At 45.4% G+C, this 144179-nt stretch overlaps 1 long non-coding RNA gene across 1 annotated transcript; it reads right to left on the bottom strand.

Annotated features, from left to right (window-relative positions):
- Window positions 1–78210: 78210 nt before the first annotated feature.
- LOC138489742 (uncharacterized) lies at window positions 78211–80031 on the bottom strand. The gene is made up of 3 exons (XR_011274875.1): window positions 79860–80031; window positions 78595–78747; window positions 78211–78288 (listed from the first exon to the last, which is right to left on the bottom strand). It is a non-coding gene; the product is annotated as an uncharacterized lncRNA (long non-coding RNA).
- Window positions 80032–144179: the final 64148 nt, after the last annotated feature.

The raw sequence follows: 144179 nt of genomic DNA, 5'->3' as shown, positions 1-144179 counted from the left end.
GGAGTATTTTTCTCCAGTAAAGGTAAATTATCCACTTCTAGGTCAAACTCGTAATTTGGCGGTGTGATAAAAACAGCTGTAAATCTCTTACCACCCAAAGAAATGTTTTTAGCACACTGCCAAACCTGTAGTGAGGCCCAGAGACTGGAACAACTTTATCAAGAGAACGTCAGATTTTCAAGAAACCTGCGTATTCTGAGGTACATGCATTATTTTATTCCAGCCACAAAGGGGAACAAAGGATGTCCACGTGGGAGACTGACAACCTGGGTAAAACCTTCTTTTAAATACTAAGGGGAAAACATTTTTGACAGGATCCAGTGATATGCATGCCCTTTTTTTAGGAATGCCCCGAACACGGAGCGATAAACAGGTGCCTTTTTGGAATGTTCCACTACGCTCAGTATAGGAGATGGAAACACAGTATAGGCAGGGAAATCTAGTTCACTCTAAAGGGTGTCAAGCAAATATGGTTTGAAACTTCCGTCTGAGCCTTTGGCACTAATAGAAAGCATAATAGAGGAAGAAGACTTTAGTTGTAGTATTCCGCTATTCTGCCTGAGAACCAAGACAATGAGCATGTGACATCTGAGTCCACCGTTCTGGTACCCTTAGGTGCAATGCAAAGCTCCTGTAGAGGAGTTTGTCTGAGTCACGTGGGTGGCAGTATTACATCAAGCTTCGAGGTAATGCAAAGCCATGCCCCCAGGATATGCTGTTAGGAAGTCCATTGTTAATGTAACACACTAAAGGTATCATATCAACTTGTGTGCATGAAGTGCATTGTGTAGAACTGTGTAAAAACCCCAAATGTTTTGTGCAGGTGTGGTCCCGAAGGTAATCCAAGAAAAAATCAAAAGTAGTCAAAAATGTAGTGTCCAAGTTGAAAGCAAACACACATTTTATTGCCAAGAAACAGCTGGGAGAAAGGGCAGCTCAATGAAGCTGAACTGGAAAACCAATTCTCCACTTTGTACTTAGGGGCTATTCCACTTAAAGCAGAACATCTCAACAATTAGAATAATTCTAACATGGTGATTGGTCACTCGAAATTAGGCCCCTAAAAACACTATACATTAACAAATCTAACTGGTGGTTTCCTTTCTCATGGCAAATAAAGAAGTCACACCTTGAACATTACCGAATGCGATAGTCAATGTACAACATGAGACTCTGATTGGTTGGCATTGTTTTTAGTGCACTTGATGGGATGCTAGGTGCTGATTGGGCAGTTATAATGGAGACAGCTGCAGACAATAGCATCCCACTGAGACAGACCAATGACCTTATGACCTTATGAGTGGGAATCAGCGAGGGAAAAATTGTGTTGCTTTGCTCACAACACTGCAATTCCCTAGCCATGATTTATCCCTTAGCCCATTTCCCCCTGCACCTGCTCATTCCCCAACTCCCGTATCAATACATGGCAACAACTCTGGACCCAACCTTCTAGTTATCTTCTCATAATGAACAGCTCCATGGAGAAAAAAATGTGTGCACAGCCCTGCGGCTATAAATGAATTTCTTCTATGTATTCATTTCTACCACACACTTTTATTTCCAATCCAAATGCCCTGTGGAGGGTGCGGTTGCTCCCACCTGAGTTCTATATTTTGTCAGTGGCGCCATCTGAGCCCTCTTGTGCATCATACTATGTCCTTCACGATCACTGTGTATTCTTTAGTTTAACATTTGGGATGGCACCTGATGTCTGAAGAGCAACTTCATGCCGATGAGAAAATACTCCCTTGCAACAATTAATTGAACTCTGTTTGGTATCCTCTTCCATCCTGACCTTCCCTCCATGAGCTTTCTGCCCAAAAGCAAAAATGAAATTCAGTTAAGCAGCGACCACAGCCTTTAGCTAAACCCTGACACTCTGCAACTTTCAACACTGGCCGGCTCCAATATGTCCGTCCTCTTGCTCCTCTTGCTCCCTACAAAAACAAACAATGCTACTTAATGCTACTTAATACAATTCAACCTACGTAATAAAACCAACCCCCGGATACCTTTCATTTTCAAGTGTACTAACCCACATTCCCTCCACAATTCGGTTAGCCTGAGGGTGATACACAGAGCATCATTTGTATTTCATGCCCAATAGGAAGTTATCTCTTTGAAGAGGTTGTTGAACAAATATGGTCCATTGTCAGACCTCAACAGGTCACAAACACTCCAGCAAGTGAAAACCTCAGGCACTAGACATTTAGCTGCTGATTTGGCATAAGCATGATCACAGGGTCCTGCCTGATGCCAATGGGCACAGCACGACAATCAAATAGTGAAAGCTGTTACACCTGGTAGTCATATCTATGAAATCAATATGTAGATGTTGGAACAGCCCTCACGGGGCATGGCCGGGTTGCTTTTATTGTTTTGCGTGTGTACCTGGTGGTGTAACGCAGGCCGATCCCACAGTTGTTGATGAATTCTGCCACGTGTTCCAGTCAATTTGGAACAAACCATTGTTCCTGGAGGTCCGCTGTAATATACTCTTTGGATGTGTGGGCCAGGTAATGCAGTTGATCCAGGGAAATTGTAAACAAGTTCTGTGGCATTATGAGCTTCCCTGTACTGTTCTGTCTCCATATCAGATCTGTGGGCAATACAGCACACCCTCTCTTTGGCCATAGGCCCTGTTCTGCAGGGCACAGCCCTGTAGCTCTATTATCTGGGCCACAGGCATAGCATTATAAGAGTTTGTGAGAGGTACTTGTTGCTGTGAAACGTTTGTGAACATGGGAACTTGTTATGTAATGTGTGGTAAATATGCTGCTTCTTTAGCTGCTGTATCTGCTGCATCATTACCTCAGGAAATTAAGTCTGTACCTTTAGTATGCATTTCACATTTTACAACAGCTAGTGCTGAGGGAACAGACAGTACCTCTATCAATCTGGAAAGTAAATCTGCATGTTGCACTCATGTGCAATCCCTTTTCCTGAACCCTCCCCTCTTTCATTTTGACACCCCTAAATTCACTGTGGGTCTGACATATTCTGAATCTGAATAGATGATAACACAACATCTTTTGACATTGCTAAGGCCACCAGTTCAGCTGCTTGTGCAGAGTAGTCTTGGGTCAGTCTTAGTTTTGACATTACCTCAATCTCCCACTCCTCATAGCGCACTATGGCTGCCCCATGTGTCGATAAGCAGAGTTCTGATCGATTGTCAATGACCCGTTAATGAAAAGTAGCTCTCTATTCTCTAAGGGATCTTCTTTAACTATAGGGAGTTCATCTAATGTGTCCAAGTAGGTAGTCCAGTCGTGTACATAGTCCCCTTCCTGCACTGGCTCTACAAGAAATGCAGATGGATTAACAATGTGTCATTGCACTATGTCAATGGAAGGATTGGACAGTATTACCTCATACCCCAAAGCTTTTTTGGTGGTAAGGGTAGACTTGGATTCATCCAAGATGGCAAATACTGCATGCTCCATGTAGAGCATCACTGGAAAGCCCTTGTGGGTCTCCGACAGGGTGGCTGTTCAACCCACTCATGGGATTCCCCCACCCTGGCATTTAGCCAGTGGTTCCTCTCCTGGCACCATTAGCACTCCCCCTCTGGCTCTCACCATTACTTGCCCATAACTTGCTCCCTCCCCACACCCCCCTTTCTCATGCACTTCCCTTTACAGCAGTTGCACGTCAGAAGGCCACAAGGCCTATTAGGACCACAATTGTTAATGTTCTGTCTTGTGCCATTACAGTTTTTCCTCCCGTTGTTCCCACCACATTTTGCCTTTTGGCGCCTTGAAACACTGTTTTGGTATACAGGCGTGTAACAAATGCTCAATAAATAAATAAAATAAATAAATAGTGATCATGGATGATTTCTGTATTGCAAACGCTGCTGGTGCGAGTGTCCGTTAACATGGAAAGTGTCCCTGCATCACTAGATCTAGATGACCACTATAATAAGCCAATGGCTTGTGTCCTTGTGAGGTCTTCTGGGCAAGGACAGCTGTCATCACCTTACCAATAGAATGGGAGAAATGAAAAAAACATTTTCGTATAATCTGGCGTTGCCAAACGGCTGCATTGCTAAATGCATTCTTTAATTCCTGGAATTAATTGATCATTTCCGCTGTCCAATGTATGAGGCGCTTTCCTTTCTATGCTTCCTTCAACCCCTGGAGGAGGGGCTTGGTGTAGGTGCAATAATCAAAAATTGCAGAGTCCCATAAATTGCTGCAGCTCTTTTACTGCGTGCGGTTGTGGAGTATTGTGTATTGCATCCACCCTTTCCAGAGTAACCCTCCTTCCATCCGAGGATATTATTTGTCCTAGATACAGTATTGCAGTCTGACTTTATTAACCTTGTATTCCTTGGCAGCCAATAGTGTCAGAAGTGTTACAGAATCCTCTGTGTACTGCTCTTTGGTGTTTCTGCACACTGACGGATCATCAACATATTGAATCACTGTGCTAGGCATCTGTAAATTGCCTAAATCCATGTGTGGTACTATGTTGAAAACACATGGGGATTCGCCGTACCCCTGTGTTAAACAAGTGTGTTTGAACCTGGTCACTTGATAGGTAAACATGGTGAGATATTGTGAGTCTGGATGCAATGGGATTGAGAAAAATACATTCTTTAAATCTATCACTGTGAAATACGTTGCTCCTGTGGGAATGTTACACAACATGCTGGCTGGATTCGGCACCACCAGAAACTCTGCCTCAACTATGTTATTTAAAGGGCAGAAGTCCTGACTCATCCTCCATGACCTTCCTTTTGCTTTCTTTACAGGGTATATGGCAGTGTTACATGGGGATTCTGATATGTTAATAATGCCTTGGTACCACAGAGACAAAATTGTCTAATAATTTCCTGTGACAGGTGGTACTGTTTTACTTGGGGCAAGATTACCCCTTGTTCCAGCTTGATGCTGTCATGATTCAATGCGCCGCCCATTTCTTTCAGCTTGGAGGATCCGACGCTGCTTGGTGGTGTCCATTTTTGCTTCTAACATGGCCGCCGTTCAAAGCGATTGCTGCGGTCTAGTTGATGGGCTTGTTGACAACATCGTCATATAAGCGCTGCTCAAAACATGTGTCGGCGTGTCTCAACACTTGGTTATGTTCTGCCGTGCTCAGCGCATCCACTTGTTTTTTCCTTCTTTGTTTTTCCTGGTAGTGCTGCCCCTTCGGTGTGCTGCCTCTTCTCTCTGTGATTCTCAGCTCGTTCCTTGGAATCGTAGCCGCTATCCTAACTTGCGCTTCCTTCCTGATGCTGCCTCGCTTCTGTGCATCCAGACTAGTGATGTTCTCTCTGTTCACCGCTTGGACTAGTTCATCAGACGCTGCTTACCTTGTGTTCCTTCCTGAATACCATCGGTACAATCTCTCCTGGATTATTCTCTCCGGTTTTGGTGACAGCGTGTACTTCCTGGAACAGCTTTGCTCTACCTTGCTTGCGCAGTAGCTGCCCCCTACAACAAAGAATAATTCTACTTAATCCAATTCGACCTACATAATAAAACCAATCCTCAGCTACCTGGCCTGTTGCCTACCTATATAAGTGTGCTAACCCACCTTCCCTCTTAAAACGACCACTCTGCATGTGTGTTTTTCTGCACAGCCGCCAGCCTGACAACTCCCTGATGAGTGGCACAACTATATATAAATTATAATAACCCTGTGTTGTCACAAAACTACGTGACCACTGCATCACCACCCAGGCTTAAGGCCTTGCTAAAATATTTTTCATAGCCTGTACTTGCGCCCCCCTTTGGGACACTGGATTTGCATTTTTACACTTTCTGTGCTTGGGGTCACAGTTTGGGGATGGAAAAGCATGCCAGTTTCTCAACCCATTTCTGTACAACTGTATGGGAATAACCTTTGTCTCTGCGTTTGCTCTCTCTCTCTCTCTCTCTCTCTCTCTCTCTCTCTCTCTCTCTCTCTCTCTCTCTCTCTCTCTCTCTCTCTCTCTCTCTCTCTCTCTCTCTCTCTCTCTCTCTCTCTCTCTCTCTCTCTCTCTCTCTCTCTCTCTCTCTCTCTCTCTCTCTCTCTCTCTCTCTCTCTCTCTCTCTCTCTCTCTCTCACAAGTGGTGGGTTCCTGCATTTGGTGCCCACACATCTCGGATTTGCTATGCCCAGCTGAGATGTTAATGGGAGTAGCAGACAGACTGCATGCCTTCCAACCTATTTGTACACTGGAAGAATAGGTAAGAGGCTTAAATAAAAACTGTAAGCGGCGTTTCAGAGGAGAGCTACCCATGAAGGTTGGTGTTACTCCTTGCGCTCACTCTGCAAAAGCCATGATTATTTAATCATAACACTGCACGGGTACAAAAGGGATATAAACGTAATTGCTAAGAAATAATGTAACATTTTACCTGTGCAACCATCCTAGAAGTCAAGGGGTCATCAATTTAACCAGCAGAATAGTAAGCCTTTCTAAGTTGGGTGGAAAAGTGTTAAAAAAGACTAAGGGAGTCAATACTCAAAAGTGCAGAAGAAACAAACATGAAATGACAGTATACATTAGAATGGGCACAACAACAAATGTAGGAATTAGGTGAAGGGTAAGGTTTTAACTTGACTGCCCCCACGGCCAAATTGTATCTGTAATTAAGAGAAATTAAAAAGGGTGAAAAATCAGATGAACAGGAATGCAGGTAGTGTAGAGTCCTGAGAAAGCGAAGGTTCAAGTGCAAGCAGTGCTTTATGTGCAATCGATTGAAGTGCACCACTAGCAAGCCCTGACACAGGCTAGTGCGCTCATCACCCTGGCCCTAAGATCTGTCCAGTCCGGGAGGAAGCGCATTCTACACCATTCCTATCCGGGCACGCGCAGGTGTGATTTATGGTGGAAAAATGCACACATCCAAGCCCCATTGTGACAGATATCAAAAGTGCTTGGTGATGGACCTGGTAGCCTGGTAAAGGGAAGAGTCCCATGGGCTGCAGGTGATTTGAGGAATGTGTATAAAATGTTTCTAAACATTAGAGAGGAACCAGAGAAATTCACTGAAGAATTACATAGTCATACAGTGTTATAATTCATTATGGGATAATATGAATGAGCTCACCCGAGTGAATATCCCTGCCAATGTGCAACAGCATTTGACTCAAGAGAGTAGCTGGCCTATGGAGGATGTAGGGTATGGTGATAAATTGGTTCTGCTTAGAGATGCTTTTGTACAAAAGATTGCTGTAGTGTGTCCTCATAAGACTGATTGTGGAAACATGTCTAATGTCAGCTGATTATCGAGATTGTTTAAAGGTTATTTGCATGCATCATTCAGGCATAAATAAGCCAGCTGAGACAGAGCAGGAAGCAATAGCAGGTGTATTTGTACAGGGGCTGTCGCCCAAGGTGCAAACGCAGCTCAAATAGTTTTGTGTTGAACGTAAGGCTAAGCCACTTTCTGAGCTCATTGTGATTACAAATCATTGTGTATCATGTCAGGAGCAAAAGACAGAGGCTAACAAGGGTACAGTGATGGCCCCAATAAACATAATTTACCACAGCAGCAACAAATGATGGGGTAGTGAAGGGCAATGCAGGAGGTGGAGGTCAGGTACCAAGAAGAGGTAACAGATGTGCCCAGGGAAGAGATATTGCCCATGGAAGTGAGGCTTCTGGCCATGCCTTTAGCCCCTCTTTTTCCAAATATAACTACAGCAGTTTTGAAGATTCAACAGAACAGTGGCTAGGCTTGTCAAGAGGTCTGACGATGAAATGCAAGCACTACTATCCATAGATCACGAAGGTCTATATATTCATTGTAGAATCAAAGCTAAATAAGTGCAAAATCCTCCTCAATAAAGGCAAAATACTTTAACGGGGTTGCCTTATCCTCTGAAACTATGTGGTCAGTGGGCTTTTCTAACAATCCAGTATGTCACTCTGTGACTACTGCTTAGAGTCCCTATTAGCCACTTTCAGCGCATCATACTTTTCTGTTGCGCACCCAAACCACCGGTAAATTTGTTAGGGAGAGGTCTACTGTGTAACTTGAGATGCACTATTTATTACACTCTGCATGGAGTTTACTTCGATAGACCAATTGAACACAGAAATAAGGTAATCGCTATACTACAAGATGAGTTAGAACCGTGCCTGAATCGTGTTGGCTTCACCCTGCCCTTGATGTAGGTTTGATTCGTAACTGTGAACTAGAGTAAAACCAAGTAGATCCAATAAACTCCCAAGCCCAGAAAGCACAATACCCAATGAGACCAGAGGAAGAATATGGATTATATATTGTAATAGATTTGTTATTGGAACAGGGAATATTAGTGCCCACAACCAGCCCTTGTAATACCCCAATTGTACCTATTAAATACGGTAGTGTTGCCATAATTCCCAGTTGTTCCAAACCCTGTATTGTCATGTGTTCTTCCCACTGCCTGTATGCACATAGCATGTTACACTAAGAGGCTCATATGTTTTTATTCCAGGCAAGGCAGTAGAAGCGTTTCCATAGCTTCTTAACTACATTCCCCAGCATGCCAGAGCAGGCACAAGCCTTCCAGCACACCCAGGGACACACCCCCCGTAAAACCTCACTCGTGATACTGAACTCCCAGCAACTCAGACGGGATTCCCCATAGCTCCTGCAGACTAGCCATCGTGGGGCCCTGCCCTCGCCTATAAAAGCTGCAGGCCCCACTCTGACAACAGATCGTTAAACCTTTTCGAGATTTTGGACGAACATCTAGCGAAGCAGAGTAAGAACTTCTGCCAAAGACTGGATCAGAAACCAACCCTCTGATCAGAAGACTCACTGCCACCACTGCAAACCCCTTCAACCGCTACCCGCGGCCCATCACTGCGAAGACCCTGTGAAACCAGCCCTACTGTGACAAGACCACACAGACCAAGAAGAACACAAACCCACAACTACATACTCAACCCAAGAAGATGGAGTAATGAGGCTCAAGCCTCGGTATCCAAAAATCAACGCTGATGGATACAAATCTATCAGCAAGAAGAAGAACAAGCACCAGTCTGACAACAGTTAAGTGCAGATTTTAATCGCTTTGCTTCTTACACTCTAATGCAAACTCGCATTTCTACACACAAAACTTTCGCACAACCAAAGCAGTATAAAGAGAGATGCAGACTCTTTTTTCGATCGATGAGTAGCTACGAATTTCTGTTTTTGTGTCAGAACTTGCTTCCGCTGCGCACTTGCATTTACCCCTGACATTATCTTCCCAGTTCCCATGTGAATTTACGGTGCAGCCATGGGGGCACTTGAGCAAATCCCAACCGCATTCCGAAAACTACTGGCAACAATAACGAGACCGAAGCTAAGTAGTTTTCATTCTATTTACTTTGGGCACTTGCTAAAGTCTGTTCTGCTGGAGTAAAGTAACTTCAGTTCTGTCACACACAAAGTTATTTGCTTAAGCACAAGGTAATTTAAAGTTAAGTAATACATGCCCAAAGTGTTTTCTGGAGAAGATGATAATGAAAATTACTGTATCCACACACAGTGTATTTTCTTGAGCATGTGGTAATGCAAAGTTGACCTGTCGTTGATATGAACTCAGGATTCATTTCAAAGACGTTCTTTGAACTAGGTAGCCATTCTGTGTTCACATACCATGTATCTTGCATGTCTCAGTGTAAGGTGTGTTTCTGAGTCTTTGTGTGCCATTGTGAAGGACTACTTACCTTGATGAGGTTTTCTCCAAGTGACCAAAATCCTAAATTAATTGTGGGGCAAATCATAGCACCTCATGTACCTGAATGTTACTAAATTATGTTAGCGTGAGTAAGTGTATGAAAGGGCAGAGTTCAACTAATTTTATGAACCAACAGAGTCGAGGAGCATTTACCCAAATACCCCCCAGCCCATCTATAACCTCTCCCTAACCCTCTTTCCGGTCACCCTCACTTCCTGTACCCATCCAATCCAGTGGATCCTAACCCTCTTTCACTGACGGGTCGCAGTTACCTGTTTTTAATAAACATACAGGTGCCAATACCTTACTGGGAGGCAGTTTGGAGTTTCAAGGGTTTATCTTATCACCAGAAGGGGTAACCATGGGTAAGAAGAATGTACAAGCTATTGTTGATTGGCCATCTCCACTATTGGTTAAAGACATACAAACAGTATTGGGATTTGCCAGATTTAATGGGCTGTTCAGTGAAGGTTTTGCAAAGTTGATGCAACCAATTATCTGATTGCTTAGAAAGCGAGTTAAATTCGATTGGGGCATTTGAAGGCATCTTGGAGCAAGACACAGACAACAGATTCTGAATGAACAAGAAACGTTTATTAACTTAAAAGTCGGGATAGAAAAACGCCTATCTTGCCCTGTCCAATGGTGGGATTTCCCTACCAAACCAAAACTAAGGCAAGTCAAAGTCTGAAAGTTCAATTTAGGAATCTGTCTCTGTCCAAAACATCTATATGCCCTCATAACTAATCTATACAATGTGTAGGGATGTCAGCAACCAACAAAACAGTGTTCAACACAAAGTTCTGAGCTCTATCCAGTTCACAGATTTCTTTCAGCTCCCTTCCCCAAGAATAAAGCAGTTCTAAAATTCTCAGGATTGCCTTAAGTTCAGATATAAAGTTAACGAGAACTCTGGAATCCCTTCCCCAAGTTTTGAAACATAGTTCCATTCACAAAAGTAGGTTAAAACCTCAGGTTTAACTTCCCCAAGATTTGCTTCCAGTAAGGATTGGCAGCTTTCTTAAAGGTCGATGGAACAATTGCGCTCTCAGGATGTGATTGGTCTTGGTATCATAATATCTTTGGTGGAAAGTTGAAACTCAATCATTCGTTAAAGGTTATCTCCAAAGTCCCATTCACTCTGGAGCCCAAGGTATAGCTGGTTCACTTGTATTTATTCCCCTTGTATTGTTAAACATTTGTTAAAGTTCACTTGTAAGTTCAATACATATACATTGTGCTTGTATTCACTGAAAGGGTATTTGGTACGGTTTTCATATAATTCTGAATTTTGTAGGTGTTAAAGATCTTCATTAAATTTGCTTTGTTGTTATAAATCACTGTATAAGGTTTTGCCCATCACTCAAAGATGTTTGCAGCATTTAGAAAGGGTTCATGCATTTAACTTTGGTGTTATAAGTCTCTGTAGGTTTCTTTTATAATGACCTTTGTAACAATTAGTAGAGGTGTTATTCATTTAATTTCCTTGTTAGCAGTCTGTGAAAATTGCCTTTGTATCATGCCTGGCACTCTGAGACTTTTGAAAATGTGTCTTAACGTACATACGAACACTACGCTAAAAAGTATTCTCAGTTATTCAGGAGTTAATGATGATTCCCTTTGGAGACCTTCGAAAACGTGACTTCTCGTCCATGTGAGCACTCCGATACATAGTAATCCTCTGAGTAACTTCAAACATTCACGCACAGGGTTTCCTTTCGCATAAAAACAATTAGGCGTTCTTGCAGCGAGGATCTTTCAGCCTTTGTATCCTCCGCTTCAGGACTCCTTCTTCTGCCCCTCAGGCACTACTGTGTCTGCTTCTAACCCCAGGAGAATGAGCACTGCAAACACCATGACAAGGGTCAGCCTCCAGGCATGGCTCCCCTTTCGATGTTTGCTCAGTTCCACGAAGCCCCAGCACCCGGGCTTAACTCCTGTGAACTGCTGGCATGCCACATGCATGCAGCTTCCCATTGCTTTGTCTGGCTTTTCCACTGCTGTTTCCTCACCGCCACGGCTTCTCCTGCTTCACCCTCTCCTGCAACACTTTTTCCTACACCTAGATTGGGTCTTGTATACACCTGCAGCCTTCTAACAGGCTGCAGGTGTGGTGGTACAATTAGCCCTGCCTGACCATCATTAAGGGGACATGCCTGACCTCTACTATTCTCCGCAGGCCTCTTCCTCGTCCCAGTACCAGAGTGGCATAAGCACATAGTCCTCATTGCTCCTAGTTGCCTGTTCTTCGTCTCAGTATTTCTAACAGTCATACACGAGGACGTCAGGGGAGTGTACTCAAAATACCCCATTGCAAAGGTGTTTTTTGAACTCGGTAGGCATTCTGTGTTCACATACCATGCATCTTGCATGGTTCAGTGTAAGGTGTGTTTCTGAGTTTTAGTGTGCCCTTGTGAAGGCGTACTTACCTTGATGAGGTTTTTTCCAAGTGACCAAAATCCTGAATACCGTGTACCTTGTGCAGCAAAACATAGTCCCTCATGTACCTGAATGTTACTCATTTATGCTAGAGTGAGTTAGTGTATGAAAGGGTGGAGTTTAACCAATTAGGAGGAATCAACGGGATCGAGGAGCATTTACCCTAATACCTGCAACCCATCCATAACCTCTCCCTAAACCTCTTTCGGGTCACCCTCACTCCATGTACCTATCCAATCCAGTGAACCCTAACCCTCTTTCCCTGATGGGTCATGGTTACCTGTTTCTAGTAAACATACAGGTGTCAAGACCTTACAGGGAGGCAGGAGTTTGTGCTGCCTCTGTGCAAAACCACAGGAGATCCTGATGCCTGGTACATATATTAACCCTTACAACCCCTCACTACTCTGGGAAGGACAGGCCTAAAGAATCTGGATGAATAAAGCTTAACTGGTATTGCCCTGGTTTCATCATTTGGTAGTGGCACAAAGGTTTGCATGGATATCGCCCGAGACCCTTACTTAGCAAGGTGCCAGGGAGACTGCAAACTCTGTTTCTTTCATTTGCAGAATTGTTTTTTATATACGCTGTCAATTGTTTGCCTAGATAGTATATTTCTGTGCTCACTTATGATGTTTCTATATTGTAATGTTGGAATAAAAATTTAAATTGTGATTAAAAAAAAAAAAATGAAAAAGTGAGATATGCTCACGAAGTGCTAACTCCTAAAAGCAGTGAGAAACATCAATCAACTACATGCTATAGAACAGTGCTGGGACCTGTAACGGCTGGGTTACCACATTGCCTTCCGTCAGTTGCTGCAGCTGCACTGACTGTCCAAAATTCAGAGAATATAGGGCATCATTTTGAGTCTGGCGGTGTGTCAAAAAATGATGGTAATGCAGTAGTAACTTAGTTACCACTGCATTACCTCCACATTACCGCACTGCCAAAGTATGGGTTTGGAGGTAAGGTGGAGGAAAAACCTAGCACTGCTCCTGATACTCTTCATCACACATGCATAATCACCCTACTTTCAAAAACTAAAATACACCTGTTAACATTGCAGTTAAATAAATATGAGTTGATATTGTTAAAATCTGCAAACATCATACTTGTTCGTTTTCCACTGTTAAATTCTGCCCCAGAGATATACTTTTGCTGTCTTAAACAGTGTGTGCTCGGTGTTTGCAGTGGCATTTCCCTTGCCCAGCCTCTACAACTCTCCAAACTTCTCAATCGACATCCCGTCCGCCTCCCAGCCCACCATGACCTGTGATTGGGCCTTGCTGGCCACCAGGAACTTTGTGAGGGTCTCCGCCCTCGACATCAGCTTGACAGTATTGTCATTCAGCCTCGAGTGGTGAGTTTGCTGCATTAGGGTCTGTACACCATTAAACTGCACTTTTTGTGCATTTAAAATATGTTTGCTGTCTTAAAAAGCGTGTGCTCAGTGCTTGCAGTGCCATCTTTTGTCCCCAACATCCCAGATTTCTCTTTCCACAACCCACCCACCTAATAGACCACCTCAACCCGTGATTGGGCCTTGCTGGCCACCAGGAACTAGGGTATGTGACCAGTTAGTCAGCATTTTCTGTGCATTTATAATACATTTGTTGTTTTAAACAGCCTGCAGTCTGTGCTTGCAGTACCATTTCCCTTCCCCATCCTCCCCAAACCTCCAGACTTCTCAATCAACAACCTGCCCGCCTCCCAGCCCACCCCGACCCATGATTGTGCCTTGCTGGCCACCAGGAACTCGGTGAGGGTCTCAGCCCTTGACATCAGATCAACATTATTATCCTTGAGTGGTGAGTTTGCTGCATTGGTTGGTTCAACAGGGTAGGTGTGCCTGTCTCCCTGCTCTAATCAGCTGGCCTAGTGGCTTTTGTGTGGAAAAGCATTTCTCTAGCCCTTCCTCCACCCCTGATTGGCCCCCTCCTGCCTTCCAAGACACCTTCCATCGGGCAGCCCCTGCTCGGGGCAGCCCCATCAGCTAAGGGCCCCAGGGCAAAGGGCAGCCCCTGAAGAAGCAGCTGCAGTATGTGTTTGCCCATGTTCGCCTGTGCAGCCAGCCATCTATCAACCTGCAGTGACTGATAAGGTAGTGCAGTCTGGATGTCTGTGTTCCAGGAGCCCTACCACTCTTCTTTCCTAGATAAGATTACCATACTAAGATTAGCCAGCTAGCAAATACCCTTCCTATCACTGCCGTGAGCAAAAATGTAGCCAGTCCTTATTTTACTGTTGTGCCTACAATTTGGGCATTTGGGCATTTTTCCATCTATTCAGGAATCTCAAATTTAGGTGTTTCTTACCTGCATCTGTATCTAAAATCTAGGTGTTTTGCGTTTACTGTGGTGTCTACAATTTGGGCATTTTTCCCTTTAATCATGAATCTCAAATTTGGGTGCTTCTTACCTACGGCTGTATCTCACATATAGGTGTTTTGCATTTACTGTTATGTCTACAATTTGGGCATTTTCCCCTCTGTTCATGAGTCTCGGGTCTCGGTGTTTTGCATTTGCTGTTTTGTCTGCAATTTGGGAATGTTCCCCTCTATTCAGGAGTCTCAAATCTAGGTGAAACTTACCTGCAGCTGTATCTCAAATCTAGGGGTTTTGCATTTACTGTTTTGTCTACAATTTGGGCCCTTTTGCCTCTGTTCAGGAATCTCAGATATAGGTGTTGTTCATATACTGTTTTGTCTACAATATGGGCATTTTTCCCTCTATTCAGGAACCTAAAATCTAGGTGTTTCTTACCTGCAGCTGTATCCGAAATCTAGGTGTTTTGCATTTGCTCTTGTCTCTACAATGCAGGCGCTTTCCCCTCTTTTCAGGAATCTCAAAACTAGGTGCTTCAAACTTGCAACTGTATCTATAATCTAGGTGTTTTGCATGTATTAGTGTGTCGACAATTTAGGCATTTTTCCCTCCATTCAGGAATCTCAAATCTAGGTGTTTTGCATTTACTGTTGTGTCTACAATGTGGGTGTTTTTCACTCGATTCAAGGAATCTCAAATCTAGGTGTTTCCTATCTGCAGCTTTGTAACAAACTTAGGTGTTTTGCATTCTGGCCTCGCTCTAGCATTGCAATTGTGTTCTGAGTTCAAAGTGCTCCAGAACTAGGTCTCCCACTAGTAAGAGGCCTCATTTTTATGTGCACCACCCTTCCATTGCACTTAGAATCTAGAGGCCTCAAGGGGTAGCTATCAAAAAGAAGAAAGCAGCGGTATTCTGCCAGCGGTCTAATAATCCGAGGAATGCACACTTTGCAAACAGCCCAAAAGGTAAGACCACCAAATTGCAGACTTACATGCCACTTTCCAGCTCTCTCCCATTTGACCTCCCCCTCAACGAAATCTAAGCCATCAGACCCCAGATGCCCCCTTGATCCCAACAATAACCTAAGACCACAACTACCACCAAGAAAATGCAACCAATAAGGAGTCCCTAAAATGAAACAAACAAAAAGACAATAAAAACCAAACAAAAACTCAGAAAGCCTCATAGGTGGGCAAGGGCCCCTGTGACCCAAACACAATATCACAAACTCCAAACCTAAAAGACTTAAGAGAAAAGAATGTGCCACGCCACAGAAGAGGACAATGTGAGAAAACTAGGAGAAAGTATAAACAAAATGCAACCACACCAGGTCACCACACCAACAACAAATACGAAACGCACATCAAAGGGCGAGAGGAGGTTCTCTGTGTTTTGACCAAAGCTGGGGAACCAGCTACCCATTGGTATACGATCATGCACTACATTAGAAAGGTTCAGGAAAGAACTGAAAACCTTTCTATTCAAATAAGTATCAAGGGCATATACAGTCCATCACAGGTAGAATTCGACTTGTAGTTAACATCTGCGCCCAAATGCAGTTTCTCTGCCTGGTGCGCGTAAGAAATAAACAAATAAATATTTCATGTAGCAAAACAGGCAGATCAGAAAGCCCGTTTCCAGTTCGTAACAAACCTTTGCCATAGGGAGAAAAAGGATCAGAGTATAACGTAAGTTGAAATATTGGTGCATATAATGTCAACCCAAGACGCATATGCATGCGCGTCCTGCAGTATTGCGACATTAAAACAAACCGAATTGAAGACAAGCATCATGAGGCATGTCATTTGGTTAATTTACGTGCCAGATACATGGAAAGCTACAGAGATTCATTTCTAGCATAACTGATATGGGAGCACCCAAGGATACATTTGTGTACAAACAATATGGGGGACTAAAAGAACTGATAACAGCCCAGGGCTCATATGCATGAGCGTCCTGTGAACTTTAAGGAAAAATGAATTCATATAATGAAACGCGTTTGCATGCGAGCAAAATCAAGCATGCTTACATAGCCTTTTGGCCGTGGTGTCTGTGATTAGCAAAGACGCCGCGGCTGGTTGTCACGGTGATTTAAACCCTGACTGTTAACACTAGATTCTGGGTCTGTGTCCCATTTGGGCGGCCATATTGGTAGGTCCTGAGCATTCTTAGTACACAGGCAAAGCCTACTCAATCCACTGTTTGTAGGTACCAAGTATACAGGTTGGCGAATAACCTGCTCATACAACTGCTTGCTATGGAGGACCTGGTTCTTCAACTCAGACCAGGACGAAAATGAATGAACAAAACCCACGTCCCATGAAAGGGACATACAACTTGTAAGACAGGCTGAATCAGACGAAGCACTGGGAAGTACAGAAGGGTCCAACTGAGAGGGAGACCCATGTGTAACCGTTTTCCCATAGAGGGTCCAACCGGGAACAGGGGAGAGGGATGGGACCGACTTAATTGGATCACAGATAGAGAGCATTAGATCAAAGGGCGAGAGATGTCTCCCATACTGTCTGATGGACCACAGAACTCATGGAGTACGTGCCCCTGGGGGGAGGGTCCATGGGGTGGTGACTGCTGCACATAGGGATGTGCTATGGGTAAAGAGATGTGGGTGGTTATTAGTAGGAACACCAAAGGGTGTAGAGGATGCAGCCACTAAACTAACCCTGTTGATGACCCACACCTCCCCACACAATATAGGAATGGTAATTGTAGCACACCGCAATGTACGACGGGGGGGGCATATGCAGCAGACAGTCAAAACAGAGGGCATAGGATAAGGTACCATCACAATCCAACCCTACAAAAAAATTAATTCTCTGAATACATCTCTCAAACTCTGTACTAAACACAACCATACCTCTACAGCACAACAAACCGCACACACTTCACTACACCGCAACAACGAAACAAACCACACATATAGCCTTGCGCAACAGCACATGTCGGCTACCGATTGCAAATCACACCATGATTCAGACTGAAGCTGCCAACAGCACATCACAACTCTGTTGCTATTTTCTTCCACTGAGTTCTTCTAACTTACACCCCCTCTTACCCTCTTGCCTTACAAATCCACCACAGTGCCAAGGGACCATGCACGTGGTGACAGTGTGCAGTATACAAACCTTTACCATAACATAATATAGAGCAGATTTATAGGAAACACCATTACAAGTCCAGATGAGGAATTTTCGTTGATGTGAGTTGTGTGAGAAATGAAAGGGGGGAACTAAAGGTAGTCTATGCAGTTTGAACAGTGCATGAAGTGAAAGAAAGCATGCAAGAGGTAAACTACACACAGACAGCTGAATTGGTTGCACTTACTCGCGTGTGTGACTTTGCGACAATAAAGATAGTCAATCATACAGATTGAAGCTATGCCTCTGGTAGAGACGATGATGGCAGTTTGCATAAGGAACAGGGTTATTTAACTGCAGCGAGAACCCCATTGAAAATGCAAATCATGAAAATTCACTGCCAGAATCGATAAAGCTACCAATATGGTTAGTGGCCGTAAAATGAGCGGAACACCAAGCCCTATAGGAATACATCAACAAAGAGAAGGCACTCAGTGACCAAAGAGCAAGGGGGACTGCCCTTTCCCTTGAAAATTTGACAGAGACCACATATCTCCAGCCACCAACTCTCACCTTCTCCGAACACTCACCCCCTTTCTCCAAGGTCACAGATTTTATAGGGGCTTGGGACATGTGTGGGTTATGATTGTCTTATTTCAGATTTCTTTTTTTGATTTGCTGAGACATGTTCCAAGCCTGGATTAGGGCCGAACGCCATCTTGGATTCACATTTGGAATGGGATTGTTTTCTAGGAGTGCTGAAGTCCTTCGCAGTAACAGAGACTGAAAAAAATAGGTTTCTTGGTACATAGTTACCCGCGTATGCTTTATCATTTTGAGGAGATTTTTTTCTAGCGTGCATTCTTGTGGTAGTATTCTTTTGGAAATCTGGAAATTATAGGGCCTTCTTCTCTGGCAGCACTAAACTGGCAGAAACGTTGTTGCAGCCTTGCTTATGGTTGGGTATTTCTTTAATGGGTTAGCGGCATGTTGAGGATCAATGTGACAAGCCCATGCTAAACAACCAGGGTATGGTTGGGAGGCCAGAGGATCCTTGCCATACTACCCACAGTCCAACCAGCCCCCATGGTGACCCTGCCCTGTACCCAGAAGGCCTGGCAGGGGACTTGGTCACAGTACTTAAAATCTGGCTTTGAGTGGTCTTTTATTCCTCTGCCTGTTACATCACTGAAGGAGTAAATGGATCAATAGCCTTGCTTCTTGGATCACGTTCTATCAGGTGGGATCCTCGAGATAATGTCTATGAATGATCGATTCCTTCAACAAGTCATATGATAAAGGTTTTTTTGTTAAGAAAATCAAAATGTTAAGAAACACGTCCGACGATTTCAGCAGTTTGTTCTTCTCACTAGGGGGCCTCATCTCACTTGGGATTTTAATGTCGTGTTCCTTATTTTGGTGTATAAACAATTCTGGCTCATGTCCACCACAGACGTTATTCTGGTGGTTGGAAAAATTGGGATTTTGGTGACTGTTACCTTAGCACGATGTATTACCAAGTTAAATGCTTTCAAGTGGGGAGACCTCAATGGTGATCCACAAAGGCAAAGTTGCAGTTAGAACGCTCCCTTCTTTTGTTCCAAGGGCCTTGCCATCCTTTCGCCTCAAAGAGGAATTTGTGATGGTGTCAGCCTTTGCAACCCCTGACATGGAGTATGTTCTTGATGGACTTGAAAAATTGAGAGCATTTAAGTTCTATATGAAGCACACTAAGGAGTTCTGTGCTTTTGGCAAGCATTTTTTAACCTGGGGTGGCACCTCCCCTGGTATAGGAGGTGCAAAGGCTTCCATTGCCCACTGAATGGAGTCTTGTATCCTTAAATGCTTACTCATGCAAACTCCACGTTTAGGCACGCACCCTCACATCATCCCGGCCAATGCTACCTTATTGGTGTCCAATGCCACGTACCGCTCTAAGTCATTGGCAGGGCATCTGCATAGGCTAGTTTGCCCGTGATCTCTAAGCACATTGCTTTTGGTCTTCTCCACAGTTTGGCCAGGTGGTGCTGAAGAAATAGTTTTGTTGATTCTGTAAATTATGGTCTGTTATCCAAACTATTTTCCAGGGCTAATCTAACCCTTCATCTTCCTGATAAACCAACCACCTAGCCTGCATCTCTGAAATACAGACATAGTAGGTGGGTGTATACTTTTTGACAAAGCCTCACCACATGGTGCGGGGGCTAGATCAGGCATGCAAACAGTCATAAAGGACATAGTAGGTGTAAATATAGTAGATGTGTGTATTCATTCCAGCAAAACCTCACCTCATGGTGTGGGGGTCTACATCAGGCATGCAAACAAGCATAACGGACATAGCCGGTATGTACATAGTAGGTGTGTGTATACATTCTGTCAAAGCTTCACCTTAAGGCAGAGGTCTTCAAAATGTGGGGCTTCCAGGGGGGTCGGGGGGTGAGAGCCCAGCATGAAATGTAAAAAAAAAAAACACTTTTTTTTTTAAGGTTGGAGGAAATGGACAGGGGCAGCTCACATCAGACTGGACCATAAAACGGCCATAGGCACCAATGAAAAAGTGGCCAGCAGTTGCAAATGGATATTGAGTTCTTTAGTCACAGACTGTTTGAATAGTACCCAAGGGGGTGTTTTTTTTCAAATGTAAACAAATTGTGATATTTAAAGAATATTTATTCAGCAACAATGGTCAAAACTACTAGCTGCATAGTGAAGTAACTCCTCAAACTGGCCCACATTGGCCAAAAAAGTGGCCTGGTGGCTCATCCATAATGGGTTAGGGGGCGTCCACCCACTGGCCCCCTCACCCATTATGGAGGAGCCGAGGAGCCAGCCCAGTGAAACACTGAGCACTCCCTGAGTTGCTTTTTCCAGCTGAGGTAGTGCTCCTGGGCTGGCTGAACTGTCAAAGGGAAACACTGTTTGCCTTTGACAGTTCATTTCCGCAGCCGCACATGCTCAATGAACCATGCAACGCTGGGGGCGTTTTGCTTCACCAGCCTTGCATAGCTCATTGGAAATGCTGGTTGGGGCACTGCATGTATGTATGTACGAGGGGGTGCTCCTGCGCCTCCTTGCACATACGGGCAGAACAACCTGGAGCGGGACATTTTAGCAACCACATGCAGGCCCCTGCCAAAGGTACGTTTATGGTGATTCATTTTTTATGTAAATATGTGTATGGATGCGTGTACGCTTGTGTTATGGGACTGTAGTGGGAGCAGGATGGGCAGGAGCACTGGGATAGTGGTGGGAGCAGGGTGGGGAGAGCCCAGGGTCTGTACTGGGAGTACGGTGCGGTGATGGCGCAAAAGTTCATAGCTATTTCTACATATTGTCCATCTGACACTTTTGGGGGGGCCCGACCTGCCCAAATTTTGCTCAAGGGGAGCCCAGGCCAAAAAAGTTTGAAGACCACTGCCTTAAGGTGTGGAGGGCTGCACCAGGCATGCAAACAGGCATAAAGGAAATAGTAGGGATGTGTGTGTACATTCTGGCAAAGCCTCGCCTCATGGTGTGGGGGCTGCATCAGGCATGTAAAACAGGAATAAAAAGCACATAGATGTAATAAGTGGTTGCAGGTAAGTTCCATACGCAGCACAGGCTGCAACAAGTCATAATAGATGGTACTGGATTAGTTCCAAAGGCAGCGCAGGCTGCAACAAGTCATAATAGATGGTACTGGATTAGTTCCAAAGGCAGCACAGGCTGCAACAAGTCATAAGAGATGGTACTGGATTAGTTCCAAAGGCAGCACAGGCTGCAACAAGTCATAATAGATGGTACTGGATTAGTTCCAAAGGAAGCACAGGCTGCAACAAGTCATAATAGATGGTACTGGATTAGTTCCAAAGGAAGCACAGGCTGCAACAAGTCATAATAGATGGTACTGGATTAGTTCCAAAGGAAGCACAGGCTGCAACAAGTCACAATAGGTAGTTGTGGCTAAGATCCATTGGCAGTACACGCTGCAGTAAGTCATGATAGATGGGTTGTAGGTAGATCTGAGATTAATGATATCGGGATTTGCTGCAGCCTACTGGATTAGGCACGGTGGTAAGGGGGGACACAACATGCTAGACAGGGACAGTAAAATTAAGCCCTTGCCGGAAATGCCTTACCGGGTCTGGGGGCTACATTGACAGTGTTAGAAAAGGCATCCAAAGAAGCAATCACCACAAACAATGAAATGAGTCGGAAGCAATATGCACCAAGGGGAGAGAGGGGTTCACGTGTATTGTACCAGAGAACAAATCAACGGAGTAAACTGCAATTAGTACAAGAGTCAAATAAGGGGATAGATCAGGTCAAGGATAGTAAAAATTCATCAATCTTTAATAAACACATATTCAATTACATAATACATAGTGCTGATGTTACAATAAAAACAGCATAAAAACATACCATCTATACTCCACATTTCCTATTAAAGTGCATATTAGTTTGATAGCGTTCCTAACATATTAGAGTTAATACACTGTGCAAAAATAGATAAAACTGCATGTTTCCATCAGAGCATAACTCGGATCGCAATTGGATGCTAAATCTATATCCAAATTCAACCTTGTATAACCAAAATCAAGGAAACCATCAAATAAAGGGGAAATTTTATAAATTGACAAATTATAATGATAATGTGAAATTAAATTAATGGAAAAGGAAAATAAGCAAAAGAATGAAAAAAGATAAAAAGAAAAGAAAAAGTATTCCTACACATTTTTCCTCTGCTGGTTACTCGATTTTCGAGTGCAGGTCCCTACGGTATAGTGTCCGTGGATTTGTCCCTTTTTCCTGTTCCCTTCATCTCTTGTGTGGTTCTCTTTCCTTTTCCCTCCTGTAGGATACGGGCCTCATAAGGTCTCTAGGTGGTCCTATCTCTCTTCGTCTGATTGGACCTTGTACTGCACCCTGATAAGAACTTGAGGTTGTATCATCAAGACCTATTCTTTTCCTTGGATATATTCTAGAGGAGTTCCCCCTCGAATTGAAGGTATGGGTCTTATTTCTTTATATTGAACTATTTGGTTGTCATTCACTCTGCTCCTTAGCTCTGTGACCAATGGGATGAGAGTGGGAGCTCTGATTTATTTAGGCTTCCCTCTCCGTTATTGCCTGGTTGGATTGACTTAATTGCATATTCATGGCATAATATGCAGGGACGATCTGTCTCCTGGTATTCTCCTTAAATTGATCTGGAGCTGCTCACCTCTAGTTCTTTTTTAGAATAGATTGTGGGGCTATTCCTTGAGTCAAAATATATGGGAATATGATTTTTAACTGCATGGATAGAGTTATGTATGGGGCTGCTAGATCAGGTCAAGGGATTATTGTAGTTAGTAATTTTAATGACTGAATTTATTCATTTATTGTCTTAATTTGTTTTTCCTTTTTCTTTTCTCTCTGATGTATACTTTTTTGTTATTGCTAGTTTTGAGTACCACTAAGATGAACATATTGATCATCTCTGTGAACTACGGAAGAACTACATGAAGAAAAATGGTTGCATGGAATAATTTTAAAACCATTCTCACATTGCTTGTAACTAAGTGCTTTGTCTTTTGAGATATGTGGAGAAATGACATGTCTATACTGTACAATTAATTATCTAATCTGTCCTGTCCTGAGGAAGACGACTGTCAGGCCTTCTCTCTCTTGCTAGGTCAGGAGAAAGACTGCTTAGACAGTGTTAATTAGTCGTCGAAACCACCTGTGTTAGATACCAGTACAGCCCATGAGATGGTTGGCTGCTGTACGAGGTACTGGTTGTTGACTATCATGGTCAGATTGGAGACAAGTATTGCTTCTGTTCTAGCATGTCATGATGCAATTTCACTTGTCCGTTTTCTATAACAATTTATTGGTTTGATCAGGGGACAACCTTATTCATCCCACAGGAAACACTGAGTGTTCTGTCTTGCTCGGGTGGGTGCCCTCTTTTTTTCGGTTTTTCTTTTTTTTCTTTTCTTTTTATCTTTTTCCATTCTTTTGCTTATTTTCCTTTTCCATTAATTTAATTTCACATTATCATTATAATTTGTCAATTTATAAAATTTCCCCTTTTTTTGATGGTTTCCTTGATTTTGGTTATACAAGGTTGAATTTGGATATAGATTTAGCATCCAATTGCGATCCAAGTTGTGCTCTGATGCAAACATGCAGTTTTATCTATTTTTGCACAGTGTATTCACTCTAATATGTTAGGAACGCTATCAAACTAATATGCACTTTAATAGGAAATGTGGAGTACTGATGGTATGTTTTTATGCTGTTTCTATTGTAACTTCAGCACTATGTATGATGTAATTGAATATGTGTTTATTAAAGATTGATGAATTTTTACTCTCCTTGACCTGATCTATCCCCTTATTTGACTCTTGTACTAATTGCAGTTTACTCAGTTGATTTGTTCTCTGGTACAATACACATGAAGCCCTCTCTCCCCTTGGTGCATATTGATTTGGTTCTCCCCTGGGTTCATGTGGTCGGGGACGCCTATTTTTTTATTACATGAGTCGGAAGCAAGGCATTGAACACGCTCTAGTAGGTGCAAGATCAGTGTTGTGAGTGAACTGATCATAATGAGATCGCCTCAGAGGGCCGACTAGGTGTAGAAACCTGTAGGCTGAGGATGTGCAAGCAAAAGGTGGATAAGTGGGAACGGGGCATTGTAGCAGTTTGGGATTACAACGTGTGAATGGAACAGTTAGTATGGATGTGGGAGATAGTGAAGATAAAGCAGTAGTATTTAGGAACAAGTGCAATAAGTGCACAAAGATATTAATATAATAATCAGGATTCTTCTTACCTTATCGGATGTCCTTAACTCCTGGAAGGGAAAACAGCTGATCAAGGTGATGCTGTGCAAGGGGTACAGGCATGCTCGTGGTGGATATGACAACAGGGACCAATATAGATTGTAGGACGATACAGCAAGGCACAGACCACCACAGACAGGCTGAGTGGGGCTTATTGGAAGGGGCCAGCTTCGCCTCCCGACTCCGGGTGAGCATGTAATTAAGATCAGGTGAAGCCCAATCAGACTCAGGAATCTTGCTGGTGTGTCCACTGCAGGATGGAAGCAGGTGTGAAATGCTGATACCTCGGCGGCCATCTTGATGAAGGGCTTTGACTCCTCTGAAGTAATGTGGAGAGCAGGAGCATCGGTGATGTGTGCCACAGCATCACACAGCGATTTAATCTGGGAAGAGACAGGTTCATTGAGCCTTAAGTATGGGCCTTTGGAAAGGGCCGGCTTTGCCTCCCGGCCCTGGGTGAGCATGTAATTAAGATCAGGTGAAGCCCAGTCCGATTCAGGCATCTTGCTGTGTGTATCCATGCCAGGGTGGAAGCAGGTCTGAAATGCACATACCGCAGCAGCCACCCTGATGAAGGGCTTCAACTCCTCTGATGTAAGGGGAGAGCTGGGGCATCGGTAATATGTGCCACAACAGCACACAGTGCTCCAATGAGGGCAGAGACAGGCTCCTTGAGCCTTAGGTACAGGCCATTTGTAAGGGGCCAGCTCTGCCTTCCGGTCCTAGGTGAGCATGTTATTAAGATCAGGGTAAGCCCAATCAGATTCAGGCATATTGCTGGATGTATCCATAGCAGGATGGAAACTGGTCTGAAATGCCAATACCACGGCAGCCATCTTGATGAAGGTCTTCAACTCCTCTGATGAAATGGGGAGAGGTGGGGCATCGGTTATGTATGCCACAGCAGCACACAGCACTTCAATGTGGGCAAAGGGTAAGCCTAACCCAAAGGTTATTCAGAAGCCTGCCACCAAGCCCACAAAATCAGTCTTGAAGATAAAAACATTTGAAATGCCAAGACTAACCCAAAAATAATGATCTGATGGTCTATTCTGCTAAGCATATCTATTTCTAGGATGTACACGGACAGGTGCATGGCAGCATCATGCAATTGCTAGATAATGAAATGAGGAAAATGACCAGAGTACCATCATGGTGTTGCCAGCACTTTAGAGGTAATCTCTACTTCAGTTGCACACTAAGAGTTTAAGTAGATATAGCACATAGGTCTCTGTCTTGCTCATTGTTCTATAAAAGTGCACATGTCCCAAAATGATCTGCTTTCTTACCCTATCTGGGTGTGTATTTCTTATAGTCTCTGCTGTTTTTGAGACTGGATATGGGCGTCTTGTTCTTCGCCATACGTCACGGACTTGCATTTGTTGGAACGTAGATACGAGGTTTTGAAATTGCATATAACTAAGTTTCAGTGTCTCCCACATATGTATACTTTTTATTTCTTTATACATAATATAATATTTATCTTGGGCTTTATTTGGCAGAGGTGATATTACAGCAATGTGTTACTCTTCTGGGGAATGCTTTCCTTGCTGTTGGTAGTTCAACGTTATCTAATCTGTGTAAGCGGATTCAATTCAACACTACAGCTGAGTCAATGCCTAGTCTGGGATGCTGATGGAAACCCTTATTGATATATTTTTATGTCCAGTTCATGTACTCTGGATGACAACCCTTATATCACACCCCTCTCTTAGAATCCCCCTGACCCCACTGAGCCAAGAAGTAGGTTTGTTTCGCAAATTAAAAGGTTTTATTTGAAGAATTAAACAATATATATATATATCACACTTCTATAGTAAATTAATATTTTATAGCACACTTGTGAGGATGATAGTGATCAACAATGGATAATGTTACAGTGGTACACTCTTTTTGATGGCTTAGAAGTGATATAGAGAGGATGAAGTAGCTGAGAATGCTTTTATGGCTTCAAGGGCAATGCAATGATGAATAAAATGCAGTACAGAAATAACTTGATATGATTTAGCAAAAGATAATATAATCACTTTTTCTCTGGCAATTCACCCCCCCCCCGCCCTTTGCAATGTAAGAAATGGAAGGAGAGCACACAGTCTTCAAGAATCCCAACAAAATGCAATACGAAATGCAGTTCCCCCCTAGCAAGCTTAGAGAAAAACAGGTATGATTTTAAAACACATGCCCAAATTGCTTTGAATGTGGTGGCAATGAAGTGAAATGATGCTAAAATTGATTTTAATTCCCTGTAGGAGGTTCAGGGTGAGTGATATCTAGTTTATATTAGTTCAGGCTCACTTTAGCAATGCTCTATGAGTAACTAGCAGGTTAAAACGAATTTTAGCAAAGGAAAGGAAGGAGCTGCTGATTTTTACACGTGGCTGAAATTGTGCAAAATGTCAAATAGCGGCAAATTTAATCACGTGCGTCGAGCGTAATTACGGAGGCCCTATAACGAGTAGCAAGTGGGTTCTAGGTTCGTTGGAAAGCGTAGAATGTTAGCTTTAAGATAAAAGTTAAATTTCGCTCCTACACAAACGGTTCAGGAGCTACGTCCAAATTAGTCAAGGTAGTTTTTCGGATTTGAAATTTTAAAGCTCAGAATGACAGATGACAGTTTTCAGTTTTAAAGATGACAGAATGACACGATTCTAGGAGGCAGTTCTAATAGGCTAAAATAGTTTGGATTAGAGTATTTTAAACTAAGAGATTGGTTTTGGCACAGTGAGTACTCACACTATATTTTTGAAATAAGCCATCAAGGTCTGTTCAGGTTGGACGGGACTTCCGGCGGGTGGTTCTGAAGTCCCGGCTACCTGGGTCAGCTCTGCTCTCTGGGTCTGTCAAGCACCGGTTCTGCTCACAACGGTCTGGTTTGTGGTTCTCTCTGGTTCCGGACACAGCACTGCTTTCTGGATACTGCTACAGGTTTTTGCAAGAGTTCTTGGCAAAAATTCAAACAGCTCGCCCGTTGAATAGTTTGGTTGATTTTGAGGCCTGCTGAAGAGGATTCAGCTTGTGGATTCAGGCCTCTCTGCTACAAATTCTGGAGTTAATTTCTGCTACAGGTTCTGGAGATTGATGGATTTGAAGTCTGGATCTCTGGATGTGAAGTCTGAAGTCTCCCGGCAAAGCGTCCCGCAAGAAAGTGGAAAGTGAATGTCCCTACCTGTCCTGCACTGTCTGCTTTTATGTGTTTAGAACGTGGGTGTGTGCGTGGCATAACTGAGCCTGTCCCTCTCTACTTGTCATTGGCCCAATTCTCCCCTCTCCCATGATTGGGGGAAGGAAATGGATTGTCATCATGATGAGGTCTGTTTATGGGTCAGAGGATCCTCCCCTGGTCAATTTGCCCACAAACCTATATTTGATTCAAATACATATTTCCCATATACACAAGTGGTTGACATTGCATGAACATATTACAGATGAATTAAGACAGGTCTCTGTTCAAGCCCCATGTTCCTGCGAGCTGGGATCCAGAAATGACAACATTTTGCGGGTTTTTTGTCGGTTTACCAATATCGGACATTTACCAAAAATTACACAAATGTGCGCAAGGAGTATGGACATTAATTGATGAAGTGTCAGATTTCTAACATGCAGACATTTGGAGTAACAACCTTATTTCTGCTACTACTCCCTAGAACATACCACAGGGTCCCAACACCTCTTAAAATATACACCGAAAAATCACAAGAATAATGGTATTAATTATATAATTTTGACAGGTCCGTACTATGAATTATCCATCTTTTTAAAATTATGCTCTGGTCAAAAAGGGGTGTGGCTTCCCACATCACATGGTGGAATAACTGGTTTATCCACTTCCCCCAAGCTCAGTTTGCTAGCAGAGGCACTGCCCCTACCAGTTTCTCCCCAGACGAAGCCATTTACGACCCCCCCAATATAACATTTGCCTGAGCCCAGGACAGGGCTTTGTTCAACTTCCTGCAGTCTGCAGGTAACCCTCCCTTAATTCAATCAGAGAGGTGTGATCTCCTTTTGGTGGGGGCAGCAGGATGCAGCCAGGCCTGGGAAGAGTTGTTGAGCCAGTTCAACTCCTGTCGGGAGTAGTTGTCAGGCAGAATTCAGCTAAATGTCACTTTAGTTCCCAGTTTTCTACATTCAAATCCAACTTACATGCAGCTATTTTTTATATATACATTAAATAATTACTTCCTTCAAGTCATTTCAGAATATAGTTTTACATTGTATCCACCTCTTAGCAAGTCTTTCCTTGGCCTGGTTTGGGTTCATCTGTTCAGTTTTACACAAAAGTCTGGTGGTTTTAAAACGCCGGATTTCTGATAGTGGTGAGCACCGGTATTGCATCCATTTTTGACATTAAGAAAATGAATTCCCCACAGTTCTGGGTTGCTTTTGGCAGTCAGCATTGCCATTCCCAATGGTTTCAGGCCACTGTGTGTGTCGCCCAATGGTGGTTTTAGGCAGTGCCCTCCTGAGCTCACAACATAGGCAAAAATGGGTGGCAGCCTATTCTTCATGTTTTCCCTGTGCACTCTCTGGGGAGTTCTGGCCATCATGATGTTTTCAATGCCAGTAACGCACAGTTTTATGGTAGGGCTTGGGTGCATGGATAAAAACATCCCACAAGCGGGGATGTGCGTCTGAGCCTTGGCATAGCGTCTAACGCATAGCCAATAATGTATGGCTGTATTGTTTGTTAAAGAAATATTCACCAATAAAGTTAAAAAGGTGATAGTTCTGAAGGTAATTGCATTAAGTGCTTCAAGGAATGAATTACATTAGTTATAGTAACAAAACCGTTGGGCACACCAATGTGAAGAATGTTATATTGAACCCGTTGCTCACAACAAAAAGGGTTTCCCTCTTGTATTTAAAACGCCTAAATCTAAACACCTAAATCTAAATGCCTTAACATTCATTGACAATTCATGAAGGCACACCCGATGGTAAATATTGGTCATGTTCAATATGGTGAATGCCCTTGCTTCATCCAACAAGTGTAGCAATTCTTGCAAGTTCGGCAGTAGATGACAGACAATCTGCTACAATGTTCTCATTGACACATCGATGGTCAGCAAACAATCCGAGCTTACCGTCACCCTTTTTAGTAAGCACAAGGGGTGACCTGCACTCTGCAATTTTATTTGACCAACGATTTCCACAAGCTTTATCAGCTACTCTTTGCACACAGTTATCAACATTCTACACACTTTAAATATAGAGGGAATGGTATGATTCTTAACTATTTTGCATACAAATCACTTTTGAACCCCTACCTCTTCTTTGAACAATTTGCGAAATGTTGCTTTGACATCCTATAGTATAAATACACTTACATTGAGCACTTAAACATTCCCCCATGGATTACGATGTATGGTCAGTTTTCCCTGATTAATCCAACCTTTGATGGGCATCCTATCTACTACTTCATATAACTTGGCTTCAAAAGTGTGATTTTGTGTAGCCCATGACACAAGATCACTTTTTTCCCCTTGGTGCTTACAGTTCAAACACACTTTGTCTACAGCTGGAAATACTTTAAAGTTAGCCAAGTGGCCAGGGCTACCACATCTGAAACAGTTAAGATTATGACCTTTTTATGTTTTCCATCCAATGCTGATTTTCTGCTCTTAAGTAGGTATATATTGCCTTTGATACTGAGCATACAGCATCTTCAGCTTCATTTTCCACTGCCTTTAATTGGCTGTGAGGCTTCGATGCCATGAGTGATTTCTAAAGTAGTTGACAAATCAGGATGATTTTCTGTTCACTTTCACTCCCTTTTTTCTTATTTGCGACATCTAGCATCTGCATTTGAACTATGTGTATATCCTTGCTATCCTAATGCTACCTACACTTGGTTCACTGCTCATACCACCTCTGCCCTCATACAGTTTTTCAACATTGACAACTTCTTTTTAGGACTAAGTAAATCATCATCCTGGAAAGCAAGGTACACATCAAAAAGCTCCTTCTGCAGGTCACACTTTATGCTTGGAGATTAAGGGCTTGCTGAAAAGGTAGGTGGCACTGCAGACTCTGTCAAAACTCGCTGATGCCTGGCATCTTTGCCTTTTCCATCTGCATAGCATATCAAAGAAGAGAGCTCCACCCACTGAAGACTATATTCAAACTGCTTGAGATGCTGCAAACAAAACAGAAGCCAGCAGAACAGAGACCATGGAGGAAGACGGCTTATAATACATATGTCTTGGCAAGAAGTCTGAATGAAGGGTAAAATTAATTAATTTTTTATAGCAAGCTCAGCACCAGAGAGTAAACCCTAAGCTCAGGACCGGGATTCAAACTGTTGCTCCTGAGCTATCTTCCCTGCCACTTACTCTACAAATGCCCCTGCTAGTGCAGGACATAACTGAGCATTGTATTTCTCACCACAACAAAGCAGCATAAAGGTGGGCTTAGAAGTAAAGTTCCAATCAGGAGGTAACCAGGACTCACCGTGACAGCATAATGTTTCATGGAAACACACTAAATGCCAAAGTTCAAAATACTCTGCCAACTCGCTCACCGCACTGCAATCTCCCTACCATTGCATTGCCCCAAACTCGCTGACAGGCAAAGTTTGTGTAACTCCTGAAAAAATCCACCTACTAACAAGTCCTGAGTGGCAAGTGCGCACACTGCATGGAACAACTGGATCATCCCTTCTGTCACCTCACCTAGTAGAGGCGTAACCGCATTGAAATGCAGAAGCTAGCTAAGGGCTCCACCTCCTAGCAGTTTCACACATGTACAGATGAATGGGCATACCATGATGGGGGCACACCACTAACGTGATGGCAAAAGAGTAGGGAAATGAAGGATGTGTCTGAAGAGGATTCAAGTAAATGTCTGAGTTCCTTCATCTTCATCTAATTCATGTTAAGTAGACACAAAGAAAGGAGGATGAGCTAAAGATATATTGAACAAACAGTGAGAAAAGGGGAGAGTGTCCGGAGGTCAGGGAGCAGATCGAAAATCTCTATCACCAAACCTCAGCCGTCCACCATTCCCAATAGAAAGGCACTTGTGCAGCAGAATGTGACAGATCTACTTTGATAGAGCATAGGAGGGTGGTTTTACCAAGCTAGGAGCACTGTGTTTGGCTGGACTGGTGATTGGTGATGGAGCTTCCCATTTTGGAGCACTTTCCATGGAGCTATGTGGGGCTGCAGCCTTTGTATTCTCTGTGTCACCCAAGGAGTAAGTGATGATGCAGGTGGAACCCTGCTTCTGTAACCAAGGGATCTCGCTTTCTTCACCACTGGTAGGTCGTGGTTCTGTAATGAGTGTTACCCAGCGCAGGGGAAACAAAGGAACATATCTCTTAGCAAGATAGAACCCTTCTTCTGGTGCCTTGTGCTACAAAGAGAAGGGTCTCAATGACCCGACATCCTGTGGCAATAATAGGCCAGGATTTTGACATCCTGGTGTTTTATCACAATTGTGCTTTCTGGCCTGAAATGTCCATCTTTAAGCAGAACGTTCGTCTTCAGCAGTGCCAGTCATCATGGTACGGTGACCCAAACCAAAATGACAGGCTCCCTCAATGAAGCTTGCACAATTGTCTGATCCCTGATCCCCTTTGGAAAAAGTAAAGAGTGCCAGGGTACCCACCGTGTGCACCCAGTCAGACAGTCCGATAGATGACACCAGCCAAGAAAGATATTGTATTGTATTGTATTGTATTGTATTGTATTTTAGTTTATAACGCGCCGGTCGCCCGCAGGCATCAGGGCGCGGGGAAAATCCATGTCAATTCATTGTAGAGCGAGTTTTAAACTATCCTGACATGCTGGTGTAATATAGGTTTTTTCACATGAAGAGGTGAGTTTTCAGGAGTTTCCTAAAACGTAAGTAATTCTCTTCCTGCCCTAGGATTGGTGGTAATTTATTCCAGCGGATTGCAGCCATGACTGCAAAGGATTTTCCCCCTCCATGCGCGCGCTTTGTTCTGGGAACTTTCAGAAAAGCCTTGTTCTCTGATCGAAGGCTCCTTTGGGGCATGTACAGTGAGAACAGTTTTTTGAAGTACTTTGGGGCTTCTCCATATACACATCTGTGTACTATGGCCATAGATTTGAAGAGTATTCTTTCTTCCACCCTTAACCAATGTAGGGATCTTCTCCCTGTTGTAACATGCTCCCTTTTTTTAATGTTCTTAATGCTGCGAACTGTGTCGTTTTCCATAACCTGACACTTTTGAAGTTCTCTTTTTGAGGCTCCGATCAGTAGGGCATTACCATAGGCCAGACGTGATAGTATGACTACTCTTGCTATGGTAGCCGCATTCGCCTCATTTATAAATGGTCTTATGGCTCTCATGAGTCGCATATAATAGGCTTTGTTTTTCTGTAGGTAATTTACCTGTGCCTCTGATCCTAGTGAGGCTTCCACAATCATCCCCAGGGTTTTGACCTGCGACATCACTGATATCTTGGCCTGTTTAATGATGAACGCCTGATATTCTGTCCCTAATCTAGATCTGGCTTGTTGAGTCCCAAAAATCATCAGTTCAGTCTTGGTGTTATTAAGACACATCCAATGGCATTGCATCCAATTGTCAATAATATTGTACACTTCTGATATTTTGGCACTGTCTGTACTATATTCTCCTTTGAGTTCAAACACAAGCTGCATGTCGTCGGCGTAGTTCGTGAAGAACACGCCGATTTGTTCTAGGAGCTCACATAAACCTCTCATGTACAGATTGAATAATAAGGGAGACAGGCTAGCACCCTGAGGAACGCCGTAAAGGATTAGGGCTGCCTCAGAGAAGATGTCACGCCAATGAATCCTGATATGTTGGACAATATAAATCCCAAATACTGTGACTGTTTTCTGCCAAGGAGGAAGGCCCAATCCAGTGGAAAGATGGAAGAAATAAGGTCCACGGACCTATAGCAAGCCTGTATAATTTGAATAATTGGTGGTCACCTAACACTGGTTCTGGTGATCCCAGTGAAAGCCTAATCTTTATGTTTTGAGTTCTCTCCAAATAGAGACAGTGACAGGAGGCACACCACAAATAGGCACATGCCCTTTCTCTTGACTCAAGACATAGGATGAAGTTGGATGAGGTCAGCCAAAGAGTCATATTTTCACAGACGCACATCAGTTTAGCAGTGTCTCTGAGCAGAGTCAGACAACAAGGGATAACTCGGCAGCAGACAGCTCATTTCTCCTGAATCCGGAAATTAGATCAGACTGGGCATAGACTTAGGAATCACTTGGTTGTGGGGGTGGAGCGGGCAGCCAGGAAGGGGTGGGATAATGGGAATGCATCCAGAGTGAGGGGAGGGGGAGAACAGATATGCAGAGGCCAGAGAGTGAAAGAGGGCCATAGGCTGAATTTGGGATGGCTTGAAAGGGGGACCCACCTTTCCAAAGAAAATGTGATGAGCGAGGTCTGTGGGGTTAGTAGGGCCACTAGGAGAAAGGGATGCACATCAAAGTCTGTGCCTGGAAAAGACACATACATAATTTCTTTTTTCAAATTAAACATATTGCTCTTGGGCATCTCTAGACTTCTTACCCTTGCTCTTGTATTCCTTTATTCTTTCAATTCCAAAGGGGTCTCTCAGGGATCTTAAGCCTCACCGTCTCGAGAGTCTGTCCTGTTGATGGAAGGGTGGGTAGAATAGACAAGGTTTTTTTTTGCTTAACAATCGTTAATGTGGGTTTTGAGCCCAAGAACTATTTTGTAACATGAAAAGAAACAGGGCAATCAAGCCCAGTAAATATTTGCTCAGCCGAGCATGTTAGGTGCTCGTAAGTGATCCTGTGATAAGTGATGTCTCCAGGTGTGCAAAGACGAAAGGAAGTCTAGTTCCATCCTGTTACATGTCTGGAAGAAAATTATAACTTCCTAGATTGTCTGTACATTTAGATTATTTACCTGAGCCAGTAATGAACAAGAGGATCAAAAAATGACAGAGAAGGTTCTATCAATCCCTGTCTGACCTCACTATCCCTGGTCAGTGCTGGTGTGCTGCCCGTCTAACAGTAGATAGAATAAGAAAAGATAGATAACTGTATTTTCAGTATTTGTTTCTGTTATTTGGTGGTAACTAGTTAAATGACCGCCCAGGTGATGCATTGTTTGTAATGATTTGTGGTATAGACAGGATGGCCAGTACATGAAACCTCACACCTGTTAGGAGTTAAAACCTAGGGTATAGCTGACTCTAGGTCAGTATTATGGCAACAATTGCTTCATTGGCCAATACGGTGGGTGACTATACTGCAATTAAAAACTTGACTCTAACTTGCTAACAAGGCTCAGCCAGAGGGATAGACAACAAGGTTTCTAGGCCTCCCTGTGGCTGCAGCGTGGTATGCAGTAGGAGTACTCCTACCATCTCCATGTATGTATCAACTGGTTTTGGTGGTCTATGTGGTTTATTGCCACCTTCTTCAGGACTGTCTTCTATATTGTTTGCAAGACCTTTTTGCTTGTCAGAAGTGGTTAAAATTATGATTGGCCATTGCTGATCCGTATCTAATATTTACATGGTAAAAATGAAACCATCTCACCTCAACATTCAAGGAGACATTCACTCTGACCAGGTCACACTGTATAAGGCTCAGAATAACTGTGTGGTTGAGTGTGGTGAGTCACACTTGTTGCGCTGTGGACCACCCAAGTAGTGCAGATATAATGTATGGTCTGCCAATCCTTATGGAGCTCGACGCAGTAAAACGAGTCCTCCTTTTGCCTTTGTGCATCTCGAGACATGGAAAGGTGGGTAAACCACTTTAAATTAAGATGCTTTCCTCATTATTCATTTTTAGATTGTCTCCTGTAGTGGAATAGATATTTAAAACATGTACAGATGTTACATAAGCACATAAAAGTGTGTTCAGCGTGTATTCTACTTATTGGCTGATCCACAATAGTGAGGCTACCTACAATAAATGCTTAGGGTGGTCACTTTCCCTTTTGTGATTTAGCCGACCTGCAATGTGCAGACAAGGGAAGTGCACAGGAACACAGATGAAAACACAGACCGTTTCACAAAGAAAAGAAGTTTGATCTGCATCTTCCCTCTAGTCCTTTTCCTTTTCCAATAATGAAAGTCAGGCATAGGAGATAGGGCATGTGTCCCAGAAAGAACTTTGTATGCTTTTGTTTCAAGCAGGCCTTTCCCTTAATCAAAGGTGCTGGCCTCTCATAACCCTCAATACGAAGCTTATGGTAATGCGTTTCCAGACTGCCAGCTTCACTCATCTGCTTGTTTTGTTTCACATATCACATACCGTATAATGTATTAATTTGAGACACAGAGAGAGAAATTGAGAGAGAGAGAGAGGGGAAGAAAGGGAGATAGACAGACAACGAGAGAGAGGGGGATTGACATTGGCAATGTGAGCTAGCGCAATGGGATCTGTCTGCAAGAGGCCAGTGGTAGGAGTTCAGAGTAACTGGCTGTTTTTGCCTTGTAAGATCTTATTTGCTCTTCCTCCGACTAAGCAACTCCCTACAAAGGCCTCCTACCAGCTCACACTACACACACAAATTCCCCAAAGACAGCCGCCAGTGGCCAACTCATTACAGAGTTCGAAATTGAGGGGAGCTGGGAGCTATTTAGCTCCAGCTTCTAGCATAGAAGAGCCTGGTAAGCCTGATACCAACAGCTACCAGGAGCTACTTTTCTGGTATCTCCTGGTTCCCCTGTGGTAGCTCCTGCCTACTGGTTGATGCCCGACACCCAGGAACTGGTTTTAGCTCCTGCTCATCGAATCTCAATTTTGAACCCTGCATTAGAACATAAACACCAATTGAACCATGACTATGCTCTCCTCAGATATTCGATTCTTCCTTTTGGATCACATACTGAGAGATTTCTCCACCAAAGACAGCAGATTGGCCTAGGAGAACCAGGTACTTCCAACCTGCACCCATCAACACCACGTTTTGTATTTTTCACTCCCACTGTCCCACCAATGACACCCACTTTTCTTACAGAGCCACGTGCAGCAAAGCTACCAAAGCTGCAGAGGATTGCTATACAATTCCACTTAATTACATCATAAACAGTCATTTGAAATACTAACTGCAGCCCATACAGGATCAGTAAAAACAATGTATAACTAAGTGTTGGAAACACACCCGACACTTTCGACACTTAAGTGCCTGCCTGAGGGCAGTCCCCTACTAGTCCCAACGATTTTCACACTAGGACATACCGGTACAGGAGGCAACACAATGCACACTTTTGTCTTCTCGTCCAGTGCCCCAGTTGTTCATCCCATTCATAGCATCTGTTTTGACACAACACTTCTGATTTTTTAACTAGAGAAAACAAATATATTTCCTCTAAGTATTATACATCACAACAGGGACAAGATGAAACTGCGCAACATGCTACAAAACTATATTTTATTTACATGCATTTATTTATTTATTTTACTATAAAGAAAATAAAGAGGGAATTGCATGGAAATGCATGGAAATGCATGTTGCGGACATAGATTTTCAGTTTAGGGATGGTAGCAGGAGGATAGCTCAGGGGCAACGCACTCACTTTGAAAGCAAGATGACACAGAGCAACACAGGTTCGATACCTGGGTCCATGTTTAGAAACCTCTGGGTAGTCAGTGCGTTATAAATTACCAATTACAATTAGATATTCCTCCAATGTGGTACTTTGTAATGTAGTAAAAAATGCAAAGAATACATCTCATTACAGAGGATATCCCACGCTACTGCCTGGCATAATATGCTGAAATCGGATTGACTTTAGGCGTTATCTTCCAGTACTTGCCCACATTCAGACTGGAAATGCCCTCCAAAGCCACTGCAATCGTCATTCGGTGATAGCAAGTTAAAAGCCGCTGTGCAAACATGTTTTTCAAGGGACACAAACAAAGAGTCCTTGTGACTCGAGGCTGTAGGATCAGAGAGAATACAAAAAAAACTCTATTTTCTATCTTGTGTTTTACAGCAAAAAGTTACTGCTTCCCTAATATTTACGGATCTTGACAAACTCTATATCCAGTTATCCCAGAAGCAGCAGCTTTAACGCCACCCCGTATAACCTTCTGTAGTAACAGGCCTCTCCATTCTTCTTTCAAATTGCCTTACTCGTCAAGAAGCCAAGAAATGATATAAGGAACCCATCTGATAAAACATTAACCTTAGGAGTGACTCCTTTTAGGAGTCACCATTGGATCATTGAATTTTCAAGCACAGAAGGATTAGCTTATAAATTGTGCTCATTCACAAGACATGGGTCAACGGTCAGGTCTTAATTTTCATTTGGCTTTGTCAGCCTATCTCCAATAGATCATCACACTGAGGTGCTGTCACTGGCGTGATGAGCACGGGCCGCTCAGAGGATATGTACTTCGGTTCTGAAAAATGAAACTGGAAAGTGAAATGCCCATGCCTCGGATTGTGGTGTGTAATGTGTTCCATGGTAGTGCTGTTGATTCAAATATTGAAATTCGGGGTCCGCACTACAGGCACTTTGCACAGGTGCAAGGGCACTTTTGAACACTTTTAGCAGTAGTGCAAACACGGCCTTGGGGCAAAAATGAATTGAAGCAATAGTAGTTCCGTGCCAGGCCGTTTTTGCCCTAGTGCAAGTATCGTGCACAATTGCATTTTAATCGGTGCAAAGCTTCTGCAAGACGGACTATGATGTCACATGAAAAATCTGCTGAAGTTTGCCTGACTGTTTTTTATGCTTCCATGATCTACTTATTTTTCATGTTTTGCCAATTAATATTAATAGCTTTGCATTTTAAGGTTAACGGATCCCGTAGCGCAGAATTGACGTGTTTGAGTTTCTATTTATCAAAAGTATGGCTCCCATATACCACAGAAAGTCTCACAACACTTCACGGCATGACCCATGGAGACCTGCTACCTTTTTTGAAATATTTTCAAGGAACTTGGGGTTGGGCACCCTGAGTTACCTGGGGGCAACAAGACGTGGACTCCCTGCTCACTGTACTCAGAGAGGCACATCTTCACCTCACTGATGAGGGCCAACAAGGCTTAAACACGTGTATGGGGTTGCTGTTGGTACTCTTGTTCAGAGAGGAATTGCCATAGCATTTCAGTGCTGGACTTCACATGTGGGCAGGACAAAGACTGATATGCAAATGGATATTTCCCATCTGTGAAAGGTACAGTGAGCAAAAAGCGTGTGCCTCAAAACTCTCATCTCAGAACAGGTTAACATGCCATGTTCAGAACAGGTTATCATGCCATGTTCTTTCTGGAGAGGAGCGCCTGCTACCTTTTTTTGAAAGAATTGGAATGAAGGTTAAGCTGAGAGATGGCCAACTTTTCCAGGAGTTTCCCAAGAAAGGGAGTAATGTAAGTTGGGCGATAGTTAGCTGGACAAGAAGGATCAGCTGTGGGTTTCTTGAGAAGAGGATGCACAAAGGAGTGCTTCAGAGGGGAGGGGAAGGATCCTGAGGCAAAGGAGTGGTAGCAAAAATCAGCAAGGGCCGGAGCGAGGGTGTCAATGTGGTACTTGATGGTTTTAGATGAACAGGGTGAACCTGTTTTGACGAGGCTTTCATAGATCGGACTTGTCTAGATACCTCGTCAGGGGTGAAAAGCGGAAAGGACGAGAAGGATGGTGGGAGGGTGGCTTAAGGAGGGTCAGCAAGCACAGATGGAGAGGGGAGAGGAGGGGTGTGGGTGGAGAGGGTGGACAGGATGTCCTGGGTTTTTGAAATGAAGTGAGAGGCAAGGGCATTGAGAGAGTGGGGAAGTGAGAGATGGGTCAAATGCTGTTTTTGTTTAGGTGGAAGAAGGCTGTGATGTGATCGCAGTAGTCTGTGGACATACCAAACCCAGGGCACACAGTTATTTTAGTATGCTCTGATGTATTGGTTTTGGGTAGTTAGTAGAGTATTAGGTGAAAAGGGTATAGTCCTATAGACAGACATTGGCCCTCATTCCGAGTTAGGACTACACCATGGAGTAAATAGCTCCATGGTTGGCAACCATGAAGCTATTTACTCCATGGAATACCGGCATGGTGAATGGAGTAATTACCGGTCCATTCCAAGGTTGGATGGACCGGTAATTCCCCATTCACCATAGCCCTTCCCCATCCCCATTTCTGCCCCCATAGGGCTCAATGGGAATGGGGAAGGAGGTAATTACGGCACCGTAAATTACGGTGCCGTAATTTACTCCAAGGTCACTTTGCGGGTCCCGTAATTTACTCCTGCTAAAAGCAGGAGGTAAAGAGGGACCCGCAAAGGGAACTCAGAATACGGAGGTAAGGGATTACCGCCATCGGTGCCCTTACAGGCGCCGGTAATCCCTTACCTCCAACCTCGGAATGACCCCCATTATCTCCTATGGACCCTCATTCTTTTCTATAAGCTTCACTAAGGTTCAATGTGCTGGGGTTTCCAGTGATCCAGATTTGCTGCCCATCCCATTCTCCAGTCTCTGTTTACCATACCTTTTAGTTTGTGACAGTTGGAAAATGTTACATTGTTTTTCCACTTTCCCAATCCTTATATTGGAGTAAGGTTAGAGGCTCCTTTATCCCGCAGGAAGAGACAGCCCCATGTGACTTACTTCAGGTTGTCAGTTAGACACCTTCTGGAACCTGCCCTTATTTATTTCATGTTATCAACCCATAAAACTTTGTGCGATTTCATTAACTGTTTGCTTTATTGTATCATATTAGTATTAGGAGTGCTCTTGAAATGTGTGATATTTAGTTGGCTTGTTATTTGTTCGTATTTATGTGTATATATATCTGATGTTGCTCTCCCATTTCAGAAAGTGTTACCAGCCTGGTGGCCCCCATCACCACATCCTCTTGAACAGTCTCTTTGGTTATTCCAGCAGAAGCCCCTGGGCTTGGGTGTGGCTTGTCTCTTGGAGACCATATGGAGAGACTCTGCCAGCCTGTGTTCTGCTGTCAGGTCTGCCTCAAGCCTGTCGCCTTGTTGCTACCAAGCCTGCCCTGGGGACTGCCCTCCATGCTGCTAGAGGTCTGTTCCGTTAACAGGGCCTGAGGCCTCCTGTGTGTTGCCCTGCTACTCTTCACCCTCCCATTGCTGGGATCACAGAAGGTAGGGTAGTTTATGGATTTCATGCGAGCATCCCAACTACATGTGGCAGCTGCTCCTAGCTGCCAGCAAAATATACTTGTATTTCCCTGATCCTGGGCAGACTCGGCTCTTTGCAGCTCCTCTTGGTTGTCAGCAGTCTTGACTGGTGTACCCATTGCATTTCCCCTTTCTTCCAAGTGCATATGCTTTGAGTTATGTACTTTGCACAACCCTAGTGCAGTAACCTCAGCCATCAAAATGTGGCGCTGGGCTGATATTGACCTCTTGATGTATTTCTCAGATTTAGTTTAAGCGCAAAACCTCTACCCAAATTTAGAGGTCCCTCTCTTTTGCCACTGAATTTTGTTCTGATGTTCTGAAAACAGTTTTGGGTGTTTCAGACAGTTCCTCTGAGGTTTGATTCTGAGCAGCCTATATTTAGGTCTTGTGTGATCCTCTCAAGATGCTGTAATTATCTTTAGTCTGCTGCTGAGTTATGTGTTTGTAAATCACTTCCTGGACTCTTGGAGAATGTTATTGATTGCACCTGCAGAGGATTGTGGGTCGGATTGGCCCCAGTGGTTTGAGAGGTGGGAGGCTAGAGCAGGAGTCCTCTAAGATGTGCATAAAGTGTCATATTGATTAAAAACCTTGTTTAAACCTAATAAGGAGCTTAAGTTGGAAGGCAGCCCATGTCTCTCAGTACCTTGTAGATTAGAAAATGCATTGTTTTGTATTATTTATCACATGTCTGGGAACCAGCTTGTTTAGGTCCTGGATAGTCCAGAGCACAGATTTTGATTTGATATTTTATTTGTATCACGCTCATACACAAGTGTTTCAGAGCGTGACGAGGCAGGGGAGGGGAACAAGGGAGAACAAAAACAGCAATCTTACTAGGTCCAGCGACATTGAGAACGAGCAAGTGCAGGGGGGAGGGAAGGGGGAAAGTGCAGGGGGAGGGGGAAAGTGGAAAGTGCTAAGCAGGGAAAATAATAACAACAAAGTGGTAGCGCAGCCAGCAAGTGGCAAGTGCTAGGTTTAAGGTGCAGACACAGGGTGTATGATAAGTGCAGAAAAGAGGGGGACTGTAGGGTAACAGATACAGACCCAAGTGCTAGGCATGCCAGGAGGCAATGAGGGTGCGTGGCAGGGTGAGCAAGTACCTAGGCACGAAATCAGAGGGTAACCAAGTGCACAATGCCAAAGCAGAAGAGATCAACAGGGGAGAAGAGAAGCAAAGGCAGAAGCAAAGAGGAAGGTCTTGAGGTGCTTCTGGAACTGGAGATGGTTCTCCTCAAGTTTGAGAGTTTGAGAGTGGCAGGGAGGCTGTTCCAGAGGGAGGCCACAGCTGAAGACAGAGATCTACCCCCAGATCATTTCTTTGAGAAACGACTGACCCTGAGGGAGTTGGAGGTGGAGGAGTAAAGAGCTCGAGAGGAAAGGTGTTAACCGAGGGAAAGTATATGGTATTTTGGACCCAGGCCCCAGAAAGCCTTGTGGACAATGCAAAGGGTCTTGAATTTAATCCTTGCAGCCACTGGGAGCCAATGATTTCAGGGCTGGAGAGATACGATCCAAGGACTTGAGGCCAAGGACAAGTCTCGCAGTCTTGTTCTAGATGAGTTGCAAAAGGCGGAGAGTAGAAGCAGATAGATTTAGAAAGAGGCTGTTGCAGTAATCCAACCTAGAGAGAACTAGGACTCGAGAGAGAGTGAGCTTCTGGGGGAAGGAGAGGAAAGGCAGAATACCTCTGAGGAGGTGCAGTTCAAAGTTTCACTTTTTAGAGACATCAGAGATGTGGACAGAAAAGGAAAAGGTGGAGTCGAAGATGACCCAGAGGTTCTTAGCCTCACAAGAGGGGGTAAAGGGAGGGCCAAGGGAAGCCAGCCAGAGGGTGACAGGAAAGGAGGGTGAGTGTGTGTTGATGAGGAGGATCTCAGTCTTGCTGGCATTCAGGCAGAGATCATTAGCGGTACACCACTCCTGAATTGCAGACAGGCAATCAGAGATGAGAGAAGGAGAAGAGGTGGCAGAGGGAAGGCTGAAAATGAGTTGAGTGTCATCTGCATAGCACCTAAAATTGTAGCAGAAAATGGCAATGCGATGGGCGAGAGTTGCCAGGCATTGGTTGAAAAGCCAGGGTGAAAGGTTAGACCCCTGGGAAACACCATAGGTAGAGAGGGAGATAGAGGAAAGGAAGGACCCAAGTTGGACCTGGAAGGGTCGATCAGAGAGGAAAGAAGTCAGCCAGGCCAGAGCCTGATCAGTGATACACAGGTTGTCATGGAGATGGTTGAGCAGGATGGTATGGTTGACCGTGTCGAAGGCAGAAGAGAGATTGAGTCGGATGAGGACAGAGGGGAACTTATAGTCAAGGTTAGAGAGCAGATCTTCCCGGATGTTCAGGACACCAGTTTCTGTGCTTCTGGCAGCTGTAACACCAGACTGATGGTTGTAGAGACAGCCAACAGAACCAGAGTGAAGATTAAGCTGAGAGATGGCCATCTTTTCCAGGAGTTTGCCCAGGAAGGGAGTAATAGATATCGGACGATAGATTGCCGGGCAAGAAGGGTCGGCTGTGGGTTTTTTGAGAAGAAGGTGCACAAGAGAGTGCTTCAGAGGAGAGGGGAAGGCTACCGAGGCGAAGGAGAGGTTGCAGAAATCTACCGATGCAAGAACAAGCATGTCAATGTAGTCCTTGATGGTTTTGGAGGAACAGGGAAGAACCTGTTTTGACGAGACTTTCATTGATCGGACTTGTCTAGAGAACTCATCAAGGGATAAAAGGGGAAAGGAAGAGAAGGAGGGTGGGGGCGGCTGCAGGAGGGCCAGCATTCGCAGAAGGGGAAGCGAAAGGAGAGGGTGCGGAAGATAGAGTGAACAGGATGTCCTAGATTTTTTAGATGAAGTGAGAGGCAAGGGCCGTGCAAAGTGCCTTGGAGGCGACAGGAGAAAAGGAGACTGCAGAAGGGTTGGCCAGCTCCTTGTAGATTTTGAAGAGTTCAGGCGAGTTGTTAGATGCTGCTGAGACAAGGGCTTGGATGTGTGCTCTTTTTTTTTCGTATGGACAGAGAGTCAGTATTGCCTTTGGAGCAGGCAGCAGGCCCGTTTATCAGAGGATGAACAAAAAGCCCTCCATTTCCTCTCAGCCACACTGCACTTATGTTTGAGGGTAGCTAGGTCAGAGTCGTATCAAGAATTGCACTTTGCTTTGGGCTTCAAACAGACCCTTATGACAGGGGCAAGAGCATCAAGAGTGTCAGAGATAGAACAGTAGAGCATGGAAAGGGCTGTGTCAGGGTGTGTGTCAGCCAGAGGCAGAGGGGGGGGGGGGAGGAGGCGGCGAAAGTCTCAACTAACACGCTTCATGTGATGGATGTCCGAGACAGTAGGTGGCGGTGTTGGGGATGGCTTGGCCTGGGGCTTAGAGAGGGAGAGATGGGAGGAGATGAGGGAGTGATCACTCCAGGAGAGAGCAGGGGTCAGAGGGATGGAGAGGGGGAGGTCAGAGGAGATCAAAACATCAAGCTTGCGCCCTGAAGAGTGAGTTGGGCCAGAGGGGAGGATAGAAAGGGAGAATGAATTGCAGAGGTCACAGAAAAGTACAGAGGAGGAACAGGGAGAGTCTAGATGGATATTGAGGTCACCAAGAAGGAGGAGTTGAGTGGTTGAGGCCAGGAGGCAGGAGGAGAGGTTGGCCCACTCAGAGAGAAAGGAGGTGATCTGATCAGGAGGCTGATAGTAGCCACGGTAAGAGAGTAGCCAGGAGAAAGAGAAAGCATTCAAAAGAGGAGTATGTCTGCGTGGGAATGATAGAGGCAGGAATCCACTCAGGGAAGATCAGGGCTACGCCCCCTCCCGACCTGTTGGATCTGCGTACAGAGAGGATCTTGTAGCCATGAGGGAGGAGAGTGAAAAACCTTGTGACAGAGCTGGCCATGAACCATGTCTCAGTGAGACCGAAGATACCGAGGTCAAATTATTCCAGGAGGTGACAGATGTCAGAGGAGTATTTGACAGCAGAGCAAGAGTTGAGAGTGGCAAGATGAAGAAGGTTGCCAGCCTTAAATGCTTTCCGGGGAGGGGTACAAATCAGAGGTATGCCCTGCAGAGGTGAAGAAGAAGGAGCCTGGGGGGGCAGGAGAGGAGGGAGAGAGGGCAAAGTAGCCAAGGAGGGGGCGTAGGGGACAGCAGGAGATGAAAGGAAATTGATGAGGTGAGGGAAGCACCTAGCAAAGAGGAGGAGATTGGCCTAAGGGCCTTGGACCTTGACAGTGCCATTTAGGTAGACATTAAAGATGACCTTAGAGGAGTCGAAGGGGCCATAAGGGCTTCCCAGCGGGTGCCACCATTAATGGGAGAGGAGGAGAGAGGACAGAGCACAGAGATCATATAAACTGTCCATAGATCTGGCGAAGGAACAACAAAGAGCATGTCGGTGAGGGTCTGTCTGGAGGAAGCGCTGGAATAGGTGTTAGTGATAGGTAGACCAGGTTTGGAGGCCAAGATCTTCTTTTTGAACTTCTTCCTACCGGACATAGTGAGAAGGAAGGATAGCTGATGGAGAAGCAGTAGGAGAAGATAGGAGAAACAGAAAGCACCATGGGTGAGTAGAGAGAGAGGGGGGGAAGGTACAGCGGTAAGAGTAGAACAAGTAGGACGGTACAGAGCAGTCACTGGGTCAGCAGGTTACAGAGAAGGACTCAATAGAAGCAAAGGGCACAGCACGTTTGCAAAACACAGCAACATTTTATTTAAAATCAAAATGCAAAAAGCACAGCTAGATTTTACTTGCAACTAAAATGAAAAACACAGCTAAATTTTACTTTCAACTAAAATGCAAACCACAGCTAAGTTTGATTTATAACCAAAATGCAAAAAGCACAGCTAAGTTTGACTTTCAACTAAAATGCAAAACACAACTAAATTTGACTTTCAACTAAAATGCAAAAGACAGCTAAGATAAAGAGAGCTATGCTACCACATACAGTCATGTGCAGGACAGGTGCTCTGAGAGCCTATTTGTTTGAACAAAGAAACGCACATGCGTGTAATAAGAAACTCTTGAGTTTATTTAAAGTCATACATGTACAAAATGTTTGTAATTACATAACGGAAAAATGTTGAACATCTTGTTTATTCTAGCTGCTATAATGGATAAAACACAAGTGTTTATTTTGTATTGTAAATATACGTTGCACTGTAAAATACATGGAAAACCCATTTACTGCTTTGGTATCCCTGCTTTGTTTATAAATACGAATCTGCACAATACTTTTAGTGCTAAACCTTATGTTGTTTTGTGCAAACCGGTCACTAAATGTTGGTTTGCTTTCTATTAAAGTATCATGTATGTTGTTTCTGGAGTCCAGTATTCATGTTTGCATTCACTTTGCTTTGTCCTTCAAATGTATTTTTTGTCCAGAATTCCTGCTATTCAGTATTCGTTTCCCCACTTCCCATCCGGTATATACCAGGCTGGCCTTCCATATTTTGTCAAGAACTCAAGTAACCCATGTATCGCTTTCCTGACCACTAAGTTTGTGGAGGCACACCCTTATCATTATCCTCGAATTCTCCGACAGCCGTTACATAAACTTCTGTTTTTTAGTTTGTATGCTTTTATTTAAATTCCATTAAGAACAGTACAATTCGTTAAAACATGAATACATCTCCAAGTGCGGATTATCAAAAATATTATTTTATCATACATTTTCATGGTATGAGTAATTGTACAAGACATGAATTATAGCTCTTCGAACATAAAATGAAAAGAATACTGTAACTGGTAGAGCTAAATACACTACTAATTGTTAGCATATCCTATCAGTAATAATTAAATAAAACAATTCTAAATTCTTAAAAAAGAACAAATAGTCTAAATAAATTATCAGATATGAATCTAAAATGCTTACAGAGCAAAGCCTACAGGTCACAAAAAAACGTCTGGTCAATTTAAACATGCTTACGACAAGAGTGTGGCCTTGAAAAGAAGACGCATACGGAAACTGAAAAGAACAGCTAAAATAACAAACACAGCAGAAGCATGGTTGGCCTTTCAAAATGAATCAAAGGCATATACCACATGGCTAATACTTCACAGACTCGTACTATACCAACAAGACTCAGAGGAAATGTTAAGGACATTATGCACCGAAAAATCGCATTACTTCTGGTCACTAATTGAAAAGACGAACACCCAGCCCACAAACGACATCTCAAACTCTGTCGCGGAAGCTAAGTGGATAACCCATTTCACAGGTTTGTTTGATCTCCCTGCACCCAGCTCCCGAATCATTGACCTGGACATACTAACAACATGGGCAGATGTGAGAGATGTAGAGGAGATCAAAAAGCCATTCTCAAATTAAAAGCTTCCAGAGACCCTGGCCCTGATGGCTTGACGAATCTAGACTTAAAGCAGTTCCCCAGTGAATGGGCTGCAGTAATCAGTAACATTTTTGAACATAGCGGAAAAGTAAAAATTATCCCTGATTCCTGGCTCCAAGCATTAGTCGTGCCGATCTACAAAAAACGGTGTAGAGCAGACCCGGGGAGCTATCGACAAATTGTGCTCCTAGATATTATTGGTAAGATCTACGCAACACTTTTGCTGGCCATAATCCGGCAATGGGACAGAAATGCGCCATGTGCAGACGACTTTCAAATGTACTTCCAGAAAAATGGAAGTACAGCTGTGAACATCCTGCTTTTGAATATACTAAAGTCAAACATCAAGTCAGGGGCTCCCAAAGTCTACCTAGCCTTTGTTGACTTATCACAAGCATTCGACAAAGTCGACCGAAGAAAACTATGGTCGAAACAGAAAGACTGGGTCTGTCCAAATTCAATTCTGGAGCCAATGATCGCTCTTCATTCAAACACAAAGCTACGTGTCCGGCTAAACTGACAAGGTGCCCTGTAAAATGAAATACCAGTTAACCAAGGGGTGAAACAAGGCTGCCCTCTAGCCCCAGCCATTTTTTCGGTCTTCCTAGGAGATTATAAATACTCTGAAGCAATGATAAGGGCATTTCCCCCCAAAATCGGCAAAACAGCAATTTCACGAATCCTATATGCTGATGATTTGATTTTAGTAGATCAACCCCAAATCGGTCTACAGCACAAACTAACAAATCTGGCATGGTACAGTGAAGAAAACAACTTGGAAATCAACAAAACAAAAACGAAAATGTTGGTCTTAGACAAAACGCAGGGAAAAAACTCGAAAAGCAAAAAGAAAGTAAACGGGAAGCCGAACTGGTTCCTAGACAAAACCAAAATTGAAGTTGTGACACACTTCAAATATTTAGGAGTGATAATAGATAGCTCTACCCGGGAAACCATGATGCAGAAGACGCTATGGGAAAAAGCAAATAATTTGACAGCACAAACAAGAACCATTGACATCAAATTCGGCAGATTTTCAATTCTCCCAATCATTCAATTTTACAAAACTACAGTAGTGCCTTCGCTCACATATGGAATGGACGCCACCTTAAACATGCCTACTTCGATATAGACAAAATTGGAAGGTCCGCTTTGGAAGGCAGTCTTGGGAGTTCCCAAATCGATGTCTATGGCAGTTATTAGGCACGAGTTGGGCCTCTTATCCTTAGCTTTCACTGTGGAACAGAGTTCTATGGAACTATATAGAAAAACACTGTTGACAGAAAACAAAGGCAGAAAGTGCAAAGCTCTAAATACATGGGTGGCTTCGCAAAAAGAGAAACTGAATGATGTTGCATGTACAGAAGAAGATTTGAAACATAACCCGCAAAGAGTAAACGTTAAAATGGAAGACAAAGACTGGATTGACACAAACGAGAGAGCAAAGGAAAACAAACTGTTAGCTCATCTCCCCTCTACTTTTAATAAAGTATAAGTTCCACTTAATTACTGTGTAAAATTCCCGAATAAAACCTTGCAGAAAACATTTATGAAAGCACGACTGAACCTGTTAATGACACATGAAATTTTAACCATCAGATCCGCTATTGGCACAAACGGATGTCGCCTGTGTAAGAGTCCTGAGCAGCCTGAAACTCTGACATTTGGTGATGACATGTACAAAAATGAAACAAGAAAGAGCGGCATACCTGTCACAGCTTTTAAAACTCCTACCCCGCTGCCATGTCTTTGACTATTTGCAGTTCTATTTCAGTTTCTCTTTCGTCTTCTTCTACCTTGTCATCTACCTGATCTTCAAGCAGTCTTGTAAAAATCGCATTGATTAAACACAAGTAAAAAAAAAAAAGAAAAACAAAATGGGAAAATTGGACAGAAAATCACAAAACACAAGCAAACATGAAACAAAGAGAAGACCAGAGGGGAGAGGTAAAACAAATAAATGCCAAGATAGTAACTCTTAGTAAGTATGATATTAAGTAAACCTTGTTTTATCATCTGGCAAAATGTTGAACAATCAATTAAAACAGCAAACCTTCTTTAAATATTCAATTAAGAAGTTACCCTATTGTAGGTGCTGCAAGATAAGTATTCAAAAAATATAAGCCATTACTCCTCATGTTTGGAAGAAAGTATAGGTGTAATAGCAATACATTGTTTCCTTTCTATGAATGTTATATAAATGATTCCATCAATCCTTCATGCTAATTTTTTGAAAGTCCTTCCAATTGGAGGTAATCATATGAATTGCAATTAGAATAAATACATCAAAAATAATACATCAGGGGGCATGGCTTGGCAGTCTCTCAAGATGGCTGCAATCTAATGGAGCTCCAGAGCGCACTGGAAATATGTATAGACTTAAGGGATAGGAGGAGATGATTTACCTGGATTTGACCTGGAAGGCGGTGTATTAGCCTTAGCAGCACTGGTCCAACAACTGGCAAGAGCGGACATCCGTGGAGAGACACTGTGGTGACGGGAGTGGCCTTCCCCCCATGGGGACCCACTGGTGGGGCCTATGGCTGCAAGAGGGAGAGGAGTCACAGCGACATCTGCAGCCTGGTGCCCCAGAGCCCGGCACACTCCCGGTGCCAGTAGGACTGAAGACGGGTCTGTGGAGCGTAGCTGGTCACAGAGATGGCGAGTAGCTTGAGATCCCTGGGCAGTGAGAACACTCTTGCATTGCTGATGATCTTGCACTGGCCATCACTAATGAGGGCAAAGCGAAGTGGTGGAAGTGCATAAGATGCATAGGACTAGGAGAGGTTCCTCTCGACTGTGGGCAAAAGTATTACATGTGGGCTTGACAAGCCTTTAACAGTATGTGGACACAACATGTGCTGCCAGCATAGAGATGGCATCAGGGAAGGGCAAGAAAAAAGAAAAGATAGTCGACACAAATTTCTTTGTGCTGAAAAATACAATGCACAAGCAGGGATCGTGGTGCTCTGGATCTACCATTTTTTCTGGAAAAAGCAGGAGATCTCTACTCTCTGGAGTGGAGAATCTACAAGAAGTTATTTTCAAAAGGAGATATCAGAGGACATAATTTTATAAAGGTATCAAACCTATTTATTTAGATTGATACAAAGTCATAAGATTCAAAAACAGTCATCAATGAATCTAGGAAACAACTATTTGATACAGTTAAAACCACAAATGTGACAAAACACAAAGGAGAAGAAAAAGAAAGGAAATATGACTCATTCTCACCCATCCAACACAAAATCGATCCTAATACACTCATCCATAACAATTCAACATTCAAAATAACACAATATACACATTAAAAATATATCTACAAAATGTTTCATTTAATAAAAGCAATGATCCACAATTAATGTGTCTTTCTTTTTTTGCTTTTGTTATGTCTTGGAATAAAGTTGTTGTCCAATATTGTAGCATTTCCAAGACTCAGGCAGGACGGACCAGTTTTGACGTGAAGGTGCTGTTTCACCATGTCTTCATCAGGGGGTAAAAAGACATTCTGTGTTGGTTGGCAGTGTCTGCCTCTGAATCAATCCAACAGTCGCGAAAAATACAAGTCTGCAAAAAGGTCTTGAGTGGAGGCTGTTCTACAGCTGTTACACTTCAGGGGGTCACAGCTCACTGTATGTTGAAACTTTGCGAAAGGAGGCCAATCTAATCTTTTGTTCATTAGTCATTTGGTATGGCAGGCAAGGCTGTCATCATCCTCCTTTGAGACAAGCACAGCGCAGAAGGAGCAGGCAGGAGTGGACCTCAATTCCCCTTGAATGAATCAAGCGGTTGTTAGTAAGCCGCTGCGGCGTCAGGCAAAAATCTTCCTGGATCTGGTACCAGCTACTGTGAAGAAGAGGGATATGCTGAATATCCTGAAGAAATCCTTCCTATCCAAGGGGCTTAAGGTAAATCTCCTTTATCCAGACAAGGACTATGGGCCTCATTACGAGGTAGGTGGCTACGGAACGAACGATGCCAGTAAGGGACCGGTACCGTTCATTCCGGGCTGCCCTATTACAAGGTCTGCAGCGGGTCCCACTCTGGAATCCCTGGTCAGACCAGGCGTCCTTAGTGGGACCCGCTAACAAACCAGGATGCTAATAACGGGCCCGTTGTTAGCATCCTCCCCATTCCCATTGAGCCCTATGGGGGCTCAAATGGGAATGGGGATGTACCGGGTCTGTGCCCCGAGAATGGGAAAAAAAGTCAGCATGGCTACCTCCATACTCGTAATGAGGCCCTATGTTTTTTGGAACTCTGACAAAGAGGAGGAACTATTGCAACACCTAAGGTAAGTTGGTAATGGAGTGGTCTCAGTCAAGTATGCTCTTTGCATGGTTCTCAATTGTGCGCTGTAGCGATGCATATGGTTTTATAGGACTGAAAGTCACACATGTGCGCTGAACTGTACCAGAGATCTTGTTTGGTCAGACTCTCCGTGCCCTGGACTCACTATGAACACATCGGTGTCCCCCAAACTACCACTAGGATGAGATCATTCAGAGGGGTCCTTTTGCTCCTGAAGTGGCATTTGTTTTCTTTTGCTTGGTAACACTGTATAGGGGGACTCCCCACATTACTGTTTTCATGCTATGTACAGTACAAAACTACTAGAAAGCTACTCAATAAAATGTTAGAAAGATCAAGGAGGATGATCATTTTAAAAATGAGTTGAAGGAAGTTCCATTCCTGTGACCACATTTTCTTCACAAACAAGCATTCAAAGAACACTTGTCAAAACGAATGACACGACCAACACAGTAAATCATTCATAATATTAGCATCAAACAATTTCAACAGACTTAATAAAAAAGAACAATGTTTGCATTAGATTTTATGATAGCAGTACAACTTTATGACTCATACATTTGACACCTTTATTTAACCAATAGTTCCATGGAATGGTGTCAGGTAAGATTTTCTGTGATAAATCTTCCTGACCTGTGTCAACCCCGGAACATTTTGCTTGGACTTAGTAAGTAAGCATTTTACCTTGTCACTAAGTGAAGGGGAATAATTTTTTCCTCTCGCCTAGTCTTTCACTCTTTTTTTGGGTGATCTTTTTATGTCTCTACATAGTGCATGGTTGAAGTTATAGTTTGCTATAACTTTTGGGTTTAAGCAGGGTTACCCCTTTGGGCTCCCCTGTTAATTTCTCTTTCATATACTTGGCTGAACTACAGTTCCCCTTTACATTTTGTATAAGTGAGCCAGCACACCCCACTTTATGTGGAGTGTGGAGAATGCAATCTATTCCCTTTCTTACTTACCTGGTAACATTTTGTTACAATTCACAAGTTTCCTTGAATAGCTGGTGGCAGTGTAACTACTTTTATGACTTTTTTAGTCTTCATTGCTCGCAGGCTGTTAATTGAACCTCTGTAATGCACAGAAGGGCCACCATTTTGCTAAAATGATGGGCTCCTTTTTTTGCCATTTCCTGCGTGCTTGCCCTGCGTGCTTGCTGTTTCTAAATTCTTCTCCTGACTTTCTCGACATCAGTGGCTGTTTTTTTTTCCTTCAGCAGGAATCTGTGGATTCCCCGCCAAGGCTCCAGAGTGTCTGAGAAGGCAGGAAACGATGGAGGAGTCCAAAACTCTGCAGTCCTTTGTCTTTCACCTTGCCTGAAAGGAACAAACGTTCAGTAGGGGGCTGACTGTCCTGATTGGGCAGCAAGACCGCCCCTTGCTGTAAAATGCAGGGAGAGAATGCAGAAGTTGTGCTGCAGTACCTGATCAAAACTCGGAACCTAGAAGCTGCTGACAAGTCGACCACTGGAGCTGAAACCGAAGAGGAATATGAAGAAATAACGGCTGTAGTGATTTTCAGCAACCAGAGTTACTGTGTAACTGGACCCTGTTGTAACTCTTCCTTCCAATCGACCTGGGGGTCCCGAATGCAACGACTCCTAACCAGAGGCTGATGAGATCCACTAGTCTCAAGAAGACCTTCATTTTGTTCAAAATTGAACTTTATTGGCATTTCCTATGACACACTACCATCATTCAATACAATTCCCCTTTAACCCAAACTAACCCACCACCCCTAACCCCCTGGATCGCCCTCCTCAGTTTCTCATCCCCCTTCCCCTCTCCTCCCCTCCTCCCTCCATGGAGCAAATGCTATTCCATCCCAGTGTGGTCATACCTTTCAAGCTAGAGACACCCCCTGCCCCCAGGGTCGGACTTCACCATGATCCCAAAGGTAACCTTTCAACTGATGCCCACAGGGTCACCTGTTACAGGTGGTACCAGGGCCTTAGATTGTAACTAGTACCTCTCCCACCTGCAAGACCTCACCCACTCCCCCTTGCTAGGACCACTCCTATTTTCTTCACTGCTCAGCGGCCATACTCCTCGAAAAAGGGCATCCATTGGCTTTCAATGTTGGACCTGGACTCGTCCAGGAGGTTTGTCAAGTACTCCATGTCATATATGGCGCGGTCCTTTTCTACCCATTCCTTTTCCATTGGCATTTGTCAGCTTTTCCACAATTGGGCCAGGCAACATATCGCTGCTACCAACTTAACCCACAGCATGATATGATATAATAAGATATGATATGATATGATAGGTTATTTATAACGCACTTAATACCCAGAGGTTTCTAAGGGCGAACACAGGGATCAAACCTGTGTTGCTCTGTGTCGTCTTGCTTCTAAGGTGAGCATGTTGCCCGTGAGCAATCCTCCCGAGACAAAGATGTGTCCATCTCCACTCTCCTCCTCCTCCTCTTCCCCTTGTAGCACCCCAAAGAGGAGGAACCATGGAAGGAACCCCCTCTGTATCCCATTGAGCCCCCTAATCCATGATAGAACTTCTTTCCAATAGGCTTGCACTCTATGACATCCCCACCACATGTGCCCATAGTCTCATCTCTCTCATGAGCACTTCCAGCAATGTGGACCCTGCCCCCTACCAGTCTTTGCCAGCACCACCAGTGGATAGTGCCACCTGTGCATTAGTTTCAGGGCCTGGTGTCTGTATTGGAGGGAGACTGTTGGGCAGGCAGCCTTTCTGCACATCAGTGCCCACCGAATGTCATCCACGTCCCTCCCCAGATCTTGTCCCCATCTAGCTGCAGTTGGGGGTGGGTCACTGGGTTCCGCCAGCAGGATCATTCTATATAATTGTGCAATAAGCCCCTTCAAACCCATCCTTGTCAGCAGGAGCTGCTCGAAGTCCGTTAGTCCCCTCTTTAAGTTCTCTTCTCCTGGGCCTCCTGTCAGCACCCCCTTCAACTGCAGGTAATGGAATACTGAGAGCTGTCTGTCCCACTTGCAACTATTCTTCCAACTTATCCAGCGAGATAAAGGCCCCCCTCCCCACATTTGACCAGCTCAGCTCAACCCTGCCTTGTACCAGAGTTGGAACGCTGCCAGCTCCTCAACCCCATCCCTCAGTGGCAGGGCTCAGATGCAACTCAATGGGTACAGCGATGTGGAGAGCCACCTATTTCCCACCCCTTCAATCCAGATGAGCCACAGGACCCCAGGACAGAGTGACCCAACGCCCTCCTCGGGATGTGGGATCTATGTATCTATAGCCATTCCCCAAGAGAAACCGGGGCCAGAACCACATTGTCCATCCGCACCCACTGTTTGTCGGTGTGCAGGTCCATGTGATCAACCAATATACAGAGATACATAAATGTGCTGCACTATAATATGTGTAAAGGTATGGGAACCCCACTCCGCCCTCCTCCTTTGGCAGTATCAATGGCTTATAGGCAATTCGTTGCTTGGCCCCTGCCCAAAGAAACTTTATTAGGGCTGCCTTGACCTCCTCAAAGAAGGTCCCCGGGAGCATTTGGAATACAAATAGAAATTTGGGCAATATCACCATTTTATCACATTTTAATCGTGTCATCCGCATAAGCTTCAACCTGGCCCATCTTTCCATGTCCCGCCTCACCGCCGACCATACAATATGGATTATCAGAAGGAGCCCTTTTGCACCTGGAAAGGCAGCTCCCTTATGTAATCCTTCTCTGGCCCTGACAAACACGGACAATGTAGGCCACTGATTTCCCAAGGCACAGTGAGTAAAAGCAGTGGCTGCGAACCCTCAAGTGGTTAATAACCACTGAACAGGTTATCATGTCTGTTCTTGCGAGAGAGGGGCGCCCGCTACCTTTGTAAAACTATTTGTTAAGGAACCTGGGATTGGTAACCCTAGGTCTCCTGGGGGCAACCAGACGTGGTCTCCCTCTCACTGTGCTTAGAGAGGCATCAGCTTCACCTCACTGATGATCCCCAACAAGGGTGAAATACGTGTATGGGGTTGCTGGTGGTACTCTCGTTCAGATTGGAGTTGCCATTGTATTTCGGTGCTGGACTGCCCCTGGGCAGGACAAAGACTGATATGCAAATGGATATTTCCCATCTGTGAAAGGCACAGTGAGTAAAAGCAGTGGCTGCGAACTCTCAAGTGGTTAATAACCACTGAACAGGTTATCATGTCTGTTCTTGCGAGAGAGGGGCGCCCGCTACCTTTGTAAAACTATTTGTTAAGGAACCTGGGATTGGTAACCCTAGGTCTCCTGGGGGCAACCAGACGTGGTCTCCCTCTCACTGTGCTTAGAGAGGCATCAGCTTCACCTCACTGATGATCCCCAACAAGGGTGAAATACGTGTATGGGTTGCTGGTGGTACTCTCGTTCAGATTGGAGTTGCCATTGTATTTCGGTGCTGGACTGCCCCTGGGCAGGACAAAGACTGATATGCAAATGGATATTTCCCATCTGTGAAAGGCACAGTGAGTAAAAGCAGTGGCTGCGAACTCTCAAGTGGTTAATAACCACTGAACAGGTTATCATGTCTGTTCTTGCGAGAGAGGGGCGCCCGCTACCTTTGTAAAATTACTTTAAAGTCGGACAGTTCCCCGTACCTCACCAGACCCTCCAATAGGCGCGGGACTGATTTCAGTGGTTTGTTGATGTATAACAAGGCGTTGTCTGCAAAAAGACTAACTTTGAAAGTTACTCGCCTATGTGGAATATCCCTATCCCCTCATCTTTCCTCAACCCCACAGCCCACAGATCCATCACCAATACATAAAGCAATGGTGAGAGCGGACACTGCTGCCTCATGCCTCACCGTAGCAGGAAGGCATGTGATGTGCCTCCATTCACCACTACCCTGGCCATCGGTTCCGAGTACAGAACTTTGATCCATTCCCCCATCTCGGGCCCATTCCAATAGTAGAGAGAACCTCCTCCATAAAAGCCCAACTCACCCTGTCGAAGGCCTTCTCAGCATCTAGGACCAAAAAAGAGGCCCCCTCCTTTATCACCACTGGTGGGTTGAGGATGTGCAGTGTCTTGTGAAGCTTATTCTCCCCTTACCTATGCATAATGAAGCCCACCTGGACTCCATATATAAGTCACGGGAGGCATAACTCCAAGAGCGACCCCAACAGCCTAACGAAGATTTCAGCATCCACATTCGGTAGGCAAATAGGTCGATGTGAGGCGCAGTTAACTAGGTCCTTCCCCGGCTTCAGGATTACTGCTATTAAGTCCCAAATGAATGTCTGTGGTATAGTGCCCTCCCCCACAATGGAATTAAACTGCTTGGCCGGGGCGTTTCCGAGAGGGATTGGTACTGTTTGTAAAAATCTCAGGTGAACCCGTCTTCTCCTGGGGCTTTGCCTGCCTTTAGCTTTTGTATTGCTCTTAGCATCTCCTCACTTGAGATTTCCTCCTCAAGCACTTCTTTCTCAGCTGCTGAGAGTTAAGAGAACTGCATCTCCTCTAGATAGCTATGCACCTTCTCCCTTGACACATCCACCGGCCTGGCATATAGGTTCCAGTAATACTCTGCGAACCGGGCTGGGATCCCCTCTCCTCCCTCCACCATGACCCCATCAGCCCTGCGTATCTTATCCACTCTCCTCTCAGCCCTGCATCCCCTCATCCTATTTGCCAAGAACGTGCCCACTGTGTCACCTTTCTCGTAGTACCTTTGTCGCATGAACCGCATTCTCTTCACCCCTTCCCCTATTGACACAGACTGGAGCTCTTGTCTATTGTCCCTCATCTCTCCCAGAAGTCTCTCTCTGTCCACATCCTTCTGGAGCAGCTGAGCACTCAATGCATTCAGGTCCCCACTGAGTCTGGCTTCCGTCAGCCCCCTTTCCCTTTTCTTCCTTAACCCGTCTGCGAAGAGCAGTCACAGAAATGTAGACTTTGCCTTGTCCCATACCGTGGCCATTACCGCCTCCCCATTGTCATTAGTTACAAAATACACCTCTATCTCTTTCCAAGGAAGTCACGGAACACCCAATCGCTTACCAATGTATCGCTACACCTTCAGCGCGGTTGTCGCCAATATGGCCTCACTAACCACCAGTCTACCACCACCAGCTCAAGGTCTGACCATGTTACAACCTCGACTCTAGGCCACCTCACCTCGACTCTAGGCCACCTCATCTCGTCTACCTGCTCATCCAGGACCAGCAGCAAATCTATCCTTGTGAGGTCTGGTGCGGGGGCATACTGGCTGCCACTACCCACTTCTCATCTCTCCCCCCGGTGTTCAAGTTGGTCGATTGCTTCCCCTAACAAGAAAAACAAGAAACCAAACTTCAAAATTCAGAACCCCCTGCACTGCAACCCCCAACAAGACAATGGGCCTCATTCCGAGTATGGCGATAAGGGATAGCGGCCACCGGTAACGAGACCGGTGGCGGTATTCCCTTACCACCATACTCCGAGTTCCCTCTGCCCCCTCGCCCTTAACGCCTGCTTTGAGCAGGTGTTAAAGTCGAGGGCGCAAAGGGGCCTGCAAGCCAATAACGGTGACCGTAATGAACGGTCACCGTTATTTGCTTCTTCCCCATTCCCATTGATCCCTATGGGGGCTCATTTGGGAATGGGGAAGAGCCTTGGTGAATGGGAAATTACCGCCCCGCCAACCTTGGAATGGGGCGGTGATTCTGCCATCCACCAAGGCGCTGCCATTCCGGGTATGGCGTCAACCAAGGCGTTAATAGCGCCATTGGTTAGCGCTGTACTCGGAATGAGGCCCAATATGGCTTCCCCTTCCCATCTTCCAAACCTGGACTGGTGAGACCCTGGTACCCCGCCCGGGCTTCGGAAAGGATACAAAACACAAACTACAAAGCAATTCCCTGAACCTCCCTCACATGCTCATGTATCATCTCTTCATGGTGATGGGGTGTTCAGCTTCTGAAACTTCCCAGCCCCTTGCACTCTGCGCCTTCCCAATGCAGGTTTCCGGCCACAAGGGTAATGCCGGGAGTCCAGGCCATTCCCACCTTCTTCTATGGGACTCCGGAGTCCTAACCTCCTCCTCCGTAACCAGGGGAAATCGCTCCCCTTCCCAATCGAACACCAGAGCAAAAGGGTACCCCCATCTTTATATCACCCCCTTCTGCTGGAGCCACTTGGTTAGGGGGCCACATTTCTTATGCCTTGACAGTGTGTGGGCCGACAAACTCTGATAGATGGCTACCTTGGATTCTCCATACTCAACGTCACCCAGGTGCCACGGCCTCTCAAATATTTTCACCTTGTCGCCATAATAGTGCATCCGTGCCAGAACCGTGCGTGGTCCACTACTCTCTCCTCCAGCATGATGCACTCTATCAATGATTACCCTCTCTCCTTCTTTGGACCACAGAATCATTCTGATTATTTCTTGTATCATTCGTTCCAGGCCCCCAGGTGATTCTCCTTCTGCTTTCTGCAGCCCAAAAAAATTGTGGTTATTGCGTTCCTCCATTTCAATATTGTCTACCTTGAAGTGCAGCTCCCCCTCCCCCCTCTCCAGTTCCATGAAGCTTGCTTCTGTTTTCACCTCAGTGATCCCACTTGAGGCCTGGTTTGCCTCCACCCCCTCCACTCTGTCCTCCAATATGACCATCCTTGCTGATCTGCCAACTTTGCTCCTATGTCAGTCCACATTCCCCTTATTTCCTCCAGGATGGCCTGACTATCACTCTTAATTGTGCCAATCTCTGCTGAGAATGGATGGAGTCCCCCATCCCCCTTGGCCTTTGCCATTGCCTCACTGAACTGGTATCGATACTGGGCAAGGATTCCCCTCCAGCTCATTCGCTGGTACCCTCTCTCATGCACCTGCATGGTCAGAGCTCTTCCAGATCACTCAGCTGCTCACCACGCCCTCTTCCATTATCTCTGGCTTGGTACACCCCAGTCAACAAAGCGGACTGGGAGCACCTCCTTCCACCCAACCTGCCTCTGCTGGACTCCGCTCATATGGTGGTCTCCAGGACCAGTTCTCTCCTCAGTCCAGATCTTTCCACCCCACCCCGTCTCACCGGGGGACTCCACTTCACTGTCGGTCTCCGGGGTCTCTCTGCTCTTCACACCTCCAGGGGTCCACCTTAATAGACTGTGCCGCAGCTGCCACTTTTCCCCCCAGCAGTTATTGCCCTCAAAGGGACTATGACTCTCTCCACCTGTCCCCCCTGGTTAGTCCAACATGGATATGCACTGCCGATGTGTTCTGGGCTAGCAGCACGCCATCAGTCTCTGTCCCTGGGAACAGCTGCATCCAACGCCTGGCAGCCGTTATTCTGGATTCTGCTGCCTAGGCTGGCAGCTCTGATCACCGGCAATGTTCCCCTCCTGGAGCAGGATGGCTTCACCCAGCACCTGAGGTTACCCTCTACCCATCTGGCCCCCCACAGGACGGGCCGTGGGCTGCGCTCTATGCTGCATCACCGGGGGATTCTGGGGTGCATTCTGGAGCACTCCTGCTCCCTTGCCACCTCCTTCTTCCCTTAGCTGGCCCCTGGGTGGGCTCCTGCTCCCTTGTTGCCTCCTCCTTCACATGGCCTACCCCCGGGTGGGCTCCGCCAACCACTGTGTAGTTGCTTCTTGTGCTCCTACTCACCACTACGGCTGTCCTGGTCCTCCAGGTCCCCACAGAGGGGGAGGGTGTGCACTTGCCGCCCCTTCCTCCCCCGGAACCAGACTCTCATCCGCCCTGATGGGGGGCCTTCCCCTCACTGGCCCATGGGAGGTCTTCACAGACTCTGCAGGCCTCTCCTGCCAAACTACGGCTCCTCCTCTTCGCTGGCCTGGCCTTTGACGGCCCAGGGAGCACCGGCAATGAGGGCCTCCACTGTCTGCTACCCCACTCCCCAGGGGAACCTCCTCTCCATACTTGCACCGGGGGTGCAGCCCAACTTCCGACATTCAGGACACCTGCTTATCAGGGTCCTAAGCGTGCTCATAAAACAAGAGCAGGGGACCGAGCCTCACACTTAGGCAGCCATGTTTCCCGCAGCCCCTGGTGGCCTTCAGAAGACCTGCATTTTGAGCCATCCCACGACATGCTGCAACCTTGCTGGCCTGCAATACCCCAATACCCTGGGACCTCTAGCCATTGTGCGGCGAAACAGTATTCTGAATTTGGAATCACACTGAAACTTTGGTGGCAACCTGCTAGAACTCCAGAGACTTTGTTAGAGTCCAAAATGTCCCATCACCAGAGTGTTGGACACGATCAGTGACGAGAATCCGACTGGCGACATTTAGTAATTTCATGGCTCCTGAAAAGGGTGCCCAAACCACAGAGCCGCATCCATCCCTGAAGAAACTCTTGCCTGGAGCCTTCCCTGTTGTTCCCTGCTACAAAATCACTTCTAGTGTCCCATCTTTAGACTTCATTTCAAGAAATTAATTGACTGGGTTTTTGGCTGCAGATCCTGAAGTCTTGCTGCTGTAAACTCTTCTTCTGTGCTGAGGTACTGTGTTGGCTGGGGTGTTTTACTTACCTTAAGCCTCTGTGATTTCTGAATAGCTTTTTCTGTTTTTTCGAGACATCTTTTCCAGTTCACCGAGGCCGACTGCTGGAATCCTCCTAGGGTGTCTTTTCTGTAGTCCCTGAACCCTAACTACTCTAAAGTGAAATACGTACTTTTGTAGGAGGCCAAAAGGGGGCATGCAGTAGATGGCTGCCTAATCCTCACTGTTCTTCACCACATGGACAGAAAGGGAAACTGAGTCCCCTTTTTCGCCCCCAGCCAGTGAAATTGATTCACCCCCCTCCCCCAAGAAAAAGCATTGAAGCATCACCCATCTGAGCTTGAGGTTGCTGGGTGTTCTGCTGCCCGAGCTAGTCGTGAGCCAAGTTGGCCCGATAATTGGTGCAACTCCGGTGGGGGACAAATCTCTGCCAGGAACAGCACGATGCCAGGGCTTAGAGGGTCATCCTGTATATAATGGAGGGGGTTACCCCAGACAAGGTCCCCCAATAGGCCACTCCCAAAGGCAGCCTGGAGAGGTGAACAACAACGTCACCACTGGGAACAAAACCATGGGACAGGCTGGCCTGACGTCTGCGGCAGTGAAGACCGGGGAAGCTGCTGAGGTGATGCTAGAAAGTGGAGGCAGCACTTGATAAATGGTCCCTGGTGAGGCTTGAGGGAAAAATGCTACTCCAAGCCTCATTGCTCCAGAGAAGCCGTGCATTGTCTGCCCAGCCTGTCGAGAGGGGGAGTGCAGCCATCAGAGGGCACACACAGATCTGCTGGAATCACCAGCGCAAGATGCACAGGTAGGAGGGGTAACCTGAACCCCCTAGTCCTTCTACGCAGCAGTGTCCTATTGGGGTGTGCAGTCATTGGCTCCCGGGGGGCACGCGATCTGAGCCTTGGCCCACTAGGCTTGGAATGGGGGAGTGACGGGATACAGGCCAACGGTGGGTCCGGCCGACTTAGGTGGAGTAACCCCCTTTGATGCAGCAGATATCCCAGTGGGGAGTGGAGCTACAGGATGGACCAGGGAGCCCTGGTGAGTGCCCCATAGATGCAGAGGCCCTGATCAACAGCAGTCTGTGAACTGCAGGGGTGGAGTGCACAGTGGAGGCACAGTTACAAGGGGGAGGACCCCCGGCCGTAAGCAAGTGGAAAGGGACAGGCGCACCACACTGAGAGAACCTTTGGAGACATGTAGCTCAGTGGGGGTGAACCGCAGAAGGTCACCCTGAATCTGGCTAAGCCTGGAGAGATTCCCCCATTAGAGTGCTGGAGTTTTGTGAGGGTCCTGGGGCCCTAAACCTCGAGGGGGTGAGCTACACATGAGGAGTGCAGAGTTACCCTGGGAGAACAGGAGAGGTCTCGTGGCCATTGTGCAAAATGACAGAGGACTCAGAGAGAGTGTTTGGATGCCAGGACCCAGTGGTGCTTACAAATGATTCCCCCGATGGTGAACCCTGTCCTTGTATGAGGCCTGAGCTTAGGAAAGGTGTCAGGGAGGAAAAAAGGGACCAGGGTCCGATCAGCACCTCAGTGTACTCTCGCCCACGTCGACCTCTGATGAGGTGTGGAGAAGGAGAGAACGGGGGCGATTCAGGGGTCAAGAATTGCCATGTGACCCAATCTGGAGGGGCCTCTGATGGAGATAACGAGGTGGATCAAACGGGCCATTCGTTAGAGGACAGCAGAGTAGGAGCAGAAGGGGTCTAGTTGGGAGAGAAGTGCAGCTTGGAACGCAGACAGACCCTGGGGTCGGATGTCCTGGAGAGACTCACTGTTGCGGTTCCAATTCCAGAGTTCAGACACGCCAAAAGGATATAACAGGGCCTGCTCTACAAATAAAAGGGCGAACGAACAGGTATGCACCAAGAAGCACCTAGCCGCTCTCATGGAGGTGACCAGGGGCATGGGGGCAGCCCTGGGTCAGAGGTTGGACAATATGGATCACAGGATAGATTTTCTTGATGAAAGAGTCCAGGACCTGGAGGCAAACCATCCTCAGTTGACATCATGGAAACCCATATCGACATGCGTCTCACGGAACTCGAGAGAAGGGAATCCGAAATCACGCTTAAAATGGATGGCTTTGAAAACAGGGAATGTAGGAAAAACCTCTGGTTCATGATGGAAGTGCTGCGACTCTTTTTCCAGAGCTGAGACCCTGGATGAGCCCACTACAGACCATGCACATCGTGCTGGAGGAAGTGCCAGGGGTCCGAGAACAATCCTAGCTAGATTCCATTATTATGCCTAGAAAATGAAGATATTGGAGAGAGCAAGGAGATCCCCCCCGGTTGACTACAACTTGGCCAGGATAACCATTTATCACTCAGCCCTTAACCTGGCAAGGAGGAAATTGTGTGCTCCCCTCACTAAGTGGTTAAGCGAGAAGGGAGCTATATACCACTGGGGCTTCTCTTTCTCGATTGCTTTCGAATACGAGGGTTATAAGTGCAAGTTGGTGACAGAAGAGGACATTCGGCGAGTAAGTGGAGAAGTAATGGAGAACACTTGAGACTTACTGAAAGGCCATGGGAACATCTGAGGACAGACAGATGATCCCCAGAGGATCCAACTCTTTCTTGAACTCTCTTGTCTTTTTGGTAACAAAAGATATACTATGACTCCTTAAAGCTGCTTTATAAGCATCCCAATTATTAGCATATGTGTCTATGTCTCTATTATTTAAAAAACTGAAGATGGAACTCAAGAATACACTTTTTAAAATTCTGATCTTCCAATAACAAATTATTACATCTTAATCTATTGGACCCTCTATTTATAAGATTTGAATCAAGATTAGCAATAACTGGTGAATGGTCAGCTATTACAAGGATTTCAATCGTATAATCCACTACAATACTATAATATAATAATATATACTACCTCATCACAAGTTTGTCAGTATCCCTTATATGCGGTGATGACGCTATTACCGCTGCATTTAAGGGTCCGCCAAATCACGGGTTTGGCAGGATTTACCCCCAGCTCTGAGCTGGGGCAAATCTGCTGCAATTTTGCTGATTTGCAGTGCTATTACTGTAGCTCTAATAGCGCCGGCAATAATAGCGCCAAAAATTCCCCGTTGGGCCCAATGGGGATGGGGAATTCCCAAATGGGCCCAATGAGGAATGGGGACTTAACGTTCTGCTAAACCCGTGATCTGTCGCTAATAGCGGCAGGGTGGTTGGCGGTAACGCTATTAGCCCTGGCGGTAATACCGCCGGGGATACCACCCAACTCATGATGAGGCCCTGACTTAGAAATACAAATGTAGTCAAACTCTTAATTTGTATTTCATTCCAAGACAATGGGCCTCATTACAACTCTGGCAGTAGCCGTGCTGTTAAAAACGGCACGGCTGCAGCCGGAGTTGCATTTTTTCCAGCATCCGTGAATGGGCAAGAACCGGGTCATGCCGAATTAGGTGGACCCGGTACTTGCCCATTTTTGGGTGCCGGAATCAAGGGCCTCCTCATCCCCATTCTGCCCCATGGTGCTAAATGGGGATGGGGACGTCGGATGCACCAGCACAACTTTGCATGTGCCGGTGCATCCGACGCGCTCTGCTCATGGGTGCTGTTACACCCACCAGGAAAAACCTGGCGGTTGAAAAGGATCCCACGAGCAGAGCCCGTAGTATGGTGGTCCGGGAAGTATGGTACCGGCATGCTTACTGGTACCATACTTCCCAGACCACCATGCTCGTAATGAGGGCCAATGTTTATGTAAATAACAGTTAAACAACTTTCCAAACCAAAGGTATTGTTTCTACTTGAGAAATAACATGTAACATGAACAAGACACACTAGGAAAATTCAGGAACACACAGAACTGCCATACTCAACACAGACATACTATTATCCTTGTAGTCTTCTTTTTATAAAGTGAAGCTAGAGATAACAAACAAAAGAAAAGATGCCAAAAATAAGTCACCAAAAATATACCAACAGTTAATTATGATGATGATGATGAAACACAACTTTATTCGGCAGTTGGAGCCATAAAAGCATCACAACACAAAATACAATTCATAAAAGAGCCACATTGTTAAAAAGCTAATATAGCATCACATTTAAATAATCATCATTCCATTCAAACACATCATCACTTTTGTTGTTTCAGATTAAAAGGAATTGGTAAATTGCAACAACATACTACTTCGACAGATTTAGGAAACCAGGCACAAGGTAGTTGGGCTATGCCGTAAAAAAAGACTCACTAAATGTTAAATCTTCTCACCAAGCCCAGTGTAAAAATGTTGATACAGAAAATACAGCAGCCGGATCCTTAGCATTTGTGCAATCATCAAGAGCAGCTTGCACTGACCTCACGTTCCTTATTTTGAATAAAGGTAAGAAATATCATGATCAAAGGTCATTGTATCAATCACAAAAGAACATGAGATGCATAGCCGATTCACCAATGGCACCACAGCAGAATTATTGGTAGGCTTCCATTTTGCCGTGAAAGATGCTACTTTCAGTGCATTAGTGCGCAACTGTATATATAATGAACGTGCATACCCAGGACTGACATTATAGAGGGAATCTTTGAATCCACATGACGGTTTGCAACACAGTTATGCAGCGTGAGAGGGGGCCCCTTCCTAGCTGGCCCTCAGTGGGTGGCCTTCCAACCCACCTGGTTCCCGGAGTTTCCGATCGGGCCAGGTGTGAATAGCAGGTGACAGAGCCTCACTGTACATGGGTGACACAGGGCAGTGATTGCTTGGCCTCCCTGGGGTCCGGTGGGGATGGCTGGAATCCCATGCTTCCATCAGGGAATGCCTGGTGAAATGCCAGGGTCTGGGGTGTTGCAGCGAGACAAGTGTTCCCCACCTCCATCAGGGTGCAGGACACATGATACAGATGAGAGTCCCTTGATGGTTTCCATCTCCGGACTCTAGGTTGAATCAGGGGCAAGCTGTAAGGTGTGGAGGTTCCTCATGGGCCTTGCTGGCTCATCCTCTTGGGTAAAACTAGAATCTTTCTGTAACCAGGTCCCCATATGATACCATCCAAAACAAAGAGCAGTGGGGGCTTATCTTCCATCAAGAAAATGCTTCAAGTGGCAAAATCACCCTGAGGGACTCACCCCCCAATACTTAATCAACATTAAGATAGGAAGATGATGGATCCCCAGCCACTAAGGGGACATACAATGCTTGCTACACTCTTTAGAACAGGATGTGATGACCTTGATGCAAGAGAAATAAAAATTGCTTCGGGACCACAGTCAAAACTCCCAAGCGACAGTAGAGCAGCTCACAGATCTGGAAACCACCTTCTGTGCGCATTTACATACCCAAGAGAATCTTTAGAGCCGGATCAATGAATTGGAAAATCATTACCGCCAATTACAGGAAAAGAGGTTAAGACAGTGAGAACAGGTCGCGGGGAAAAACATTAGGATCCGTGGTTCCACTAAAGGAATCCCCAATCATGATCTTGAAGGCTATGTCGTGGCCTTGTTTTGAGCGATCACAGAGTGTTCCAAAGGGGTGGACCTCCCGCTGGATCGAACTCACTGTGTATTTTCTAACTATCAACAACAAAATGCTCTTATTCCCGACATGCTCACAAGGGTGCACTATTTAAAGTCGATGGAAGTCACTTTACAAAAGGCGAGGGCACAAAAAAATCCTTGCTAAAGGGGATCACCCATTCAGCTATTTCAAGATTTTGTCCCTTTCACTGTCATCATATGTTCACAAATGAAGCTTTTAATGGGTTGGGCGCAAAACAAAGAAATTCCATATCGATGGGGATGCCCCTTCAAGATTATTTTCTCTATGAATGGAACCCGACCCCATTCTCTTCATTATGAGCAGCAGTTGGCACTCTCAAGATCCCCCAGGTGGAAAAACAATTGCCCAAAGCTGGAGGCATCCCTGACACTTGCTCTGAATGGTCCAGAGTGAGATCCAGAAGAGAAAAACACCAGAATCTTTGCAGCCCCTACTTCTACCGCTACAAAAGAAATGTGGGCTCTAGTGGACCCACCTGAAGTAATCATCTTATGGAGGGAGGGCGTAGGTCTTATTAGAATGGCTCCACAATGCTGAGGGTTAAAATTGGGCTCAACTGGGTAGAGTTATGGGTTGAAAGGTATGGTTAAGGGTCTGCAGACATATTCAAGTTAAATGTGTCATACCAAAGAATGCAGTTGCAATAGGAGCACGCACTCCTAATTGGGTAATATACCTAATGGTTCCCCTACACGGTTTGGAAATGTTGTTGGTTTGGATTTTACAGATGTTTTTCTTTATTTTAGTTGTGGTTCTAGCGGTTGGGTTGCTGTCACAAATGCTATGTGAGCCTCATGATGAGATGGAACATAATGGGTGGGTCAAAGGTAATGCTCCACGGATGGGATTGGTAAGGTTAGGCACACATGAAAAGAACAGTGGCTCCTCGGCAAAGAACAAAGGCGGGGGTACATTTCTAGGCTACACAAGATGAGCACTTCAATATGAGCAAATGCCATGTTAGTAAGAGACCCTCAGTTTCTTGGTGTTCAGCCCCTACTAGGTTGGCAATGGTATCCTTCCCTCACATGAGAATTCACATTTTAAGAAGTCATGATGAGCCTTAAGATGAATTCCCTAAATGTCCAGGGTCTAAACTCTCAGATTAAAAGGAAGATTGTCCTCTCCAAATTAGTGTAGTTGGGTGCAGATGTAGCTTTACTACAGGAAACTCACCTCCCTAGGAAGGATGGGCCATGGCTCCCATCCTCTTGGTTTCTCCATCAATTCCTGGCTTCCTGTCTTGACAGGAAAGTGGGGGTGGCCATACTGATTAAGGAAACAGTGGCCTTTACTAAAGGCAAGGAAGGAGAGCTCAGGGTTGTCTTGGAAGCAAGACAACAAGCAAGCAAGACAACGCAGGGAAAAACAGGTTTGAATCCTGATCCCATGCTTAGAAACCACTCCTGGTATTAAGCGCGTTATAAATGAACAATTATAATTATAACCCATGGTGATCCAAGATACCCAAGGCAGATTTGTCAGTGTTAATATGGAATGCAGTGAAAGACATTAACGCTTTTCTCAATTTATGGTCCTAATCAGCATCATGATCAAGTATATGTTCATTTATTCCCACGGTTGGCTCACTTTCAAAAGGATTGAACTTATCCTCGGGGGGCGGGGGGACTGGAACGTGGTAAAAAACGATATGCATAAAAAGATTTGTGGTCTGTCCACTGTACATAACCCATCAAATTCCCTACTGGAAACAATACTATAAAACCTTTTGGTTTTGTACTCTATAGATCGCTAAATATCCCCTACTGGGTATTAATCAAGAATTATCTCAAATGTATTGTTATTCTTAATTCACATTTTTTTTATTCCATTCTGGTGACTTTCATGTTTCTGCCAACACATGTTTCGACCTCACAATGCATTGGTCTTCATCAGGGCTGGTAAATCACCCTTATAGATATCACATTATATTACATTCATTTTGTCAGATCAATATAGCAAACAATATTCACATTTCATTTATCATCAAAGAAAATATCAATATTAAATTCAGAAAAACAATTGTATGTAAATATTAAATACCAACCAGGCCATGTACCAGCGGTAGTTCCACATCCAGGGGAGGCAAAAATAAAACAAAAATAGGACAAAAAATAAAACATACATAAGGATATTGAGCAGCTAATCCTCAAATTCAACTTAGTTCATATTGCATTGTTATCCTCCCAGGGCAAATGACATACACTTATCCTTATGTACATTCCTCTTAAACTTTACGATTAATTTGAATTGTGAGTTCAAAAACGATCTCCCGCGGTGCATCAGTGTGTTCACCACCATTTCGATTACCAATGGTACTGCTCCTTACTTAGCAAATAAATCAACCTCCTATCCTGTCCTACATAATACAACCCATATATATTGTCCAAGGTAAATGCAATTTCTTAGCCCCCTTTATGACAATTTAATAGGGAAATCATGATGAGAATTAGAGGCAACAGGCTAAATATATTGAATCTGAGGGGCAATATACCATAATGTCACCCTCATTTGTTCGCCCCCGCAGTCACTGCGACTTTGGGGGTGCACAAAATACTGACATGATATGATATGATATGGCATTTGTAACGCGCCTATACACAAGTGTTTCAAGGCGCGACGAGGCAGGGAGGGGGAACAGGGGGAGGACAGACAACGATCCTACTAGGCCAGGTGTCATTCAGACCGCGCAAGTGCAGGGGTAGGGGGAAGGGAAAGTGCAGTACAAGGTAAGTAGAATAGAAATAAATAGATAAATAAATAAATAGGGCCAGCTGGTGGCAAGTGCAAGGTAAGTGCAGACAAGTGCTGGGAAGGGGGGGCTGTAGGGATACAGAGACAGTCCCGCAGTGCAGGGGTTGCCAGGGAGGCAGTGCAAGTGGAGAGTGGCTGGGCCCAGGACCGAGGTCGGTGAGAGTGGCCAAGTTTCAGATTCAGTGCAGAATTTAGTGAAGAATTTAGCAGGGGAGAGGGAGAGAGAAAGCAGAAGCAAAGAGGAAGGTTTTGAGGTGCTTCCGGAACCGGAGATGGTTCTCCTCAAGTTTCAGGGAGGCAGGAAGGCTGTTCCAGAGGGAGGCTCCTGCCGCGGAGAGAGATCTACCCCCAACTCGTTGCTTCCAGAATAGGCTGACCCTGAGGGAGTTGGAGACGGATGAGCGAAGGGCTCGGGAAGGAAGATATTTAGGAAGAGAGAGTTGCAGGTATTTAGGCCCCAGGCCCCAGAAGGCCTTGTGGACAATGCAGAGGGTTTTGAACTTAATCCTCGCAGCCACTGACTCCCATTGCTGTCCCCAAGCAGAGCGCAGGTAGCAGGGGTGTCCCCACTCTGCTTTGGGCAGTAATGGTAGTCAGGGGTTGCAGGGGACAAGAAAGAAAAAAAATTATAATAAATACACCTGCGGCGTCAGCACCGACCCACGCAAGTGGGAGGAACCGACGCCGCAGGGATAGCGGGGAGTCAGCGCTGTACACAGAAGGTTGCCGCCGTGAAGTTAAGTGGGGTGGGGGATTCGGTAGGGGTACGCAGGGTGGGGGAGGTGGGTAAAGTGATCTTTTAGATCACTGCGCCGTGATTGGCATCAACATTTTCCTCGGCGCAGTTACAGGTAGCGCATTGATCACATAGATTCAATCTGACCAAACAAGCCATTCCTTTAGACCGAATGCGTATAACACACACAAATGCACACGGGTAACCCTGAAGTGGTTTATAGTCATAATGTCGAAAAAAAAATGTCGACAGACAAAAATTTCGAAAAAAAAATGTCGAAAATAATAATGTCGACATCCTATACTTATAATGTAAAAAGTCATTTTTTCGAGAAAAAAAATGTCGACATTTTTTTTTGGGACATTATGACTATAAACCCTTAAAACTATCAACACCTCACCCAACACCCCCCTGCCACCCCCCCACACCCCCCAACCACCCTTTCACCCCTCATACTCAACACATACCAATTATTTATTTATTTATTTATTTATTCAATAAATAAATAACCTAAAAAAGGATCATTTACTATGGGGGGTCCCCCCCCAACCCCCCCTCACCCAACACCCCCCTGCCACCCCGCCACACCCCCCCAACCACCCTTTCACCCCTCATACTCAACACATAACAATTATATATTTATTTATTTAGTCAATAATTAAATAAATAAAAATAGTATTTACTATGGGGGGGTCCCCCCCAACCCCCCCTCACCCAACACCCCCCTGCCACCCCCCCACACCCCCCAACCACCCCTCATACTCAACACATCATATATATATTTATTTATTTATTCATACAATAAATTAAATTTCGAAAAAATATAGAAAAATGTCGACATTTTTGTTTGTCGACATTATTGTTTTTCGACATTAATTTGTCGACATTTTGACTGTCGACATTATTGATGTCGACATTATGACTGCACACCCCCTGAAGTCATTTTGTATTCATTATTTACAGGTTAACTAAGGAAAAGTGAGATAGTTATCTGTATAGTCCTGATGTCAATTGACGGTTCTGGAGGTAAGGATTGTTTTTATTCAGATCTAACACCTACATGTGTTTGAATGAAAGTAAATTGATATTCACATTTTGTTGTAGATTAACTGACAGAGCAACTAGCTCAATTGAACTCAATAATAGAATAGTATTGGAGGTGGCGCCTCACTGTGAATAAGAGAGGTAAGATGATTAAAGAATGTGGGATACAAGTAAAATCATTGTTATATGGTGATGAGGAACTGATTGATTTGCGCATGGATTGGTGTTATGTGGATTGGTGTTATGTGGATTGGTGTTATGTGGATTGGTGTTATGTGGATTGGTGTTATGTGGATTGTAATTCACTTGGTGGTAGGAGATTGATATATTTGCTAAGCAAGCAGCAGTACCATCAAGGTCTGTTGCAACCAGTTACTCTTATTCAAGGTGGGGAAGGTGAGTTCGCAAATAGGGCAATATACAGACAAGGCATACAGACAGTAGTTTCAACTGCCAGATTTACATAGTGAACATACAAGGAAACAGGTCTTTGTCCTGTTCCAATCTACGGGCAGTCAAACAGTCGAGCAGTATTTCAGCATTTTTAGGCAAACAGCCATGTTTTCAGTGCTTTGTGGAAGGCACAGTAAGAGTGTTCTGCTCTTAAGGCAGGGGGTAAGTAATTGACGATGATTAGCAGCAAGAGAGGGGAAGCTTGATCCTCTTCCTCTGATTAGATTGTACTTAGGTTTGGTGAGGCAGTGTACATAGGCTGACCTCACCGGTCTGGATACTTTTACTCTGGCAATTCTTTGGGAGAGGCAGATGGGTGCAGAGCCAGATAGGCACTTATGTGTGATGGAAAGAGTTTTGAAGATTATCCTTTCCCGAACAGGCAGCCAGTGAGCCTCTTTTCTTGCTGAGGAGATAGGTTCTCTTTTGGGAATGTTCAGGCCGGAGCGGAGGGCACTGTTTTGAATCATCTGCAACTTGCTGATGTTTTATTTGGAGGTGCCTGCATACAGGGAATTGCAGTAGTCAAACCTGCACCCGATTTAAGGCTCTTGCGATGGTGAGACAGCTGGTTGGTGTGAGGAATTGTCTGGCCACATTGATGCACTTCATTGTATAAGCTGCCGAGGACGCAATGGAGTTAACTTGCCTTGTTTGTGAGTGGAAGGGTGGCATCCAAGTGGACGCCCAGTGTTTTCTCTGTAGAGGAGACTGGAACGGGTAGGCCATCTATACTGAATGTGGTATATTGCAGATCAAGCTTTCTTAAGGTGGCCGGCGAGCAATATATGCAAGCATTGCCACTATAAATCACGTTCATGATGCTGCACCCACAATATACCTTTTTAAATAACTTTCATGAAGCTGTGCCCCTGATATATTCCACTATTGCCATGGTAAAACAATTTCATGAAACTGTGCCAACATTTGTCTGCATTGCTACTCTATATCACTCTAATGATGCAGTACCCACATTGTAGTCCAGGATTCACAAAGTAAATTAGTTTGACCTTTCACCCCTAGCAAATGCCAGCATTGCCACTAGACATGACTTTCATTAAACTCACCACAAAATATGCAGGCGTAGCTTTGGTATATCACTTCATGAAGCTGTGAGCACCCACATTATCTTTCAACATTTCTACTGTGAATCCCTTTCAAGTTTCACACACAATGTGGAATGTGGCATTCAATATGTGGCTCTTTTCCCACGCCAGACACATACACTGATCACACTTGTCCACACAAACATGCACATACATAGAGGCAAGCACACGCAACCCTCACCCACTCAGATGCACATGCATACACACATTGTGTAAATATTAATAAATGCACACATTTAAGCACTTTTTTTAAAACTTACCTCATTACAGGTGCCAGAAAGTTCAACTGTATCGCTGCCACACTGTGCGCATTTCATTGGCTGCCCCAGTATGAGGCAGCATGAGTGCACTGGGCCATGGAGTAGGGGGCAGGGAGATGCTTGAATTATTCACCAATAGTGCTTGAAGTGTGCTTAAAGGATAGTTCCAGGACTTTTTTTTTATTGTCCCTACGGGTCGGCCATGTGTTTGTAAGCATAAATCGGTAGATCGTAGGAAACTTTCCTATGGACCTTACCCGACTTTTCGCCCATTATCGCACTCGAAATCAGCCTCCATTTTGTGATAATCCTATCATTCCGCCGCATCGACCTGGCTCACCTGCCTTTGCGGCACTAAATCAAATCCCCCGCCCCTGAAACAGACTTTATCAAAACATTCATATTCCCCGCCTCTATCCGTGACGTGACTGAGCTGCGTAGGCAAACGCGCCCAGGCGTCTTCTACGCGACTCCACACAGACCCCGGAAATCAACACAGATCAGCTCACAATACAGCGCACCACAATTCGGAATATGAAACTGTACTTTGAAATCAAACCGCAAGATTGTAAATGTGGTAAAGTACATTTATTTGACATCAAATGTTTAGAGAATATTCAGCGATTTGCATTTTTATTTGCTCATGTTCCAAAAAGTTCGTATTGAGGAACGCGATGGTCCTTTGCTGTACACAGGGTCTTAGAGCATCTCACAATACAGCACCACAATTCGGAATGTGAAACCGTGGTTTAAAAGCAAACGGCAAGATTGTACATTTGGCAAAGTACGTTTATTGGACATCAAATGTTTAGAGAATATTCAGCGATTTGCATTTTTCTTTGCTCTCGATCCAAATTAGTTCGTCTTGAGGGAAGCGATGTTCGTGTGCAGTACACAGGGTGTTGGTTTACGATAAAAATAAGCTCTTCTGTCGCACTGATAATCGCATGGCTGTTCCAACAACGAGGCACTAGGCCACCACAACGGTAGGTATGTTGCATCTAACCGTTAGTACCGCGTAAGGGCATACTTGTACTTGGCGATCGTCCCATAAAATGGTCAGGGTGGTAACGTTGTTCACGCGGAGAAGCAACTGGCGGCTGTAGAAGCCGTCCGCCGGTGTCTGGTACTCGTGACACAGACAGTAGTGAATGATGTACCTAAAAACATAAAAAATGAAATTAGTCTCACCATCAGATCCTTATTAAAATTATTCATTTCATAGCGAGGACAGCGCTACTGGGTGTACACAAGTGTTTAAAGGCGTGGCGAGGCATGGAGGGGGGGGGGAGTGGAGTACAAGGTAAGTAGCATAAAATAATAAATAAATAGGGCCAACTGGTGGCAAGTGCAAGGTAAGTGCAGAACAAGTGCTGGGAAGGGGGGGCTGTAGGATACTGAGACAGTCCCCCAGTGCAGGGGTTGACAGGGAGGCAGTGCAGGTGGAGAGTGGAAGGGCCCAGGACCGAGGTCGCAGACAGTGGACCAGTTGTAGCAGGGGAGAGGGAGAGAGAAAGCAGAAGCAAAGAGGAAGGTTTTGAGGTGCTTCAGTAAAAGCAGATGTTTCTCCTCAAGATAGTGCGCGGTAGAAAACACTATGCCACATAGAACGAACAAGTACAACTGAACCCGACTTTAAAAGCCACTGTATAGTAATGAAATTGCGGTATAAACTCATCAAAAGTTACTTACATTATATTTGCATTTTCCATTGTGTCTCTGTGTAGGGCAGACCCGAAACACCACTCCTTCTTTGCCGACGTTACTTCTTCTAATGAACGTGGCTCATCGTTTCGTTTCTGAAATTTTATTCATTATCTTTTCTTAGTCTTTCAGGATGGTCCCGGCCTGTCAAGGTCAAATCACAATAGAACCTTATATTGGGTCGTGGGCCGTTCCGCCACCCGAGCAAAACATCAAAGCAGCTGACCTTCACTTTGAGCGAGCACACATTTCTAGTTAGCTGCAGTTAGTGTAAGGGCATCTTGTCTGCGTGCCTTTTTTTTTATTGTCCCTATGGGTCGGCCATGTGTTTGTAATACGGAAACATTCTATATTTTTTGTAAAAATGATTTATATTACTGTTTGGTTTAATTGCAATGGGCCTGCAACATGAGGAGACTCGAGAGAACAGACAATCAAATTACAATCATTTAAACCGTGATGTGTATTTCTCAATGAGCTCTGCTTTAGGTGGACATGGAACAGAGGCAATGTTGGGTGGCAATGCAGTTGTCCCCTGCATAGGTTCGTTCACCACTCCATGTATGTGCCTATCGAGGACATCTACGATAAGTCTCTCAATAAACTCATATTGCATATCCTCAAACACTGGTTTGATCACCCATTGTTTACTTCTTTTAGTGAAGGCCTTATTGTAGCGAAGCGTCCCTAAAGTTCCGGTCGTCCTACTTTGTTGACGGCCAACATTATGGTTATGTGCCAAGACCGCTAGAAGAGTCCGATTTATCATGCCTTCCATGCCAAAATGCAATCTTTTGGGCCTGTACTTTAGGCACATATTGTGGAACACCTCCAAATCTCCTGTGTGGCAGAATTCCGTGAGTCCCCTCAAATCTCTTGTTATAGTTTTATCAAATACAATCTTTTCAATGGCCTTGTGAGTGGGTGATGAAGGAATCAACCACTTCTTCTTCCGTGCCTCCTCTGTGGACAAATGGCCATGTTCACATTTGTGGAAATGCTCATTTGTCGACCATCGATGTACGTTGCTACAGTGCAACATTACTGACCGCCATTTTTCCAGTAGAATTTCCAACGACCCTTCACATGTTTTTGAGCTCCACCAAAGATGGTTGCTGATTGACTTGGACCACTGTGAAATACCTTGCATATCTTTTTTTTTTCCTGCAGCCGACAATTTTTTATTGATTGTTTTTGCAAGATGCCATACGTCAAATTGGTGATTTATATTTTTGTACTCTTCTCTCATTGTCTTGGCAATTGAAACGTGTCTGTCCGTGGCTATCAGGTTGATCACCATTCCCCGCGATTGTAGTTCTTGCAATGATGCTACAAAGCCAACTTTCTCCATGGCCACTGAGGATGTACTTTGTGACACCTGCACGACCACCGAACTCACAATTTTCTTACTTTCCATGTCCTGAAAGTGGTAGGTGCAGTACTTGGCTGAAAATCCTGGGCTGTCGCACTGTCCATCACCGGCTAGCCTGAAGCGTTTGCCCGCGAATGTACTTTCCATTGACATTTTTTCCATTCTCCAAGCTTCGCTGATGGCTGGAAATAGATAATCGGTTTGGTATTTGTAGAACTGACTTTTCGCAATGAAATGGATTCCCACAAACTGAAAGAAATACTGTAACTTTTTAAAACTTGAACCACTAAAAAGTGCGGCCGCTGCACAAAGTAGATTGCCTGCTGGCAGTTGCCCCAGCATGGGTTGTGCAGACCATGCGAACGGATGATATTGTGTACAGGTGGCATGTATTTTAAGGTTAGTGCCTCGAATTGCACGAGTCACATTAATCAATGGCTCCCCACATACTTCCCCACCAACCCAATGCCCACATTTCATCATCATAATAATATCCATCAAACAGCTATCGAATACAATGAATTTGGCCTCTTTCCTTATACTGTCACTCTGCATCCCAGCTGGTTCGGCCTGTAACGTTGAGGACATGTCACTCGCATGAAAGGTACAATCTCTGATATCGTCTTCCGCTATGCTGAGTGATATTGATGGTGTTTCATTGTCGTCCACTTCATTCTCTTCCATTGCAACATCTGTTCCTTGTCCGGAGATGGGAGAAAAAAACAATGTCTTCAACTTTCGCGCGCTCTTATTTTTTGCGGGTGTGGATTCTGTGAATTGATCTACGACTGCATCCAAACTACCAGGAGGACATTCACTATCAATGGCTGGTGGTGGTATAGCTCCGTTGTCAATCACTTCATATTCTTCCCATTGGCACGATGCATCTCCAGTCTCAAGTCCCTGCCAAAAGGTTTGACAAGCAACATCTCTCGTTCGCTTCACTGTCTGTGTAGATCTAGTTCTTACACCCACTCGCAACTAGAGGACAGATTAGAAAAGGGATGTTCAGTTTAAACACAACTTACAGTATTGAACTATTGACAGTGAAAGACAACATAATATAGTGAACAGGACACTAACCTTCTTTTGCTTTCTTTTCTTTGAAACTTTCTTTCCTCGAACTTCAACATCTGGACGCTGTTGCTCCGACTCGTGTGTGCATGTCTCCACTTCCTCTCGCGCTGCAACGACTATACTTTCATGATAAGCACATCCATCACTCACTGAGGCTCCATCGACTCCCTGAAACATAGAACTTTCATTAGTATGTATAATAATATTGAAAACACAAAATGTACTTGGGGACCAATACCCATACGTACATCTCAATAGCAAAACACGAATGAACGCATTGTGTAGAACATTCAAACGACAATAGTTCACGCATTGTTGATCTAGTTAGATTGAACTGTCAAGATCCATACCTCGGGCTCCGCATAGACTTCCATTGATGATATTATTGAAGATGACGCTTCAGCAACTCCCTGAAACACAGTAATTGCATTAGTATGGTTTTCTATTTTGTTTAAAAGAACATAAACTTTCTGCAGGCGTCAACGGCTCATCTAAATAGACCTGCACAAATGATCAGTTGTCTAAAATAAATAATGGATATCTAAATATGATTCGATTTGCTCCATCGTTGGAAGTGTCACCACCCAGAGATCTGCATCAACTACTAGGGGTGATGTTCTTGTTGAAGAAGCTCCGTCAGCTCCCTGAAACATAGTACTTGCGTTAATAAAGAAGGAAGTATAGCGGATGTAATCACGTCATTTGATCTCGCATGATTGATCTGTCAGTATCCATACCTCGAAATGCATAAGAACATCAAGGGACGCTGTAACTGCGGTGCACACTTCTGCAAGCTGTTGCGCCGACCCGTAACTGCATGCTCCCCCTTCTTCTTGGACTAATGCTCCATCGACTCCCTGAAACATAGGACTTTCATTAGTAATGAACACAATATTGAAAAAAGAAGACACATAGGAGGGCGACGACAGAAGGACATACCAATGGCTAAAAACGAAAGAAACATTGTGTGTAACAATCACGCTACAAGAATGCAAGATCTGATGATCTCCATCGATGGAACTGTCCGGAAACGTACCTCGAGCATCTGAGTGACATCTACGGTTGTCGTCAATGCGTTGGACTCCTCAGCATCTCCCTGAAAGACAGTACTTGCATTATTTTGGATAACAATAATTATAACTGAAAACAAAGACTAGAGGACGAGTACTGTGGTGTACCATTAGGTAAAATAATTACACGATCAATTAAAACTATTGATTTACATGCCTAAAACAAGTCAGTGTCAGAATAGCTAAGTAAGATTACCCGATAGGCGCTTGAAGTGGCTGATGACTGCAATAACGACACGGATGGAGAATCTTCAGCCTTCATATTGAGTGGATACATAAATGGGGAAATTATTGTTAGCTAATGCTACACACTACCGCAATGCCGAGAGATAAATACGTAAACTTGACTCACCAGTGGAGGGATGTGGACGAATAGAGTGGGAATAGCGGTTGAGAGCAATTTTCGCCTCGCTCGCGGTGTTTTCGTCCTTATTAGCAATGATGTGGAGTACATGTCTGGGCTAAAGTGCCTGCTGCAGATGCGGTATCGATCACCCCTCTTGTCCGCAAAGACTTCTAGGACTCTACTTTCTATCTCAGAGGCTGGATATCCGCAATATCGGACCCATTCTCTTATCTGATCTATTGTCTTAGGGAAAACATGCATTATAGTACCTTCAGATTTGTTATGGGTCTTCGAAGGGCAACCGCCAATGGAACAGGCAGGCATTATGGAAAGTTCTGAAAAGTAAAGATCAACAATTCTCTATGAATACCAATGTGTTAAAACATTAAATGACACATAAAAGGTTCAATGCAAGGTCCGTTTTGGTTCTTGGAACTATACAGGTTATTCACATGCGGATAAGTATTTCAATAACTTTCAAAAAATAGAAAAAGTAATTTGACTAAACTCAGAACATGTGATTAGTTCCTTGCATGTACTGTCGTGAACGAAAAGAAAACATGGATGCAATTTGATGACTACTAGCAAATAGATATAAATTAAAAAATTGGACGCAAAATGATTATGGTACATGGACTTACCTTGACGAACAAACAGTTAGATGCAGGGATCAGAGTAGTTTCTTGTCGTAGAACAGGGAGCAGTTCACAGGTTGCAAACTGACGAGTTTGCTCAAAGTGGTCACGGAAGTTCACAGAGACGAAGAGCAGATAACCAGCACCTTCACGGGTTGACTAGCAAAGCGCAAAGAAGTTCTCATTAGAAATATGAAGTGGGTTATAAAGAATTCGAAACAGAGGTGTGTTTGTGAATGAATGACGTGTATATGTCGTGGCATTATGCGGTCTGCAGGGGGCCGTCCAGCGTGAGGGGGGATGCTTGGCAGGAGACACGGGGTCTGGAGGTAGACATGGGAACAACAACCCATGCTCTATAGACCACTTTGAAGTGTACATGGTCTTTGGCACCTCTTGGCCTTTATCGCTCCCTGACAGCTCCACTTGCCAGCACAAGTACCCCGGTGCGAACTGCCTTTGATAGGGCGGGGGGTGGATCGGGGCGGTGGTCGTGCAGACAAGACACAGGAAGACTCGTGAATGGAGACACACTTATGTGGATTGCAGGGGGCCGTCCAGCGTGAGGGGGGATGCTTGGCAGGAGACACGGGGTCTGGAGGTAGACATGGGAACAACAACCCATGCTCTATAGACCACTTTGAAGTGTACATGGTCTTTGGCACCTCTTGGCCTTTATCGCTCCCTGACAGCTCCACTTGCCAGCACAAGTACCCCGGTGCGAACTGCCTTTGATAGGGCGGGGGGTGGATCGGGGCAGTGGTCGTGCAGACAAGACACAGGAAGACTCGTGAATGGAGACACACTTATGTGGATTGCAGGGGGCCGTCCAGCGTGAGGGGGGATGCTTGGCAGGAGACACGGGGTCTGGAGGTAGACATGGGAACAACAACCCATGCTCTATAGACCACTTTGAAGTGTACATGGTCTTTGGCACCTCTTGGCCTTTATCGCTCCCTGACAGCTCCACTTGCCAGCACAAGTACCCCGGTGCGAACTGCCTTTGATAGGGCGGGGGGGTGGATCGGGGCGGTGGTCGTGCAGACAAGACCCGTTTGCCGCAGGGCCTCACCAAGGAGAGGCCATCTAACTGAATGTAAGAGGATGGCTGCAGGATCTACTACATGGAAGGCAGGGGGGTGAGTTTATAAATACCTCACCCTCCCAGGAGAATATACACTAGATTCATTTAAAAAATCAAAACAACCATTGTTAAAATATATGTTGGGCTTTATTTTAGATTTTAATTAAACATAAATAATAAACATTACACATTGTAAAGTTGAGGTTGCAGCACATCGAGGGAAAATCCGCGGTATTGTCCACTGTCACTGGGGAAATGTTGTCTAATGGCAAGTACCGCACAGGCAGGTATTACTCTCCGAACGCGGTGTCCGAGCCTCCCGTGAAGCCACCAAGTGAAGCAACGATAGGCCACCAGCCTGTACCACCTGTGAAAAAAAAAGATGCAAACTGTATTAAACTGACCAAACTTTCTTATCAATGTCGATTCAGGTAACACATGTCATTTTTCTTAGAAAAAAATTATATCTAGAAAATGCACTATATGGAACAAATTTACATGCGTTCGAATGATATGTAAATGTAATTTTATATGTGGGAGACGACCATGAAATAGTGGTGGCATCACTGACATCACAAACAGAGTATACTTACTCGTTACTCGGATTACGCGGACGAACAGTGCCACGAAGTTCGTGCATAAGCACCATCATCATCCTCAACACTGTCCGTGAGAGGCAGGCTTCCCTGAACTCTGGCAGCTCGGTGATGCATTGCGGACTTTGCTCGCCTTCCTGCAGACTTTGCTCGCTTTCCGAAATGTAGGCCAAGCACCCGGAATTTTCACGGCAGCAGCAGTTCTCCTCCTCAGTTGGCATTAGCTCGCACCGATTGCACGTGCACCAGGTGGAGACGCCGTCCATGCGACATGGTCCAGGCTCTTCATCCGTTGACTGGTCCTCCCAACTGCCGTCCGAATCCCCATCGTTTTCGCGTGCTTGCCTTTCCAGTAGTTCCTCCTCGGTGTACTCGGGCTCGTACATATACGGCATTATTGTGGCCATTGTGCGGTAAAGATAGTCAAATAATTTACAGAGATGGTACAGGTGTTCACACGGGCTACAAGCGGCGAAGGTAGCTGACCAGAGCACTGAAACGAGTCACAGAATACTCAAAGTAACACAGAGAGAGGAATGGAATCGAAAATCTGCTGCTGTATGTTGTGAAACGGTCTGTTTATACTTATTGGGGAAAGAGGCGTCCTGCCATTTCCATGGCAACACGTCAATAGCTGAGGCGCAGCGATTGTTGACACGAGACGTGCTTGAAATGGGCAGTACGCGTCTGCTGATGTCAGGCTCAGGGGCGGGGGATTTGATTTAGTGCCGCAAAGGCAGGTGAGCCAGGTCGATGCGGCGGAATGATAGGATTATCACAAAATGGAGGCTGATTTCGAGTGCGATAATGGGCGAAAAGTCGGGTAAGGTCCATAGGAAAGTTTCCTACGATCTACCGATTTATGCTTACAAACACATGGCCGACCCGTAGGGACAATAAAAAAAAAGTCCCGGAACTATCCTTTAATGTTTTGTTCCAGTGCTTAATTGATCTGTATGGTGGGGTCATCACTAGGTTCCTACATTAATGTGTCTCAAAGATGTATCACCAGTATGCTTCCTTTTTATGTTTCGGTGTAACACATGATCAAAACAGTGCCATCATTTTCAACTACTTGACTGTGATTTCCTTGTTTTTTTAAGTGTTGTTTTGCAATTATCCCCAGGTGGGTAGGATTCTGTTTAGATATCTTTTGTTTGTTGGGTATGTTAGGTCTTACATGTTTTCTAATGTCAAAGATTTTGGTTCATAATCATGCAATTAATTCTAAAGAGCAAGGATGAGTACACATGCCCTCATGTGTGCAATAAAATTACTATGCACATAAGTAGAATTGATAATTGAGCTGTGGGTATCACATCTCACAGGGGCATAGAAACATGCATTCATTTGTTTATTGTAGCGGATATTGTGAAGCACTCAGTTCTATTCACAAGCCAAGACTCGTAGGTCTTGCAATAATTGAGAACTGTCTGCATTACGTGTGTGGTTTAGCTGATCGTGAGGCATGAAGGGGATGAATGAACGTTTAAACTGTGCCCAGAAAATGAGCATAGGTCTGATGTATTTAGAAGACATGTTGCCGTGTAAGCTCCAATCTCATAGAATGATTGAACTCTATCTGATTAAGTTTCAAAACACAGTACATTTGTTTAAACCCATATCGGAAGAGCTCTGTTTCAAATTAGCAAGGAAAATATTTTGATTAAATAATGTGAACAAACAGGGAACAAAGTTATGATGTCAAATATAATCCTACAGCACCTCCAGTGTTCAACTGAGAGAACGACCCTTCCAGTTAGAGTAACCGGGGAAGAAATAGATAAAAAAGGAATGAGCAGAGGGAAGCAGGGGTTGGGGTCTGTGCCACCTGTTCGGGAGTTTAGTGTGCTGGTCAGAGGCCTACTAATGGCAGCTTCAGACTGTAACTATTTCGGCTTTATGTGGTGTTCTGCTCTACAGCGACCTCTTCCATACCATACCATGGGCTGGCATGGTATGGAAGAGGTCGCTGTAGAGCGGAACAGTTGCCCTGACAAGGCAGGCATAGCCAAAGGTGTTATTTTTAAATGAAAATGGTAAATTTACACAAAGTAATTGTTTACCTTTCAGACTGCAGCCCATATTTTTATTGTTTTGCCGATAAGTAAAATAAGTGATACATCTGGCCCTGTAAATAATCTCCTGGTAGATTGAAACACACGTCTTTTTTTTACTGTATATTTGGAAAAATGGTTAAGTGTTTTCATTACTTATTCATTACCAGATCCAGTTGGTATTGAGAGAGAGAAAGAGAGAGAGAGAGAGAGAGAGAGAGAGAGAGAGAGAGAGAGAAACCTAAGTGTATGGAATCTTAAAATGGGCCCCAGTAAGTTTGAAAAAAACATTCGTGGTACTGTGAAACGATCTTGAAATGTAAAACTTAAAAACATACTATTTGAAAGTAGCGGGGATCATTTTGCATTCACGTTAAATTTAGTGAAATGTTTTTTTGTAGGTATGCTAAAAATCCAGTTAGTTCACCCAGCATGCAATATTTCCAAACAAAATGTGTTTCTGCATCTCCGTGGCAGCTTAACTCATATTTTCCCTACAGTGATTGTAACACCCAATGAAGTGTAAGAATGGCAATATGCACACCATTGCTACCAAAAGCATTCATTGTGAGCTAAGGACACGTGTTGTGCACCCTCTTTGCATTGTCAGGACAGTATAATGCCTCAACCACAATCCCCTCTGCTTGCTAGCTTCACGGGCTGTTCGAATAATCAGTTGACTTAGGGTTGGCACTATTAGTTTCACCATACAATCACCATTGCCATCCTGGGCAGGCTCTAAGTGCCCCTGCCCTACACAATGACACTAGCTTCCTTTGTCAAATGAAATACCCCTAGCCTTTCCCCCAGCATTCAGGAATGAGGTTCATGACCTTCAGGACCCCGCATCCAGCAATGACTTATCAGAATTCAAACGCTGCCAGTAAAGTCCACTTTGTCTACCGAGATGTGTGGAGGGCTTCCGCATAAGGTCCCGGGACTATAGCTTAGCGGCAATATGCTCGCCCTGAATACAAGACGACAAGACGCAACACAAGTTCGATCCCCGGGTCCGTGCTTCGAAACCTATGGGTATTAAGCGCGTTATAAATATGCAACCAAGACATATTCCTGGAATAGCGCCTCGATGCCTCCGGGCTGTGTGAGCGCTTTAAATATACAAATTTAAAAAGAAATGGTCAACTGCTCAATACGCATACCTTCAGGCAACCTACAGGTAAGCGGTGTCCCAGCCATTCCTAGTCACTAAAACAAGCAAATACTCTAAACAAAATTAAATGTATTTGTATTTTGTTTGTTGCAACAAACTCATAGGAGCCTTGCCCCTGCTTTCACAACTCCACATCTGAACACACAGCAACCAATGCGCGAATCAATGGTCCCAGGAGAGCAGTGCCACAGGGAGGCGCTCTAATATTATTACTGCCGATTATGTAGAAGAACTTTAAGGGTAAAAAGCCTCTTTTATCGTGCCTAAATTACTGGATTGCAAAAAAAGATCTGCTTTAGGTTTGAGATATATTTATGCACCAAAAAACAAACCACACTGAGCTACGAAATGACTTTTCCTTGCTTTCTAGAAAAGCATTTTACTGCCACCTTACAGAAAAGGATTACACTACTCTCACCTCACACTCTTTATCCGATGCCCTCCCTTTGAGCGCATAACTCAAGGGTAAAGTGCTTGCCTAAAACAAAGGGAAACCCTGTACTTCTCATGTTTTAATCCCAGCACGGCCGACTCAGCCTTTCATTCTTACGAGGTCTATACATTTAGTAGCATTACATTGGATTATAATATAACCTATAATATGACAGCACCAAGATGCAGCAGGAATTTGATGAAAAGGACTTTAAAAATGCCTACTGTGCATATGTACGCATAACAAAGCGCCATTACGTTTTTTTTGGGCTATTTAAGAAACTATTCTTTGCTGCCGATGTTTAGATAGTGTGATATATCCACCCGCCTGGACACGGGCGGGCGTAGGAGGTCTGATTAGGGCCTCGGCAGAGGCTTGCGCTGCTACGCGATGCGCGGGGGCGGCGCGGAACAAAAGACACGACCACTCACTGTGCTGCTTAAACCCGGACTGGCGTTGGCACGCCAGTTCCGGTGATACCTTTTATTTCTCCTCCTCTCCCGCCGTGTCACGTGACCCCGTCCGTCAGGACACGTGACACCACACTCCTCCTCAACTTGGAGGCAAATTTACTGTGGCTAACAACAACATTTATCTTAAGTCTTACTTCTGAATGGGCAGGTATCTCTGCTTCGGTCTTTGACGATGTATCCCATCCACGACATATCCCTGGAGGCGGGATGACGGCTTGGGTTTTTCTCTCAGACTGTACCAGGTGTTTCTTTCCCGGGGTGGGTCTTCGGTGTCGGCCTCCGCTTCAATCTCTTCTTCTTGCTGGGCCTCCGAGCTTTGCTGTGGTGTGGGTCTTTGGGGTGTGCGTGTCACTTCCCCTCTCTGGGGTGACGGGTGCTCTTCCCACATGTCTTGGGGCACTTTCCTGAAGTGGGATACATTCCTGGTTACGGTTTCTTCTCCTCGGGTTGCGGTGACCATGCTGTGGTTGGTGGTCTTAACAGTCCATGGGCGAACTTCGAAGTTGAGGGACATTTTCTTCGGCGGTGCCCGGTTTCTGACAAGGACTGTGTCACCTGGGTTCAGTTCTCTGTTGTAGGCCTGCCTGGCGATGCTTTCTCGTTCATTGTGTCTTTCCCGCTTAGCATCCATTTCGAGGATGTCTGGGTCTGGCGCTGTCCAGTTGGGGTGCACAGGTAGCTCCGCCTGTATGGGAACTCCGAACATGAGGGCGGCCGGGCTGACTCCAGTGGCTGAGTGTGGGGTTTGCCGGTGTGTTCTCAGAAACCGATACACTGCCTTCAACCAGGGGTGTCCTTGTTCTTTGGCAATCCTGATGACTTTGTTCAGTGACCCCATGAAGCGTTCAGCGTCACCATTTGCTTGAGGCCATCTTGGGGTAATTCGTTGATGCTTGACGTTTACTTCTTTGAAAAACTCACGCAGCTCTTGACTGGTGAACGATGGCCCGTTGTCACTTTTTACTTTCCTCGGGATGCCATGCGTGGCGAACATTTTCTCCAGTGTGAGGATGGTGGTTTCGGCGTTGGTCGAAGCTACATGTTCCACTTCGGGGTACCTGCTAAATTCATCAATTACTACGAGCAGGTATCCTTCCCCTGCGATGGTGCAGTGGTCCATGCTGACGGCGTCCCACCGTTTTCGGCTTCGGGGGGCGCTGCTGATTGGTTCTGGGTTTGCTGGTCTCCGTGACGCTTGGCAAACTGCGCAGGACTCCACGAGCTCGGTTATCCTTTGGTGCATGTTTGGCATCCACATTCGGGATTTTAGGTAGGCTGTCGACTTGACGATCCCTTGATGTCCACTGTGGGCCAGCTTGAGCGCTCTCTCCTCCAGGGATTCCGGTAGTATGATTCGGTGTCCTTTCAATATTACTCTTTCTGGAGCTACTGAGAGTTCGTGTCTGATGCCGAACAGGGCCCTGAGTTTGGCTTGGGCTGTGGCTGTTCGGTGAGTCATTGACATGAGGTAGTTTCTCCAATTTCCGGATTGGATGGCAGCGGTCGTGTGTTGCAGGACTGTGTCTTCTTCTGTTTCTTGCACTACTTCCTGTAGCGTCAGGGCTCGCGGTCGGGCACATGCCACCACATGGCAGACGTGCTCGTCTGTTTCTGTCGCATGGTGTTGTTCTTTATCTGTGGCCGGCCGCGGGTGGCGGGACAGGTAGTCTGCTGGATTGTCCGATCCTGGGCGGTATTCTACCTCGATGTTATATGGTTGCAGTTGCAGCATCCACTTCTCAATGCGGGCTGGAGGATGCGGGGCAGAGCCTCGGAATATCGGGATTAGGGGCTTGTGGTCAGAGAAGACTTTTGCTTGTTTTCCTAGCAGGTATACTTTGAAATGGCGACACCCCCACAGAATGGCCAGGGCTTCCTTTTCGATGTGCGCGTAGTTTAGTTCGGGTTTTGTGAGAGCTCTGCTGGCAAATGCGATTGGGAATACTCTGCCATCTCTGTCTGTTTGGGTCAGCACTGCTCCCAGGCCAACCGGGCTGGCGTCGACGAGGAGCTCGGTCTGTCGATCTATGTTAAAGAATGCCATGGTGGTGGAAGCGGACAGGGTGTCTTTGATTAGTTGGAATGCCTGCTGGTGTGTTTCCGTCCACTCCCACTTTTGGTCCTTCTTGGTTAGTTCCCTGAGTGGGCTCGCAATGCTTGCGAGGTCGGGAATGAACCGTGAACAGTAGGTGGCCATCCCCATGAAACTTCTCACTTTAGAGGCGGATTGTGGTGGTTCAAATTCTTTTATGTCTTGTACCTTGGAAGGGTCAGGGGACACACCTGCTGCGCTGAATATATATCCGAAGAAGCATAGTTCCTTTTTGTTGAACTCGCACTTTTCTGCATTGAGGGTCAAGCCTGCGTCTTCGAGCCTCTTTAGAACCGCTGCTAAGCGTCGATGGTGTTCGTCCTTGTTAGATGCGTATACTAGGATATCGTCGCTGATGTTGGTGGTCCCTTCGAGTCCTGTGATGACTTTGCGGATTTCATGCTGGAATACTTCTGCAGCAGACGATATCCCAAAGTTGAGTCTCTTGTACCTCATCAGGCCAAGATGGGACGAAAATGTTGTGATGTATCTGGATTCTTTGGATAGCTTCAGCTGGTGGTAGCCAGACCGGAGGTCAAGCTTGCTGAAGATCGTCGCTCCCGTGAGGTCTACGATGAGTTCGTCAATGGTGGGAGTGACGTGGCGTTCTCGACCAATGGCTATGTTGGGGAGCCTCATGTCGATGCATATTCTAACCGCCCCTGGTTGTTTCGGTTTCTGGGCTACTACCATCGGTGAAACCCACGGGGTTGGTCCTGACGTCCTCTCGATGATCCCTGCGTTTTCGAGCTTGAGCAGTTCCTTTTCTACGGCATCCCTCAGGTGGAATGGGATTCGTCTATGTCGTACTGCCTTGGGTTCGATAGTGGGGTCTATGTGGAGCTTGATGGTTCTCCCTTTGAGGCGTCCGATGCCCTGGAACAGCTTCTTATGTCGTCCTAAGAGGTTGTGTAGTTCGTCGTGTTGCACACTGAATGCGAAGTGTATCAGCTTCAACTTTTCGGCCGTTTTGCAGCTTAGGAGGGTCTCGCAACCAGCATCTACCACATATATTCGTGCACGGCAGTTGGCGTTATTGTGAGCAAAATTCGATTTAAATGACCCTTGCACTGGCAGGGGTTTTTTGGACCCATAGGCGTATAGCCTGACTTTCCTCTTGAGGAGCTCTGGTCTGGGGTTGAGTCTGTTGAACGCTGTCACGGGCATGACGTTTACTGTAGCGCCCGTATCAATGATTTCCTTCAGTGGGTCTCCGTTGGAGAGGACTGTGCATGATGGTCTCCTCTTCCGGCGTGATTTGCGTGGGTCAACTGCCGATATCAGGTGTACTCGGTGTACTCGCTTTTTCCCTTTTTTCTTCCTCTCTTTGCCTTGCTTTTCGGGGGAGGAGTCGCTGTCACTGTCGTCGCTGTCGCTCGTGGCTGGGGATCTTTGTGATTCATCGACTGCTCTGGCTTTTCCTTTTCGCGTTTGTTGGCGGGATCCTCTGGGCGCGAATCTTCTTCGCGGTTCCTGTGTTTGCCGCGGGTCTGGGTCCTTGTCACTCCTGTTCGGCGGGTTCAGGCATACTGCGGCATAGTGATTCAGACGGTTGCATTTCCTGCACGTGGATCCCCACGCCGGGCAGGATTCGCCTTTGTGCCATGGGCCTCCACACCATTTGCAGGTTTGATCTCGTCCTTGCGATGGGTGAGGTCTCGGGTTCTGTTTTGGGCGAGTGCTTTGTTGTCGGGAGATGGCTGCTACTTCTTCCGCGGGTCCGGGGTTGTCCAGCGGTAGTCTCTGGATGGTTGCTTCCATTACTGCCACCTGGTCTTCTGTTTGTTCGCGGAGTCGCGCCATTTTGAGGATGCGGGATAATCGTACGTTTTTCTCTGAGAGTATCGCCCTCCTCAGTTTCTCAGAGGAGATTCCATTGATGATTTGGAGGCGGATGGCGAACTCCTCGTCGGGGAATTCACAGCCTACGGCCATTTCGCGAAGGCGAGCGTGAAATTTGTCCACTGTCTCTTTTTCTCGTTGTCTCGCCATGCAGAAATGGAAGCGCTCGTAGTCCGGGTTGAGGTCCGGTTTAAACATGTTGGTGAGCGCAGCTTTTGCTGCGGCGTAGTTGGCATCGCTTCCACGGTTTGGTGTGGCGTTGAATAAGCGCAGGGCAGCAGATCCTATGTTGAGTAGGAGAAAGGTGCGCATCTTTTTGGGTACGGTGATGTCTCTTGCATCTAGGTGCATCTCAAACTGCTGTAACCATATTTCCCACCTGATGGCCGCTCCATTGGTGAAAGGGTCGAGTGGCGGCATTAAGGTTGTTAGCGTGGGGTCAGTGCGCTCGTCGGTGAGGCTCCTTCTTGATGAAGACCAAGTGCCGGCCCCTGTTGGGCTAGAGGTCGGGTCTGACATGTTATGCTGCGCAGTGTTGCTGTCTGCCGTATTGCTGCTGTTGGGCCCGTGTTATGCAGGGGCATGTGATCCCACGTGGGTGTTGTCGGCAGGGCAGGCTGCGTATGATGCGTGGGCTTCGCAACTCGGGCGGGTTCCGATGAAAGCTGGGCTGGCGTCGGTGCTTCCCGGCTTCTTGATATTTTATTTTTTTTTTTTTTTCGAACGCGGGTCCGTGGGTGCGAAGGCTCCCTTTGATGTCGGGGCTCGCGAACCACTTACCGCCTCGTCGCCAGTGTGATATATCCACCCGCCTGGACACGGGCGGGCGTAGGAGGTCTGATTAGGGCCTCGGCAGAGGCTTGCGCTGCTACGCGATGCGCGGGGGCGGCGCGGAACAAAAGACACGACCACTCACTGTGCTGCTTAAACCCAGACTGCCGTTGGCACGCCAGTTCCGGTGATACCTTTTATTTCTCCTCCTCTCCCGCCGTGTCACGTGACCCCGTCCGTCAGGACACGTGACACCACAGATAGCGTCCATGCATTCGTTTCCAATAGCAGGAAAGAGCAGCATTAATTAATGGCTGCCCTTGGTTCAAGAAACCTTAGTAAATTGGTAAGCATGGCTGTTTACTCCTGTACATACATTAACACCAACTCGCTATCAACACACCCACAGAATTTTTCGAATCTCATGTGACGTCCAACCTTTCATTCTATAGGAATTGATCACTGTGAAATAAAAGGTGATTGTATTGTGCATCAGTGCAGTCAATGCATGAGTAGCTCATTGGGAAATGCCGCATCTGCGTCAGCTAGAAAGAATAATTTCTAATCTAGGACCTTAAGGTGATTGTCGGATGCGTTTACTGTAACAAAACAGTGTTCAGCGACATTGCACATACATGTCCTGTTCGAAAGAAAATGACTGACATTATGTGACTATGCACTGGAAAATGTGGAATTTATAACAATGTGGCATTCCCTCACCTTCTCTATAGTTATTAACGCTACCCCGAATGATTATTTTAATGTTCTTTTCCATGGGAGGAGGAGGAGAGCCTATCAGTGCTGCAGGGCTCCTCACACTCCCGCCATTTGCAGAAATTAATGACAGCCATCTATCTGGAACTTGTCTCGCGATGATTTATGCGGCACGTCTTCAAAGTCAGAAAGTTGCAGTTCTTTTGCCCTTGTGGGGGAACGAGAGAGCGCAAGCTGGGGGTTTCCACATTATCTTTTTAATGGTCTTTTGTTGCTATAAGGGAGAGCTATAGGCTAGAAATAGATGAAACCACTTATACAATGCGAGAGGACGCTAGCGCCCCTGAATGTGAACTGCCACTTCTTAATACAGTGTTGTGGCCGTGCAAGCAAAACGGTACTTTTTGAATGAATTGATTTGGCATTGGCCTTATTGCGAGTTTGGCGATGAAGGCAGTAGTTCTATCACCTCAACATTTTTGGCAGTAAGAGAATTACCACCATTTAATGACACCAACATTTTTGGAACTCCTGCAGGTTTGTAATTAGCAAATAATTCCATGAATCCTATGATTTCCCTCAATGTGGACTAACACCGCCATACCGCCACTCGCTATCCGGTTGTAATTTTTGATGGATGGAGCAGCAGTAACAGTAATCAAGTTTAGCTATAATTCCACGGGAATACTGTGGAACTACCACCAAACGTTTAACAATGCGAATTGTCCCTTATCAGTTTTTGTTGGGAATACTGCAGAGGGAATTACAACTTGCAATTAAGCAAATAATTGCATGAAGTATTATGGACTCCAGAAATGTGGACTAACACCGCCATACCGCCACTCGCTATTCGGCTGTCATTTTTGCTGGAGAGAGATTAGTGGTAATAGTTATCAAATGTGGCTATAATTCCACTGAAATACTATGGAATTACCACCAAATCTTTAATGGGCTGACTGTCCCCTGTCAGTTTTACAAAACATTTAGGCCAGGAAGATTTTAATCGGTTATGAAGGTGTACATTGGCAGTCGGTGTATCATTTTCCAATTTGAGGCAGGAAGGGTTACTTTACAAGAGGTTACATATCAGTACAAAGAACCATAGCTCTGGTACAGAATATCCAGTAGCAATGAACTTACTTGTCACTTCACAAATATTGATAGAGTTAAAATGTTTCGGTTTCAAGTTTTAATTTTCTTGCCATTTTCTGTTTCTTGATACTGTAAAACAATGCAAGTTCAAGAAAGAGCGGTTAATAGGCAGGTGCAGAAATCAAGGGTAAATGGGACACAGGGCATGTATAGCTTGAGAATCAAACATTGGTCAAAGTCAATAGGTCTCACTTTTCAGATGAGTGTTGGTGAGTAGTGAGTGGAGAATATGTTTGATGGATGGATGGAGTGGGTGGATGGTTCGGTGGATGGATGGATGGATGGAAGGAAGGAAGGATGGATGGATGGATGGATGGATGGATGGATGGATGGATGGATGGATGGATGGATGGATGGAGTGAATGGTTCGATGGATGGATGGATGGATGGATGGATGGATGGATGGATGGATGGATGGATGGATGGATGGATGGATGGATGGATGGATGGATGGATGGATGGATGGATGGATGGATGGATGGATGGATGGATGGATGGATGGAGTGGGTGGATGGGTTGGTGGATGAATAGATGGATGGATGGAGTGGGTTGATGGTTTGGTGGATGGATGGATGGATGGATGGATGGATGGATGGATGGATGGATGGATGGATGGATGGATGGATGGATGGATGGATGGATGGATGGATGGAGTGAATGGTTGGATGGATGGATGGATGGATGGATGGATGGATGGATGGATGGATGGATGGATGGATGGATGGAGTGGGTGGATGGGTTGGTGGATGAATAGATGGATGGATGGAGTGGGTTGATGGTTCGGTGGATGGATGGATGGATGGATGAATGGATGGATGGATGGATGGATGGATGGATGGATGGATGGATGGATTGAATGATTCAGTGGATGGATGGATGGATGGATGGATGGATGGATGGATGGATGGATGGATGGATGGATGGGTTGGTGGATGAATGGATGGATGGATGGATGGAAATTGCTGCATTGTTGCTAGTTAAATAATAGGTCAACTGCAGCTGTATAGGTAGATGGATGAGTAAGAGAACATGGTTATCAGGGTGTATGGATACATTAGTAAAGATGTGGTTGTTGAAAATATAAGTGTGCAGAAAATCCATTCACTGTGAAATGTGTAAATTCATTTCATTTCAGAGAAACAGAACTATGAATGAGTGTCAAAGGCCAGAATCTTTTCTTTTTAAATACTTGGTGGGAATGTTTTATCTTACAGCACAATTTGCTTGGGAAACACTTTGTCCAAAGCTATACAAATTACAATCAGTTTAAATCATTTCCCTCCACTCGCAGTCTGGATTCCCCAGGGGCTATTGCTGGACTGCTCAGGTAAGCAGATATGCAAGTACTGTGCATGGCTGCTTGCCCGCCTTGCCAACACCCCTGATCTCACCGTCACTCGCCACAACATGGCACAATACTATCAGATAATACAAAAACATCTGTTCTAATATAGTGTGCACGTTTTCAAATTGGAGCTTGAGCCCATTTTTGTAATCTTCAAGGTACGCAGGGTCAATTTAAAGAATGTGTGCAACCTACTGTTTAAAAACAAAACAATTCTAATGGACATAGAAAACAGACTTCGATATACCGAAAAGAAGTCCATTTACAATGTCCAAGGGAATTGTACTATGTTTGCAAACACAGAAACTGACACAATATTGACGACACTGAAAACTGCATTACTATTGCAAGAAGACATGAAGCTATCAGGCAGCGGAGAAAGAAAACACGTCCTTTTAAAATAAAAGTAAGAACATCTTTCACATACTTAAACAGCTCCACTCACTCTACAAAATGACAGCTGCTGTAATGGGCTTTTTCCAGAATGCACTCGTACAGCATGTTAGAGCAGCAGACTGACATCAGGGCCCTTCTATAATAAGTATCCTCATTACCTCTGGCAACAAACAATGCTTGCTCTAGCCAGACCAAAGAAACTGTTGCTGGCTAGTTCAATTTCACAAAGGCAAGCAATGGCGAGAAGGAGCACGTTTTTTAAAATGCACCCTTATATATTTATTTATTTGTTTATTTTTTCCATTTGTAAAGCGTCTAAACCCAGAGGCATCAGGGCGCTGTTGCAATCCAGTTACATTTAGGGTACCAGTATGATGGAGGTGAGATAACAGTCAGGCATAATCATTACACAACAAGCTGTGCATGTAATTTAGATGACCACATTATTGTAAATGTAGGCAAATAGCCAGGTTTTTAGTGCTTTTCGGAAGGAGCAGAAGGATGCTTCAGCCCTTAGGTTATGCGGGAAGGCATTCCAGTGGTTTACTGCCACTGCAGTGAAGCTGGATCCTCCTCCTCTTGCCCTTTTTACTCTAGGTAGGGCCAGGCGATGTGCATGCTTGGATCTTGCTGGTCTAGTGGACTTGGCTTTTGTGATTTTCTGGCACAGATATTGGGGGGCCGTGTTGGACAGGCATTTGTGGGTAATTGACAGCGTTTTGAAGATTATCCTTTCTTGAATGGGTAACTAGTGGACTTTCTTCCTAGCAGCAGTGTTGTGTACTCTTTTGGGAATGTTGCATTGTTTTGGATTATATGTTATTCTTTCAGCCGTAATCATGAGTAATAATGGGAGATAATTTAAATTGTGTCATTAATTCAAATCTTGTGCCCTACAAATCCCCATATCTTGTAGAATAGTCATCCTCCACCCCACACTTACTTGAAATACTTTTGGGTGATTTGGCTCACAGGTGGCACTAAAAGGGTCAACTGGCAGAGCTAAAACTAATTGTATGAAGAGTGAAGAGTTGAAAATGGCATTGGTGGATACATACAGTGCTTTGGCTAAATGCTCTCCTTACCTCCGCATCTATCTTCCGTGTCACAATTCTCACTCTATAAGGTGAGTCCTCATCCAGGACGTAGATGCCTAGCAAGCCCCCTTAAAATACATGTTTCTCTCCCCATGTTTTTCTTTTTATACATTCTTTTCCCCTGTTTGTCTGTTCTACTGGAGGCAGGTTCAAGTGTGTCCCCTCTCCAGTATGTCATATGTAAGTAGTACTGTGCTAATTGGACATGACTGTTTATAGGTTTCATTTCCATGTATGTTCTTCCTTTTTAAGTTATTCCCTGGCCATTTGGGCCAGAGGATTGTGTGCAATATGCACTCAATATGGGTGACTCTTAACATAGTGAGGGTTCACACCTGCATGTCAGATATGATTTTTCTTTGTAAAAGTATGCTATAGGTTTCTGCTGGGCAGACCCTGTTGGCTAAACTGTGTTGCTCCAGCATCCAGGGTGTACATAGCCCTGTGTGTGTCTCCTTATTGGAATAAGGGCACTGGTGGGCAAAACTTTAGGTCTTGATCCTCAGCAGCCCCCCTACTTTCCTTCGACATCCTTGGTGTGATTATCTGTTAGATTAGCACCTTCGGTGAGTGTGGAAGCCAATCAGGTTGCTCCAGACACAAACTGAATTTATTGATGCAAGCCTGAGCTATGTACATCCACCCTCCACCCACCGCAGCCTTTGCCCCTCCTTCTCTGCCCTCCAATCCAATTTACCTTAAATGGATTCCTCCACCTGTTTCTTCATCCCAGCGACCACTCTGTGAGCTTGGCTCCGTGGTAAGCCATGTAAATGAAAGAGGGGCTCCAAGCAGAGCCCTGCCTTCCATTTCCATGACAACCCTTGCTCTCCCTGGCCGCTGCTGCTTAGCAAGCAGATCAGATTTTTTTTTTAAATTGCTATTGTGCCTTAGCAATAGTCCTGTGTTCTGCAGGCTTCACTGGCCCGGTAATGGCACCAGGGCCATTAGTTAAGGCCTGTGCTTCGCTCGGGCCTGTAACTTGGGCCCCGGGCCTTACCGGCCAATGAAGCCCACAGAACGTGGGATTATTGCTAAATTATTAAACTGGGCTCCAGTGGTGCACAAGATGCTCTAGGTGGGTTCTTGAAGGTAGTTTTGGGTCCTCTGGGACTTTTTTGTTAGGCTAGAAAGAAGCTCTGCTGGCCACACCTGTTCTCTCAAGCATAATAGAGATCATGTGAGTTCCCTTCTTTATCAGAGATAAGCACTACTGGGTACCCCCTGCTCTCTTGAGCATCCTTTGGATCATGTGGGAGCATTTTTTACTTAGAGGAATTAAGGTTCCTATGTTTCAAAAATAATGCTCCTCCCAGGCGTTGGTGACTTTCTGATTGTGATTTTATGATTGCATGTTTACCCCTGAACTACTGTTGTCCAGGAGTTGTATATACATGTTTACTATATAGATTGTAAAGGGTGATGGTCCTCGCCCTATATTAAAGTTGAAACCTATGATGCATTGATTTGCAAATATTCTATTGCTAATAACTTCTGACTCGTTTGACTTATCTGTGTGAAATTTTCCAAACATGTTTTCTGGCTCAGGACCCCCCAGAACTGTAGTGTTTGGGTCAGTTTCATTTAATGGTTTACAAATTGCAAAGAATTGAATAAAGTGGTTGTTTTTCATCTCTTGCTTTGTTTTTCCCACAGGCAAAAATGTGCATCCATTGAACATGCACACATAGAAAACTGCGGAAAGTATTTGCACCAACTTTGAAACAAATTGGGCACAAAGGTAGTGCAGATGTGCCTTTTGGTTGTAAGGTATAAATCCATGCAATCGTTTTTTAAACACATGGCAGTAAACAGTCCCCTGGCACCATAAATAATTTGTATCTCTACCATTGTGACTTGCAGAAAGTGAGCCTTTTCAGAATTGAAAAGTTGACCTTTTTTGCCCAATGTGATACATTTCCAAATACACACTCACAATGGTTTTTTGAGTTTGAATGGAATGTTTGCCATCAGGCTGTATGTGGTGAGGGTTGAGAGAGGAGAAATTGATGAGTCTGAGACTTAGGAAAGGGCTAGAGAGGACTACATCCGTCAGATTGTTTTATATTTTTGCAAGAAAAGCTGCATTCCCACCAGTATTTCACAAGATGTTCACAGGGATTGGTAAAGTGTTCTGGAATTACACATCAGAGAAAAGATATTAGGAGAGGGGCAGGTAGCAGTTTGCCATAAGGGTGAAGGGAGACCAAAAGAGAAGATGGTGTGCACATTGGAAGTTGGGTGGAGCTAGGATGAGTTTTCTATTGTATGGCATTTTTGTCTTTTTGCAAGAACCAAAACAAGCTGCCTTCCTGCAATAAATATTCGAACAGAACTGGAATGCCATTCAGTTTCTCATGAACATGTCTCACATGTAAATCTTGCAGGAATTAATGAGGGGGGGGATTGTAAATGTGCAGTAAAATCCCACTAGAAGATATAGGGGTCACAAAAACCTCTTTGCAAAAAGTATGCTAACCAACAAATATCACACACTCTCATTCCAGTTCCTCAGTATCACAAAATGGCCACTGGCCATGGCTATAGGTCATGGCCAGTAGAACACAGACATCTAATGGGAACATTCCATGGCGCATAGCTTAGGAACATAATGATAATACTGAATATATTATCTTTGAACATATGAAAAGACTCTAGAACTTCAGGTGGTGTGAGATATGGCATAATAAAATCCTTGAAAATCAGTGAAAAAACTTTAGTTAAAAGAGAGTTAATTTAAAACAGTTGAATGCAACAGAATCAAATTCATTGAAGTGACAGTAAGGTGATGGTTTAACGCAACAATACCCTTCAAATTCAGCAAGTGTTGCAAGCTATGCCACCTTAGCTATGAGCCCCTCGTTGTGCAACCAATGGGCACTCTTATGACATCCCAGGTGACATCACTGATTACATCACTTATGACAATGTATTACATCATCAATGACAACACTGAAACGAGAGCACACTGATAACATTATAGATTTGAACACCTTGGGCATCATTACGAGGCTGGCGGCCGCAGAATGAATGGTGCCGGTAAGGGACCGGCACCGTTCATTCTGGGCCGCCGCATTACGAGGTCTGAGCAGGTCCCACTCTGGACACCTGGCCAGACCAGACATGCAGAGCGGGACCCGGTAGAAGTCCAGGATGCTAACAACGGGCACGTCATTAACGGGCCTGTTGTTAGCATCCTCCCCATTCCCATTGAGCCCTATGGTTGCTCAAATGGGAATGGGGATGTACCGGATCCGGGTCCCGCGAAAGGGAATTACCGGGCCCTCCAAGGTCGGAATGGCTTGGTAAGTCCCCTGTTGCGGGACCTGGACCCGAGTTTGGAGGTAGCCATGCTGCTAAAAACGGCATGGCTACCTCCAAACTCGTAATGAGTCCCCTTGTATATCACAGGAAACTACCAAAATAATTCTCTCAGTCCATTTTTTTAAAGACATGTGAAAAAACATATTTCATAGGCATATGTGTAGTGCATGTTAACACAAAATGTAACATACCTCTGAACCAGTTATGGAGGTAAAGTGGCAACTAGGCCATAGCCAGTGAGACATGGTTATTTTTCTACTGAAGGGGATAGTGGCCACGGACATTAACCATAATTGGTGCAAAGTGCTCACAATGTTTCATTCTGATTGGTGCAAAGTGGCAGGAGTCATGTTCAAAGGCCATAGCCAGTGGGACGTGGTTATTTACAGCTAAAGGAGATACAGGACATGGCCAGAGAAAATGGCCAGTGGGTCACAGTCTTTTATCGTAATTGTTGTAAAGGGACCAGTGGCCACAGCAGAAAGTCAAGGCCAATGAGTCATGGTTATTTGCTACAACAGGTGTTGTAGGATACAGCATAACAAAATCCTTGAAATCCAGTGAAAAATCTTCAGTTAAGAGGCATTTAAGGCAAAACATTTGCTGCAACAAAAAAAAACATTACATTAGGCGGGTGTTTGAAGTGGTGATAACCTTAACTCAACATTCTTCCCATTCCTCGGCACAGGAGCGCATACATGACGAGGGCCATGGCCAGTGGCACATGGCAATTTACTACTAAAGGGGATAGTAGTGACATCATTTACTGTGATTGGCGGAAAGTGGTCAGCAGCCAAAGGGCATGGCTAGTGGGGTACAGACTTTGACCCTAACTGGTGAAAGGTAGCAGGGGACATGGACAGTTGGACTTGATTATTTACTTCTAAAGGGGATATGGGCCATGCCTTAGGCCAGAGAACTGGCCAGGACAGATGGATATGGCAAGTGGGCCACAATCTTTTATCTTAATTGTTGCAAAATGGCCAGTGGGCACCGACAACGTCCATGGCCAGTGGGCAATGCTTATTTACTACCACATGTGTGGTAAGATATAGCATACCAAAGCACTTCAAATGCAATGGAAACACTGTAGGTAACAGACAATTAAGGTGAAACAATGTATTGAAACAAAAACCATGAAATTAAGCGAGTGTTGGAAGTGACGATAACCTCAATTCAGAGGTCTCACCGCTGCTCAGCCCATGAGTACATACACAACATCATAGATGGAATCTGAAAAAACACGGGAGATTGCATCATGGATGACATCAGCAGGGGGAAGCCGAGTTACAGTTATCGCTACTTCCAGTACCCACCAAAATGTCATGAATTGTGTTGTGATTAATTGTTTCACCTTCACTGTCACTTAACAACATTTTCTTCACTGAATTTATATTTAAATATATATAGCCTGAAAAAAGGGGCTGCTTGGCAGATTAACTTTGAGTCTTTCCTTCTGCATTACCCCCATCCCAACCCCCTCTTCACTTTCTGTTGTACTTGTGTTTTTTTAACAGCTGGGCCCAGGCAGATGTTGATTACATGAGGGAGCTGTTTGTAGGTTTGCTTTAGTGTGGTATGTTTGAGGATTGTAGTGCTTAGTGACAACATATGTACTTTATGTGTGGGCTGACATACGTATCTTGTGCTTGAGAAGGAACTTTCTATCTAGTTACTAAATTAACCTGGCAATCCCAACATCTGAAGTGAATCTGTTAACCAGTCCAGATTCCTAACAGCCCTACACTTTAGAATTAAATGCAGGTGTTGGGGCAGAACTGTTTACCTTTTCCTTCTTACAGAATCTGTTTGACCACAAACAAATTGTCTGCTTCAAGCCAGTTTACTAAAGAAAAATGTAATGTAAAACATTTGTCAGTGTTTAATATATGTTTGGTGTTAAATGAAAAACATTTGAATTGGATGTAATTTTACATTAAATCAGTATTTGATGACTATTTGGGAAAACATACCTAGCTAACATAGTGGTAAGAGCATTGGACCCTGAGCCTCTGGTTTCGGAGTGCAATCCCCCAAGTAGGGCTTAATCTCGAAACTGTGATCCTAACAATTTGGCTCGAGTCAGAATCACTGAAATACTTTGTAGAGTTCAGGTTAACTCACTGAATAGCGCAGGGGTCTGAAACCTGTGACTCGTCAGAGGTTTTGAACTACTACTTCCATGATCCCTCATCACTAACTGTGCTGGCTAGTGCTGGTGGGAGTTGTAGTCCAAAACATATTGACAGCCAAAGATTGTAGAACCCGGAAATAGAGCATTGGGAAGGAAATGATTCCTGGAAAGGTTCTCAATTGTCCAAGACAGAGGCTGCAGCTCACAGGGTTAAACACTATGCTGGTTATATGTTTCAATCGGGGCATTGCTGAGTCTGCCTTTTAACCTTACTCAAATATAAATGTATGTGATATTAAAAATTGTTTTTTTAAATCCTTGGGTCACAGACCTGTAGAACAGCTAGAGCTGTGAAAGTCAACTCAAGTTGCATCACGTTTGCATTTTGTAATCACATGACAGTTAAGCAAGGACTGCTTAATACTATTCATAAATCAGTTTTGTGTTAAAGAACATGTTGTGTCTCTGTGTGCCTCAGATTCTGTTATCTAGCAGCTACGGTGAGAGTTTAATAGAAATCAAGGCAGCGGTATCATGCACATAAAATGTGAAAAAACATACAGAATTGCTTGATTTGAGTTTGTTTCTTCAGTTCTTGGGCAAACTACATTCTGCCATTTCAAATATAGGATGTCTGAGAAGGTAATATTATCCACTCTATGAAAATAATTTTGGGTTACAATTAGATGCCAGCATGCCGATAACTATCGTTTTCACTCGCCTTGTATGGGAGGTTTCAGGAAGAGATGTTGTCTGACAGATAAATCCTACCCTAGGGTGTCCACACCCACAGGCAGGACGAGCCCCGGCCATTGATGTTGAGCCCTGTAAGGGATTTTGTTTTATTGGAGTAAATTTCGGGATTTGGCAGTATTTTCTTACCGTAAAATATTGGCAGTAGTTTGGCGGTAATTAGTCTTGCATTTATATTGGGTTTGGTATCACACTATTTCGGTGACCATACCTTGTTAGCTTATATTGGTGGTCATTTTAGTGGTATCTTGTTTTGCAATATTTATACCTGTGGTATAGTGGTGAGCACCTTTTTTTTATATACTATAACCCCATCATAAAACAAACCTTTCCTTTCTATTAGAATACCCCCTAGTTTTCTGTAGAGAGCTCCAGACCTATGCACTAATGATTTTATTCAGAGCGCCACCTACAGTTTGTGGCTGATACTACTGGCTTATATACATCTAGTAATCTATGTGCCATAAGACATTACTGGCTTATTTACATCCAGTTATCTATGTATCAGATCCTTTCCCATCAGCATGCAAGGAAAGAAACATTCATCATACCGCACACCAACCTTCTCTTGTTTGTTATTTTACTTGCATTGGTAAATTGGCAAATGCACTACTGCACTGATATGAACCTCCCTTTTATACATCACCTATGTAAAATAATTCACAGATGCATAAATGACACACAATTCCATTTGTTTTCATAGACACTTATCATATTAAATCTCATTTACATGTCATCAAGTCTTACCATGGCTATTTACAGCACCATTTGGAATACAAAAGAAAACAGAACAGAACAAGAAGGTCTATTTAAAACATAGATTAATATTCCCACATTCTGAAAAACACAAAAGATAAACGTGCTATGACTTCCTGACTTCCCTCCACTTCAATAAACCTCAACCACTCACACGGCATTTCACATGGTCCTCACTTAGCACATATTTTACCTAGATTGGTATTTCTTTGAAGTTCCCAGTGCAACCTTGTTATATTTGCAATTGCAGACCCCGTGTCAGCGCAAAATGCTCCTGTAATCTTGTGTGGGGAGCACTAGCGAGATATCTCTCACAGCCAGCGCTCTGACCCCTTGTAACTCCGTCAGTCTTCTCAGCCCAGCCTGAACTAACTGCTCTCTGCATTTCTTGTCACCAAGAAAGCTCCTATCCTTCCCCTTTTGACGTGGCTTGTCTGCCTATAATTTCCCCCAATCAGGTTAACAAGAATGTGTTCTGTATCAACCCTCATGTTCAGAACAATGAGAGCTTTAGGCCTCCCTGTATTAATGTTTCATTCTGTTTCCTGCTGCCTGCATTTTTCTGTTCTCCACATTCTAAAAAAAAAAACGCCAGTGTGCATTTAAAAATGAATTACAGCTGTGCCACTAAAACATGGATATTCACCTAATTTTGCATATGAGACTGCATTATAATGTTAGAGAAGTTAGAATGTTATATTACTGTAGGCAACAAAAATGCCACTACATTTTGCAATAAAAATGCCATTACATTTGGTAAAATGCTATACATGTCCTTACAGCCCATATATGTGGTCCTCCATCTTCCCAAACAAACCCAAACTCGCACACATGTGACAAAAGGATACAATCTTGAACTATTAGAGACTCATTGGAAATTGCTAACAAGTCGAAACTCTATTAGCATCACAACCTTAAATTATCCACCCATTTCCTCCTAATGAGCCAGCACTCTACCTGCTGGTGAAACACGTGTAGAGGACCAGGAAATCAAGGATACTTTTAACCCAAATCTGTATAAAGTATAACTGCATTTCAAATATAGCTAAATAAATTTTAAAATATATATTTTTTAAAACAAGTGACTAGCTTGGATACAAACCTAGTTTAGCACTATCATAGCTGCTCTTCTCTCGCAACCTCTTGCCAATTACAATTAGAATGGGCATTTACAACTTTTCTTGATCTTTGCATTTAACAATTTTTCATACTCAAAGCAAAATGATGGATGATTATTTTGTAACTGGAGCAATCGTGTGCTGGAGGGGCGGTCACAATTTCAGACATGCGCAAGGACAGTGTTCCTGGTGGGTTTTTTTCACATGACATTTGCCTTTATTCGGTCCATTCCTAGGTCAAGCTTACTTTAGATCTACTACCTTTAGTTATGAACACAAGATTGTCTATATTTGATTAGGCCCAGATACTCTACATAATTTGGCATTATACTTCTGACTTTGTGTGTTTTCAGTAACCTTGGAGTCTCTCTGGTTTGTGATCCATTAATCTCATGTCGATTTTATGATTCAGAAATGTAGGCTCATAGCATGTGGTAGTTAACTGTAGTTCTTCCATTTGTGAATCGTAGCTTTGTTCATTTTATAATTGATAATCCTTTTGAGTTGAGTAGCAACTGATGGCAGGTAGGGCTATGTCTCTGCCAACTTCCTGAGTTCTCCGCTTAGATTCCACTTCAGGTGTTTTCATTTATCCTATCACCAGGCATTCACACTTGTCCAATCCATTATGTGATAGGTCAAAGTACACCTATCTATATGTGGATTGGAATATCAGTAATCAACTACCAGGGTTGTCATTCTGTAAATTGTGGTGGCTGCTTCCTGCAGAGGCACTTCTCTTCTTGTATTTAGCCAGCTCACCAAAGACCCCTCATCTTTTTGGCAATAGTTTTTGCTGCTGCATTGTACAGTTTGAATGGTGCCAGTATCATATGCTTTACGATGGTGTGAGCTTGATCAGTTCACTCATTTTGCTTTCTATAATGCATTTACATAACAGGTGGGATTTGGGGGATTTGCGCGGTGTAGCTATGAGTGAAACTGCAGCATTCCTCAAAGATAAGTAAGATCTTCTGCGGTCACCCTTTTATGGGTTGCCTTGTTCTGTTGTCACTGGGCAGTTGTTTTCTCCTAAAGGTTGCCTCATGGACAAGGTACTTGATGTATCATTCATGTTCATCCAGGGATTGCTCTGACTTCCTTTCATTTATTATGATGACTAGTTATTTCAGTGCCCTGATTGAAAGCCTAGATCCTCCATTGTCATCTTTAAGTTTAGGACATCTGTACGATCTTTTCCAAAATTTAATTGTCTAGGAAATCTATTAATTTTTATTAGGCTGTCAGTCAGAGTTTAATTTAATGGTGGCCAGGTAGGCTGTTTGGTTATCAGTGACAGCATTTAACTTTGACATGTTCACTTTACTTTTAATATCAGGGTATTTCTTGAGTGCGGGCCTAGCTTCAAGAAGCAACAGAGCACTTTACAATCATAGGGGAAGATCATGGTGAGGGAAGCAGAGAATCAAAGGAGTGAGGAGCTAACAGGGCTCGGGGAGAGCAGACACATTTTCAGAAAGGGATCTGGAAGCAACCAGGGGAGGAAACAGTGGGGATCAGGTAGGGTGGGGAGTGAAGGGTATGTGGGCCTAGGGAGGAGACATTCCTTGAAGAGGAAGGCCTTAAGCTCCTTCCTGGACTATTGTCTTCCAGAGGTCCTAAATGGAAAAAGTTGCAGCGGCCGGAGGACTTGATACATGCACAAATCTCCATTCATGTTCTTGTGCCCATTGGTTTAGCTTATTGCTCTTTCTTAGTTGGGTCCTCAATAATTTCTGGGGTGTTTGCTCTTTTATAATCACAGTCTACCAAGAACAAAAATAAATACATATTTTTCTACAAATTCAAGTGGGTGTTGGCATAACTTTTGTTGTTGTCTGGTAGGCTATGATGCATAAGGAATTTGTTAATCATGAAATATGCCATGTCTCTGAATGGCATGTTGGTGAGGGCTGACAAGTGGTCTGAATTTTGACAGGCTGGTTAGTTCTGCATTTTTAACCATGATGAGTAATTGATGTGCAGTTCATGGTACCAAGGGAGGGGCTAGATCGTCCAAAACAAATAGATGAATTCTAATGGTTTTGTTACTACATCTTCAAATATAAATAATGTGGCCATGTTTTTGTGCAAACTAATGGTATTAATTAGTGAACTTTGTAAAGTGCAGGCAGGAAGACGTAGGAGAGAGTATAGTGATGGGAAAAGAGAGAGAGAAAAGTAGGAAATGCAGGAATAAAGAAACTCCATGAAGCAATTGCACACACGTTTTTCATAAAGGCAGTGTCTACGGCACAGAAACAAGCTCAGATGCTCATTTTGTATCTAAAATTCTGGTTATCTTTTATGGCATAATAACACCCATATGATCATTAATCACACACAAAAACATTCACACGTGCAACATCATGCGTTTCATCAGAACCGGCATGGGCGAGCATTTTAGTCATCTAAATATTATTATGCTTAACTATAAATTTGCAATAGCTGCCATGTAGTGACTTTTTAAGTGCACACATTGAAATGTGTAAAATAATAAATGCAAGTGGATGGACAATCATCTGCCTATTTGGCCTAGGTAAACTGAAGAGGCCAATCATAGAAAAGAAGCCATCCCCTTGAAAAAGGGGATGGAAAATAATTGTCAAATCAAAGCTGATGACCAATAATCTGGCATATGATAGTTTAGACATTTTTGGAGGTGTGATAAAAGATTCATAAGGAGACGCACAAGGTAAATTAAGGAGAACCTCCAGGGAAATGAATTAGAAGGATTGACTGAAATCATCTGGGTGGGACTGCTAACTACAAAAGGGGACAGAGGCTGGGGATCTTTGACCAAAGGATGCAGGAGAAGGAATGGAGACTGGAGAATATCCATGGCTGGTGTTGGATTTGTGTCCAGATTCCTATCCTGTACCTGAAAGATAAGCTGGCTTTCCTTCCCTATGCACATACCTAGAGATGATTATGTAAGTTAACTTCTCCAACTAAACCTAGTCTTGTGAAGATCTGCTTTCCCTTCATTAGTGGGTGGGAGTCTGGCAGTAGGCTCTTTGCAGTGTTATTAAACCATAATTTAATGAATTCTCATGTAGCCCAATTGCACAGAGTAATTTTGTTGAAGTTTGAAATCAACAATATTGCTTCCAGTGTGAATTAAAAAAATATAGCCTATAAAGTAATTGAGTATTCCTAATCTTTTTGCTAACCCCAAAATTCTTCAAAGGGAGGTGTGCATAAAAAACGAAATTTCCTACTGCTTTCTGATTCCCCTGAACCCTGCATTAAGGCTGAGGGATCCCACATGATCAACTGAATAACTGGGTTTGTGTGCTGGGACAAATAAAGTAGAATAAAGTCCCTGATTTGAAGTGAGATGTTGCAATGCAGAATGGGGATGAAAAAGGTTTCCTACACAAATATATGAAAATGTTTGTTTTTAAAAGTGTCTTGTGCTATAACATTGTGAGCATTGCCAACCATGCAGGTAGATTAAAACAAAGAGCGCTGCACATGCCAACATTTATTTTTGTGAATAGTGGCATTTTATTTAAATTCAACTTTGTGAGAAGTGAACCTCATGCTAAGTCTATGATGTAGATACATTATTTTGTTATGCTTTAAGGAACTGTGTCATTTTGGCATTCAGGGATTGTTCTGTGTGATAAAAGTGTTGAAATGTTCATTTGACCTATATACTATTTACTGGAGACTGAAAAGCAAAAACGCGCACGTGGTGTAATATCAGATCTTCTGTTACTGTTTATCCCCAAAAGGTGAATTATTTGTATTGAATCTTTGTTTTGCTGCCACAGAGTTTGTGTAGTGTCATGTGAAGTAGTGTAAATATTACATTTTCCAGAATAATTGATCAAAATATATTCTTTTCATACACCTGCCCTGTTCTTGACTCAACTTTGCTAAAGGGGGAGAGATTCACTGGTTCTAGATGAGTCACAGACAGGGCTAGATAGTACCTACAGGTATTTTGGTGTGGCACTTTTAATTGTGGAGGAAGGAACTCCCTGTATTATCAGGGCACATAAATATAACTCACAGAACGCCTTGCGTATCACCTAGATGGATTTAGGAGGCCATACATGTTTTATTTTAATTTTGGAATGCCCTTTGCGGGAGGGCAAGCCCCACAGAGCACTAAAGTATGTTTTAGAAGAAATATTTAAAGCCCTTCGGATAAGGACATGTCCCCACAAGGTAGTTCTTCATTATGTATTGTAATTAACCTTGTTCCGACTCATGGCAGATAGGCTACCTTTCGCAATATTAAAAGTACATAATGACTGTAGATGTTCTTCTATTTCTACATAGATGGGAGGGAGACTACTGCCTGCTTTCTGTTTACTATGGATAGAGCAGAATGTAGTACTACTGTGTTTTCAGCCTGAGATGCAGTGGGACAGCTGATGCAAGCCTGCTACTTACAAATTAGAATTGAGCCTACAGTAGCTGTCCCACTAACAAAATAAACATAGTAGAGATATTACCATCTGCTACACCTACAGTGTATAGCTATTAGGAGGTAGGATTTTACTTCTTGTGGCAGCAGTGATAGCCATCTGCATACAAAATGTTTGGTATAGAAAAGAAATGTGGGCTTGGGACTTTTATTCTGGCATTTGTGGACTGTTACATATGCACCATTACCATAACCAGTAGCACATACTCAATGATGTCTAAATTCTTGTCACATTTAGGCGATTTAAAACACTCACTTCTGCTTGTTAAAACAGTTGTCTGGAAAATAATGAAATAATTAATTGAGCGTGCCTCAAGTCATACATAACCCCAGCACACAGCCCTGAATTAAAGTCCTTTGCTTGCCTACATTTATTTTATTTTATTTAGAAAAATTGGAATTTGTAGCAACATGTTGTTATTGTTTAGATGTGTAAAGACAATTTAAAGACCAGTAGTATATGTTATGGATTTTATTGGGGCCATTTGTAGAAAATACTATTATATCTAAAAGTTGCTTTGTTAAAGACATCTGAATCGAAAGCTATTTGCCTGTAGAAAAGCCAAAACGTTTATAAATATTTTCTTCTTTCTTAGTCTAGAAGAAAGGGACCCATCAGTGGGCTATATGCAAAAAAAAGGTAAAAATGGAGATGATCGACTCTTGTTTATCAAGACAAATGCGGGTCTGCTTCTGTTTCTCAAGATGCAGGCCTATTTCTTGAATGTCAAATGCAAGCCTACAGCAGCTGCCCTCCTCCGACTTGTGCTATGAAAATAGAAACATGTCTGCAGTGCCTCTATTTCTGCATAGAAATCAAAAGTAGCATCAGCTATCTATTGCAGAAGGTATTCTAATGTCTTTATTGCATTAATCTGTGTGGGGGGGTGGGGTAGTTAAAAAGACAATACTTCAAAGATATTCAGAATACGCTTTCAATAATTAAGAAGAAGACGAAGATATTCAGAATAACTGACAAATGCAGGTGTTTCAGAGTTTGCATCCTATTATGCGCTCAGGAATAATTTTGAGAAAACCCTTTTACCGTATGACTGGAGCACCTGAATTTCATGTTGTGCTGTGCACCTGAATATCTTGTCACAGAGCATATGGTCGAATGCCTAATACATGGACTGGCAGGTTTATTTGGAAATCATAATTGAGTTAATTTGACGAATAATGCCTTGGTCTACAGCTGATCACTTCAGAGAACCTTCTTACTTCCACTTCCTGGGTCTCCAACCGAAACTGAATTTGCTGACTCCAGACGCACAGGAAAGGCTTAATACAAATGCAACAGAGTGTCTGGTTCGCAACATCCCCGCCTTGTCCTGTTGTAATTTGGTCCACCAACAACCTTTATTTAAAGTTGGGTCCCACGAGCCCGCTCCTAATGAGCTAAAAACTGCCTGCAGAAGCAGCTATTTGTAAAAAATGTTACTCCCGCTCGATCTATAAGTCCGCACCGGTTGTATATCTTAATTGAATTGAAATGCGCACGAGGCCCTGGGGTTTTTAACTCTAGCGAGGCATTAAATGCTCCTGCAGCGTGACTGTAAATGAGCAAAACACAAAATACATTAAACTTGATTGCTCGAAAAGGGGGACCAAAAGCCCAATGAAAGCTGTACCTAAATAATTTATCTTGGCGGGAAAAAAATCCTCAAAGCATTAAGGGCGTGGAGGGGTGTTATACGTCACCGCACGCGTGATGGTACTGCTGATTGCTTGTAATTATAGCGACAGCGATTGTATCAGTTCAAGGTCTGGGAAGACACTGGCGCTTCTAACTGCCTTTAAAAGGGATCATTCACTCCAATGTAGCCAATGCAGTACATAGAGTGCACTGTTTACCCTTCTCAGTTCTGCAGTGTGAAGAACGCCCCTTCTAGGACGAAAGGGCTATTCAGACGGCAGAATTACCCGAAAGCCATTAATCACGTCTAACAAGTTCAACAGTTCTGCAAAACCATAACAACAACCCTACTGAAGACGAAGCGCAGTTGTATGACCTTGCGTTGGGTTTCCGCCTTGTTGATGGGTGAGATCGGGGATTAGCATTCAGCTGCAAGCGCGATGATGGATTAAGGATTTAAGGTAGCGAAAGAGCAGAAGATTTGCCTCTGGGTCTGGTACTACAGGCTCATTTCACCTTAAGGCGGCCATATTGATTTCATTCATCTCACTTAGTGAAGATCCTAACTAGAGAAAATCTCCAGGCCGAAGTCATCAGTCCTAGGCATGCTGGAGCGGGACAGCAGGCCGTACAGATGAGGGGGACAGAGAAAGATTAATTATTTTTGTTGCGATCATTTAGAAATGAAATACATCTTTGTTAAAAGAATGAGAAGGGGCTACACATTTGCAGTTTTTTTTATTTGCAGCCTTTGAAACCATTTGTTACCCATAATGTTAAATCTTGGGTGGTAGAGGGATTCCAGAAATCAATTGCTGCCACACTGAGAGCCCAATGGATTTGACATTTGATGCCCATTGGCATAGAAGGTAGTGATTAGGGGCAAAGGTCACACATGAAACGTAGTATGATATGATATGATATGGCATTTATAACGTGCCTATAAACAAGTGGTTCAAGGCCCGACAAGGCAAGGGAAACAGAGGGAAGACAGACAACGATCCTACTAGGCCAGGTGTCATTCAGATTGCGCAAGTGCAAGGAAACAGGGAAGGAGGGAAAATAGAATAAATTAAAAATAGGGAAAGTACGGCCATCAGGTGGCAAGTGCAAGGGTAAGTGCAGACATCAGGTGTCAAGTGCTGGTAGTGGGACGGTAGGGGTACAGAAAACAGTCCCCAAGTGCAAGGGTTGCCAGGAAGGCAGTGCAGGTGTGCGACTGGCAGGGAAGGGGACCTGGACCCGAGATCAGAGGGTGGCCAGGTAACCAGTGCAGTTTCAGTATCAGCCAGGAAGTCAGTAGGGGAGAGGAGAAGAAAAAGCAGAAGCAAAGAGAAAGGTTTTGAGGTGCTCCTAGAACCGGAGATGATTCTCAAGTTTCACAGTGGCAGGGAGGCTGTTCCAGAGGTAGGCCCCACCCGAAGAAAGAGATCAACCACCACCTCATTGCTTGGAGAAGCGACTGACCCTGAGGGAGTTGGAGGCGGATGAGCGAAGAGCTCGAGAAGGAAGATATTTAGGAAGAGAGAGTTGAAGGTATAGAGGCCCCAGGCCTAGGAGGGCCTTGTCGACAATGCAGAGGGTTTTGAACTTAATCCTCACAGCCACTGGGAGCCAGTGCAGAGATTTCAGCCCTGGAGAGATAGGATCCGCTGTGCTTGAGGCAAGGGACTAGTTTTCCAGTCCTGTTCTGGATGAGTTACAGAGGGCAGAGAGTAGAAGCAGGCATATACTAGCTAATAACATGGATCTATGAAGCGTTACCGATTTTATATTGCCAAATGTCAACTTCGCCACATTTATTTTGCTATTTTTACCACTTTTTATTAACACAGAAAGCAGGGGGCGACACCCGCAAGGCCCCCCCAAACCTTACACATACAATCTGTGGTAAAAAAAAAAGTGATTACAAATTTGGCGAACATGCATTCAGAAAAGTTGTCATTGGACAAAAGTGTGGAATACCGACGATATCATACATGTCTTGTTCCAAGTGTTAGAGTTGCAGCAAATCTGACATATAAACAAATCATTCCTTGCCATCTTGGATCAATAAAGAGAAATTATCAGAGGGCAGAAGATAGTAAAAAATCGAACTAATTGGCAGGCTCAGACTACCCTATAGGGCACAAGGGCAAAGCCCAAAGGGCTGACACTGCATTCTATTGTGGGGCAGTTTTATTTTGTCTAAGTGGGCCAATTGTTTTGCAACAGATGCTACCAGAAACACCTTTGCATGCACACACATTTGACACACACAAAAAACAAGCACTGGCAATGCCAACAGTTTGGGTTTTTGTGTAGGCATGGCATACACACTTGTCAGGCACAACATAGTGCTATTAACTGGGCATTGATGGTATTAGGTGTAAAATGGTGCATGTACCTGGGCATCTAATAGCAGAGCCTGTCAAATGCCTAAGGTCCTAATCACGAGTTGGGTGGTATCCTGGCAGTAATACTGCCCGGATCCCACCAAACGTTAATTGTGTTAGGGCCACCTGGCCCGGCGCTACAGTGCCAGATCACGTGTTGGGCGATAATGGGAAATCCCCATTCCCCATTGGGTCCATTGGACCCAATGGGGCATTTTGGCACAATTATCACACGATAATACAACCGGCGGTAATTGCACCCAAACAACTGGAGGTAACACAGCCCATTTAGCACCCAACTCGTGATCAGGCCAGCCCTTAAATGTGGCAGTATTAGCTTTACCGCCGCATTTAAGGGCTACCGCCCAACTCGGGATCAAGCCCCATGTGTCTCTTTCAATATCAAAAACAAGCATTGGCAAAGCCAACAGCTTTTGGCTTACTCATAAGTATTGGCCTGGTACTGAGTTGGGTGGTATCCCGGCAGTAAGACCACCGGGATACCGCCCAACATTAATTGCGTTAGTGCCACCTGGTCTGGCGCTATTAGCAACGTATCACGGCTTGGGTAATACTGGGAAATCTGCCTTCGCCATTGGATCCATTGGAACCAATGGATGGGGCATTTTAGAGCAATTAGCGCACAATAATGCAGCCGGTGGTAATTTCGCTACAAACGGTGCGCTCAATTGGATTTTCCCCTCCAGCAAAAAGATGGAGGTAACACAGCCCATTTAGCACCCAACTCGTTGTCAGGCCAGCCCTTAAATGTGGTGGTATTATTGTTACCGGTGCATTTAAGGGCTACCGGCCAACTTGCAGCAGCCCTTAAATGTGATGCTAACGGTATTAGTGCCTGGAATACTGCTCAGCCCGATCATGGCCCTGCAAAATTAGCACCATATCCGAAAGGAACCAGCGTTAATACAGCAAGCGTTATTACAGCCGGCGGTAATACCGCCATCAACACAGAGCGTAATTACAGAGCTATCACAAGCCCATGTTCAGCGGTATTACCACCTGAAAACCAGCAATAATACAGCTGGAATTACCCCCAGCCACCAGCTGGAGGTAAATGAACCCAGGTGCCAGGAATAAAGCCACAGGTGCATAGAATGCACACCAGAGGGCTACATAAGACCCACCCAGGCCCCAAACACACTTTCCAACACCATGCTGCCATTCTTTGCTGGGAGCTTTGAAATGCAGTTTCACATGCTGTGCATGGACCTACAGATGCTGGACAAGCAGGGCAGGACACAGGGAGCACAGGTGGGGGGATGAGGAGGAGGAGACCGTCCCCAGCAAAGCGTGCACATATCCTCAGGGGCAGGCTATCACCCTGGGCTGACACCCAGTTGGTAACAGAGTATCGGCTGGATAGGGCGACCATCAATGAGCTGCTTGCCACAATAGAAAATCATATTGGAAGCAGGATTGTGATCCGTACAGCCGTGCCTCCACTGGTCAAGCTAGTGGCAGTCCTGCAGTTCCCTGGGACTGGCACTTTCTAGCACTCTGTCGCCATGATGCATGGCATGGCACAGTCAACATTCAGTGCAGTCCTGGGCCAGATGCAGAATGCCCTGCTGTGCCATGTCAACCTACACATCGCACTGAAACCACCCAGGTACAGGTGAGTCACCTCAAGGCACGCTTCTATGCCACCGCACAAGTGCCCAACGTCATTGCAGCCATCGCCTGCACCCATGTAGCATTGGTTGCACCCCAGGCCCATGAGGCAGTCTTTAGGAACCGCAAGCACTACCACTGTATGAATGTGCAGATGGCCTTTGGGCCTGACCTAATCATCAGCCACTGCTGTGCCCGCTACCCTGGATCCACCCATGACTCCATGGTCCTACGCAACAGCACACTGCCAGGATACATGTAGAGAATCAGAGGACAACAAACCACGATAGTGGGTGAGTACAAACCCTGCCACAAATGCATGTTTAAGTACAGGTCAAAATGGAAGGGGGATAGCCACAGGAAGCATTGCATGACAAGAGGAGGCACTGGCAGCACATGCACCATTTATGGGGTTACATCGAAGGGCACATGCACACAGCGACTACATCTGAACCCACACATGGTGCTAGACACACTGCTGCAAACACAACAACACGTCAGACAACAGTAACCACAAAGCACCTTGATTGTGCTGCTGTGCAGATCCGCAGCCCATCACCCACCAGCGAGTCCACCCAGGGCCCCAAATAGGAATCCAAAGAGAGAGTACAACACTCCCTATTCCCTAAAGTACTGTGTCCAATGAGTCCCAAGGAGTAAATATGAAAATCAATTCCCCATAGAGAGTATCCCACAAGCGCATACAAGCATGCATCAACTGTAAAACGAAATTGTTGATGTAATGAACATTAATCAGCATCTAGTGATGCAGGCACATCAAAAGACAAATGCGTAGTCCACTGATCAGCCACTCATAACAGTGGCCCCATCCTGTGGTACTCCATGCACCACTGGCCCAAACATATCCATGGAAAGATGCAGATGGAACACAGGGCACAATTAGTACATCCTATTACAATTCAATGTGAATTGATCCCTTTTCATAACGAGGAAAAGTGGATCATACACCCGTTACCTGTAGCGCTGTGTCCACCAGTGCCACAGCAGTCCTCTTATGTGTATTTAACCATCAGCCGCCACAGGATAGCCATCTCAAAAACATTGGATGCATGTACAGGAGAAATAATGCATGGCATGAAATAGGAAGGATGTACATCCATCACACATACACATTGCATGGCCCTGTTGCTCACAGGAATGCCCACAGTGCATAATGGCCCCATATTCTGATTCTGCAGACCCATGCATGGTACAAATGCCCGATGTTGTCATGCCCTCCCATGCCAGTGACTCAGGATACCCGCAGCTCACGTGACTGATGAGAACTGTGCATGACCCAACAACACCACATGACCACACATACAACCATGCCAAAGGCCGGACATGCATCTACATCGAAGGTACTTTAGGACTTTTAAAGGCCCGATTCATGTGCCTAGATCTCACTGGAGGGCCCCTCATGTATGCCCCGGACAAAGTTGAGAAAATTATCTTGACATGTGCAATGCTGCACAACATTTGCCTGTGGCCGAATGTGCCCCTACTCTCCGACGCAGCCAGGCAACCCCCAAGGGATGATGATGACAATTACCATGTGGCCGAAGCCAGGGCTGATACACACAGGGATAGGGTGAGGGAGGGGAGGCTGGCCAGACAGGCACAGATAGATAATTTCTTTTAGCACAGTGACCAGACCCAATATACAAGCTGCAAATGAATCAATATCACTAGTACACAATCATAAATGTCCTTGCATTTTTTCAGTTTTGAACAGGCTTTAATGTATATGGTTGTAACCCATAACCCACCCCAGCACACAGGTCCCCCTCCCTACAGCCACCACCAACTCCCCAGCACACAGTACCCCCTACCGCCACCCTCAACCATGTCCCCAGCAAACAGTTCTGCTCCTCCCACCCACCACCAACTCCCCAGCACACAGTCACCACCACCCACCAGCAACTCGACAGCACACAGTCCCACCTTCCCCCACCCAACCATGTGTCCATGTGATGGCCCCTCAGGCCGACAGTGCACAGTCCATTCACTGGGTACTTGGCTGCTTTCCTTGTGCACCGTATTCGGGAGAGCGAAGTAGCAGCCGGGGCTGTGACCTCTGCCGTGGGGTTTTGTTTTAGGACTCCTCTGTGGAAGTGGTGAAGGTACATGGGATGGATGCAGGCAGTTGAATTTGCTGCCGGAGGAGGTTATTGGTTTGCCTCATTTGTTCGGCAAATGCAGAGAGCCCCTTGCATAGTTCACTTAACCTCTGCCGAACCCTGTGAGGGATTCTGTGCACGCCTCCACCACCATTCTCATGCAGACATTGTCCTTATCCACGGTCTTTGTTGTACCCCTGATCGCACGGCTGATGACCTTTACATGCCTATTGTGTCCTGTGGCAAGGTCCTCAATTCTTAGCTAACGTGCCTCTATCATGTCCAGTCATGCCAGCACAGGGGCCACGGGACCATTAGGGGGTGCTGGGGCTGGGCATGCGATGTCGGGGGTGGGTGGCTGTCCTGCCTTTGTGGGCTGCACTGGCTGAGGGGGGGCTGTATTGCCTGGGTGGGCTGTCCTGCCTGGGTGTGATGTCCTGCGTGGTGGTGTTGCCTGATGATGAGGCACACAGTGGGGTGTCCTTGTCAGCCACCATGATGTAGGCGCGACAGTGGTGTGCCCGGCCCTGTGCCCTTGGACTGTGCGTCTCCACTCGGTCATGGCTCTTCGGTGGGGTGCTCATTTCCGGCTCCTGCATATCTTCAGGTGCCGGGGCCTCAGCAGCCTGCTGGTCATCGCTGCTTTCCGCTCCCTCCTCCTGGATGGTGGTGATTTGAGCCACTTCAACTGCCTCATCCAGGTCAGCCTGGTGGGTTGGGGCCTTGATGTTGCCCTGGCCTTGGAGGGTTGTGCCCTTGATGGTGGTGTGGCCCTGAAGGGTTTTGCCCTTGGTGGTGGCATAACCCTGGAGGGTCCTGCCCTTGGTGGTGGCGTGGCCCTGGAGGTTTGGGCCCTTGGTGGTGGCATGGCACTACTGCAGTGTGGAGTAGGTGCATGGGTCTTCCACCTTGGTGTGCCCTGTCACCCCTTTCGCAGGGTGGTGGTGCTGGTGGAGGCATGGGTGGGCGCTCAATGGGATGGCCTGCTTCTACATCCTCCGTGGACACCTCAGGTAATGCCTGCTGGGCCTGTAGGGGAAGTAGGGGATGGCATTAGGTCACATTTGCTCACCTGTTTTGGCATGCATAGCAGTACTTACAGGGGGAGTTGCACGAGCAGGTGGACTCATTTATGGATCTGGCCTGCTTGCATGTTGCAGTGGGTTGGTATATATGGTGCCTGGTGTGGGAGGGGGAGACACACTTGGGAATGTGGCTTCCAGGTGGTGGCATGGCAGGGGTACATTGTTGGCCTAGGCATTTCTTGTCTGGTATGCATCTGATTCGCACGGCTAGCTGGCAATGGTGCACTGCTGTGCCCAGCGATTGCTGTGTGTTGCATGGTGCTTGTATGAGTCCCTTGGCTGCCCTCCCACACTGTGGGTGCCTATGGTGGCTCTCACACACTGCATCCAGTCACAATGTCCGGCTCATGGATATTCACACTGGGGGATGGTGTGGTGGGCTGTTGACATTACATTTGGTATTGGGGGGTTGACTCACCTTTGCCCTCATGGGTGCCAGCACCTGCCTCCGCTCCTCCGACTACCTCTATCCCTGGCATGTCTATGATGCTGCTGCAGTGCTCCTCTAGTGGCATGAGCTCCGGTAGAGGTGGTGGTGATCCTCCTCCGGTTGCCATCCAGTCTGTTCTGTGCTGGGCTAACATGCCCGGGCCCCGGATCCGCAGCTCGTTGAACTGCTTCCTGCAGTCTTCCCCATCCCTGTGGACATGGATGACTGCAGACACCTTCTGGCTGATGGTGCCCCAGATGTGGTTGCAGCACTTTGAGGTAGCGCTATTTGCAATGGGTTCTCGGGCGGTAGCCCGCTTACCAGCATTATTTGGGTCAAGCGGTATTAGCGTTAATGCTGGGGACGTGTGCACGTGTCTGCCGACTCTTGATATGGCAGTTTCTGCGCAACTACTCCCGACGTTAAAGCTAATACCTCTTGACACAAATTATGCCCACATAACACCCAACTCGTGATGAAGTCCCTTGAGACCAAAGTTTGATGGTAGGGCTTGTGATTAAAGTGAACTGAAAGAGTTCCCATGAGGAGGTGTTTTGGGTGGGGAGTGACAGGAACTGGGAGGGAATAGTTACAGAGATTAGCATAGCCATGGGCAGTTAATGGGTGGGCAAATAGCCAAGCAACACCTTTAAGCTTTGTGTCCCTCCTCAGATGCCATTTCTCCCTATCTGTACTTCAATGCAATAGTTTTGGCTTATAGGTGGCTCTGCCATCCAATAGCCCAAACTAGAGAGATGACTCATTGGTTCTATATGAAAAGACCTAATTTTAAAGGTCTCAAGAGAAAAGGACCGAGTAACAATGACTGATTTTCTTTTGATTGTAAAAACAGCATCGTAATGGTCCTTTTCTCATGAGACCTTTAAAATGTTGTTTTTTAAAAATATTCAAGGGGTTTTATACACTGAACCGCCATTGTTCATCAACGCACACCTCCAACCCCACTCCTCTGGGATTTCAGCCCCAACCGCCCCCCATCTGGCAACCCTTATCCCCTACCCCCCACCCTAACCAAAACACATAAATACACACACATCAACACACGTGCACCCACATACCCGTTCTCCTTGCCCTCCGCTTCCGGGTCCTGCAGAGCCTATCAGCCCCTGCGCACACTTGTGTGTGGCAGGGGAGTGAGAGTCTGATTTAGAAAGACCGCTCTGTGAGTTCACAGAGCAATCTTTCTAAATGGATCTTTTAGTGAAAAGATCTTTATAAACAGATAATTTCCCTTAGAACTGACTCATTTCTTCCCCCGGACTGCTCAGACCGCACCACGTGATAACCAATCAGTTTTCTGATTGGTACACATATTGCACACCGCTGGTGCCAGAACGGGGACGACAGCCAGGAACTAGGAAGATATAAAAACAAGCATTGGCAATGCCAAAGGTTTGGGCTTTTGTGAAGGCATAGGAAAGGCACTTGCCAGGCACTGCCACCGTGGTATTAACTGGCTATTAGTGGTAGCAGGTGCAAAATGCAGTGAGTACCTGGGTGTCTAATAGCAGTCCTTGCAAATGCCTAATACTTCTACACATGTTTATAACAGGCCTTCAGTGAAGGGCACACACAGTAATTATAAATCGAGTGGCTGAAAGCGGACCTGGTTAAGGATTTTTTATTACACCGGTAGCACGTTTATTACTCCAATGAAGTCATTACATCTCAGAGGCTGCTTTGAGAAAACATTGGCAGGTGCTTCGGAAGCAAAGTGTGATGTATGGCTTGATTAAAGTGAGCTAAAAGAGTTCCCATGAGGAGGTGTTTTGGGCTGGAAAGGGCATGAACTGGGTGGAAATGACCATAGGGAGTAGCATGACCATGGGCAGTCAATTGGTGGTCAAATTGTCAAACAATACCTACAAGCTTTGAGTCCCTTCACATATGACACTTCTCCTTATCTGTACTCCAATACAATAGCTTTGGCTTATAGGTGACGCTAAAGCTCAACCCAATAGCCCAAACTAAAAAACAGTAATGATGATCGACATGGAGGTGCTTGTGCTGTCTGATGGCTCCAGCCCTCCTTGCAGTGAGCCAATCATTTGTCACCGTTCTCTCTGCCTTCCCGTACTGATGGTTGTCGTCGTGGTTGTCAAAGCGAGTGAGCACACCTGCATGGACCTCAGAGCCAAGCAGCATGAGGGCCCACGCTTTGAAAGGCTGCATGCCCTTGCTTCTATCCTTATAACTCAAACAAAACACACGAGTGAGGTGATCACTAGACAATTATTATCTCCCTGGCTACACATCCCTCACCGAAGAACTCGACTGTACCTGGCTGTTGGTGCCCATCCTTAGGTCTCGCTGGTGTGCCACCTATCTAAAATGTTGTACAAAAAGAAAGATAAACTATCCCTCTCTATAACTACAGATAACACAGTTAAAAATGCATCCTACACTGGTGCAATAAGGCAACATCTTTATTCCTCCTTATGTGACTCCTAAAGGAGAATTACATAAAAACACACAAATCGATACCGAACAAATACGTATCCTATTTGGTGTACAATCATAACACTATATACATTTAATTAGATATTACAGTTAACCAACAATGTCGACCAGTTTCAGCAGTACATGTGAATGTACCGCTTTCTACAGGACCAGAAATGCCCATACAAGGGCATTCTTTTCCCATTTGATCTTTACCAGCCTTTAGTCTGGTGGCTCTTATGATTGTGCTGAACTGGTAAGTGCTGGTTAGTGGTGATAAATAGTGAAAGATAGTGCATGTTGGTAGTTGCACTACATATCTCAATGGGCCCTCATGGAGTCTTCTGAATTGCTTGCTGCTTTTTATTTTTAAACATAGTTTTATTGGTTTTTCAACAAGCGTGACAGCGTTACATGTTACTATCACAGTAGCGGACACAAATAAGAATGCATAGAATTCATGTGGTGATAATAAGGACTGGACATGTTTCCCCAACTCTCGGATAAACCCTCCCTCACCCTACCTATTGCCTCCCCCTCCCCAACTCATCTCGAAGAACATTATGGTAACATTAGGTTTCTAGGAAGTCATTAGCATTTCCACAGAGAGTTCACGGTACGGTATGATCGGCATTGAAAACAGCGAGGAGCATTTGGTTTTCCCAGTGAACAGTTCTAGAGGTGGCACTGTTCCGTGTAAGTATGTTATTTTCAGGGAGTCCCAATATGCAGAATAGTATTCTGTGAAGGGTAACCAGATCAAATCTATGTGTGTGGGGGAGTCCGAAAAGATGGGCATTAGGATTTCCGTCTCATAGATTGAGTGAGCTTTCGTAAGCCATTCTCTTTTTGAGGGCAGTGTGCTACTTTTCAACTTAATTGTAAGGCACACTCTAGCTGCGAGTAACACATTTTGGGGTATGTGCGAGAGCATTGTGCATGAGTCCTCTCCTTCTGATTCGACCCCAAACAGTACTGACAGCGCAGTGAGCTTTCTGGTAATTCCGTCTATTGCTTGGATCCATCCTAGGACCTCCTTCCAACAATACGTCTGGATTTTCCCACATTTCCACCATTTGTGCCAGTAATCACAAATTTCACTGTATTCTCTCCAACAGTATGGGCTGATCCCGGGGAACATCTTAGACAGCCGTTTGGGGGTGTAGTGCCATCTCATCAAAAGGCGAGCATTATGCATTTTATACTGCATAGATACTGAAGAGCTCCACACAGCTTTGCGTACAGCCCTCCATACGTCTGGTTGGTCTACCAGCTCAACGTCTGTTTCCCATGTGGTTTCAGATGTGGGGTGTGCAAGGTGACCCCTGCTGAGTAGTGTACTGTATAACTGAGCTATCAACCCTTTGGTGGATCTAGGCATGCTGAGGATTTGTTCAAATGTCATGAGTGAGCGACGGAGAGAGATGCCCCAGCGTGAGTCTCGTAGGACACTTCTCAGTTGAAGATAGAGTAGCTGGGATATAGTGACACTGTGTAGGGCCTCCTCTAGTTCTGCCTTGGAGATATAGGACCCCTTTTTCCACATTTGCCCAACTCTTACTAGACCAGCTTCATACCAAGGCTGGAAGCAGAGTACCTCACTCAGGTAATTGAGTATGGGGGGGGGCAGATGCAACTGAGAGGGGCAGCCATGTTGTTACATTTTTCATGGAGCGGGAAGGATACCACAGTGACCATAACACAGTTAGAATTGGGTGTTCTCGTATTCTTTGGGGCATAGCAGAGAGGGGGATTCATAACCATTCTCCGAGAGCAACTGGTGCAAAAAGAGAGTTTTCCACGGATACCCGTTGCTTTTCAGGTTTTTCCCATAGGTGATCTGAGAGGATCCAAAGTTGGGATGCTTTATAATATTCCAACAAATCAGGGTATCCCTTGCCTCCCTCGTCCTTCCGCAAAATTAAAGTTGTGTATGGGACTCTAGGTTTCGCATTTGCCAAGAGGACTGCTCATAGTGTGCGTTTGACCTCCATAAGGAAGGCGTCAGGAACGATCACTGGGAAGGATTGAAAGAGGAATAGGAACCTGGGTAGGATGTTCATCTTTATCAAGGTGAAACGCACCACCCAGTTGAGGTCCTCTTTAACAGTATTCCACAGGGGGACATAGATTGCATCGAAGAGATTTGTTAGGAGGACTGTGATCACCACTCCCAAATAACTAATAGCTTGCATTTTAACTCGAAAAACCCATCTTGCTATCAAGTGGGGAGGAATCTTGGTGTTTGGATGTAAGGTGTCTTTTGTAGGTTAGCTCGAAATCACGATAATGCTCCATATTTCTCCATGTCGTCAAAAAGGGCAGGAATATAGTCTAATGGAAGAGTGAGGTACATCAAAATGTCGTCTGAAAACATTGCTAGTTTGTATTCCCGTCCCCCCTGTGTAATCCCATGGATCAAAGGATTGGATTGGACCACTTGTGCAAAGGGCTCCACCACCATGGCATATAGTAATGGGGAGAGTGGGCAGCCTTGTCTTGTACCACGTGTAAGCGTGAAGGGGTTTGAGGCAATGCCGTTGATAAAACTTTGGCTAAGGAGTTGCAATATAGTGCTTTAGCCCCTTAGGTCCATGCCCCGCCCAAGCCTGACCACTTCATTACTGCTTGCGGAAAGGGCCACTCGACGCAGTCGAAGGCCTTTTTCGGCGTCAATTGATAACAAGATGGGACAATCTTCTGTGTCATTTGCAACAGCCATGAGGTCCAGCGTCTTACGGATGTTATCCGCTCCCTGCATGCCAATTATGTATCCGACTTGGTCGGTGTGGACTTGTTGGGGGAGGGCTTGGGCTAAGCGGGCAACTAGAATACTGGAATAGATTTTCACGTCCACGTTAATGAGGGAGATTGGATGGTATGAGGCACATTCGGAAGCATCTTTCCCTTCCTTGGGGATTACCACTATTAGTGATTCAGTAAATGATTGGGAGCCTGTTCTGTTGTCAGAATTGAATTGAAAAGTTTAGTAAGAAAGGGGGTGAGCGAATTTATGTTTGTTTTATAAAAGGCTGGCGTGTAGCCATCTTGCCCTGGTGGCGAGCCTGATTTTAGATTGGAGATGGCGCTCTGAACCTCTGTGGTGGTAATCAGTCTATTTAGAATTTCCAGGTGTTCTTGTGTTATCGGGGGAAGTGGCAACTTCGCTAGGTACCTTCCAATTTCTTGGTTTGAGGTATCTCCTTCTGCTGAATATAATGCGGCGTAAAATCCTGCAAATCGTTTTACGATCACGGGGAGCTATACCTTGTTTGCTATTCATTTTATTTACCGCCCTATCTGCTCTTTGTTTGCATAGATGGTTGGCTAGCATTGTGTGGGCTTTGTCGCATTTTTCATAGAATTTTTGCTTAAGATATCTCAATTGCTTAAGTGCTTTGCCATGCCAGATGTTTTTTAGCTGCTCTCTGAGCCCCTTGATTTTTTCTAGTACAGTGTCCGTATCTATAGGGTGTTTACGGATGTCTCATTCCTGTTGGGAGATGTCCAGTTTGAGTTCCTCTTCCCTTCTTATTCTAAGTTTCTTTTCATGTGCCCCCTTGGCTTTTAAGATGCCTCTCATTGTGTCCTTTCCTGCTTCCCAGAACCTGTTCAGAAATACTTCCCCTGTGCCATTCATTGTGAAATGGTCTTTTATGGAATCAGTGAGGGTGTCTCTAAACACTTGTCCCTACAGAGATAATCATTACAGACCCATCTCTGTTCTTTCTCTAGAGGAGGTCCTAGGTCCAGGTCTAGTGTGCACAGTTCGTGGTTTGACCAAGCGACTATTTCTATGGACGCGCCCAGCACAAAATTTTCGTGTTCCGCTCCCACAAGTAGGTAATCTATACCGGAGTATGTATGGTGAGGTGGGGAGTAAAAAGTGTAAGCCCTTTTCTCTGGGTGTACAGCACGCCAGGAATCTATCAGATGGTGTTCTCTTTGCTGACCTAGGAATCTGTCACCCTCTAGACTACTGGGCGGGTGGGTGTCTTGTCTCATTGAGCTCCAATCCCAGTTGGGGTCAGTCACAATGTTGAAGTCCCCTCTACACACTAGCGTGCCCCCTCGCAACCCCCGCAGAAATTCGAAATGAGATTCAATATATTGTGACTGGTTTTGGTTAGGCACGTAAGCAGAGCAGAGTGTGACTGTAAGAGATCTCAGTTTTCCCTTCAGGGCTACGTATCTGCCTTGGGTGTCTCTTTGCATGAGATCTATCTGGAGGCCCAGTGTTCTCCTACATAAAATACTGACTCCCCCCCTTCTTTCCAGCCCCTGAGGTCCATATCATGTCCCCGATTTCCCTGCTTGTAATCTTGCGTTCCTCACCTTGGGCATATTTAGTGTCCTGTATGAACAGCATGCCTAATTTTGAGAGTTTAATCTGTCGTGCTAACATGGAACATTTCTGTGGTGAATTGAGACCCTTAACATTGAGGGACCCAAGGGTTATGCTATCATGTAATGCCATAGCGGTGTATGTTTAATGAGTGTAAAACCATAGCGCTGTGTGTCATTCGAAGATAACCGGTAAGTACATATTTGGAGAATTGTTGCCTTCATGATGTGAGTGATTGCGATTGTGGAGATTTGGGATTGTTAATTCGAGATTTCCTTTCCTCTGGATGAGCGTGTCCCTTCCCCTCCACCCCTCCCCTCCCATTGGGAAAACCTCAAACAGCATTTCCCGACAATTGAGATGCCCTTGAGAAAAAGAAGGGCCACTTTGATGGGGCCCCTCTACGGGCGTATAAAAACAACAATTAACACTTCAAAAGAGCTTATAGCATATCCTCATAATCTTTTCAAGAGGACCAGAGTAGTCCATCCCCAGCAGAATGCGAGGATAACCTCGCTGTCCTCTTGCAGGGTCGGAACATTCTTAACTTGAGGCATTGTCAAACCCATTTCGATATTTATCGAGCGTTGTATGGGCAACTTTAGGAAGAAAAGCAGAAATCTAGAGAGAGCTCAAAGGCATCCTGTTTCAGGGCGTGTTTAGGCGCTTGTAGTTCTATTTTGCTGGAGCGCGTCCTCTTCTTGGGGACTTAGGTACAGTCTCTTGTAGAGGTCATGTGGGTCTCCTGGTGATATCTGTGTCTGGGCCCGATGCAGATGCTTGCTGGTGGTCTAGGGCTCTTTTAACCTCATCTTCTGAGGCAAATCTATAACTCTGTCCATTGTATTCAAAGGTTAGGGAAAAGGGGTGCCCCCAGCGTTAGTGAGTTCCCCGTTCCTGCAGCCAGACAGTAAGGGGACAACACCCTCTTCTTTGGCTTAGAGTAGCCACGGAGAAATCTTGGAAAGTTTCACGTTAGAACCCTCGAATTCTATAAGCTCCCTTTCCCTCGCTTTTTGTAAGATTTCTTGTCTCTGTCTATAATAGTGGCATTTTATGAGGACCCACCTCGGGCCTCTCGGGGGTCCCCCTGCTCTGTGGATCCTATCAAATTCTAGATTGGGGGGGTTTGCGCCATCACATAGTATGTGATCAGGGCTTTTACTCTGCTTTCGAGTCCAGGTGGGGTTTCTCCTTATTTCTCAATTAGGCCCATAATGCGGACGCTCGTTCTTCGCTACCGGTTTTCAAGATCCTCCAATTTGAGCTCCATATCTCGTTCCCTCTGTTCTAGTCTTGCAACCTAGCTTCATTTTGCACTGCCGTTATGTCTCCGACCGCTAGGTGTTTTCCACCGCCTCCATTCGGGCCTCAACTTTGGCCATCCTTGTCTGTAGGTCTGAGACTGTTTCAGTGAGGCTGGCCTTGATTGAGCGGATCTCGCCAAGCAAGAGTCGAATGTCTGATTTGGTGGCACTGTCTAGGTCATTCCCGGGGATCTCAAAGAGCTTTGGACCTCGTCTAGATTCATGTTGCTCTGTATGTGGCTAAACGATTTCAGCTTGGCGACAGTGCGCTGGTCAAGCTTTTCTACAAGGGGGCTAGAGTCCACGGTAGTAAAATAATCAGGCTATTTGTGATGGAGGGTATGTGTTGAGGCGGGGCAGCCGAGACAACTCCAGAGGAAGTTTGTCACTTTCACTGTTGCCAAGGCCGCATTGAACCGCGGTATTTCTGAGTTGTTCAATCTTTATTAGAGGCCCTTTGCGGTTGGGCATTCCCCTATATTAATTAGGCCTTAGCTTCTATGGGAGCGTACGGTGTTACCCATGCCCTTTTTTAATATGCTAGTGCAGAGACTCCACTGTTCCCAACGTTTTTCCTTCTTTTTTTGTTAATTCTTTTTTTTCTCTCCTCACACATGGTTAAACCTGTGGGCGGTTTGAGAGTCCAGGTTGGGAAATATAAGGCTGTTCGTCCGTTGTGCAGCAAGCTGCTGTTTTATTCTGCAGGGTTAGGTGTGCCAGGTCATGCCAGCTGGGAGGACGTTGCAAGAGTCTTTCTGCCCAGGATCTGTGTCGGGTGCTGGCATGCAGAGATAGTTCTGCTATTACATATAGGGCCTGGCCATCTCAGCTGTGAACGTGTTACAGCGGGGGAAGAGGATTGGAGCTCTGTCAGGGGGAGAGCCTTGATGTCGGTGCAGGATCGCTCTGCTCGACTGCGTCTATGAGGGCGCTTGCGACCAGCGACCTGGGTCTGTCAGCAGAAAGATTTATGGGTGCTCAGATGTGCTGGACTTCAGATGTGGGTCCAGTGGGGTGGCTGGTGTGGGTGTCTTGCCTGCAGAGTGTGTCCTGCTGTGATGGCCCAAGGAACATTGCAAGGAGCTCTGTAGTTTTCTTTCTGAATGCAGTGAACATTCTGATAACATTTCCGCCCGCGTGGAGCTGCGGGTGCTGGGCGTGTGTTTGGGCGGGGAGTGCCCGCCGGCTATCTTCCTCCTATGTGAGCGCTGTATGCCGCAGTGGGCAGAGGGTCCGGCTGGAGAAGCGTGGTAGATGGGGAGAGGTTCAAGGTGGGTGGGGGAGGGGGGCTCGCACTCTCTGCTTCACGTGTGTTCAGTAATGCAATCGTGCCTTTCCCCACTCCTTACCATGGGTATCTGTGCAAGTCTGCAGAGAGGCTGTTCATCAAGGAGAAGGATCCTGCTCTCCGCTTCGACTGATAGTGCCGTTGCTGGTGCAGGCGATCTCGTATTCCTATGCCACAGGGTTCACATGGATGTCGCCATTTTGGAGCCTTCGTTGCCGGCACGGGTGCGCTGCTTCGTGATATTGTGCTTGTTTACACGCCGACTGCGGTTCTTCCTATAACTTTGTCCCGAAGTGTCCAACAAGTTCACAATTAATAACATACATTTAGGGTGCCATAAATATCTTGTTTATGGGGTTGTTTTGCGTAACTTTAAGCCCGGAGAGGGAAACGTGGACTCAGGCAGCCATCGCGTCCGTGCCCCATGGCGGTCTCTGTTTGCTGCTTTTTGATTGCAAATGTTGTCAATCAGTTTCCCTCACATAATTAAGAGGGAGGCAGCTGCAATGAATGCCTTGAAGGTTGACCCTATTAACTGCCTTGGATTGGATGATTTCCCTCCTCCTATGGAGGTGGCACACTGCAGCAGATTGCCCGAGGCGGCTGCTCTGCCTCTACCTTCCTTCTATGCATGGTGTAGCAGGTCGCCACCACTGTTACTGTTTGTCTGCCCCCCATAATCAGCACTTTCACTTTGCTGCCTACAGCCTGCCTGCCACAGAAGGACAGCAAGCTAGGAGCCTGAGGAGTTCTTCCTCGAGTCACACCTCCTCGAGGCTTGACGTGAGGGAGACGAATGGTCATCAAATTAGGGGAAGATACGTACATTCATCATCCATGCAGGGCCGTCATAAGAGGAGCGCCAGTCAGAGATTAAACTGCCCCAGATCTTGCAAAAACTAGGCCCAAAAATCAATCCAGGAAACAATAATGGGACAGACCAATTGCAAGAAAAACAGCCTTAATGCATGCAATGAATGGCCGGGGGGTCAGTCTAGTCTCAGGAGACTGAAAGTTGGGAACTCTCAACCCGACAACATTGGGTTACAATATTTAAAGACAGAAACCACAACATTTGAATGCATTATAATACATAAAAAAATATCAGGCGTATGTGAATCCCTTTGTCCCTATTGGTTCCAACCTATATAAGAATCTAAAGTGTGAAATACTTTACCCTGCTCTATTGGTCAACACAATTCTAGTGACGTTGTGATTGCATCGCCCTGTAGATGGCCTAATCATGTGTCTTATCAGTGAGAAGATTGAAGTCAGCACCTTGTGGCAACAAAACTAGACACAATAAGATCCACTCGCACAGAACAAGACACCTGACAATTTACATGGTTCTCAGATATTGCAGCTTCCTTATGTTTGAAACATATCTTTTGAAACTACTATATTGAAACATGTTGCTATCCCCATTACTCAAACTTCTAGTTAAGCAACAAATCGAAAATGTTAGTATGCAGGGCCTCATTGAATTTGTGGCAGAGGCTCCATTCTCAAGGAGTCATTTCTCATATTATTTGTACAATTAGCTACCTTATAATGAACTTGCCAATTCTGGGATCTTCTAGAGGTCAGTTAAGTCACAGCCTAATTCAGCGCTTTGGCAATGCCTCAATTCGAGGTCTGGTCCACATCAAAACATGTCTTCTGCAACTATTGTAGTATCATCTTCCTAACACTAAGAACATAAACTGATATTTATTATTCACTGTGTTCATATCCTCTGGGAAAATCTTCATGAAAAAGGATAACCGGAATATTCTCCTTGCAACAATAACTAATGTTTGCTCTGCACCCCTCAACTGTGGACCATGGCAATCATAAGACTTTCTGGAAAGCAGCAGAAATAAAGGCTAATTAAATGAAGTGACAGAAACTGAGAAATGAGGCCTAGTGCTGCTAACAGCAGTATTGGAAATGGCAGTGACACTACAACCCCATGGCATCAGTACCAACATTAAGATGGTGGAAATCTTTACATTTGTTATATTCTCTTAATCTATATTTTTCTTAACATTTTGCACTTTGCACTCCCACATGAACAACTGTGCAGGGTAGGGTTGCTAATGTGTTGTGTTGTAGGTTATTATTTTCATAGCACTTCTGGCATCTGCGGCAAATTCCCAATGACAATAAATTGTGATATGTGGCTTAGTGTCCACATTACTGAGTTTAGCACGCAGACTCTTTGATGTAAATCCTAGCTTCAGTACGTGATCAGCACTGTGGTTTTCTAGACCAATCTCTGCATCTCCCCATGCCCAAAAGTGCAATTATGTAGAATGTGATGTGAAACTGTAGCTGGCAGCTGCTGTGCTGCCATATTCTAATATCGTCCCATCACTTCTAAGATTCTCTCATTTGGACTCCACAGTCTCAAGTCCAGATTGTTATGCATGCGGTAGTACATGTTTGAGGGTGCCCTGCCTCCATCTATCTCAAATATCAGCTTTTATTCATCAAGATATGGGAGAAGGGCAGTAATAGTTCAACTTTTACACTATGTTGGATATACAACAACCTGAGTAGAGTACTAGGCCATCATGACATGTGACAAAATCCTGGGGGACCGATTGGCTGCTCTAGTCTAGCCATGCAAGGCTTATCCCTGTGTGTCCATTGTTCTGTGTGGCTTTGAGCATTTTTCAAAAGGGACATATCATTTGTAGATTTAAGTGTCAGTGACTTCATCAGCAGTATTTTGGACATAATTTTCTTGGAGCATCCCATAATCAATTGACAGGTGCAGATAAAAATAAAACAACAAGACGAGAACAGGAATTAGCAGTTTGAAGAGATTACTCATCCACGAGGGCACCTATGAAAACAATGATGTAAACCAATAATTTAGCTTCACCCACCCTTGTTCTTCATCGTGCTGTACAAATTGCGTATTGCATCTATTGCCTGAGTAAGTGTTCCATTCTCTACATTGTTGGAAGGTATGTAAGTACAGCAAGAGTTTCCCAACTTCGCACATATGCCACCTTCCATTGCCATTAGTACATCAACAAGGTATCTGTTTTGAAGAATGGTCAGCCTACTTGCGCCCATTTTTTCTTTTATGGCATTCAGTCCTTGTTCTGTTTCATTAGCCAGCTGTATGAGCTCCCAACGTGTGAACTGAAGCCATTTGACATCATTCAATGTTTGTACCAAAGGCACAAAAATGGAGGCAAAAAATGTTTCTGAACAACCTGTATTCATTGGGCATATCTTTTGAGCTTGTTGCTCAAATCCTGGGACAGGTAGTGGCTATGGCAGTGATGCTGCAAACTCCAAGAACACCAGAACCACTGATGCATTAAATACACTGGTTTAGTAATCAGATAGTTGCGGATGGTTGTGATGTTAGCTTCTGGGATGACTAACATGGGCGAGTGCAGTGTTGCCATACTGTCATGATCACATAGTTTAGAACCACCATACACCACACTAATAGTCCCAGGAACAACATTCACACCGGGTGAAGGCTGGGCTGCTCTACTGCACTGCTGGTGTAAGCAGAAGTGGTGAACTTGCTCTCTGCATGATGGCTGCCGTACTATGTGGACACTAGATAACCAGCATGGCCGCTGGATTGCCCTCAAGCCCTTCTGCTGATCTTGCACTCTAGTCTAACAGGGAGTGGCTCAGGGCTATAAGAACCACACTCTGGGTCCACTCCCTGCTTCGCATTTATTCTGCACAACAAAGCAGCAGCCTAATGCATACCATGTTCAAGCTTTATCCCTCATCTTTCATTTTTGGCCCGGGCTCTCCACTCCAGCATACCCACTTCCCGGCTCAGTAAACGCCTCCTGGAAACTGCATCTACAGCCGCATCTACAGAAAGGAAGAAGAAGGATTATTAGCACGGGAAAGGTGCTAGAAACTCAGAATCTCCATGGCAGCAGTATCACTCAAGGGCACAGCTGCTCGACACTCACCTGGCAATGCTCGTGCTCTTCACACGCATCCCGCATCTGCAAGAACAGAAAGGCAAGACAGCAACCCACAAAGGACCAGCAAGGCAACGTGGTGCCAATGCCAAACACTTCAAGAACACAGCTTTGGTATCAGAAAGCGTTAGAAAACATTAAGACGAACAAGTTACTTTCTTACCTGGTAACGTTCTTTCGATGGGATGGTCCGACGACGTATTCCATATCTATGACATGTAATCACCACAGCTGTGCTGCTTCGGAAACTTTTTTCGGCGTCTGCGTCCTGCGTCGATGACGTCGATGCGCCGTCGTCGAGGACCTCCTCCGACGTCCGACCTCATCCGATGTGATAAGTAGGACGCACGACGCCCGTAGCCTCAGTTGTAGTTTTTTCCCCCAGAACGTGTGACATAAGTCAACTGCCAGTCAGACACAAAGCCTTGCGGAACGTAAGCTGCAATCGCAAAAGAAATTCTGCAGCGGGGAAGGCAGGGCGGGAGCGATATGGAATACGTCGTCGGACCATCCCATCGAAAGAACATTACCAGGTAAGAAAGTAACTTGTTCTTCGAGGGGATTGGGTCCTCCGACGTATTCCATATCTATGACAGACTCCCAAAGCAGTACCAAAACAAGGAGGAGGGAAAGAATTTAGAAGCAAAATTTTAGAATAGTCAATCAAATAGCAGAGCAAAGGACCGCCTTGCCAAAGGCCAGATCCTGCCCTCTGATGGAATCGAGGGAATAATGCCGTACAAATGTATGTACTGAAGCCCAGGTGGCTGCATCACAGAAGTTGCGAATAGCAAAGAATACCCCTCTGCAGGGCAGTAGATGCAGCCACACCCCTGGTAGAATGGGCCCGCAAGCCAGCCGGTGGGTCCTTACCCGCCAAGCGGTAACACTCCGAGATGGCCAAAATAATCCAGCGGGACAAAGTCTGTTTCGTCACAGCTTGCCCCAAACGCTTACCAGCGTAACCAATAAAGAGCTGATCGTCCACTCTGACCCGGGACATGCGTGAAACATAAAAGCTTAAAGCTCTCCTAGGATCAAGCCTATGGAGCCTCTCCTCTTCCTTACCAGGATGCGGAGGAGGATAGAATGCCGGAAGAACAACCTTCTGGGCTAAATGAAATTCCGTCACCACCTTTGGAAGAAAAGAAGGACGAACTCGAAGGACAACCCTGTCCTTGTGAAAAACAGTGAAGGGTGGCTTAACTGAAAGTGCCTGTAACTCACTCACTCTGCGAGCGGAAGTAACCGCAACTAAAAACACAGTTTTCAGAGTTAACAGCCTCAAAGGGCAAGAATGTAAAGGCTCAAACGGAGCACCCATAAGAAACCTAAGAACAAGGTTTAAATCCCAACCGGGCACCAGGAAAGGTGACGGAGGGAACACATTAGTGAGCCCTTTCAGAAACTGAGAAATTAAAGGGATTTTAAAGTAAGAACACTCTTCAGACGAGCGCTTAAAGATGGACAGCGCCGCCAGGTAACCTTTAATGGTACCCACTTGCAAGCCCCTGTGGGCCAGACAAAGCAAAAAGGACAGAACCATGGGGATGTCACATGCAAAAGGATCCACATTCTGAACTCTGCACCAGTCGCAGAACTTACGCCAACGGCAACGGTACAGAGACTTTGTTGCTGGCCTTCGGGCCGAAAGCAACACCTCCATCACGTCTTCAGGGAGGTCCCAATCCTTATACCTCAACCTCTCAGAAGCCAAGCGTGAAGGTTGAGGGATCTGACCTCTGGATGGAGAACCTGACCCCCCTCCCGTGAGAGCAGATCGTCTCGGTAGGGAAGACGACGTGGAGGGCAGATGGACAAGTCGAGAAGGTCCGGGTACCACGTCCTCCGAGCCCACGCCGGAGCAATGAGGATCATCCGGGAACCGAACTTCCGTAACCTCCGCAGCACTTGCGGGATGACGGGGACTGGAGGAAACGCGTACAGCAGCGGGAATGACCACTCCACCACGAACGCGTCTCCTAAGGCTCCTTTTGGAGGAAATTCCCGTGAGCAAAACCTTTCGCACTTCCGGTTGACACTGGAGGCGAAGAGATCCACTTGAGGGGTCCCCCAAAGGGCGAAGATCTCCAAGAGAATCCCCTGAGCCAACTCCCACTCGTGAGAGATCGCGCTCTGCCTGCTCAGAGCGTCTGCCGTCACGTTTTCGTCTCCGGCCAGATGAACTGCCGAGATCGAAACCTCCTGCTGGATGGCCCAGAACTCGAGCTGCATCGCCTCCCTGCACAGAGGAAGTGACCCTGCCCCCCCCTTCTTGTTGAGGTAGTGCATGGCCACTGTGTTGTCCGTCATGATCAGGACATTCATTCCTCTCACAGTCGGCAGAAAAGCCTTCAGGGCTAGCCTGACGGCCCTCAGCTCCAACAGATTGATATGGAGTCTGGACTCCGACGGAGACCAACGACCGCTGACTGTCAGCCCGTTGGCATGAGCTCCCCATCCCGTGAGGGATGCATCCGTCACGACCGTCACCTCCGGCCAGGGAAGCCAAAATGGAGCCCCCTTCATCAAGTTGCCTTCGACGGCCCACCACAGAAGGTCCCGGGCGACCGAGGGCGGCACCTGAACCGGGTCCGACATCCTGCCGGAGGACTGCGACCATTGCGTCTTGAGTGCCCACTGCAAAGATCTCATTCGCAGGCGAGCCTCTGGCACCAGAAGAATGCAGGATGCCATGAGGCCGAGCAACCTCAAGAACTCGAACGCTGGGAGCGTCTGGGCATGCTGAAACTTGTGCACCATCTGCTGAATGTGAAGAGCCCTCACCTGGGGAGGAAAACACTGCCCCAGGGAAGTGTCGAGCACTGCTCCGATGTACTGGAGCCTCTGTGTTGGCGTCAAATGGGACTTCTTTAAATTGAGGGAGTAGCCCAGCCTGTGAAGGGAGTGGCAGGTGACGGACAGATGATCCAGGACTTGCTCGGGAGAGCTCCCCCTGATCAACCAATCGTCCAGGTAGGGGTAGACGTGAATCCCCCCTTGCCTGAGATGCGCTGCCACCACCACCATGAGCTTGGTGAAAACCCTCGGGGCGGAGGTCAATCCGAACGGCAGGACCCGAAACTGAAAGTGCGAGTCGCCAACCGCGAACCTCAGGTACTTCTTGTGCTTGGGATGGATCGGCACATGGAAGTAAGCATCCTTGAGGTCGAGTGACACCAACCAGTCCTGAAGCTGAAGGGCCTGGAGGACTTGAGAGAGAGCAACCATCTTGAACTTGTCCTTCCTGAGGAGTTTGTTCAAACCGCGCAAGTCCATGATGGGTCTCAATCCCCCGTCTTTCTTGGAAATCAAAAAATAAGGGGAATACCATCCCTTGTTCCTCTCCGCTACAGGCACCAGTTCCACAGCGCCTTTCACCAGCAGGGCTTGAATTTCCTGCGCAAGGAGCGGATCCGGACACTTCAAAGAGAGGTTCCCCGGTGGATTGTCGCGAGGCCTGTGCCGAAAGGGAAGACAGTAGCCGTGGGCTATGATCTCCAGAACCCACACATCCGAAGTAATGGCTTGCCACTCTACAAGATGCTGCACCAGCCTTCCCCCAACCGGCGAACCATGGGACATGGCCTCAAAACTGAGTAGGAGCGGCTGCGGCGTTACCTGAGGGCAAAGAGGCAACTGCCCGAGCGGCCTTGGCACCACGGGTACCCTGACGTCCACCTCTGGTACCCCTGCGTTGGCCTCTTTGACTGCCAGCTCCACTCGCTTTACTGAAGGACGAGTAATAGCGAAAGGAACCACCCCTCCACTGCTGTCCCCTAGGACGAAAAAGCGGAGGTTGGCGAACTGCAGCGCCCAACGAATTCGCTGCAGCTTTTGAGGTCTGCAACCTCTCAAGGCTCTCGTCAGCCTTGCTGCCAAAAAGGTGTTCACCGTCAAAGGGCATGTTGAGGAGCCGGGATTGCACATCAGGAGCAAACCCCGACTTCCGCAACCACGCAAACCTGCGCATTACGGTGCTCGCCGCCATGGACCTACTGACGCATTCAGCCAAGTCCAGACCCGACTGAACGAACTCACACATGGCATCCTTACCATCCTGGACCAAAGCAAGGAAACCATCCCGTTCATCCCCTTCGGGAATATGTTCAGCCGCTAACGCAACACAGTTCCACAGAGTATGCGTGAAACGTGACAAGGCACAAACGGAGTTGGCCGCCTGAAGCGCCATACCACCAGAAGAAAACACTTTCTTCGCCCAGCCATCAAAACGTTTGTCGTCCCTATCAGGAGGGATGGTAGGGTACGACGCCTGCTTTGCCGGGGCCGTGGCCGCCTGCACCACCAAACTTTCCGGAGTGGGGTGCCTGGTCAAGTAGCAGGGGTCGCTACTGGCTGGACGGTATTTTCGCGACAAGGATCTGCCCACCGCCGGGAGACTCTCCGGAGCAGTCCAAACCGCCGCCACCCTTCTCTGTAAAGCCATATGGAACGGCAGTACCGGGTCAGTTGGGGGACCAACATCAAGGATGTCCGTTAGATCATCCTGCACAAACTCCCCTGGGGGAGCAGACCATCCCAGATACTCAGAAATCCTAGCCATAAGGCGCCGGTACGAGGAATCGGCATGGGAGCCAGGCTCAGGCCTACAAAATTCCACCTCCGGAGAGGTGTCCAGTCCACTGGCATCATGCAGCGACTGCCTCAAATCGTCAAACTGACTATGGCCCGAGACAATTTCATCTGGCACCTGACTAGGAACCAGGCCATCAAAATCCTCATCCGCCTCTGAAATATATTCCAGGTGGCGAAAAGGCACCCGAGAGTGCTTGCTCTTAACCAGAGCCTTCCTAGGGGGCACACCCGTGACACGGGGCACCTCCGACACGAAAGGCGTCGATGGCGTCATGCGAATCGGCGCCGACGTCGAGAAAACCGGCAACGGCGCCGAGAGGATCGGCGCCGACGTCGAGGAAATCGGCGTCAACGTCAGATGCAGCGCCTCCAGAATCGGCGGCGTCGACACAGCCCTCGAAGCCGGAGCCCCGAGCGTGTCCCTCGACGACCTGATCGACGACGGCGTCGACGACTTCCTCGAAGCCAGAGCCTCGAGAAAGCCTGTCGACGCCCTAGACGCCTCAGACGTCGATGTCTTCCTCGAAGACTTCACAGGAGCACACGGTCTCAAACGCGTCGAGGACCGGGACCCGGAACGGGTACGGCGAGAACGAGCCTCCTTGTCCGAACGGGACCGCTCCCGTGACTCGTGCCGACCACTCTTGCGAGCGGTGTCTCTCGACCTCACACGGCCGACCCCACACGGGTGCGCGGACGGCAGAGTACCCTGCGACTCAAGAATCGCCAACATTTTCTTCCCGAAGGAAGCCCATTCCTCCGGCGTCGCACGGCTGGTGGGGTAACCGACGTGCCGGGCAGAATCCTCGGAAGAGGACCTGGAAGGCGACCGGTGTCGGCGCTTCCGAGAATGCCTCGAAGAGGCTGAGGACTGGCGAGACCCACTCCTAGAAGAAGACCGACGAGACTGCCGACGATGATGCGGAGAGTCACCCCTCGAATCATCCGTCGAAAGCCCCGCAGACTTCGACTTCCGGGGCTTGGACACCCGACCTACCGACAACTTCCTCTTACGTTCGCGTAAGGCTTTGGACGTGAGCGACTGGCAGTCGATACAGTCATCCGTGTCGTGGGCCTCCCTGAGGCACCAGAGGCAGGCGTCGTGCGAGTCAGTCACCGACATCTTGGACCCACACTCCCCGCACTTCTTAAAGCCCGGACGCGGGGTTGAAGACGAAGTGGAAGACATCGCCGAAGGAAATTCACAAACGAACAGGTTCGAAGAACCAGAAAGAACAGAACTCCAAAGAGTCGAGGCTTAGAACCGAGAAACACGAAGCAACACGTTCGCGGAAAAAACGGAACTGAGGCTACGGGCGTCGTGCGTCCTACTTATCACATCGGATGACGTCGGACGTCGGAGGAGGTCCTTGACGACGGCGCATCGACGTCATCGACGCAGGACGCAGACGCCGAAAAAAGTTTCCAAAGCAGCACAGCTGTGGTGATTACATGTCATAGATATGGAATACGTCGGAGGACCCAATCCCCTCGAAAGTAACAATACTCACAGGGAAAAATCCTTAAGGACATATAGAAAAATTAAAGATTGTGAGAAGGAACTCTCTCCAGAAAAAGTCACAGTGGGAGTGGACGTTTGGGACACCAGGCATGTCACATCAGGACTGGACAGGCACCAACCAGTGAAGTAACTGGTCACTGGCATCAACCAACGTCCAACTCCAGTAAAGCAACATCCAACAGGTGTGTCCAGCCCTTCCCCGGGGGAAACTATTCAGAGAACAGTGGGAAGGGGAAATCAGTATTACTCCCAGCACACACATGACTATCCCCTCTCTTTCTAGACACTACACTTTTCTTGTGTGATTCTCACCATGCCATGCTAACCACACCTTATCTATGGCTTTACCAACATCCAATCCCTCCTCCTCTAAACACGATGGTGTTTCTCACTTCACACTGTACGTTTTGGGGTAAGAGTGGTGTGGAATACTCAGCTACTCCAGAGGTCCAGATGCTCCCGCAAAGTTTCAGGTAAGTGTTACACATAGAACATATATTTCTCTCCAGGATCGTGGTAACTGCACATAGGCCATCCCTCCACATGTCCAGTAAATGTCCATGAGTGCTGCTGTGCCTCCTTGGATGTGTGGGTGATCAAGCGTCACCTCACACTGCTTCTTAGTGGCCACATTCCTACTTCCATTACATCTCAAACAAAAGAAGACATTTGGTTGTATGATCTTAATAAGAGGTTCATATTGATTGATCAATGTCCAGCCCTTAATATACTTTTCCCAGACATAAAAACATGATTCATGTATTTGAAGTGCTGAACCCTTTGATCATCCAAACATTCTTACTGCTTTGCACCCAATCACCTCTTCCATTCATGCATTTTTGTAAAATAACTGCACCTTTTATCTGTAACCAAAGACCTCTTTTGCATTGAGGTTGCCCTGCCCTATTTCATCAGAAAACTGGTATGCGGTTGGTACCATAATAACAGCCCCTTTCTTCACTTCTCCTTTTACTGGATAGCTAGGTATAGTACTGTTCAAGCGATCATTCTCTGCCAATTTTGTCACTTTGATATAATATCTTTGTGTACTGTTGTGTTTATTTCTACCCACTGTACTTGAACCTCATGTCCGCGAATCATCCCTCATACCCAGCATAAGGCCAAGTGCACCAAACATTGTACTACCTCTGGTAGTATTTCTTGGGGTAAAAACAATCTGGGAGTGGTTGTTGCATGGGGATCAATGAACAAACAAAACAAGGTTTGCTTGATTTCCCTTTTTCCTCATCACTCATGTGGCGATTCCACATGTTTTCATCTGCGTGGTGATGCACATCCTTAGATCTACCTGAAATAACACTTGGGTTTGAAATACCCCTCCTGATTCTAGTCATGGAAACACTAATATTCACTGGTATGAACTGGATCATGAAGAAAGAAAGAAATAAAGACATAATACAAAAGAGAAAAATATTGCAAGGCATATGCTTGGTAACACTCACAGTAGTCCTTGGAGGCTGTGGAAAAACATTATTGTCCAACCACCCAAATTAATGTATGGCATCATAAAGAGTTAAAGGACTTTCCCTCATCATTTCATTCTCCCCTCTTCTCACTCCTGCGGTTGAGGAGGGGGATTGGAGCTCCCCTGTTTCCTGTCATCATTGAGGTGATCTCATAGTGTGCGGCCAGTGACCTTGACCGCTGTGAGCATGGCATAGATGAGGTTGTAGAGTCCTTAACTTTGGATCGTTCCATTTGAGCATTAATTTTCAGATCCACACTCTATCTCCTGGGAAGAGCAGTAGTGGATGTAGCTGTGGTGATTCTCATTGTGGTTGAGATGAATTGGTCACTGTTTGAGCTAGCTTTCTTTGATGGGGCCTGATCTGGAGATATATAAACCTGACAGATTTGGTTAACTCTCTAAGATACAAATTCATCACCTAAAACATTAGCAGAATGAGGTGCATCAGAGGTTGTGGGTGCGGGTGTGATGGTTGTATGCAGCCTCCTACCAGTGACAATTCCATGCAGTGTAAGGTGCTGATCAGAGCCTGGTTGATTTCTGAGATCAAATAAGGTGATTGGCAGACAATTAAATGCTCTTATGCAAAGCATCACACAGTTTTGCTAGTTTTTGTTTCAATAAGCCATTTAGGCACTCCACGATCGCCTTGGCATGGAGGTGTCAAATTGAACACAGTTTGTGCTTTAGGTCAAATAAAGAGGACATTTCTAAAAACATCTAATTGAAAAAGTGAATCCCATTGTCTGACCTCAGGTCATCATAAGAGAGGAGTAGTGAGAGGGTTAGAGAAGGGGATATCAACGTAGTTGAGCCCATGCAAGGTGTGCCTGGCTGATTGAGTTGGGCCAGAGGGAAGGATGGTGAGGAAAAGAGAGTCACAGAGGTTGCAGAAGAGTAAAGTGGCTGCATCAGGAGAATCCAGATAAATATTGAAGTCTCCAAGGAGGAAAAGTTTAGAGGTATAGGTCATAAGAGAGGAGGTGAGGTCAGCCCACTCCAAAAGGAAGGGGAGATTGGTCCAGGAGCCCTAAAAATGGTAGCGAGAGGTAAGGAGAGCCGCAAAGCTTGCAGACAAGACATTCAAAGAAAGAGTATGATTGAGTGGGTATGAAGGAAGCAGGGACCCATTCACGAAAGACAAGGGCCTCTCTGCCTCCAGACTGGTTAGTCCTGGGCCTGGACAGAATCTTGTAGCCCTCAGGAAGGAGAGTGTCAAAAGCTGTAACAGAGCTGGCATTGAACCACATCTCAGTGAGGGCGAGAACATCAAGATCAAAGTCTTGAAGGAGGTGACAGATATTAGAGGAGTGTTTGACAGCAGAGCGAGAATTGAGGGTAGCCAGGTGAAACTGGCATGGAGTCAAATGCATTTCTGGGGTCTATTTCAGTGAAATATGTTGCTTAAGTGGAGATGTCATACAGGATAATGGTAGGGTTGGGACCCACTGGGAACTCTGCTTCCACTATGTTGTTTAGGGGTGGAGGTCCTGAACCATCCTCCAGGATGACCCTTTTGCTTTTTTGACAGGGTATATAGTCATGTTGCATCGTGGTTCTAATGGCTGTATTATGCCTTGTTGGCATAAAGCTAGAATTGTTGAATGAATCCCTTCCCCTACTTCATTTGACATCAGGTACTGTTTTCCTCGTGGAAATACTGTGCATGGTTTCAGATTGATGTGAACTACACCTATACCTTTGAGTAGCTCTGCATTGTGGGTATTACTAGTCCATAACTGATCAGGAAACTTCTCCAACTCCTTCTGTAAATGTGGTGGTAATATCTTATCAAGGAGTTGGATATGGGGTACATCTCTGTTCTAAAAGTATCTGGCAGGGTATGCTGATTTGGAACATCATCTCCAATGTGTCAGCAGTGTCTTCAAACAGCTGTTCATTGGAGATCTCTCTCAATTCTTGTGTTAGGTCAGTGCATAAAACTGTGGACCATTCAATATCATCCTCGTCCAGACCTGACAGGAATACATTGGCTGCCTTTGTGATCATTGCTTCTACATACAAGGTGATAATAGTGCCTGGTGCCCTTTCCTGGGGAACTTCTGGTGCGAATGGGAATTCTTCAGGAATACACAAAGTTTTGCTCTCAATCCTGTGCACCCAACCTAACAATACTATTAACCCATAAAGGAACAGATCTGGGTGGTGTGGCGAAAGAATGTGCGTATCACTGCGACAGTCGTAGCATTGTATCTGCCTGGTGTAGAACACATTACACCCTCCTCTGTGAATATGATAGTCATTTTCAGCTTGCTTGTGAGATCCCTGCCCAAAAGGTTTACTGGGGTGTCTCATGAATATAGCAGCAGTGCTGTCACCTCTTGTGTGCCTACAGTGATGGGTAAGTCTTCAGTGAAAGGAACCATTGCAATAGCCCGAGAGAATCCTTGGGTGTCCATTATTTTGTCTGACAAAGGGAACCTCCCCTTCTTAATACATGACTTGGTAGTCTGTGTATCAATCAAAAAAGAAAATGTCATATCTCATATCTACACTCCCACTCTGGGTTTCTCATCCGGGTCAGTATTGTTAGGAGCCAGGAATGAGACACGGACACAGGGCTCATTGTTTTGGTTACAAACTTTCATTAAATGAAAAGAGGGGTGGAAAGTTCCTCACTATCCCTAATCTAGGAGGTGTTTCCCTACCTCAACCAAAACAAATGGGTCTATTCTTTGTCAAGATGTCCCAAACTAAGAATATGCCTTGTGTGTGAAATCCTATTCTGGCCCTCACACTCTAAAGCTAACTCTAAGGTGCAAAGGACATTGGGCCTCATCCTGAGTTGGGTGGTATTCCAGCGCTAATTGCACCGGGATACTGTCCAAAGCTATTAGCGTTGCAGCAACTTGGTCCGGTGCAATCTATGCCAGATCACAAGTTGTGGTGGGGAGGTAAATCCCCATTCCCATTGGGTCCATTGGACCCAATGGGGGTTTCTTGGTGCTGTTAGCACCAATACAATTATTGCCACGCTAATAGTGCCGAAAAATGGAGATTTTTACCTCCAGCTAAAAGCTGGAGGTAAAACTCCCACTTTCTGCCCATGTTGAGATTGGGCGGAGCAGTAAATGCAACGGTAATAGCGTTACTGTGCATTTTACCACTCAGCCCAAAACTCATGATGAGGCCCATTGCCTCTTGTTTTCAAAAGGGTGCAAATGTTCCAATCCATCACAAAAGGTATATATCCAAACCAAAAAGGTCCAAATGGCCAATGTTCACAGTTCCAGGGGTTAGCTCCCTTCCCCAGGTTCCGTTTACCAATGTCAAAAAACTCAAACTAAGAATAATCAAGTTTCTTAAAGTTCAAAAGGATAACTCTCTCTTTTGGATACTGCAATCCACTCCTGTGTAAATGGCTTCCTTCCCCATGTTTCTTTTCACAATCAAAAGGAGGTTACAATCCTAAGGGTATGTTCTCCTCTTACTATTTCACAAATTGAGTGTAGGTCCCAGAATCACAGGCCACCGGGTAGACTCCCCTGCCAGGTTCTTTACAGATTTACAACAGCTCAAAGTTTCACTTGTTATATTCTTCCTTAGGATTTCTCTCTACAGCAGTTTATCACACAAACGGGACTATGCCTGGTGTACTCTCCTGCCAGGTCTTGGGTATAGTCTCTTTCATTGGTTTTCATATAGTAAGCTTTGCCTGGTGTACTCTCCTACCATGACTTGTGGAATCTCAATTCAAACACTTGACCCTGCCAGTTATACTCTCCTGCCAGGACTTGTATGCATTTATTTTCAACACTGCGTATTGGTACTTCTCATTTGCTCATATTATCATTAATGTATGTTTGGAACTTTTCATTTGTTTGTTCAGTTTGTTTTACAAATATTCGGTAGACCTATTCATCATGGTTCAACATAAAATGTCTCTCTCTCGTTTCCCTCCTTGGTCTTCTTCAAGTTTGTATTGAGGGTTGCAGACCCCAGTCACACTGTCTAGGGCCTTCATAATACTGCCCGACAGTGCTTCATCATCGCAACCCTTTCCCTTTCCCTGGGCTCACTGGCTTTCCGTTTATGACTTTCCAGAATTCTAGACTCCAAGTCAGGTTTTTCTCCATCTCTCCCAGCTGCAGTCGGCATCTACGGAAAGTGTCTTCATTCTGGACGGTGTCCCAGCTTCTTCAGCCCTCAGGAAGCAAGATTTGGAAGCTCCTCTCTGCATCCTGCAAGTCTCTCCAAAGCGTGTTGCTCAATGGGCTGCCCTCCCGCACCTCGTAGCAGTCTGGACTCCTGCAGCGCTACCAGTACCCTGCTCTGTCATGAGCTGGAGAACTCCATTCTCCTCTTCCCGGCATGGTTTTAAGCCATGTTTGCCAATGGTGTTTCCCAGCGACTCTCGTGGGGAGTGATCATTATCACTCCTCGCCTCTTTCTCATCTCAGTTGTTCTATTGTTTCTGATGGGATGTTAAGAAAGGTGACTTTGTACTTCATTGGGAGTAATCATCACTGCTCCCTGCTTCTTCCTTGTCGCAGTTGTTAATAACCTAGTCTTTAGGGGGTATTGTGGAATACTTGAAGTAGACTTGGTTAGAGGATAGGGGAGAGCACCACAATATGCCATTAAGGCATGAGGAAGAGAAGGATCATCCCTAAAAGGGAATGCGGGCATGTGAATGGTTCTGATGATGCCGTCTTATCCCCCTGAGTGTCTCCTCCCCACATGTGGTCCTCTCTCATATAGCCACCAACACGGTCAGCATCAGGTAGCGACTGCTGTCCCCTGGCCACATAAGAAGAGGCTACCTCAGGAAAAGGAGTGATGACAACATCAGATTCATCACAGTAGGTACAGATAGTACTGGGCACGTCAGAGTTCTCTGTGGCCTGTCCTATTGTGAATGGGCATTTGTACCTTGGAGTAGGAAAGGATTGCCCCTAGCACACTTCCGCCCATGCAGTGTGTAACTGTGCCATGTGGCATGGGGTTCTTATCCCGCAGCTGAATAGGTAACTGCTGTGTATGTGACTGAATGAGACTTGGTACCAGGTACTGCACTGTTTGTTGTTGCACAGCACCTTGGGTGTACAGTAAAAACTGTGGCTGCAATAATTGGGGTTGTTGGTAAAAGGTGGGATGATACCCATTGGTATTAGTGTAGTAGGGCATGGTTGGTCTATTTCTGCATATTCGTGCAAAATGATCTATCCTCCCACAAGCAGGACCAACACTGTCCCCAGAATCTGGGACTCATGCCCCCAAATCTGTCCCCTCTCTCTTTGGAAACCCCCTTCCTCTCTGCAAGCCTCCTGTTCCTCTCTGGAAGTCTCCTATTTCTCCCTTACTCTCTCTTGACCCCTCTTCCCCTCCCTGCATGGTGTTATGTCGGGGCTGCCCTTCTAAAGTGCTGGTGATCACCACCCCTACCATGCTCAGTTTCAACAGTTTTTTCTGTACTAGTTTTGCTTCTGCCCTCTATGTCTCGGGAGGATAGCTCAGGGGCAATGTACTTGCCTTGGAAGCACGACGACACGGAGCAATGCAGGTTCAAAACCTGGGTCCGCGCTTAGAAACCTGTGGGTATTAAGCGCGTTATAAATAACCTATCACATCATATCATTTGTTTGTTCTGCCCTACACTTATTCTTCTCCTGTATCTATCTGCAATAATGTATTATGAGTGACTGTATCTCGGGCCATACCTTTGCCTCGATCCCAACCAGCTTGTTCAAGTCTGCTTGTACCTCTGCAGGGAGACACTTGCGTAACATGTGATAAAAAAACTGCAATGATTTTATCCCTGCCCTCTCCCATCTCCAACCGCCACGTCTCTTGTATCTGTTGGATATAGAGTGTGGGGTCCTCATCTGCCTTCATCGTGTGAGCCATGATAGAATTCATGTCAGGTCTGTCGGGGGACATGTCTCTCAAAACGTTCCATATTTGTGCTTGACAGTTGTTAAATGGAGTGCCATCCTGGGTTGTGTTGCTCAATGTCACTCCCCTATACGCCGCACTTTTCCACATCTCGTCAGCCTGCTCCCCCAACAGGGAGGCAAATAATCTTTTTTATGTCTCCTACAGCTAAAGTAATTCCTGCTGTGTGTTTTTTCGACTGCATTGATCCACTTGCCAGCTCCCGCGGTGAGGGAGGGCAAGGTGTGCATTAAGTTATAACGATCAATGTGGGGCCAGGGCACATAATGAGCACTTCCTGGCCCCTTCTGCAGTAATAGGAACTGAGTTCCCTGTTTCTTATACAGTAATACTTTCCCCCACTTCTTACCCGTTGCTAGGGCCATTCAACAAAACCGCACTCTAAGTCTGCATCCCCATGGTGTTACTTCTTTCGGGTCCTCTCTGTCCCACCCATCGTTATCCTCCAACTCTCCGCCGGTATATACAGAGTCAAGGTCTATACTGTTGTTGCGTCCGTCCATATCTTGTGGACCTCCTGTTGATCCCTTAAATTGGACGTTTCCTCCTTTGTGGTTACCTGGGGATCTTCAATAGCTTTACTATCAATCTTAAACAGAATGTGTCCTGGCTTCCATTGGTCTGTGCCTGTTGGTGCACACTGCCCCTCCCCTTGTCCCTGTGTGACCTTTTTTTAAGCTCCTCCTCTGCTTTCTGTAATGCTGCTTCTATTTTGCGGCAAGACTTGTTTTGTATTTCTAAAATCAATGGGTCTCTGGTGTTATCCTTGGATTTCCCTAATGTTTCCTTTGTGTCTTTGGTTGGGGGTGTGAACTTGGGGCTAGTGTATCCTACAGTAGGCTGTAGAGGGTAGAACCCATAAAGGGGTGGGGCAGTGTCCTGACTGTTCATCTGATTGGATCCCTCTTTACCTTTCTCTGGGATATTCGCTACTTCTACAAACATTTTCAATAAATCAAGTATCTAGTTTTCAACTGTTTCCCTTTGTAGGTTGACAACAAATATTTATGCATATGTTCTAGTACATCTTTCGTGCCCTCTTCAGGCCATGGTTCAAATAGTTTGGCCACTGTTGCTTGAACTCGCTCTTTATGGTATTTTAAAAACGTTTCCTTGTATAGCGTAAAGTCTTTACACATATTCTCCAATGGATTATCCATATAACCACAAGGCTCTAACCTTGCTCAGAAACAAAAAATCCACAAACACCGATGATCCATGGCTTATCTCCAATACTCCCTATACACTGTTAGACCAATATCTCATACAACCAAGAACAAACACCGGACCCTGAAACTCCTCTGTCTCCTCGTTTTTGAACAATTCCTAACCACAAAACGTCTTCATCTACACAATTACTAACAACGTTTATGTGATCATGGACTACAATACCTAATCTGGAAACTCGTTAACAATACCCCCAATAAGATACCTTGAAAGAGAGTGAGAGAGAGAAAAGAGAAATGTGTTCAATTATATCATAGCATAAATCAAATTTCTAAAAAACACATATATTTTACACAATGAGTTCGATCCTTCATCTGTCTCCTTACCTCTAGACAAGGGCATTTCCTCAAGTTACCTTAACTCTGGAACTGAGAGGTATCCCGTCATTTATAAGATTGTTTCTTTATACATAACGCTGTCTTTCATCACTATAAGAAGCTTCCCCCCTGAATTCATCACTT

The sequence above is a fragment of the Ambystoma mexicanum genome, chromosome 9 (genome assembly GCF_040938575.1).
Source record: "Ambystoma mexicanum isolate Mex_15411 chromosome 9, UKY_AmexF1_1, whole genome shotgun sequence".
NCBI lineage: Eukaryota > Metazoa > Chordata > Amphibia > Caudata > Ambystomatidae > Ambystoma > Ambystoma mexicanum.
This window is presented reverse-complemented; position numbering and strand designations above follow the sequence as displayed.